Below are 144179 nucleotides of genomic sequence, written 5' to 3'. Positions count from 1 at the left end.
GGTCGACACACACCGCTAGCCAAACGCCAGTCCACGCACACCGCTAGCCAAGCGCCAGTCCAGGCACACCGCCATCCAATCGCCAGTCCAGGCACACCGGCAGCCAATCGCCAATCCACCTACACCGCCAGCCAAGCTCCAGTCCACGGACACCACCAGACAAGCACCATTCCACGCACACCGCCAGCCAAGCTCCAGTCCACACACACCACCAGACAAGCTCCAGTCCACGGACACCACCAGCCAAGCTCCAGTCCACGGACACCACCAGCCAAACACCAGTCCGCACACACCACCAGTCCACACACACTGCCAGCCAAGTACCAGTCCACGCACAGCGCCAGCCAAGCACCATTCCACGCACACCACCAGCCAAGCACCATTCCACGCACACCGCCAGCCAAGCACCATTCCACGCACACCACCAGCCACGCACACCGCCAGCCAAGCACCATTCCACGCACACCACCAGCCACGCACCAGTCCACGCACACCGCCAGTCCATGCACACCGCCAGTCCACGCACACCGTCAGCCAAGCACCATTCCACGCACACCACCAACCAAGTGCCAGTCCACACACACCAACAGCCAAGCGCAAGCCTACACACACCGCCATCACATTTTGGATTTTTTTAGAAAAAAATAAAAACACAAACAAATTGCAAATAGATACAAATCTTCTAACAGAAAATCAGCAACTAAATACATTGCACTAACACCAACATTGAAACAGAATCAAATTATCCAAAGAATACAGACCAGCCAGTTCACTTTACCACTCAAGAATCCTCCCAAAAATTTTTTCGCGTGTGGTACGCTCTAAAACAAGCAGAGAGACACAGTGCAGGATGAGAGGGACAATCGGGGCAGTACATACGACTCTCCTTCCGCAAACCTCTTCGCCAACAGACTCTACATCTCCTACTGGGAAAATCTTTTGCGGGTGTGGGAGGAATGTGTTCTGGAAAGTGGCGTTCTTTCAATCTAGCAACATCCTCCACCAGTCCAACTCTAGGAACACTTGCCTGTTCCACTACAACAAGGCTGCCTATTACAGACTCCTGAAACTTAACAAAAGTCATCTTTGACTCAGGGCAAGAATCCTGGAACACAACAAAAGCATTAAACATTGCCAAGTGGAAAAGATGGATAGCCAACTTCTTGTACCAAATGTAAGCCTTACGAAGAGCAGTGTAAGGTTCCAACCTCTGATCTACTCTGTCAACACCACCCATGTACCTATTATAGTCTAAAACACATACAGGTTTGCGCGCTTCAGCGACCTGACCCCAAACAGTCACAGGTGCAGTGCTTTCATCATGGATGGAAGTCAGCATGTAGACATCTCTCCTGTCTGTAAACTTCACAGCAAGAAGCTCCTGGCAACGCAACGCACTGCACTGTCCCCGCACAAGCTTTTGACAAACAAGTTCTTTCGGAAAACCTTTACGGTTACAGCGAACTGTGCCACAAGCAAAAGTGTCCACTTTGGCCAATTCCCTGAACAACCGTACACCAGTGTAGAAGTTATCTACATATAAATGGTGGCCTTTGTTAAAAAATCCTCTTCCAAGTTCCCAAACAATTTTCTCAGTCACTCCAAAAGTGGACGGACAACCAGGGAGGTTAAACCTAGATTCCTTACCGGTGTACACCCTGAAATTAGAGACATATCCAGTCCTACTGTCACACAGCATATACAGCTTTATTCCATAGCGTGCCCTCTTACTAGGAATGTATTGCCTAAAAACCAAGCGGCCCTTGAACAACACCAAAGACTCATCCACTGCAATTTCTCTACCAGGGGCATAAATCTCAGAAAATCGATCAACAAAGTGATCAAGGACAGGCCTAATCTTAAAAAGACGGTCACAATCAGGGTGATCTCGTGGCAACGCTAAACCATTATCTACAAAGTGCATCATCCGAAGCAGAAGCAAATACCTGTCACGACTCATGACTGCCGGAAAAATAGACGTTGCCATCAAGGGACTGCTAGACCAATATGAAGCCAATGATGGCTTCCTTAGCAAGCCCATCAAAAAAGTTAAACCCAAGAACTTCTTCATCTCTTCAACATTTGTGGGAGTCCACCGGGTAGCTCTAGAGTGTGGCTTAAGACTGGCACTGTTGTCCCTCAAAAACTGTTCGGCATACAAATTAGTCTGCTCAACAATCTCTGCCAAAAACACATCGTCCATAAACAACTGAAAAAAATTTACAGGCAAAAAGTTCTCGGTATTCACTCTAGACCCTGGAACACCAGTAAACTCAGGAAATTCCGGCTGCACCATGCCAGGGGCAACCCAGAGGTCATCACTTTCAACGGGAAGACTTGCAGCCCCAGCCTGCAGCCCAGATGTCTCTTGCCGCACTACACCAACGGAAAGGCTTGCAGCCCCAGCCTGCAGCCCAGATGCCTCTTGCCGCACTACACCAACGGGAAGCCTTGCAGTCCCAGCCTGCAGCCCAGATGTCTCTTGCCGCACTACACCAACGGGAAGCCTTGCAGTCCCAGCCTGCAGCCCAGATGCCTCTTGCCGCACTATCGGCACATCAGTCTCCTCCTCTAACACAGGCACTTCATCCGCGCTAAGAGTATCTTCATCATCCGATGACCCCATACGGAGAGAAAACTCACTGCCAGAATCGTCCCCTGCCCCCTCTCCCTCAGAAGCAGAGTCAGTCTCTGACCCAATATCAGAGGAAGACTCAAACAGCAAACCAACAACCTGCTGAGCAGTCATCCTGCGGCTAGCCATTATACCTACTAAGATGGAAGACTGCACAAACAAGTCAACAACAACCAACAATGTGCAAACCAAGTAAGTAAAGAAATGTGTACCTTATATCAATAAGATCAATGTACTCAAAAACTATACAATCCAAAATCAAAAGAGACAGCTACACTCACCAGAAACAAACTCTGCAGTGACACAGCAAAGACCAACGATATCAAACTAGAAAGAAGAAAAAAAAACAAATTACTCACAAGACAACAAAATACACATCATGCACCAATGCAAAAAGTTTTTGAAACTCAAAAACCAAACATACTGCTATTATTACACCATTTGCAAAAAAAAACAGGCAGAGAAATCAAACACATTTGCATTGTACAAAAAAACAGTCTCTTACCAAACTACACAAACAGCAAAACCACCAGAACCAAAATGTCACCGTGAACAGAAGAAAAGCCTTCACCTAGAACAAAAAAGTAAACAAAAAAAACATTACAATTGGAAATCACAAAACATATAACAATAAACATTATAACATGCCATGTCACTACCCAAATGGTCAATCGGTTTGTGTGCCAGGTCAGGCAGAAAACAGCAGGAAAAAAAAGGCTATTCAGTCCCGGGGCAGGTGACCCAAATACATATAACAAATTGCACCCTGGAAGCGAGGGGTCACTTCTATTTCTAATTGAACTAATTCCCTGGTGTCTAGTGGGCTTTTCTGCCTCCAATGGGAGCAGAAACGGCAAAAAAATAAAACCGATCTGCCCACAGAGGGGGCAGAAAAGTCTTCAAAACATTTAGGGGCCCAAGGAAGCGACCCTTGCCCAAGGGGTCGCTTCCTACAATAATATTTATATCCCTGGTGTCTAGTGGGCTTTTCTGCCCCCCCCCAAAGAGCAGAAACGGACAGAAAGACGACCAATCTGCCCCCAGGGGGGGGCAGAAAAGTATTCTAAAAAATTAGGCCGCAAAGGAAGCGACCCTTGCCCAAGGGGTCGCTTCCTACATAAAGAAAAAGACATCCCTGGTGTCTAGTGGGCTTTTCTGCCCCCCCTGGGGGCAGAAACGGGCAGAAAGACGACCGATCTGCCCCCAGGGGGGGCAGAAAAGTCTCCTAATCACTTTACCACCCTAGGAAGCGACCCTTGCCCAAGGGGTCGCTTCCTACATAACGAAATAGACATCCCTGGTGTCTAGTGGGCTTTTCTGCCCCCCCTAGGGGGAGAAACGGACAGAAAGAAGACCGATCTGCCCCCAGGGGGGGCAGAAAAGTCTTCAAATTATTTGGCCCCCAAAGGAAGCGACCCTTGCCTAAGGGGTCGCTTCCTACATAGCATAACCAATATCCCTGGTGTCTAGTGGGCTTTTCTGCCCCCCCGGGGGCAGAAACGCGCAGAAAGCGGACCGATCTGCCCCCAGGGGGGGCAGAAAAGACTTCAACAAAATTTGCCCCCAAGGAAGCGACCCTTGCCCAAGGGGTCGCTTCCTACATAGTAGGAACAGCATCCCTGGTGACTAGTGGGCTTTTCTGCCCCCCCCGGGGGCAGAAACGCGCAGAAAGCGGGCCGATCTGCCCCCAGGGGGGGCAGAAAAGACTTTGCCAAATTTTCGTCCCCAAGGAAGCGACCCTTGCCTAAGGGGTCGCTTCCCAAACTCCAAATCCAAAATCCCTGGTGTCTAGTGGGGCATCCCTACTCCACGATCGCGACGCTGTGCGCGATCGTGGAGCAGGAATGCCCTGTATTGAGAGATCGGGGGAGAGGAAATACTCTTTCCTCTCCCCCGATGCCTCAATACTAGAGATTTCACCGCCGCGGCCCCCACCAGACGCCAAACACCTACCTCTGCTCCCCTCGGACGCGCTGGAAGAAATGGATTCCAGCGCGTCCAACGCTTCCTGATGACGCCGGCGCGCGCTGTGCGCGCTGACGTCATCAGAAAGCGTGGGGGGGCTCGGGGGGGGTCGGGGGTGGCAGCGGAAGCTCTTCCGCTGCCACCCCCGTAAAGGGGGCCAAGATCGAGGGACAAGGGGGGGAGCGCCAGCGCTTCCCCCGGGGGCTGTCCTCATGACGGAACGGTTCCGTCATGAGCACAGCCCAACCGATGCTCATGACGGAACCGTTCCGTCATGAGCATCGAAGGGGTTAAAGAGATTGCTCCTAATTAAAAGAAGTGCAAATCTGTCATTTTGCACTATATGTTAGCAAAAAATGCATCCTCGTGTCAATTTCTGACATGAGAATGCATTTCGAGCAAAAAAAAAATAGGGAAACAAAACAAAAGTACCACAAACAACAGCTGTTTGTGTTCTGTTGTTCTCCTGCGTTTGTGGTAAATTACTGGGAATGACATGTTTTCTCAGCGGTGACTCCTCCACGAGAGCGGAGGAGCTTGGCCCCAGCTTCTGCAAGTGTAGCAGGCAAACACACAAAAATAAAGTTGCATAATAATGCCATTTTATTTTGCCTTGCCACCAGCTTGCATTGTGTGCAGTGCTAGCATCTGGCAAGAGACTGGCTGAATCCTCCTATTGCAGGATTACTGCTGCCCCTTTCAGAGTGCATGTTGGGTTGGCCGGCTCGCCACTGTTGGCCCAGCAATCCTCTGGCTGTGAAACAGCTAGGGGATTGGTGGCAAAGGCCCCCAGCCTCAAAATAAGTCCTGGGTTAGCCTGCTTCCCCCAATCCTGGAGCTGCTCTCACGCTGATAAGTGTAGCTCCAGGATTGGTTGGATTTGCGTTCTACTGGGCAGGTAGGAAGTCCTTCCGTTACTACACGTGGAATGCCGGGGAGAAGCGCAGCATCATATGTGGTGAGTTTGGCGCCATCACACCCCATCATAATTTTTAAATGGTACCACCACTGCATGTGCTGTAAATTGTTACGGCAAAAGGTGCATAATTATGCAAAGTGCAGTAATGGAGCAATTTTATAACAAGCCTAATGCTTCGTTCCTTAAATTATATATATGAATTATGCTGGCATAATTTAAATTTAACCCAGGCCTATTGAAGGAGTCGGGGTACACTGTGCTTCTGCACTCAGTCCCTGCCCCTGTGGTGGTTTTAAAATACATGCTTATTCCCCCTGGGGAACCAGGCCCAGTATACCTGGACCTAAAATATCAGGTTTGGAGTTTACGGATTAGGGATTCTAGGTCGAAATTTAGTAAAACCGTAACCAGATATGGAGACACTGGGCCTGCGTATGTTACTGCTCTGTGTATTCATGTGCTATTTTACAAGACACTCAGGAATCTGTACCTTTTCCTAGTAAAAAAAGAACTTTAATTAAAAGTAATCATGAAAAAGGGAACACCCACCAGGCGCTCATTCCCATCGCCATTTGTTACCAGGGTTTTATTATTAGTTCTCACGTTTGAGGTGTACTTTAAATTGATTTATCAATTTGAACCCTAGAGAAGAAAGGAATGAAAAACAAATACAAAATAATAACGTCTTTCCAACAGGTAGAGCACCCATCACATGGAGTTTGGTGACACAATAATCAAATCAACATGGACTTAAATCACACATTCCCAGTGATACGAAGGAGCTTCTGTTCCAACATAGCCTATATTTTAATAATATGTGCTTTTTTATCGAACTGATTCAATGTTTATTGCTATGCTTTTTTGAGAGCAGCAATATTTCTGTTTCATTATTTGTGATCTCTTTTATGTACACTGAAATTCAGAATGAGGCTAAAATAATCTGCTATATAAAATTAAAAAGCCACCATTAACCTGGGGCCATAGTATTGATTGTAGTATAGTTTTTGGGATATAGGTCAAAAATATCGTTGTGAGAAAATCACCTGACATAACATATTGTGTCCTAAACATCATTTGCAAAACATATCGTCCAACTGGAGTTTATAATAGAAATCTACACTCAGTAACAATGTTTTTATAAAGGAAATTTAGAAAATGTAATTTATGTCGGATAGTATTTCTGACAATTATGGGGCATATTAACAGGGAAAAGGGAAAATTAACGCTAAGGGCGCTTAGCATTCATTTTTTTAACGCCCGCTATCGCTGGATAATATCGCCTGGTTATCGCGTTATTAACAACGCTAACCGCCTAGGCGATAAAAAATCCGGCGATAGCGGCATTTTGAGAGGTTATCGCTGGTAATGCAGCGATAAAACTACAAGGATAGGGATATCCTTGCTGATAGCCCATGGTGGACTTAGCCATGTAATCCAACTCCATTGGATTACATGGCTAACTCTGAAAATTAGCAGACGTAAAAAAGCAGCGTTAACCGTGGTTAGCGCTGCTTTTTTGTCTCTAACAGGGTTAGCGTGAAGCTTGATAATAGGAGAAATGTAGCTTAGCGACATTTCTCCTATTATTTTGCTCTGGAACGCCCACTTTGCATCTCATTAGAGATGCAAAGGGAAGCGTAGTGAAAAAGGGTGCTAACATGCGATTTTGCATGTTAGCACCCTGTTGTTGATAGGGCGATATTTTTATCTCCGCTTCTTTGGCTTTTAAAGCCAAAATAGTGGAGATAAAGCCCTTGTTAATATGCCCCAATGTTCTTACATACAGGCAGTATTTGCCTCACTATGGAGCAAAATCTCTCACTGAGTGGTATAATTGATGGAACGTTTATTCCCATATAATGCATTTCACCTATTCTGTGGCCTTTACTCATAAATATATTGAATAAAAGTCCTAAGGGACTACATGTTACTTCTGTACCTGACACCGTAATAGAGAAAGCAATTACTGATTGAGATCTTTCCCTTCCATGGAGAGATTCTACCTACAGGTTGGTTTGATTAGATGAATACATCGCCCGTTAAAATAAAAATCAGATACACTGCCTTTCGCTGCATGTAGTTCTAGATCCCAAAAGCACAAAAGGCGTGAAGGATAAGGAAGTATAATCTTCACATATTCGACAAAAACTGCACATTTTTTGTCATCTTCGTTACTTTTAGAGTTGCAAAATATCAGCCGCGACCCGTGCAGGTAAGAGCGGTGGGGCCAGGTTGGGAGTGTTGGCGAGGGGTCAACTGTCGACCATGAGGGAAAATTAAATAAATCATTAATTTCCCCTTCTGGTCGTCTGTCGAAATACCCCCACCCACCACCTGGCCCCACTGCTACACCACTCTTACCTGCATGGGCAGTGGTTGCAAAATATTCTTTATTTATTTTGTTAATTCCTTAGTTATATCTTGCCCCTAATAATTTTTGATTTCCAAAAAGAAGTATGTATGCCATGTTACTTAACCTGCAAATCACGTTGTGTTTGTTATTTTATCAAATTTAGCTAATGTGGCCTGTTTCTGCTTGGCATACTGGGCTACACATTGATTTGTTTTTCAAAATACTTCTAGCATGTCAATCAAACCTCTTTCTACTAGATGGGCTAAAACCAATATAAACAAACATAATTATGTTAAAAATCAATTGGTCTGGAATGTAATAAAGGTCACACTTTTCGCTTGTATTTAAAGAGTGTTACAACAAAACTCCTTCCCTGGAACAGTATAGTCTTAAATTGTGAGTGTCCCGTCCAGTGGGACCCCTCCTCTTTCAACCACCTTGGATGTCTCCCTATCCAAGACTCACAAACTCTCTCCCGCGTTAATAACCTTCCCTCCTTCCGATTCACAAACGGCACTCTCAGCCACCCAAATTCTCTCTCCTCCTCTTCATTCTTTACCACCTCACACTAATTCCTCCATTTTATCTTCTACTTCCTCCCAGCACCCTAAATTCGATCCCCCTTCGGCTCAATGACTGACTCCAACTTCATCCTCTCTAAATGACCTTCCCCCCTTAACCAGGATGTCTGCCCCCCTCACTCTCCCCACGCACCCTTACCTCCCCTTGACTCTCAACAGGCTCCAGTGAATCCCCTTTCTCACCTCGCACCCCTCCCTTCGTCCATCTACTGAAACACCCCTCTCCACCCCCCACCTGGGCTCCCACCCCACCCACACCCCAGATCTCCCGTCCAGACTAGCTAAGAACATTCTCCTCTCCCCCCGATCTCCGAGTCCCCGTCCCTATCTCCCTTATAACCCAGACACTTTTTAATATAGAACTCCATCTCGCTAACCTGTACTTTGAAGTCACATCACTCAGAAAAGGTGTCAATTACCTCTCCGCACTTAACCACCCCAATCATTCTTTTTCCCTGGTCTCTGGCAAAACCAACACTACATACCCCCTACAATGGAATACTACTCCCCTCTGTAACGGTTCACAGAGAACATCCCACGCCCCAAGCCATCTCCCCTCTCCTGATCTCCTTGACCTCTGTAACTCTTTCCCCCTAACTCTCTGATTACAGACCCTCTTGTCCCCCACGCATCCATCCCCATGATCCTTGGGACTAGCAGATTGCCAGCTTCCCCAGCTTCACCCAGACTGCCTCCGCAACTTGCCACTATCCATTCTATCCCCCCTCCCAAAACCAACCCTAAACCCCTTACCTGTGTGCTGGTTAACTGCCCCTGGGCTGCTTGTCATGCGATTGAAATATCGGAAACTATCCTTAGTGAAACCATTGACATCGCCTTTCGAACTGAAACTTGACTCAATGATCACTCTTCTTCCATTCTTGACTTGCTCTATCCCCCTGGCTACTCCATCCTCAGAAAAGATAGACATGGCAGAATTGGAGGTGGTCTTGCCATAATCTATAAAAAACAAACTCCAACTCTCACTTGTGCAGAACTCCAATCATTCTACTTTTGAATACCTCGGAGCAGAACTTAGAGTGCATGGTTCCCCTCCAATTTGCCTACACAATATCTACCACCCTCCTAGTGACTCTCTTCCCTTTGTAGAGGAATTGTCCGACCTTCTTACCCAATCCTCGCTTTCCAACTCTTCCTTGGGGACTTTAACCTCCATTGGAACAAAAAGGATGATCCTATGGTTAACCTCCTCACGGATCTACTTGATATCAATTACCTGAAAAAACTCTGCCATTCACCTACTCACTCGACTGGTCTGACCATCACCATATCCTTTTCACGATCTCTAACACAATGCTACCCCCTCCCCCCAAAACCATCAAACATAGAAAATTGACTAGAAATCTCCATCTTATTCCCTCGGGCGAACTTGAGACCAAAGTCAAAGTGCAACTTCGACTTTCTCCTCTCTCAAAATGCTAATGACATCATGAACACTTTAATAAATCCATCACAGAGGTCCTTGACCTAATTGCTCCAGCCAAACTAAAACTTCAGAAAAACACCTCCTCCAAATCCTGGTTTAATGCTGATCACAACAATGAGAGGCACGCCCTTAGGTCGACTGAACGCATGTGGAGGCAAAACCTATCCCCCTCAAATCTCACCCTCCTCAGATCCACCAGGTCCAATTATAAAAAACACATCCTCAATACTAAGGCTGCCTTCTTCCGCTCACAACTTGACTGGGCCGAAAATAGACCCTGGGAACTATTCAGCATTGTTAAAAACCAAACCACCTCTGACCCCCCCAAGGTGATGGCCACTATCGAGACATTTGAATAAATTGCTAACTACTTCTCTGAAAAAATCTCCAAAATTGATCATTCCTTCGTCTTAACTCCCCTCCCACATAGCCTGCTACCCCATGACATTTCTTCCAATCCTCCCTCCCTCCTAACACTTCCTTATGACCCCTCATCTCTTCCTCTCGTCGTTTCTCTTCCTGAATCCAACCCCACCAAACTTGAGCAAAAAAATCATGCTTCCTGGCATAACTTCCATCCAGTTACTGAACTTGAAGTCCTCAACATCATTGCCAGACTTAAACCATCTTCTCACTCCAGAGACCCTCTCCCTGCCAACCTTGTCCAAGATTTAAAACACATCATTGCCCCTTATTGGACCTCGATCATCAACTCCTCCTTTGCCACGGGTTGTGTCCCTGTCTCCCTCCAGCTTGGATGATCACTCCCATCCTCATAAATACTGCTGCTGACCCTAATGACCTAAATAATCTTCTGCCTATCTCTAACCTTCCTCTTCTCTCTAAAGCCCTGCACCAATTAGATAAGCACATTGACACATTCAATCTTTTGGACTCTTTACAATCAGGCTGCAGAAAGGGCTGTAGTACTGAAATGGCCATGCTCAATATAATTGATGACATCCATCACTCCCTCGACAAGGGTGAGTCCTCCCTTCTCAATCTCCTTGATCTCTCTTCTGCTTTCGATACTGTTAACCACTCTACTTTACTTAACACTCTTCAAGATCGTTTTGGCCTCAACGGCTTAGTCCTCAAATGGTTCACCTCCTTTTTCCAACACAGAACCCAGCAAATAAAAATTCACGACTGCCTTTCTAAACCTTTGCCCATCTCCCTGGGTGTCCCCCAGGGTTATATTCTCTCTCTCTCTCTTTTCAACCTCTTTATGGAACTCCTCACACTTATTCTTAAGCAAGCGAGAATCAATTACCACCTCTACGCCGATGACACTCAACTTTATCATAAGATTCAATCCTGCTCTGACATGCACCTCAATGATGCCTTGGCTAGGATTCAATCCTGGTTCCACTACAACCACCTCAAACTCAACCCCAAAAAAACTGAAATCATTCTTTTCTCCCCTAAAAACAACTCGCTCCCTATCCAATCCTGGATCTCGGACCTTACAGCTCTCAACTGCTCTCTCACCATATCCAAATCAGTTAAATCCCTCGGAACTAACATTGACCAGAACCTTACTCTTATCACCCACATAAAAAATTCAGCCAAAAGCGCTCTCTTCACTATCCATCACCTCAAGAAATTATAACCCTTCATTCCTGCAGATGACTTTAAATCAGTTGTCCAATCACTGGTCCTGTCAAAAATCGACTATGGTAACGCCATTCTCTCTGGAACACCTAAAGTCCACTTAGCCCCAATCCAATCTGTTCTTAACCTCGCTGCTAGGCTCATTACCGACCTCAAACAGTTCGATCACATCTCCCCTGCCCTTAAAGCCCTCAATTGGCTTCCCATTGAAGGTAGATCTACCTACAAGACCGCTTGCATTACGCACAAAGCCCTGCATCAACACACCCCGCTGTACCTCTCAGATAAACTCCACAAAGCGGGCTGCTCTTGAGCACTGAGGAGCTCCAAGACTCTTGTTCTTGTCCCTCCTCTGTTAAACAAGAAATCCACACAATCACGCTGCTTCTCTGGAAATGTGCCTACCATCTGGAATTCACTCCCTAAAGAACTTTGTTGCAACCCCTCCTACTTCAGCTTGAAAAAAGACCTCAAACTACACCTTCTCGACAAATTCTGGGGACCTTAACCCCTTCACCGGGCACTCATCCCAACCCGGTTTCCTACTGTGTAGGGTCTCCCCTTCTGATCTCCTGACTCCCTTTCTCCCCCCCCCCCTTTTTCACTTCTTCCTTTTTTCTTCTTTCTCTCTCCCACTAATCCCTCTCATAGGCCCTGCTTGACCTACCTGGTATTTCCTTACCCATCCCCCCAAACACTCACCCCATTCTTACATCCTTCCCCCCTCTTCTCTATCCTCTCCTTTACCACGCTAGCCTCTCTTCTCATGACTTGCTGTTGCCGATCGCAATTTATGTATTTAGATCGTGTAAATGGAGCTGTTATTTACTGTTTTAATTGGTTTTGAATGCTACCTCATTGTAATTTTGCTCTATTGTAATACCTACGCATTAACCCATGTAAAGCGCTCTGATACCCTTGGGTCCAGCCAGCGCTATATAAAACCTTTAAATAAATAATAAATAGACTGTTGGACCTGGCCCTTTTTGCAGGGCTAGCTCCAAACTTTTTGCCTTCTTCCTTCTATTTTTCTGACCCTCTTTTTGTTGGCTTTAGGACTCTGAGCACTTTTCCACTGCTAATCCAAGCTAATGTCCATGTGCATTCTCTTTTAAAACATGGTATGATTAGTTAACACCTGTTTGGCCTATTTAATTTACTTGTACATCCCTTGTAAAGGGATATACCATATACCACAGGCCTGTAAATTATATGCTACTAGTGGGCCTGCAGCGCAGATTGCGCCACTCACGCAAGAAGACTTTCAAACTTGTCTCTGGCCTGCCACTGCAGGGCCTGCTGCTTGGATTACTGCCACATTGACTTGGCATTTAAAGTTACTTGCCAAGCCTGATACTCCCCTTTTATTACACATATGTCACGCCTAAGGTAGGCCCTAGTTATCCCTATGAACAGGGTGCTGTGTAGGTAAAAGGTAGAACATGTGCATTTATTGTGTGGCATGTCCTGGTCGTGACAGACAGCCTATTTGGTTTCTCATTACTGTGAGGCCTTCTCCTCTCATAGGCTAGCATTGGGAAGTCCCTTAAAGGTACTAAAGTGGTAATTTCTGATCTAAAAGGAGTATCGTTGCCATGTTTGGTATGTTTTGAAAAGTGGTGATAAATCCTGCCTATTGGTGTAGGTGGATTTTCATTACTGTTGTAGAGATGCCACTTTTGGAAAAGTGGGTATTTCTCTGTGCTTTTAACTCTATGTGCTTTGCAGCCTGACTTCAATCCGCGTCTAGAGCAAAGTGACAGTTACTCTTTGTGCATACTTTCCAGATAGCCATCGCACAGGAGGGGCTGGGAGTATTTGACTACTGACTGGTCTTCCTGGGCTGGGAGAGAGGGAGGCAGGGCGCACTTACATTTGTATAGCCTGTGTCCTGCCCTCATACAAAGTACTTGTTTACCCTCTACTCATGTCTGTGGCTGAAAGGAGGTGTTGTTCACTTCTAAGTTTTCTTTTGAAGTCCCCTCTGCATCAGAAACATTTTGACTATAAGTACAGGGGCTCCAACTTCACATTTTTAGAGCAATATTGAAACTGGGGCTGAACCTCTATCAGAAGAACTGCTGCGCTACACAAAGGACTGCTCTTCTGTTGTTTCCCTGCTGCCTGCTAAGTGCTGGGTGGCCTTAACGACTCACTAGATTGCTTTTCTGCTGTTGCCCTGCTGCCAGCTGCTCCCTGAATTTTGTTCTGCCAAGGCACTGTGGTGCTCTCAGGAAAGATCTGCATTTGGATCAATGGTTTTGTTGTGCTGGTCTGCCTGCATACTGCTGCCTAGTGGGACCCCTCCTAAGTGTCCTCTTGGGAGTAATGGCTGCCCCAGTATTGGTCGTGGGGATCTGAGTCCGGCCCTACCAGTCATTTCCCAAACAGTGCATGGTGAGAGTTTTATTCGTTGCATCGTTTTACACCCAGCATGTGGTGAGCTTGGGTTGCGTCCTCTTTGTTCTTTACCACCAAGGAGGACTGAGCATTGCTCCAGGCCCTACAAATAGCGTGATGGAGTGCAGTTGCCATTGTAAACAAAGTGGCACCAAAGTGAGGGTGAAGCACTTCCCACTTCCTTCAAACCCAATAGCAGCATGTGTTTTTTTGTCTGAGTGACCAACCAGTGAGAGAAAAGCGACATGCAGGCCTTGGGGGAGAGGTGTAATTCCCAGACACTCTCTCCCTGCATCCAACCTTCCTGCCGCCCATCGCAATCCCCCCTAGTGAGCCCCTCCACCACAAGAGATGTGGAGAGCAGGGCTTGCATGTCAGGGGATTAAAGGAGTAACTGGCCGGGAAATTGAGCTGCCCTCAGAGACCCATGTGGAGGACAGCGGTGTCCTGAGGCTGCCCCCAACCGGAGGGAAAACAGCTCAGCATGGCCCACCTGTCTCCTTGACCTGCTTTGGAAGTGTAGCCGCTGCACTGCACATTCGTGGACAGCTGCTGGGGAGTATGTGTCCTGCATCTTGGTGGTGCATGTATGCCTGCTCCATTCTGAGACATACCTTGGGGGCATTTAGTTGATTGTTGCCATACGGGGTGAACCTCAATGGATTCCCAGGTCATCATAAAACACCTTTTTTTAATATATGCTTATTGATTTCAACAGTTACAGGAGCAGCTGACAAATGCAAATTTGATACAAAATAATAGAATCAAACAAGCCCACAGTAACCCCTCTCCCCCCAGGCAGAGCAAGCTCATAGTTCTAGTACATTCGGACGATACCTGTGCAATAGTAAACTGTTATATATAAGACATGTAATCAGTTACTAGCAACAGAAAAAAAAGCACAAAAGACCCAAGGTGACATGTAAGGACAGCACAAACCAGTTCAGCGGGCAGACACCTCCACAAAATTTGTTTGTCTTCAGATATAAAGAGTACAAACAATTCTAGAGATTCACAGCAGGTCTGGTCAGGACAGCAGATATGCTGTAAGTGGGGCCCAGAAGTCCTTAGGACGAGAAGCGTCTGGTAACTCCTCCTCATAAATCAACAACTGGTCCCTGCAGTAGAGCAAGTCACGAAGCCATTTCTTTACCATTGGAGTTTTCTTAGCACCCCAGCATTGTGCAGCAGCCATCTTCGCAAATAAAGTGGAAACTGCAACAATTCACTTATTACAGGGTTTAAGGCGTTTAACATAACCGGGTAAGCATATTTCAGGAGTGCAGTGCACTGGTTCCAACACGACATCAGTAAGAATTTTCACCACAGCAGTCCATAAAGCAAATCCTGGTCCCTATAGTTCAAAAGTCTGGCTATGATAGGGCGGGGAGGAACCCCCGGGACAGGTCTGGCGGCAAGGGATCTGTGGGCGCGCTCCACAATAAACATGCTAGAAAGTTGTTTGGCGCCAAATAGTTCAGTTGTGAGGTTTTCTATGAAGGTCTTCATTTTTCCCTCATTGGTGGATTCCGGTAGCCCAGTAATTCTAATGTTGTTGCGTCGGGACCGTGCCTCCAAATCCTCATTCTTGGCCTGGATGAGGGCTAATACTTTCTCCATATTGAGTGTCTTTTCAGAGACTTCACTCAGGCCGTCCTCCGTAGTAGACACCCTCTGCTCCACCTCCCCCATTCGAGCATTTTGTTTTTCTAGCTGAGAGGACATGTGGTCTAGTCGGTGATCAACTGCAGCCATCGTGCCCTTAATGGACTGTAGACTGCGCTGCGTAGACAGCAACGTAGATTCTAATGTGGGGGGGCATCAGCTTGGGCATCCGCCTCTGAGTCGGATGCAGCCTTCTGCAGAGTTCTAGATGGTTTACGCGCCTCGAAGGTGAGGCGAGGCTGCGATTTATCCGTTCTCCCCATGGCCTCTCCCGCTTAAGGCACCACCTGTGGCCACTAGCAAAATGAGAGGAGTAGAGCACAGGGAGAAGTTCAAGGTCCCCAGAAGCCAGCAGCAGTTCCCAAACCTAGCGTAATCACAAGGCACCAAAACACTGCCCCACCATCCAGTCGGCGCGCGCCCAATCTCCGGATGTGCCAGCGAGCTGCTTAAAGTCAACCACTCACCCCATTCAGCGGGGAAAGGGCAGCACAAACCAAGAATACTCAAAGGCCCACCATAGCACAAGACCCAAGCCTCAGGGATCCCACCCTACACTCAAGGCCCTGATGTGTGATCTGAGAGTAGCAGGGGGAAGTCAGGCACATAACCTCACAACTGTCCAGCATGAAGCACAATGCAGATAGACTGCCCAGCGCTGTGTCGAGTGTCGACGTGAGCCCACAGACACCAGGCCCAGCAGCTCCAGAAGGCCCTGTTCAGTAATCTCCTCGCAGACAAATATCCGTGTACTGCAGCATCTCCAAAATGGAGTTGGCAGGTCCCTGTAGCATCATATATCGCTCCCCTCCAGAAGCCGGGGAGAGGCCAATGTAACCTGCGGTAATGCTGCCAGTGCTGCCCCCTCAGGTCGCCGCTCCCAAGAGGGCCAAGACACCACAACCTCGGAGCAATCTATGAAACGTGCCCTGCACGTTACAGAAAGAAGCAGGCTGCCGGCGGTATCCCCGCTTCTCAGTAACCGCTGTGCAGCGTGTGAGCAAGTGATCCAGGAAGCAGGTTAGAATCAGTCAGATGCACTGCAGGCCTCCTTCATCTCCAGCACACACAGTCACTGCGGTGACACCCACGCCGCCATGTATCCCCCGGAGGAGACGCACCAGTCGCCAGCACACCCCCAGGTGCCCGCCCAAGCTCGCAGGCTGTGACCCAAACCAAGGCCCACTCCCGTTGCTGCAGTCACGGGCCCCGGCCAGGCCGCGCCCCACTTACAGAGGCCAGCACAGTGAGCGTTGCTGTCTCCAACGGGCCTTCAGGACTTCGGCGCCGGGCGAAGGAATCCACAGCCAAGCCACCGTGCCTCGCCACGCTCAATCCGAGGCCAGCGTTCGCGCTAGCAGCGCACGATATCACCTCACTCAAAGTCGCTGCTCCACGGTTTCACACAGCGATGGCAGCCCGCAGCCCTCCGCAGCTCGTCACCCCGAACCAGAACACCGGCGAGGAAATCAGTATGTGAGATCCGTCAGCGAGACATCGCAGCGGCCGCCAACCTGCGTACTCTCACCGGGGCTCAACACTTCAGAGATCCAGCCTCTATAGCGCACCACGCCACTCCGGAGTGCCACCGATGTGTGCAGGAGGATCTTACAGTTTAGCTCGGGCAGTTTCAGAGATCAGATGCACCGATTCCAGGCAGAATATGGGCGGACAGTGGCTTATCCGGGCAGAGCTACACTAGGGTGCGGCCATCTTGCCGTGAGCCCTCTAGCGACATTTCTCCTATTATCAAGCTCACGCTAACCCTGTTAGAGACAAAAAAAGCAGCGCTAACCACGGTTAACGCTGCTTTTTTACGTCTGCTAATTTTCAGATTTAGCCATGTAATCCAAATGGAGGTGGATTACATGGCTAAGTCCACCATGGGCTATCAACAAGGATATCCCTATCCTTGTAGTTTTATCGCTGCATTACCAGCGATAACCTCCCAAAATGCCGCTATCGCTGGATTTTTTATCGCCTAGGCAGTTAGCGTTGTTAATAACGTGATAACAAGGCGATATTATCCAGCGATAGTGGGCGTTAAAAAAAGTAACGCTAAGCGCCCTTAGCGTTAATTTTCCCTGTTCCTTGTTAATCCCCATTGTTTATTCAAAACAAAGTAAGAATATGCAAGGAGGCTCTAACATTTATCTATACCACCACAGTGCCAATGGAGCTCGCACTTGTCGGGAAGTTTTTTGCTGTAGCTGGAAAGACTGTATGCCAAACTCATGAACAAAAAAATAAATAACAGCAAAATAACACACTAGTTACACTTCCTGTGGGCGTGCAATATCATCACTGCATCATGTCTTACCTATTAGATGCAGTAAAAACATTGCACTGATTTATGAAGTAAAAGTCATCAGCTGTTTTTATAACTCTTTTAGATGGTATTTTTAATCAACCAAATGCTTTTTAATTATGAAAGTAATATGTACTGTATTTGTAAATGATTCTAGGTTATCATACAATAAAGAATAACTTGCTAACTCACTAAATTTAAGGGTAAAGAATATCCTGAGAGGTTTGTTGGAAAGTTCCATGGTAACCATGCGGGGAGAGGGTAGGGTTCCTTGATAATGTAAGCGTACTGAAACTATGGCAGCAGAATAGCTCAAATCATAAGCACTGTGGCGAGGTAGACTTTGTGGGTGGCTGTTCAGTAAGCGTGAGGCTCAGTGAAATAAGCTTCAACAGGCAGACGGAAAAATCTAGCCTGGGGCTGCCTCCCAGAGATGAAAAGAGCCGGCTTCACTAATTAATTAAGCCTTCCCTGGTGAAAGGCCCTCTATGACCATACAGAGAGCAAAACTGCGTATGCAGGGAAAAGGTAATGCTGTGCTCGATCACTTAAAGAGAATATGGTAGAACCGCGTGTGTATTAGCAAAGTCTTCTTATAGAGGCCTTGTTAAATGACAGATACATCCATAGCTGAGTTGATAGGTGCGATGCAGGGCTGTTTCTACCATTAGGCAAGACTAGGCGGATGCCTAGGGTGGCAAAAGGGGGAGGGAGGCATAAAACATGAATTTGGGAATCCCGGCCAAGTGAATCGGGAGTGGCGCCTTTCCTGTAGTACTATTTTTCAGCAATGAACTGCCAGGTGCTACTGCACCCACTCCTGCTTAGAGTTAGTGCCACTGACATGACACCTTCTGACGGCCCTGCGGCATTATTTGCAGATCACACTGTTCTTTCATCTTGAATTGGCGCCCTCCGCCAGAGTAGGGCTGCTGGCGCCTGTTAGGTCGGTGCACTTGGACAGACTCTGTCGGACTATGACCCACCCCCCCACGCATGGCTGCGCCCCGGAAACTACTGACTTCATAATAGTTGCAAACAACGTGACGCAGTCATGCAGCGCGTTGTGTTCATACAAAGCGTGCTTTTATTCCAAAATGACAGCCTGTTGCCGGAACCAAACCATAGGTCTCTTTTCAGGCCTGGCAGAGCCCCGAGGGTGGCGAATGGAGGTTCGTGCCCCTGGTGAAGCACCTCACCCTCCACTGCGGAGACAGTGAGGACGTGCGGGGTGTTTGGTACCCGGAAAACTGGAGCCACTCGCCTTGTACTGGGCCATCTTCCGCAACTCGGAGGAGGCGGCCGCGGAGCTCCGGCAGGCAGGTGAGTCCAGGGCAGAGGGGCACGCAGTGCAAGTGTGTCCAGGACAGCAGGCGACACAACGCACTGTGTCCTAGCTGGACAAGCAGTGCACAGTGTGTACAGGATAAGTGTGGCCTGCAGTGCAAGTGTGTCCAGTGTGCAGTGTGAATCCAGGTTAGCAGGGCATGCTGGGCCTGCAGTGCAAGTGTGTCCAGTGCGCAGTGTGAGTCCAGGTTAGTGGGGCATGCTGGGCCTGCAGTGCAAGTCTGTCCAGGATAGTACGCGACGCCACGCAGAGTGTGTCCTAGCTGGACAAGCATTGCATAGTATGTACAGGATAAGTGTGGCCTGCAGTGCAAGTGTGTCCAGTGTGCAGTGTGAGTCCAGGTTAGTAGGGCATGCTGGGCCTGCAGTGCAAGTGTGTCCAGTGCGCAGTGTGAGTTCAGGGTAGTAGGGCACGCAGTGCAAGTGTGTCCAATGCGCAGTGTGAGTCCAGCTAGGGCCCGCTGGGCCTGCAGTGCAAGTGTACCCAGTGCGCAGTGTGAGCTCAGGGTAGAAGGGCCTACTGGGCCCGCAGTGCAAGTGTGTCCAGGGCAGAGGGGCACACTGTGTCCAGGATAATGTGGTCCGCAGTGCAAGTGTATCCAGTGCGCAGGGTGAGTCCAGGGTAGAGGCGCACGCAAGTCTGTATGTCCAGGATAGCACGCAACGCCACGCAGAGTGTGTCATAGCTGGACAAGCAGTGCACACTGTGTCCAGGATAATGTGGCATGCAGTGCAAGTGTGTCCAGTGTGCAGTGTAAGTCCAGGGTAGTAGGGCCTGCTGGGCCCGCAGTGCAAGTGTGTCCAGAATAGTACGCGTCGCCACGCAGAGTGTGTCATAGCTGGACAAGCAGTGCACAGTGTGTCCAGGATAATGTGGCCTGCAGTGCAAGTGTGTCCAGAGCGCAGTGCAAGATCAGGGTAGTAGAGCCCGCTGGGCCCGCAGTGCAAGTGTGTCCAGGGCAGCAAGGCCCGTAAGTACAGCGTGTGTCCAAGATAACAGGGCATGCCGGACAGTGTGTCCAGGGTGTCAAGTCCCACAGTCAGAGTGGGTCCGGGATAGCTGGTAACGCAGGGCAGAGTGTGCTCAGGATAGAACATGAATTGCAGAATTGGTCCTGAGTAGAATAAACGTGACGGCGGTATTAAAACGCCTTTGCATCCGGACAGGGTTCTCAGGGGACCTCTTCAGCAGCGCTGCCCTACAGAGGCCCCTCTCGCATCTCACTACCCGTTCCCGGCAGGACTTCCAGTCTGGAGATCTCCTCAGCGTGTTCAGGTAGGAGTCCCGTCACAGTGTGACACGCTCACCTCCTCCTTCGGACGATGCCACTATCCCTGTATCACCTTCGTCTACCCCGTGCCCTCCTGCCAACTATACCCCAGTCACACCACCTCCTTCTAGCCCTGTCACACCCATCTCTCTCTTGCCCCCTAACACCCTCCGCTTGCTGCCTGTCATGCCTCCCTCGCTCTACCTCCTCACATGCCCTCCTCTTATTCTGGGATCTCCTTTCGGGGCTCCTGAGCTCTTATTCGGGGTCTTCTGTCATGAGGGGTTCTCCCTGGGGCTCACATTATTCAAATTTCTGCATCATGTCTATCCTACCTGGACTTGGAGCACACATTTTTACCTTTATTAGGAGCTGCATCCCATCACATGATAACCGTACCTCACCTCGGTGGTCATCACGCATGACAGGGAAATACTTACCACATGGGATAAAAAAACAAAGACAAAACCCTTCCAACCCCACACCATACATGGCTTAGCTTCTGCCCATGTAGATGAGTTCTTCAGTGCCCCACATAAGGGTAGTAGGCGCTATATATTGGGGAGAGGATGTAGCCTTACAGCCTTGAAGCTGGGGAACCGGGTTTGAGTCTCGGCAAAGACGCTCAACATCCTGTGATTCTGGACAAATCACTTAAACTCCCTGTGCCTAACAAAAACAAAAATGAACGTGTCCATCTGTAACTAAACTGGTGCTCGTGTAAAGCACTCTGATACCTGATATCCTCGTGTCTAGTCTGCGCTATATAAAACTCAAAAAAAAAAATATGTATATATATATATATATATGTAACTGTTTTAATACAGGATCACTGGGGCTCTTCATCTGCGTTTCCTGTGGTTGTGCTTGTCCGGTCCGTGGGGCTCCTGAGGTCGCTGAGTCCTGGCGTCCTTTTCTAGGGTTCCTGTAGGCTTCTGTTTTGGAGCCCCGGGGGCACTTCTTCTGGGTCCCTTTGGCTCCTACTGCGGGGTCTTTGAATCTCATGTTCTGTGGTGCCCTCTGTATTTCCACTTTGGGGTCCTCCTGTATGTTCCTTTTTCGAGGTCCCACTGTACATCTCTTCAACAGCCTGTGTGCTCTTATTGTAGGCCCCCTGTCTGCTACACGTCTTTGGTTCCCAACATATTCTCTTGTGTAATGGTTATCTGTTAAATACCCTTAGGGAGAACACTGGTTGAGCCTTCATAATACCAACACGTTTTTGGGGCAAGGGCCTTCTAGCCTAGATGACAGGGGGAGAGAGTGATGGTAGTAAAAGGGAGGGGTGGCATTTTTCAATTCTCACCTAGGGCGGCAAAACACCTAGAAACGGCCTTGGTGCGATGCTGCTTGTTTTATAATCAAGGCTACACAGCACTACATCACTGTGGCAGGAACAACGATAAATATGATATACCGAATTGTACATGTAGGTAGCAGAGGGCGCGTCGTTACGCTTCGTAAAAATGAAGGAAAGACTGCCAGTTACACGCTCTTTTGAGAGAGCTGAATATATTTGCCTAGAAAGGAAAACCTTCACTTGCAACTTAACACCGGGTGCATGTGTACTTTTTTTATTTCATTATCAGCACGAAATTCCACAAAACCTATCTGTGTCCAGTTTAATTAGTCTTCATAATAGTACTTTCTGTTGCAATGCTGTATCGAAGAAGGTGCTTCTGTTCAGAGGGGGTTTCATATTTTGAATGCTCTCGTAAGCAGATGAGATGCAATTTTTTTCTGCCTTCCCCACAATAACGCCACATGGCTCTTACCGTTGTGAATGCTTAAAAGCCTTGCACCACCTGCAGAACTACTACGTCACAATACTCATAAATTGATCGCCATAAAACCTATTTATTTTATGGCAACAGAGTAACAAAACAAATACCTGTTCTCATCAAATGTTAGGGGTGAGTGTGTAAATACTATTCAGAGAAATACACAGTACCATGGGGCAAATGAGTGACACCAGTTAATTTTTGATATGATTGGAAGTCCAGTGTTATATGGACAAAGAATCTGGAAAATAATTTTCAGATTGATCTTTGAATGGCGGTTGAAAACTGACCCTGGCCAAACCATAATCTGTTTCGAAGACTACATTCCAGGTATGTATTATGGGTTATCTCTGGGTATCTTCGTATGTAACAGTGGAAAATGGTCCATTAGTATAGACAGGATGTGATCTAAAGACAGCGGTCCATATTCTCAAGGAGCTATCTCCGATTTCCCGGCACTTTAGCACAGCAAAAGTTGTGATAAAATTACCTCCCCATTCACAAGCCGGTGCAAACAGCCTACAGCACCACTTTGCCGGCGTTAGCATCCGCAACATACATCGCCACGGATGACCCCTGCAACTATCGCTAATGGGATGCAGAGTAGGTGTTCCCGAGCAAAAAGCAGCGACAACATCACTCCACAACATTCTCAACGATCAGCTAGATCTGCGATAAGAACACAAAGCTAGCGATAAGGCGTGTTAGCAGCAGGAAATTAACACCTGCTCAGACGTGGTGCAAAGTCGGGCCACAACCTGCACCAGACAAGGGAGCACAGGCCATAGCCACACATGAAGAACAACAGATGCCCCCGAGCAACTTAACCTACAGCACAGACACCCAAGAGGGCCAGAACAACCACCGACAACACACCCAGGCTCTCAACATCCTCCCGGGCCCACCCCCAAACCCGGACAAAGAAACTGCACACCAACACCATGAATCCCAAAACAAATATTTTGCCTGATGTCGCACAAGCAGGAAAATCAACATACATGCGTGGCCAGAAAATGGAAAATCAGTCATACAGCAATGCAATCACCAACACAAAACACCATTCAAACAAAAGCCAAAACAACCATTCGGATGAGTCCTAGCGGGTCCTCACTGGACAATCTGTAGGACACAGGTGGAAGACAAAATCCAAGAGAAGAAGGTGTTCCATGCACCCAACAAAGGAAAGAGAGAGCGAGAGAGGGAGGGAGGGAGAGAGCTAGGAAGAGAGACGGAGTGAGACTGCACAAGCAGCACAAGGCCTCTCGGGCACCTGGCTCCACATGCCAACATGTGTGTGTGTATCACCATCCGTATACCATGAGCCCAAGGCCGTGTCCCAAGCCAGCGCCAGCGCCAAAGCCACATCACATTCCAAAAATGCAAGTAGTAGTCAGACAACTATCAGGCATGAAAGCTCCATTGTCCCAATGCAGAAGGTGGGAGGACACCTGCACCTTCGACCTTGGTCCAGAACACGGCTGGAACACCCTGAGAGAGATGCCATGGCAGATGGGGACGACTCCCACACCACGCATTGCGCAAATGAACTATCTGACTTATCCACACCTCACACACAGAAGCCCCTGCCTGAGGTACCCCCGCATGAGATGCCCTTGACACTCACAGAAACAGCAACCCATTCTCCCCAACGTTGCACAGACATTCGAATCATTGCTCAGAGATGTGGCATATCCTCCACACAACTGCCGCAGTTCAGAAGAGTGCTGGTTCCACGAGATGCACCAAGGCAATGGAAGGCCATCCCGGGCATATGCACAACCCCCGTCACGTGGAACAGTACCGTGCACGTATGCTGCATTTACTGGGAGCACTGCCACTGGCAGTGCTGCGGATCAGTTACCGGCTGAGCTTCCCCCTTTCCTACATCACCTGCGCCCAGCCCTGGTTCCACTGCCAAACATGCACATTCGAGTGTCCCATGGATGTCTGCCTATCCAACACAACCGTAGATGAATAGGACTATGGCTTGTGGCCGCTCCCCCTGTTGGCCCACGAGACAGCCATGCATGGGATGCCTTGACATACCGCGTATGTATTGGCAGTTGTGCATGGGAGATTGCACAAATCCTCGTGTGCAGTGACCACATCGAGGCGCTCCCCTATTGGGCTGTGTTGCAGATTGGTGAAACGGCGTGGGCTGAGCACACCTGCCCGGACCAATTAATGGATTGGCTCACCCTGGTGTTCCTTGAACACGACAACGACGCACTATTGGAAAACATTGCACATGAAGCTGCACGGGCATTCATGGACGAGTAACTACATTCCTGCAGCCACATCCGATTTTTACCCACAGCACAGGTCCCAACAACTTGTTGCATCATGGGGAATGCTCAAATATCTCACCACAACAGAGGACATGTCTGACTTCGTCAGGACTCTGGATGCATGTGCTTGGAACTACGCATGTGTATACACACCTGTGCAAGGTGATGCAGATCCATGGTCGGAGCAACACAGCGTTGTTTGGCAACATTGTCAATTCAGACACACTGCTGGGGGGAGAGTACACACATGGCAATGTAGCACGGCATGTGAACCTGTCAGACCCTTTCACCTGATCACTGTCAGCAGAGCAGACAATCGGCGCACTCTGGTGGCAGAGCACTATGCAGATCCCATGGGCAGTGAGTTGTGCCCCCTCACACGGGGAAATGGGCAGATGTCCAACAACACATGACTCATCCAGCAAGGCAAGGTGGGTTGAGACCGTTGCCATCCGTGATGATTGTTGTCCATTTCTGCCTCACCATTTTCTGAACCTCGACATGTACCCATGCTGCGTGTAAGTGTCTTAAGCATGTTTCTGCCTGTTCTGGCCGTTGCCTTGTCCGCACTGACACACACATGCCAATAAAGTCTGTGCCACTCCACTGCTGTCTAACTGTGATGTGCGTTGATTAGATTGTCCACTCGTGTGCCACAATGAGCATCGCCCCTACACAGGGAGGAACTGACTGACGCATGTGCATTGGGGGTGGGTCCCTTTTGCAAGCTCCACCTCTGTGAGCCAGACATTGTTTTGGGATAGGTGCTGGCCGACCTTTGCACTTATGTGACGTCAGCAATGTGAGTATGGTGTCCAATCTCTGACCATGTGAAGCAATGTCATATATCATAACAGAATGTGTCCACCCAGATGTGTGTGAGTAGGTATGCGACGTGAAGTTCTGTTGTCACATGTGATGTGAGACACCACTCCTGGCCTGCTACCGATTTGGTCATTCCTACACACAGCCCAATTCAATACATGGACGTGTGCCTACGTTGGGGGATTGTGAGATTGTTGCTGATGTGCAATGGGGACACAGCTAGTACTCACCTTCACAGTCATCCAATTGGCCATGTGTCTCAGGGATACACATGCGCATAGATGTCAGTTACCAGGGTGTACCTTCATGTGCAATCATTGTCCCTACATCCAGCCATACTTCCATACGTGAGTGAACAGAGTCATGACACATCTGTGTGATTTAGAATGTTTTCACATTCACATTCACATCTATTCACATTCAGGTGATTGACGGAGCTGGAGCTGTACATGGCCATCCAAGCCCACATTACATGGAAGCCCAGTGGTGGGCCAACCAGAGTGTTTTAGGGATTGAAAAGTAATTAGGAAGAGGGAGAATGCAGTCCGCAGCAGGATTGCTGTGTAATTGTTCAGCAGTGAAGATATGGCAGTCCGTGTCGGGGTCCGGGTGAATGTCGCAGAGTGTTCCGGGTGTCAGTGAGAGGTATTCTCCCAAGGCATGATGCATAGGGCAGAACCAGGCAGGGACAGGCCATTTGGCGGTGATGGATGCTACTGCCTCCTTCCTCACACAGTAATCACCATACCCATCTTACTCCCCTGATATGGGTTCTGTGTCCGGTGTGTGTGGCAGGGTAATGGCTGCATCACTGTGTGCCGCTGACATGTCAGACTACGAAGGTGATGGGGCAGCATCACTGTGTGCCACTGACACATCAGGGGTCGGAGCAGTGTGTGTCGATGTTCCCGCTTCAGTCATCTGGGACAGGCTCAGGGGCTCAATGGCAAGATGATGAACTGCAGGGCATTGAAGTTCCCAGCTACTACTCGCTGGTGTCCAGCCGTGGCAGCTATACTTCCAGCCTGCATCTGCTACATGGTCTCCATTGACCTCCGCATCTGTGCCAACTCTGTGCTGTCATCGCTGGTGCCTGTCTGACCAGACAGTTCTTGTATTCAATTAATGGCCCCAGCGAGGTCAGTCATGATCTGTGGTGGAGCATGGTGTGTACAGAGGGTGTCCAATAGGGACTGTACGTGGTTCCTGATGGAACTCAGACACCCACGTATGGCATCGAGTTTGGCTGCCACGAGCTCAGAACCCACCCGCAGCAGCTGTTCAGCCAACTCCACCTGGCAGCCAAACACACGTTGTTGGAACTCCATGTATTGGTCGGGGGTCCTGAGAGATAGCCGTGGTGGTGTGTGTTTCCTGCTGTGTGGTCTGTGCAGGTGGTTGGGTCACCTCAGGGCAGCTGGCCTGCCCAGCTCCTGGGGATCAGGTGCGGAGACTGTCCATTATCCGTTGGAGGGTGTCTTGACATATGTGCAGGTTGTTCTCTTCATCATCAATGATGGGAAGTGTGGTGTGCTCTGCAGGAGGTGTTATTTGTCCCTCTGCAATGTAAAGGGGAGATGCAGGTTAACAGAGTTACACATGTATGTTGAAGATTTGCAGATGTTTACATTCAGACTGCAGGCCAATGTACATTGTGACTGTTTTGGTGGAGCTGGCTATTTGATTGCAGTCAGTGTGTTTTTCGACCTCATGACAGATGTGTGGTAGTACCCGTACATTATCATCACACAGTGTCAGGCAATGCCACGTGCGGAACCTGTTGTGAGCCCTGTCCTGTGGTGTTGGTGTTGCACTTTGTACCACATTACCTTCATTGCTGGTGTTCTGTGATTGCTATGTGTTGGACTTGGCCCTTCTGGCAGGTTCACCCCTGAACTTTTTGCTTTTACTGGTGACCTGGTGGTAGCGATTTTTGGTTTCTGCGCACTTTCCCTGTGTCCCAGAGTAAAGTGCGTGCGCATATGGTGAGATAGGCCTGCCCTCCCATAGGAATGCATGGGGAATGTATGTATCCCTGGTAGTTCCTGATGCGTGGGGTGTGCAGGCTCGAGTTTGGTATGTGCGGACTCGTGTGATCGAATGCTTCGCAATGATGTATAATGTGTGATTATGTCATGTGCGGAAGTGCCACTTCTAGGAGTTGGCATATTAGTGTAAAAGGTGTCTGGCGTGTGATTGGCTGGAGCTGGCTGGTGAGCCTGGCTCCAGGAGTCTGGGTGGGTCTGCCCCAGTGGTGAGTGTGAGATTAGCATGCAGATGGCTGGGGAGGAGTGCACCTTGGACCTGAATAGGGCAGGGCTTACCCCACACAATGCTGGCTCCGCCCCCTGTGGTGCAACTGATGACCCTAGCCCTGCCAGTGAATAGAGTGAGGGGCTGAGCACATCAAGGGTGCTCCCCAACCAGCTGCGACTGGTTTTCCCCCTCACCCTGAACCAAGAACAAAGGGAAAAGGTGTATAAGAAGGGGCTGTGTCCCCTTGCAATTTGTTCTCTTCCAGGATCCAAGCTGAGGGGGGCTGCTGCTGCTGGAGGCCAGGAGGAACCGCCACTTAGGACTGCCTTCCTGCCTGGAGGGCCCAGTGAGCAGGCCCCTGGCCCAGCCTTGCCCCCTGCCTACCTTCCTGGACTTTGATATCCTCCCCTAAGCGCTGGGAGCGCTTTATTTGTACCTCAAAGCGCCTGGAAGCGCTTTTATTTCACTTATAGCACTAGGAGCGCTTTTATCTGTGGCCCCAGCATCGAGAAGCGCTTTTCCTGAAGAGCGCCGTCATTGTGGCCAGCAGCGCAGAGCTGCGATACTTAGCGAGGGAACCCCGGCGTGGGATTCCCCGCTTTGCTGCCGTGCTGGGAAGCGGGTGCCCACCCCGCCAGGGACTTTGCCGCTTTTTGTTGTTATCCCCCTAGCGGGTGCCCACCCCACATCACCGCAATCCAGAAATCACCGCCGCGGCCCGAGCCGCGCATTGGTTTCCCCCCGGGCCGCTGCCTAGCGCGACCCGGAAGGCGGGGACTCCGTGGGCGGGACTTCCAGGAAGGGAAGCCCCGCGAGAGGAGAGTCCACGCCGGGACCGAAAAGAGAAGACGGGAGAGGACGGGAGCCTACCCCGCCTCCCCGAGTGCCTGCAGAGTCCCGGGTCCCAGGAGGGGGCCCGGGTGAATAAGGAAGCACCGAGACGACCGGAGGAGGCACCGGGCATTTCAGCCTCAGCGCTCCTCCTCCCCACTCCGCCCAGCCTGCTCCCGGCGATCAGAGCAGCCAAAGGAGACTGCTGCAGACCGCCGAGAGAGGATCGGAGTCCCTCCTGCGAGCGGCCCGGTGAGTAGAGGAGGGCCGGGGGGGGGGCTCTAGGGGGCCAGGATTCTTTGTTCCAGAGCGCGTAGATGCTCTAACCACCGGAGGGGCACAATATTCGTTTAAGAGCCTGTAGGCTCCACCGAAGGGGCACATTGTGGTCAGAGCCTGCGAGGCTCACGAGTCCCCCGAGTGGGACTCCATCGTTGGGGGCATATTTGTTTTAGAGCACTCGTGCGCTCCAACAAAGTTGGCCAGTATTGTTGTTCTGAGTCCCAGAGGGGACTCCAACGCCGGCCAGGATTGTTTGGTAAGAGCCAGAAAAGGCTCCAGCGACTTGGGGGCATTATTTCTCAGAGCGCCAGTGCGCTCCCACGTGGGTCATATGTGTTTAACGGCACAGTGGTGCCCCAGTATTTCTCCAGCTGCCCAGCACTTATTGGGCAGCTACCACATTTAGGCCCCCCCTGACATTGGGACACAGGGCGTCCTAGCCCGACAAGGCCAGTTGGCCTAGGGACTGCCACAGGTGGCGGCTAATGTGAGTTCTGCGCTATTGTTCCTAACCTGCACCTCTGAATGTGTTTTTATGCGTCCTGTGCCTTGTGTTTACACCTCTGAATGTGTTGTGATGCATCATGTGTAATGTGCGTTTACCCCTACAGGTATTGTGATACTTAGGTGGTTGTTTTCTCCTAGTACAGGTGGAGCTAGTGAGGTCCTGGTTCCCTGCGTGATATTTTCCTAAGGTGGTTAGGGTTGCGTAGGTGGTACTTACCTGTTACCAGTAGTTACTGGTCGTGTGCTACATGTGTTATTTAGTGCTACAGTGATTGTATGTGCTATGTTCTAAAGTATTATTCCTATGTTCTAAGTGCTAATTTCTACAAAGTGCTAATTCCTGACAGTGGTCCATGTGGCCCTGTCCTCTGTACATATAATCCCTTGTAAACTCTGCCCGTGCCTGTTGGCACATTGTAAAGTGTGTACTTTTATCTACTGTGTTTTGGTAATACAAAGGCTATTTTTATATAATACCTTGTGTGGAGTTTCTTTTGTGGTGGGCCTTGGGTGTTGTTGCTGGGTGCGCGCGCAAACGCTTTACACATCGCCTCCGGGATAAGCCTGACTGCTCGTGCCAAGCTACCAAGGGGGTGAGCAGGGGTTATCTTTGGCGTGTAACTCCCCAGCCCTGACTAGAGTGGTGGTTTCTTCCTGGCTTTGGCGCAAGCCCTAGCCAACCAGAAATCGCCATTTCTAACACTATGTATGTGTGCTGCATTGTGGGGAAGTTGCCCCTGCAGCTCTGATTTCGTGTAGCCTTCTCCGTTTGAGGCAGGGTGCCTTTGAATTGTGTGCTTTTCAGGGGCTGAATTGTTTTTGACTTGGGTCATATGTGCTCTCGTACAGATTTTGTGGCCTGGTGCATTGTTCGTCTGCTGGGTGTATAGTACGGCATTGGTTGTGGGTGCACGTGGATATGTCAGAGTGTGACCTGTTATCCGCACTGGGCCACCTCCATGTCGATTTGTGGGCCATGTCATGTTTTTTGGCTGTTGCCATGCTATCGGGCATGCAGTGTTACTTGCATAGTCAGTGTGGGTCACAGAGCCACTGCTTTGCTGGATTCAGCACATGTGCATGGGTCGGTTGTGATATTGGTGATAGGGAGGGGAGCCCTTTTGTGCATGGGGCCTACTTCGTGTTTCTATGTGTGCTGCAGTGTGCCAAGGCTATCAGGGACATGTTCCACAATCATTGTAGGTGTGCAGTGTGCTACACATAATTGTGCATGTGTGCCATTGTGCCCATCTCCCCCGTTCCCCCAGTCCCTGGTCGTTACTCACCCTGTTACTGTTGGGTCACATCGTGTCGAGCTGTGTCCAAGCCCCCAAATCCTGCCCACATCTCCACACTGCTGACTGTGGCCACCATTTCCTCCAGCTCATCCAGCTCCTCCTATGTCGCAGGACTCCCACCTCCAGTTGCCGTTGCTGCCTTCCTGTTGGCGGCGAGTTTCTGTTTGGTTTGGCTGTGCACTTCATGCCAGCGCCTCTTGACCTCCTCCAGTGACCTTCTTGACACTCCGACTGCGTTGACATTGGGGACGATGGCCTGCCATATTTCCGTTTGGTTTGCCAGTGCCGTAGTGGAGGTGCCGAACAGTTGTTGATTGTGTTCTATCACCTCCGTGATGATGATCCGGTCTTCCTGCGGACTGACCCCGTCTTCCTCTTCTCTTCTCCCTTCCCTAAACATGGGGTTCCTGGCTGGCCCTCCGTGGGGCTTGTGGAGTTCGGCTTGTCCTCTGTACTCGGTCCGGGTGCATCCATGGTGCTACGCATTTTGAATTGGTTTTGGTGTATTTTTTCTTTCTTTTATAGTGCATTTTCCCACCAGACGCGTGGGATTTGCAGGCCTGTGGCTGGTTTTTGTACCGCGATTGGCCTCATCGCATGATTTTTTGCGTTCGCGTTTTGCATTTTTGAGGCGGGACGTTGACTTTCATGCTGACATTTGACACGTTATCTGGTGACTAATGCATGCTACCGCCGCGTTGTGAATACTTGGTTGGCACGGCGTAATTTTCCCATGATAGGCTGCGATGTTGAGAGTTGCGTGAATATACCCCAACGTTGCTTGGGTGTTCAGGCTTGTCAGGAGACAGTGGTAGCTCTAGGGCCACACCTTAAAGTGGGACCCTCTTGAAACTCCTTCCAATTTTGCCGGGTGACATAAGCACATGTTTCTTAGTATTAAAAGAAAGGATCCAACCTTACTTTTCGGTGAATTTATGTTCCTTCACAGGGGGAAAAATAACGTTTTCCGTGAAACCCTCACCCACCAGGGTTACCCCTTGGTGGCATGCTTCATCATAGGTTCGTTCCCGTTCTGCTACTCGATGGGGCGTGCTGTGACCAGACGAACTACGCGGGAGCACTAAGTTTTGACTATGAGAGGCAGGTGATTCTGCAGGGAAGGAGTGAAGTAAAGGACGGAGTTTAAAAATACCTGGCTAGTAGGTAATGACTACTTTATTCCGACCCCTAGTAGGTATGGTTAAAAAACAGGGGAAAGATTAGGATTCGTGGATTTAATGTTCCGAATACCTAGTAGTCATTACCCACTAGCCTGGTGGTTTTAAACTCCGTCTTTTACTTCACTCCTTTCCTGCAGAATCACCTGCCTCTCATAGTCAAAACTTAGTGCTCCCGCATGGTTCGTTTGGTCGCAGCACACCCCGTTCTGTAGCGGAACGGGAAGGACCCTATGATGAAGCATGCCACCAAGGGGTAACCCTGGTGGGTGAGGGTTTTACGGAAAACTTTATGTTTTCCCCTGTGAAGGAACAAAAAATTCCCTCAAAGTAAGGTTGGGTCCTCTTGTTTTTCTGTAAATAACTGTCCTTGGAGGTAGGCCCCAGCCTGTATCCTCTAACTCCCCCTCCCCTTTTTGTATACGTTAATAAAAGGACACCATGGAAAGAGTAAACATCACATCTGGCCTTGTAAACTGCTACATTATTAGTGAAGATGGAAGGCTTGCCTGCAACTAAAACTCAATGAATACACATTGCTGAAGGGAAGTGTGGCCACTCTGCCACCCACACCTTTTTGGCAGCCTTGGGTGAAATAGGTTTCTGCATAGAGTCAGGGGAAAATGTGTAATGCCAGCCTCCGAATGGCCAGCAATAGATAGCAAGCTCCCAATTATATGTAATGTCATATCCCCCTGTCATTTATATGAAGCACTTCTATCACTGGTGTGATTTCAAAGTTAACTTTCCTTATGTGCTTGGGTGCATCCCGGACCTCCCATTCCTTGCTACACCCAGTGCAACCTGGAGGCTGCATGAGTTGTTTGAAGGAAGTGTGACTGGGATATACTCTGAAAGGGCTTGTGAGCCCCAACGCCTAAATCTGCTGCTTTTGGGGCAAATAACAGCGGACAGCGCCTTCAGCACTATCGCGAGGCACCAGGACCGCTGGGGCAGGACTCAGTCCCCCAGCAGCCTTTTCACCAGCACACGGCGCCGGAGGTGACAACACCCTCCCAGTGCCCTTATCAACACCCCAGCACCCCCGCAGCGTGGTTCGTGCGCGGGCGTGCCCGGGCCGTGCCCATCATCGACAGGAAGAGGCAGGGCAGGGTCACTCCCCTTGGATTCCTTTTTCATGAGCGATATGCAGAGTGGATACCCAGCAGGTTATACCACCAAACTGTGTGTAAGAAAAAACACTTCCTGTTTTAACCTAGTTTTTTTTGCAAAGCCCTTTATATGACCCTGCTGTGCCTGCGTCCTTGAAATAACGAAGCTGCAAAAGAGAGCAAGTTTCAATTAAACACACCTGTTGACTCAGTTAGGGGATACGTGTCTAAGAGATGGGCAGGAAGAAGATGGTGGCTAGTAAGCAATCTGTGACTGACCCATTAAATACACCCAAGAGGCCCATCACCATTGACAACTATTTGGCATGTGCTGTAGAAGCTCTAACCAAAGAAATTGATATGGCAGAGCGGCGCCTGTCGATTACCTCATTGGGCCGGGATGGAGGGTTTGATGATAGGGGGTGTGCTACTAGCATAAACATAATAATTACTGGCGAGGTTATGGTCAACGAACAAATAGACCAAGTTGTGCAAATAAGAGGTGATAGTACTCACAAAGACCAGATTCCTACAACATTAACAACATCCACAGGCGAACAGGGGCCGCTACACGTTACCACGGAAGTAACATCTTTAAGGGCAAAAAGAGCCCTGACTAGAACCCAAAAACCGGCTGCTAAACAGAAGCAAAAGTCCCCGATCACCCCCCAAAGTCCAGATGAGCTAATTTTATTGGGAGAAGACTCTGATGACCACAATCAAATGGACTCACAAATTTGGACACTCTTTTGGAACACATTATCTGCTGTTGTTAACAAAATAGTAAATCCACTTAAAGAAAGGCTATGTAGGGTGGAGGAAGAAATGAAAAAAGCTAATGAGGGTGTCGGATGCGAACAGGTTGAGAATTGTAGACAAGTAGGTAAGGATCCAAGTATAAACCCTAGTGGCCAGCCCCCCAGTTTGGAGGGAGCCACTGGACCCAGATCAGATGTGATGAGGACCTGTAATGTATCTAGATCCAGCAGTAATGCTACAAGGGGTGGGCAGAAGACAGTACATCACCAAGGTCCTAATCAACAACCTCATAGCACTGGGAAGAGTTCACCCTCACAAAACATAGTCACTATTAATCTACTACCCGCAAGTTGTCCGTATGTGGTAACCTTGGCTAACGTCCTGCCACTTAAAGAAGGGTCTATGGAAACCACAGAGTGCTTGACTCACAAGGTAGTACACTGGTTAAGCAAAGAACACTTATTCTACCCTAGTAGAGCTAATGAGATCTTGCTCACTAGGAGAGTAGGTTGGTTTGGCCCATTGGCAAAAAAGTATACTGTGTTATAATCAATTTTAGAAACCCCAGAATTGCAGGAGGTATTCTTAATATGATCAAGACTGTTCCTGTTGAGTCTGCAGCTATGAGCATACTCCCATTGTTTTGTTTTTACCGCCACCTGAGGGGTACTGATCAACGCGATAAGGCCGCATTGGATTTCCAAACTGAGAGGCCCACTCAAAGTTCGTACCCAAGCAGAGCCCCAGCCTTCATAATGCATAATAGATTTGAAGCACTGAGTGATTTAGATGAAAATGAATGACTTAGTACCAAGCCAAGTGGTGCGGGGGCCTTCAAGGATCAGCAACCTGATGTTCCTAAGGTTAGCCATCAAACGAAGCATCCCATGATAACCAATATACACATAGCGAGTATGGAGGACTCCACTACCGAAGGGCCGGTAGTAAATAGAAATGTAATAATTAGTAATGACGACAATTTTAATGATTGTATAATGGTACCACAAACAAACTGTATAGAGACACTCTATAACAAAGGTTATGTTTTTGCTAATTGAAACGTGCACAGGCTGCAGGCAAGGCTCAAATAGCTGACTGGGTTACTTTTATCTCTAAATATGATATCATATGTTTACAAGAGACCTGGTGTGTTAGCCCGATACACGTTGAAGGGTACTCCTCCCTTTTTTTTAGCGGCTATTAGATCACAAGCTGGTCGAGCAAAAGGGGGCTTTCAAATTCTTGTGTCTAACAAATTATCTGTTAATATCAAGAAGGTTGTAACAGTGGGTCCCCACGTACAATTGGTATGGTTTAGCAAAAAGGATGGGAAGGACTTGATAATTGTACATTTTTATAATAATGTCTTCGATTCTTCAAGAGGCAACCTGGTAGCAGCCCTTGATCAGGGCTTGGAAAAATTATTGTCCATAGTCAATACAGAGTATGTTATATTTTGGGCTGGAGATTTTAATTTAGCTGCATGCGGAGGACCTAATTCGATGTCCTGTGGTTGCTTAAATGTCGGTGAGGAAATTGACCATTTTAGTCATAACGACTATGGGGAAGCACTCAATCAAATGATCGCAAAAAATGATTTACAACTCTTTAAGGGGGGCAGTGACCATAATGGGTGTTTATACCCAACATTTATAGGGAGGAATGCACAATCCACTTTTGATCATGTACTGGTATTTGTATTTGCTGTTGGTTTGTGTGGTAATCTTAATGTAGTTCCTTCCCCATTTAGCGATCACAATTTGTTAAAATTATCCTTTTTCTTTTGGGGTAAAAAGACTGATGTTTATGATATAGCACCACATATAAATATGGCTGGGACAAACAGGATTAGAATAAAATGGTCAGGTGTTGATCCATGTTTAATAATGAGGAAAATAGTGGACTCTAATCGAAGGGAAATCAAATACTGTCTACAGGAGAAATTATACTGGTGTTATTGGATGAGAATTTCTGTACCATTACACAATTGATTAAGGCAATCCTCACTAAAACCCCCGGACCATCATGTAGTAAAAGGAAGGGGTGGTTTGATGGTGCCTGCACTAAAGCCCGTAGGGACCTGAAGCATGCTCTCTCTAAATCACCAAGAAAACTGTCTACCATTCAAACCCTTCGTCGGGAGTATAAGATAGCTGTATCTGCCCGGAAAATTATATTAAAGGAAGAGGCATGGGAAAATTTGACCACAGCGGCAAAAATAATACATTCTTTTGGGATGCAGTTAATGCCCCATTTTTGAAGAACGATAACATTCCCGTGTTTTGTTCCTTTGTCTCTGTCGACAATTGGGTAAACCATTTTTCCGGAATTTTTAACAGTAATATGGAGCAGAGGACGTTACAGGATGGTCTGATAAGCGAAGGAAGAAACCTTCCCATGAATATTACCAATGAGGAAGTTATCCAGGCAATCCATGCAAGTGCCGGGGGTCGGGCTCCCGGGCCGGATGGCGTACCCGTAGATGTATTTAAATCAGCACCTGCCTTGTGGGGACCCATCCTAACTAGGGTGTTTAACATAGCAGCTATAGATAGAATCCCAGAGTCATGGGGAGAATCAATTATCATACCGATATTCAAAACGGGGGATAAAGAAGATCTAATAAACTATCGACTGATCTCACTCCTTGATACATCTATGAAAGTGATGAGTAGGGTCCTGTTGATAAGATTAGAGGAATGGGCAACTGAATACTCAATTTTAACACCGGTACAGTATGGGTTCAGAAAGCGAATAGGGACTATCGAGCAATGTACAAATTTAGCGCTGCTTATCAGCAAATATACCAGAGCAAAGGCAAGTTCGTTCTACCTTTGCTTTGCCGATTTAAGCAGTGTTTTTGATTTGGTGGACCATAATCTGCTCTGGACAACTCTAATTTCAATGGGTGCACCTAGGGCGATTGTAGGGCTTCTTTCCCGGCTGTATGAGAAGTTATTTAGTCAGGTTCATTTTGGCCCCTAAGGAGAATGTACACCCAATTTTAGAGTGGGGAGGGGGATAAGGCAAGGCTGTGTTCTTGCACCAATCTTATTTTCTGTATTCATTAATGGAATAGAGCAACATCTACAGACAATACAGGCAGATGGCCTGAGGGTGGCAGGTCGTCCGATACCTGTCTTATTATATGAAGACAATGCCGTATTGTTACCAAGGACCGCGATAGGCCTACAGAGACTGATGGACGCATTCTCTACCTTTATGGTACAGAAGAAAATGGAAATAAACAAGTCCAAAACATACACCATGATCTGTGGGCCTAAACCTAAACCGCTCAAGACTTTTTTTTATTGAAAAAGCGCTATTTAGACTGTCACTTCCTTTTGCTATTTAGGTATTCTTTTTATGGATAACGGCTCTTGGTCTCAAAATGTTATTAATATTAGAGCCAAAATGAACAGGGCAACCCAGGGAATTGTTTAATTTTCTTCCAAACTAGGGAACCGGCCGATTCACGAGATGGTACCTTTATATAAAGTTAAAGGTGCAAGTATAGCCCTTTATGGGGCAGGGCTATGGGGTTATACAAATAACAAGGTCTTGCAAATACAAGAACACCTCTTTCTGAAAGCTTGCTTTATTTACCACCATCTGCCTCAAACACCATTGCTGATCATGAGGTGGGCCTTCAGTTTATCGAAGATCACCTATTGGTACAGCCATTGGTACTCTGGGACTCAGTATGGAAAAGGGAAGAAACTGCTTTTACAAATGAAATTATTTTAGATTGCCTTAAATTGCATGATGTACTCAAAATACCATGGTTGTCATGTATTAATTGACTGGTAGGTGTAGCAGTGTGCGACCAATTGGGTTTAACTTTATATTCAGGCTCCCTTGAGCCGGTGGAGTCGACGGACTCTGGTTACGCACCTGCGCGCTATGAGAGGTACTAGACCTGATAACGATTTTAGCAGCCTACACAGCAACCCCACACTCATTTTCCTACTCCCTGCTGACGAGAGGCAACTACCTCGAAACACGTGTCCAGGGATGGCACACGCCACGCATACTTGCATTCACACTCGAGCATAGGTGTATCCGCCGACGCTGACCTTCAGGGACCATTTTCATTGGGGGAACACGACTGGTAGGTGTAGCAGTGTGCGACCAATTGGGTTTAACTTTATATTCAGGCTCCCTTGAGCCGGTGGAGTCGACGGACTCTGGTTACGCACCTGCGCGCTATGAGAGGTACTAGACCTGATAACGATTTTAGCAGCCTACACAGCAACCCCACACTCATTTTCCTACTCCCTGCTGACGAGAGGCAACTACCTCGAAACACGTGTCCAGGGATGGCACACGCCACGCATACTTGCATTCACACTCGAGCATAGGTGTATCCGCCGACGCTGACCTTCAGGGACCATTTTCATTGGGGAAACACGACTGGTAGGTGTAGCAGTGTGCGACCAATTGGGTTTAACTTTATATTCAGGCTCCCTTGAGCCGGTGGAGTCGACGGACTCTGGTTACGCACCTGCGCGCTATGAGAGGTACTAGACCTGATAACGATTTTAGCAGCCTACACAGCAACCCCACACTCATTTTCTTACTCCCTGCTGACGAGAGGCAACTACCTCGAAACACGTGTCCAGGGATGGCACACGCCACGCATACTTGCATTCACACTCGAGCATAGTTGTATCCGCCGACGCTGACCTTCAGGGACCATTTTCATTGGGGGAACACGACTGGTAGGTGTAGCAGTGTGCGACCAATTGGGTTTAACTTTATATTCAGGCTCCCTTGAGCCGGTGGAGTCGACGGACTCTGGTTACGCACCTGCGCGCTATGAGAGGTACTAGACCTGATAACGATTTTAGCAGCCTACACAGCAACCCCACACTCATTTTCCTACTCCCTGCTGACGAGAGGCAACTACCTCGAAACACGTGTCCAGGGATGGCACACGCCACGCATACTTGCATTCACACTCGAGCATAGGTGTATCCGCCGACGCTGACCTTCAGGGACCATTTTCATTGGGGGAACACGACTGGTAGGTGTAGCAGTGTGCGACCAATTGGGTTTAACTTTATATTCAGGCTCCCTTGAGCCGGTGGAGTCGACGGACTCTGGTTACGCACCTGCGCGCTATGAGAGGTACTAGACCTGATAACGATTTTAGCAGCCTACACAGCAACCCCACACTCATTTTCCTACTCCCTGCTGACGAGAGGCAACTACCTCGAAACACGTGTCCAGGGATGGCACACGCCACGCATACTTGCATTCACACTCGAGCATAGGTGTATCCGCCGACGCTGACCTTCAGGGACCATTTTCATTGGGGGAACACGACTGGTAGGTGTAGCAGTGTGCGACCAATTGGGTTTAACTTTATATTCAGGCTCCCTTGAGCCGGTGGAGTCGACGGACTCTGGTTACGCACCTGCGCGCGATGAGAGGTACTAGACCTGATAACGATTTTAGCAGCCTACACAGCAACCCCACACTCATTTTCCTACTCCCTGCTGACGAGAGGCAACTACCTCGAAACACGTGTCCAGGGATGGCACACGCCACGCATACTTGCATTCACACTCGAGCATAGGTGTATCCGCCGACGCTGACCTTCAGGGACCATTTTCATTGGGGGAACACGACTGGTAGGTGTAGCAGTGTGCGACCAATTGGGTTTAACTTTATATTCAGGCTCCCTTGAGCCGGTGGAGTCGACGGACTCTGGTTATGCACCTGCGCGCTATGAGAGGTACTAGACCTGATAACGATTTTAGCAGCCTACACAGCAACCCCACACTCATTTTCCTACTCCCTGCTGACGAGAGGCAACTACCTCGAAACACGTGTCCAGGGATGGCACACGCCACGCATACTTGCATTCACACTCGAGCATAGGTGTATCCGCCGACGCTGACCTTCAGGGACCATTTTCATTGGGGGAACACGACTGGTAGGTGTAGCAGTGTGCGACCAATTGGGTTTAACTTTATATTCAGGCTCCCTTGAGCCGGTGGAGTCGACGGACTCTGGTTACGCACCTGCGCGCTATGAGAGGTACTAGACCTGATAACGATTTTAGCAGCCTACACAGCAACCCCACACTCATTTTCCTACTCCCTGCTGACGAGAGGCAACTACCTCGAAACACGTGTCCAGGGATGGCACACGCCACGCATACTTGCATTCACACTCGAGCATAGGTGTATCCGCCGACGCTGACCTTCAGGGACCATTTTCATTGGGGGAACACGACTGGTAGGTGTAGCAGTGTGCGACCAATTGGGTTTAACTTTATATTCAGGCTCCCTTGAGCTGGTGGAGTCGACGGACTCTGGTTACGCACCTGCGCGCTATGAGAGGTACTAGACCTGATAACGATTTTAGCAGCCTACACAGCAACCCCACATTCATTTTCCTACTCCCTGCTGACGAGAGGCAACTACCTCGAAACACGTGTCCAGGGATGGCACACGCCACGCATACTTGCATTCACACTCGAGCATAGGTGTATCCGCCGACGCTGACCTTCAGGGACCATTTTCATTGGGGGAACACGACTGGTAGGTGTAGCAGTGTGCGACCAATTGGGTTTAACTTTATATTCAGGCTCCCTTGAGCCGGTGGAGTCGACGGACTCTGGTTACGCACCTGCGCGCTATGAGAGGTACTAGACCTGATAACGATTTTAGCAGCCTACACAGCAACCCCACACTCATTTTCCTACTCCCTGCTGACGAGAGGCAACTACCTCGAAACACGTGTCCAGGGATGGCCCACGCCACGCATACTTCCATTCACACTCGAGCATAGGTGTATCCGCCGACGCTGACCTTCAGGGACCATTTTCATTGGGGGAACACGACTGGTAGGTGTAGCAGTGTGCGACCAATTGGGTTTAAATGTATTAATTCCTTCCTGGAAAATTTGTATAAGGTAACAATATGGTCAGAAACTTCTAGAACTCTGATGTACACAAAGAAAGAGATTAAAAACACCTTCCTAGAACTTAGATTGGATTTGAGACTCAAGGCGGAAAAGGACAAATCTATTGCTGCACAGTATATATCAAATAGCATTGAGGCTAGCACAATAAATTACTTGTCATACGTGACCTAAGCACATCATCTGCTTGTGTTAATTAGATTAAGATGTGGCATGCTCATTATCTTGTAGCTTTTCCTACAATGCAGCTTCATCCGCCTGAAGATATGCTTTGTCCATGTGACAACAGGAGTGAGCAGAGTACAATGCATATTTTGCTATTTTGTAATTTTTATAAGAATTTTAGATATTTTTATTTGAAACCGCTTTTTTTAACCCATCATATTAGATCACATAAAGTAGCAATGAAATTCTTGGTGACACTGGGTGACCCCTTGACCTGTTATAGTGTTGCCCTGTTTATTTTGAAAGCAATCAAAATGAGAAAAGCCATGAGTATCTAGCAGAAAGGAAATTACATAATCCATAGAATTTTACAATACTAGTATTAGATTTTTTATGTGTAATTTTTAAGGTTTGATTCTATGATGAGGTACTAATATGAACTTGGATGTTAAGGTTTTAACATAAGAAAATAAATGATTTTATCAATTTAGTTGTATATATATACAAAACATGTTTTTTTAGAATGATGTACTTTTATGACTATCTTTTGATAGACGAATAAAGATTAAACTGACTGACTGACTGAACAGGAGAGGTGTTTGTGAGGCTTCAAGGGGCATTCGGAGAAGTGTAGGTGCATGTTGTGCTGAAGAAATGTGCTTGTGCCGAGAAGAGAGTGCAAAGAGAGAGGATGTATCCTTACGGCTAGAGCGGTCGACCTCGGAGCTGGGGAACCGCGTTTGAGTCTCGGCAAGGATGCTCAACATCCTGTGATTCTGGGCAAATCACTTAATCTCCCCGTGCCTAACAAAAATGAATGTGTCCATCTGTAATGAAACTGGTGCTCATGTAAAGCGCTCTGATACCTGATTTCTCGTGTCTAGTTTGCGCTATATAAAAATAAAAATAAAATAAGAGAGAAGGTATTTTTTGTATCTTACATGCATACATTCAAGCTGTGTCTTACTTAATACAGTCAAACACAGAGTCTCTATTTCGTAGAGCCTGCATGGTGGGTTTGTTAGATAGAGGTTTGAGATCTTGTCAGTAGGACTAATGTGATTTATGGAACAGCATTTCAGAAGATTGACAATTATCCTAGTCATCTGGATCAGCCATTTGCTTTTATGGCAACGATGCCAGTCTACTTCACCTCCTTTTAGAATTGTATTGTGAATCCATGAGTCCCCATACATTCTAGCTTCTAATAATAAAAAATAACTACTTCCATAGGTGATGACGAGACCTGGAGTCATTGAGGTCAGCTGTAGGGTCTAGTTTATCCCTGGGTGACTGTGTACAGTCAATGCCTTACACTTGTTTCTATAATCATGTGCCGTCAGGATGCCTGGATTATAAGATAATCAACAATAGAAATGGATATTGCCCAGTCGGAGTCAAGGTCCAATATCCTTTGAAGTTATTCTGTAGCTTTCAATGACGTGCTTGTTTTCATAAAAACCCACCTAGGAAAAATACTTTCATCAAAAACTGCTGCATCAGTGAGGTTACTCATACAACATCAACACATCGTCTGAGATAAATATATTGTCCTAAATATTGCTCACAAAAAATGTGCTTCATTGTAGGTAATAATAGAATATCTGCTACTGGGTGGGATGATATTTTTTAAAATGACATTCAGGTCACAATATTTATGTCAGACGATTGTTCTGTGTATGGGACTCTAACACACAGCTGGATGATTGATGTGTTCACAAATCTTGGGTGTTAAACAAGGCCGGTAGGAGCCATAATGCCAAATGTTTAAAGTTCATTGTGCTTTCCAGTAATGAGCGTGTGTTACTTCATTCTGAGTAGAAGTCAGTGATGACTCAGATTAACAACACTTTAGTGGTGGTCAGTGAAGCTCTTGCAACCAGGTTGGCAGCCTGGTGTGATGGGGTAAGGACATACTACAGAACGGTGAGAGGAAAGGTAGTCAGCGCATCTGAGTTACGTGTTGGTCAGTGCCTATTCCAGTTGCGGCTGCTCCAGGGCAGTAGTGGTGAGACTGGGAGAGGTTGGGTTAAAAAAAGAAAAGAAAAGAAAAGAAAATATCACTTCCCTGATGGCCCGCCTGCCGGGGGCTCTCCTCCGTCCTCTTCTGTCAACCGCAGGCACACAGGCTCCCAAAATCCCCTAGCCAATCACAACACTACTGTCAATAGCATGACAATAGCATGTCAATAGCATGACAGGAGGATCATGATTGGTCTGAGCAGCTGGGTTCATCACTCAAAGAGGGAGTGGGAGCCTGTGCATGTTCTCAACTCAGCTGTGCAATACAGCCGGGTGGAGAACATGCTTATGACTGTTTGGCCGGCCAACTACTCCTCCTCCTGTTGGCTGTGACGACAGTCATGCCACGCCCAAAAACTGGCTTCAACAAGACAAAATAAAATCATAATCACATTGTGTTATTATCATTTTATCTTTCCTTTTTTACACTGCTGAAAAGCAGTCGGCTGCGATCCTCCACCTTAGCGGAGGAGCCACTGCTGGATTATTCGGAACCAAATTTCACTCATTCATCATTCATCAGGGATCCTGATGAGCTGGTGGTTTGGACAGCTGTCAAAAAGCATTTAAATTCAGAAACCAATCTGAGAGGCATTGGGCTCTGATAGCACCAGTGGAAGGTGAATGCCACCTAGGTTTGTGGTCCCCATGAGGAAACTAGGGCAATGACCATAAGCAGATAACAGCTGTCTAACGTCAGTGCCTGGTTATAATTACATAATATAAATTTCCTTGGCTGATGTACCTAAAGACTGCACAGGTAACAAATACGCAGATTGATGCAAGACATTGATGTCTGTTTCTGAGTATGTCTGGGCTGGAAAACTACTGCAGCACTTTGCTGGAAATGTGGCAGTTTCAAGGAAACTGACGTAACCACAGTCTGCTTTGTAAGCCAGTAGCAAGCAGCTGTGGCTTATGGGACAACAACAACAGGAATGGTAAGGTTATCCGTGTGAACTCCAGTCACAGTAATATCCAGTATTCACATTTCCAATTGCAGCTCTGACCAACCTTTATATTTCACACAGTAACATACATAACCAACCCACCTATGTGAGGGTGCAGCCATTGTCCATATGTATAAAGACAGATGCAATTAGCTAACACATACACAATTACAAATGTAACTAGACTCTACCTGCCTTGTTACTGGTGTAATATGGTTCCACATGCCCACATTCAGTCACAGCCCACTCGCTGCCTAGGATTGGCTAGGAATGGATGTACTAAAAAACGATGTTGCAAATGGCCCTTTTTGCAGGGTTATCCCCAAACATTTTGCTTCTTCCTCCTATTTTTTCCTGACCTGTGTTTGTTGGCTATTGGACTCTGGGTACTTTACCACTGCTGATCAGTGCTGAAGTGCATAAGCTCTCTGTGTCAATTGTTATTGTGATTGGTTATCCATGATTTGGCATATTTGACTTACCAGTAGGTCCCTAGTAAAGTGCATTGAGTGTGCAAGGGCTGGTAAATCAAATGCTACTAGTGGGCTTGCAGCACTGATTTAGCCACCCACATGAGTAGCCCTGAAAAGATGTCCCAGGCCTGCCACCGTGGTGCCTGCATGCAGTTTGTTAACTGCCATGTCGACTTGGCAGATGCACCCACTTGCCAGGCCCTAACCTTCCCTTTTCTTACATATAGGGCACGCCTATGGTAGGCCCCAGGTACCGCCCTAGGCAGGGTGCAGTGTATGTGAAAGATAGGACATGTTCTGGTGTGTGTAACATGTCCTGATAGTGAAATACTGCCAATTTTGTTTTTCACTAGTGAAAGGCTATCTTGCCCCATAGGACAGAAAATGGAATGCTTTGCAACATTTTACAAGCATATCTTCCCATAGGGATAACATAGAAAAATGGAGTTTGGTATTCAGGAACTTACGATTTAATAACATATCTTTTACTAAAGATGGTTTTCAAATTGTGTGTTTGAAAAATTCCACTTTTAGAAAGTGGCTATTTTCTTGTTCAACCATCCTGTGTTCCTCTGCCTGTTTGTGGATTGACTGCGTGGCTTTGGAGTGACAGGGGCTGGGAGGTGCAGCAACTCCAGGAGTCTGGATGAGTCAGCACTAGGCTGAATAGGCCTGATCTGCATTTTGAGTGGTGGGAGGAGTAGCACCTGTACCTGAATAGGGCTGTGCCTGCCTTCCACAATGCTGGCTCCACCCCCCCTGTGTGTGTCTGGGGCCACTGGACAATGCATGTTGTTGTACATTTGCAGAGTGCCCCCCAGAACTGATTTGAACTGGGCTCAGAGCCCCTTGCACAAAGAGAACAAAGACATTTAGGGGTATAAGTATCAGAACCAAAACCACAGACTTTAGATCATTCCTGGAATTCAAGAGGAACCTTTGCCAAGGAGAAGAGCTGGAGAGACTGAGGAGAATTACTTCCCTTGCGGTGTGTCCGGGATTGCCCTGTAGTTGCTGTTTATGTCAAGGAAAGGAGAAGGCCTCTACTGTGTGCTGTGTCCCCTGCTTTTAAGGAGATCTCCAATGGCCTGAAGTGAGTTGGCCTCCTGTTTTGAAGTCTCAGGAACACAAAGACTTCACCCCCAGCTCCCCTGAACTCTGCGTCTGTGAGTTCTAGCCTGCCAAGCGGTGCCTGTGCCAATGTTGGGCCTCTGGAGGTTGTTGCTGCTGTTTGTGAGCTGGAAGAAAGAAGAAACGTGAAGAACTGCTAAAATCGGCACATCGCTCTTCTTGCGGCTGTTTTCTCGACATATCTCCACAGTGCAAGAAGAATTTCCACGCATCGCCATGCCACTGCGCAAACCCTCGCAGCGCCTGTCACCATTGCAGGAATCTAAGCATTGAGGGATCGCGGCTGAAGCAGCGCCGCTCGACGCCGCGCATCCTGGATTTCTATGCATCGTACCTGTGCGGCATGCTTTCCCGACGCATCACCTGTGAACCAGAACCATCATGAAGAATCAGTGCATCACTCCCCATACAGGCCAGATTCGAAGCAACTTGTCCTCTTGCTTGTCGCAGAACTGTCTCAACGTCTCCCCAAGGTCTCAGGAGTGTCGCATCTCTTTGTTTTCAGGCTCTGCAGCTGTTTGTCTTTTGGAACTTTGACGCATCTACAGGTTCTTTGGTGAAAAGTCAAGGATCCATAGGTTTATGGTGCAAGTTCTTGAAACATTTCGCAAGTCATTTTTTTAACTGTGTATGTTGGATTTTTGTCGTTTTGGTCTTGCTTAGTTTAGATAAAGATATTTATTTTTCTAGATTGGTGTGGTGTTCTTTTGTGGTGTTTTCACTGTGTTACTGTGTGTGTTGGTACAAATAATTTACACATTGCCTTGGGGATAAGCCTGTCTGTTCGTGCCAAGCTACAAAGGGGGTGAGCAGGGGTTATCTAAAGTGTGTATCCCCCTTACCCTGACTAGAAGCAAGGGTCCCTATTTGGACAAAGGAACCTTCCTCTTCCAACTAGAGACCCCCATTTCTACCAACTGATGAAAAAGAAAGTGGTTGCAAATTTATCACCAAGAGTTTCTAACCAGTCTTTGATTTTGTGATGTTACCTAGTATGCACTAATAGACTGCTTTACAATATCTAAAAGTAACAGGAGAGAGTATAATGAATATTAATAAATCAGACTACTATTTGTGTCCCCATGGTGATTGGCTACATGGTGGGGGAGGGAGTGCAGTTCACCATCCCCATGTTTCCATTCCCAAATATGCAACTTCTGTTTTCTAGAGCATGCCATGTTTCTTTAAGGAAGCAGTGCGGCTTTTAAAAAAATAACAAAAAATAGGATTCTTGTTGGGAAAATATTGGGGAGGAGGGACCACTGCCTACTCACCTTCCATCCCCTCACAAGGCTGCCAACACGATTCATATAGGAGAAGGTGTACCAAAGACAGACCTTCCCCGTTACAAATCAGTCACCAGTACAACCCCAACTCGGGGTCAGTAACTCATCAAAGGTTTGCAACCACAATTTTCATCACAATCTTTTGATACACTCCTCTCTGATTGGCAAATTGGAGGAAAACCTCTTTCATGCTACCTTCTATTTGAGAATTGAAAAGGATCTCAAAAGCTTTTTTGCGGCTGCATACCCTGTGAAGTTGTGAAAAGTAGAGTTTGCAATCCCAAAAGTACTTTATATATCCTGGGCCAGATGTCCATAGATTTACGTTTCTGATTACCTAATAGCAAATTTTTGCATATTGCTTTTAGGTAATATCATACAGCTATATACTACAGTGTGTTTTACACTGTTTGCGATTCCCAGTCGGTCACAAGTTGACCTACCTCATTACTATTCATGAGGTATGTCACAATTCATGGCCCATTGGGAATCGCTAAAATCACATGGATGGTGGATTGCTGGGGTCAGCAGATCACCATGTCTGTGGTTAGTTTTAAATAAAGCAACTTTTTTTTAAAATTCAGCCTGTTTTCCTTAAAGGAAAATGAGATGCATTTCAAAAACAAAAATGAAGTTTTCTTTAAATTTTTTAAGAGTAGGTAGTGGCCCATGGGATGATAGCCTGCTCTTAAAAATGTTTTGACAACCTTTCACAAAGGGGACCCCTTCCCGTTTGCGAAAAGGTTACCACCTACTTGAAGTAGGCAGTAAAATGCGAATGTTTTGCGACCACATTCCGGGTGCAAAACGTACCACTATGATTTGCTATTAGGAAGGGACGCCATAAACATGCCTCTTCCTAATACCGCATCGCAAACTCATTTTGCGATTTTGTAATAGGTTACCGAATTGCAAAATGGGGTTTGGTGCAAGCTCAAAAAAGCTATGTACATCTGGCCCCTTGTCTCAAGTGTTCCCATGCCGAGCTGCAGTTAAAATGTCTAATAAATTGCAGTCATCTCAAATGAGTCTTTACCAGCTCTCTCCTCTGCAGTTCCCCCCTCCTCCCATCATGCATCAGCTTCAACCTTCTTATGCCTGCCTGGGCATCTGCCTTTTATTTTGGGTATAGCAAATACATTGGATATACGGAGGACATTAATAAGGTGGAGCATGGCCACGGTCAGAGGTTATTCTTCTAATCGTTTTGTGATGATGTGCAAGAAGGAAACGACTGTGGCACAGCTGCTGACAAGCCTGCATAGCTGCCTATTTCAACAAAAGAGAAGAGTTGTCACTGCTGTTACCACATACCATTGCAGTTGAATCCAGGCAACTAAACTGAGACAAATCATGCATCCCTAAACTGACCTGGATGCTGCATCTTGCTCCTCGGAAGTGCATTTTTATGTATGACAGGGCAGATTGTGAACTGAACAGGGTTGAAAGTGGCACTACATTCTTACGGTCCAAGGGCCACCATTTTGGACCCACTAGTCCAGCTGAGATACTGATGGCAATAGTGACATTGCTGGTGCCTCTGCAGCCTCAAATGTTGTTGGTCAGGGCAGTCAAGTACCTTGCTTGCCTGGTGGATGTTTGATTACTGCCAGGAGGCAGTGTTAAAGATGCAGCACTGATGAAACTATTGAAAAACACATTTTGGAAATAATTGTGGTTTCAATTGTTCATCACAAAATGAACATTACAATCTACCATATTTCTTTTACTTGACAGATAAATACCATAGATGCTCGCCTCTACTTTGTCGATGAATTCCCTCAGGCCCTGATTATGGTACAAAATGTTGTTTGGTGTCTACCACTCAATGTAAATACCATGACCTCAGGGTGGGGAATTTACAAACTGTGGTAAAAAAACATTATTCCGAGTTGGCTATACCAGATTGAGGCATAGCACACAAAATAAGTGTTCACCTCCCCAAGTTTTTCATGTTTTCCCTTTTCCAGCGACCTTCTCCAAGAGATTTCATCAGGCTTGTTCCTGTAAGATCTGCTAGTGCAAAATTGGTGGAGGTTAAAAAATGAGGCCCTCGTTTATGGGTAATAAGCATTGGGTAGTGCCCCAAGTCTTCCTGCTGCGCTGCCCTACGCCAATGTGAAAGAGCATGAATGCAGTGTTTATTTATGGTGCACAATTTGCAGCCTAGTCTGCCTTCCATACAGGATTGTTTTTGTGCAGACAGGAGTACTTCCTGCACAAAAACAATCCCGAGAGGCATTTTCTCTGTGTTCTGCAGAATGCAGCACACATGGAAAGAGGAAAAAAACAAGGAGAAATAAAAATGTTTCTCCTCGTTAAGCCTGCTCTGCGGAGGCGGAATGTTTTGGCGCTGCCCCAGATTTACATGATTAAGTAAATCTGGGGCAGTGGCAAAATCCGTGGGTATTGTGTGGAAAACCCACTGCAATGCCTATGGAATACCTCCCTGACGCAGAAGAAGGCAACTTAGCAAACTTGCGCTGCTTTGTCTTACGACATATCTATGAGGCCACGCAAAGCCATGCAAAGTGGTTTTGCGTTGCCTTTAGATAAATTTGAAAGGCTAGCCGCGCTAGAGCGTCATAAAAAGTCATGCTCCAGCGATGTAAGCCTCTCATAAATAAGCCCCAAAGTGCATAAGGTAACTACCCCACCTGGGCTAAATGCCCCATGTTTTATTCACTGTAAAACGCATAATCAGTGCTTTTGTATCATCTCTGAACACCCCAGGAAGGCAACATCTACTCATCTCAGTCCAACTCTGTGTCTCGACTAACTTTAAGGGGCATATTATCAAGCACGGCGTTAAAATTATCACCGCTTTAGCAGCAGAAAACTGCCGCTAAAGCGGCGATAATGGGCTTGATAATATGCCGCAGAGTATTCCAATAGAAGCCCATGTTGACACCAGAACATGGGCTTCTATGGGAATTTTCAAGGGCATATTATCAAGCCCATTATCACCGTTTCTTGATAATATGCCCCTAAATAAGTTATTCCTCGATTAGCTCCAAATTAGACTGAGTGTGAATTTGTACCCAGTGTCTCCCTCAGTGTTTTACATTAATGTAGAGAAACATGGCTGAAATTGGGAAAAAACATTCAAGAATGGGCCCGGTATTTTGGGGTCCTACATGTTATTCGTCATTCTGACCTGAAAATCTAGTTTCTGTCTTGGGGGGGGGGGGGGGGGGGCAGGAGGGGGGCCGGGAAGTTGGGGAGGTTATTTCAGCCATTCTATGTTGTGCTGCTCACAGTCAATTCCAAATAATCAATTCAATGACAGTGGCTCACGATGCGTGAATATTGACATTTCCTCACTGAGTTTGCCAAATTGATTACGTGACTAGGGCCGACCCTCACAAGTCAGGTTTGGGAGGTGTTTGGGATTTTCTTTAATGACATATCATAGCAAGAAAACGCATAATTGGCAAACAGTATAATATAGTATACTCGCTCTATAGCAAAACATGTCGCATCGAGTTTCAAGTGTATAGGTACAAGACTAGAAGTTTGAATCTAATATTCTGTCATTTAATGTATAATTTGTTTCCAATCATGCGCTGAAGGTAAGAGATGGACCTCTTTTCGTGTTTGGCGGTATATTTTTTCATATGGTAAATGATAATACTCTTTCTGTTGTAGATCTGACAGAAAATATATAGGTCACCTGAAAAATGTGTGGTTGTTTTGAATTACGCTAATGTGCTGGTGACACCTTCGATTTAGCAAATCGTGCCTCAACTTGACAGTTGTTCGTGAGAAATATGTAAATTGTTGACAACTGCAATTATTCACAGCTATAAGCCTTTGGCGTGATCGTGTTAAAATTCATTTAGAGATATAAGTAACTTAATCTGAATTGAAGAAGCACACTTTGGAAGCGTCGATGGATGCAATTGACAATATGTGGTCAAATATTTTCCTTTCCTTTAAAATATTCGCTTCTCTTGTCAGTAAAAAAAAAACAGAATGTAAGTTCCTTAAAATGCTTTTTTTTCAGGCTATGGAAAATATGCATATTTTCAAAATGTTACCTAGACACCCTAGAGGTAATTCTGCAAGTGCCTACGCGATATTCATATGCGGCTCGAATCACAAAGTTCTTTACACACACAAAAAGTGTATTCACAAAATTTGATTTTGCACACATAAAAAATTTTCTGACACTTGAATTGTGTGAGTATGCTGTGATTTTATGTGTAAGCAAGTCTTCTCCATGGACGTCAATTCACCAAAATGCCATGGGGTAATGGAAGTGACTCACAACCTTTGACTTTCACTTTCACTCTCACACACTTACACATACACACATTCAGACATGCATACATTCTCCCACATAAACCCACTCTTACCCACAAGCACGCACACAGCATACATTTGAAATATTATTTTTACATACCTCAGCTGCCAGGGAAGGTCACATTCCAGTTAATTTAGACATTTTATTTTACACTTATGGTTAACAATTTAATAGTATTCATTATTACTGTAATAAAAAAATGACAGAAAACAAGGAGAGCGGAGCCCCAGCCAACAGATGAGCTGCAGCTGTGTTCTAGGCACTGATTTTGGCACCTCTGAGGCCAGTGGTGTAAAAAGGTAGCACCAAGGGCCACAAAGGGCAAGCCAGGGGTCACAGCTGCAACCCCTGGCGATCCCAAAATTGTGTTCATGGTCTTCTGTCAATTGGTGGACAGAGAGCATTCCAGAGCCGGGCACCGATAAAAGTTGGTAAAGATCCACAAATACTTTGTGATCAGTCACAAAACCTTTCATGTCAATTCTCACACCGAACCTAGGGGCTGATTAGGATGGCGGTCAGACTTTTTCCGGTCACAATTCTTTCGTAAATTGGACCGCCTGACTAGAAGTCGGAGGTCCCGCCGGGCACATTAGGATGCGACCCCCACCAGGGCATTCACAATGTCCATATTATGTATTGCGGAGGGTGCTGTGGGCCGCAGCACACACCGCAGTACAAAATATGGACATAACACATATCTCTGCACTATGTGGCAGGTACCATGCGGTACCTGCCACGTGGTGCAGGGATATGTAGGGGGCACCATGGGTGCTCCCTAAAACCCGAAGAAGAAGCCCAAGGGAGAGGGGGCCCGTTACGGGCCCCCATGTCCCTTTCTGCCTGCCTTTTCATGGTGGGTTGACTGCCATGAATGTGCCGGCGGAAAGGTACATTGTAATACCTACAGCGGTCCCTGGCAGGCACCATGTCATTGTAGGTATTGCTTCTCCTCCAACGGACCGATAGGCTCCTTGAGTCCATTGGATCCGTGGAGGTCGGTCTCTATGACCACCACCAATCTGCCCGCCATCCTAATGTGGCAGGCAGAAAACTCAACTACAATGATGTGGAGACCGACACCGACGTGCTGTCGGTGGTGGTCCCACCATCATTGTAATCAGGCCCAAAGTTTCAAATTCCCTCATGTTAAGGCAGAAGTAAATACGTTTTTCATGTTGGGAAAAGGGTGTGACTCAATAAACACAATGTAAAAGAACTGTGCTCACAACACTTCCTCTGTGTGTACAGCACTGCATTATGCATGGATTAGCACAATAAATTCAACTATTTACAATATGTATAAATATTGAGATGGAATGCAGTTAACATAAGGATAGCCCACAATATTCAAATCAGACATAAATTCTGGTACTCTTTGGACTCTTTTAGTCAACTTGTCCGCCACTTTATTCTTCTGCATTTTTACTGGTTTGTCATTTCTGTCTTCCTGCATCATACATTCTGGAACTGTCACCTCATTCCCTAGTTTCCACAAATTTCCATCACTCAATGTCTTTCCCTCTCACCGATATCTTCTTTAATGACCCTGGAAACTTGGACAATTCCATCTCATGAGAATCCCCAACCTCCATTTCCCCCAATGACCAACCCAATATTTCCACTGCACTCTCCTCTCAAGATTGTTTTCATTTTATTTTCCACAAGCAACCTTTACTTTGCCTTTTTCTGGAAAAATCCATTGTTGTTTAACCATGGAGCACACCCTCTGCTCTCTCATTGTTTCGTATTGAGTTCTACTTTCCAAACCTGAGCTGTTGTATGTTAAGCCCATAGGAGTTTTCTTAAAGCAGTGCTTCCAAAACATTTAGAACCACAAACCAATTTTTAGAATGACAATTTTTGTCAACGGCCTAGCTTTAATGGACATGAGACCGGGCAATGTTGTGTTAGACATGTTGGGACAGATTTACAATAACTGGCGCATACCTGCATATCAGCAGGGATGCACCAGTTATTGTGCGTCACGGCTCCGCCACCATGGATGTGCCACATTTACAATGCGGCGCACCTTGGGGCAAAAACGGACAGGAGCGTGACGCATCTGTGCCGTAAAGGCAGCGCAATGCTGGAGTTGCGACACAGCTCCAGCAAGGCTCTGGGGTGCCTTATCTTTACAATGCTGCGTCAATCCTTACACCTGCTTCAAGCAGGCGCAGGGTTTTGATGCCGCATGGGCTCAAAAGTGACTGAGTGAAATCTTGTAATCTGCGACGGAACGCCCCCCCTGCACAGGACCGCCTACTTCTGGCGCAGGGCTTTACAACGTGACGCATCTCCCAGATGCGTCACGTTGTAAATACCCCGCAGCATGGCACTGGTTTTGCGCCGCCGCTGCTTCACAAAAGTGACGCAACGGCGGCGTAAAAGAGGCGCAAGGGGCTTGTAAATCTGCACCGTTGTGTTAGACATGCTTTCAAATTGCTATACATTACCAAAATAACATTCTCTGCAATGTTTGTGTTCCTTTCTAACAGCAATTCTTTGTAAATATGACAACTCTGACCACGCACTTCAATATGTCTTTATCTGACTGTGGCCAAGATATTGACCTACCCAAAAAGTGAGAGTGGAGTGCTGGCCTGTAGAATCCATTCATTAAAATTACAAGGCTTTTTAAAAAATCTTGGTTTTGAAACCGATGATTTTAGCAAATTTGAAAAACCCTTCTGCTGCTGGATGTGAGATAGGGACATATATGTATATATGTATATATATTTATGTTTCTATGTGTGTGTATACATATATATGTATATTCAAACCAAACACCAGTTCTCCTTACGAAGCGGCACACCAACACTGCAAATTCAGTTTCTTTTCAATTTTAATCACCTAATAGTTGTTGGGCTGTTATGTGTTTCGACAGGATCCCCTGCCTTGCTCACACACTGAGGTCCACTGCTTTCCTCTCTTTGTTCGGAGAGCGGGTCACATGATGTGATAGACATAAACAACAAACTACAGAAGCACGATCAGTGCATTTTCGTGTACATAAACAACATCCCTTAAGTAAAAACTTCACAAATACGACAATTTGTTACACTATCTTAGCTTCCATAAATGTTTTCTTCGATTATTAGTAACATTTTCGATTTAGAATTTTGAATTTTAAATTTTAAATGATAAAATTCATTTTTTTCTTCTTCCATTTGATTATTTTTAACTCTTCATCTCTTCATCTCTTTCTATCTTTTTTCTTTTTTTGCCAATACATTTTTGTCTTTTGTCTGAAACAAAGAAAGTGACTTTTGTGCAACTGATTGGTTGAACCCATAATGTGTCAATTTTTTTTACCAGAAACCTGTTTTCTGCTATAGTTCAACAATTCTGTACCCCTTATTTATCGGTGTGCAACAGATAGTAGCGGCCTTCAAATCATGAAATCATTATTCTGCCTGGTTTCACAAGTATGGATCTACATAAATATGAACCAAATCAACAATATATTTGGCCAAGAGTTTCCTCAGAGGAGAGGACATGCCATGATTCATACCACTCTCTTATTATGTCGCAATCTCCCAATGCCCTTTCCATGCGTGCAAATTTAGCATAATAAAGTGCAAGTGCATTATTACCATTTCACCCTGAGCATTACACTCCAAGGTCAGGTTAAAATCTCTGTTTCATAAAGTGCAAGTGAATTAGTGCCATATCTCACAACCCTATCATCCCCCAATGGGGTTCCAGTTCATAATGGTAAAGTGCTTATGTTTGCTCTAGGTTCAAAGTGCATATGCTCTTGTGTGCTCCAACATGGATTGGTTGCTTAAGGGCTCTTACTTTTTGTGCCACAGGGGCTGACCCTCCTGGGGACGTTGGAACTGGCGGGGGGGGGGGGAAGAAAACCTTTGCCCCATACAAAGGTTTTTTATCAAAAAAGTGCCAGTGCTTTTGCCATTTAAAGTGCAAGTGATATATTGGAAGAAGGTGCAAGTGTCATAAAAAATGGTTTCATTCCCTCAAAACCAGTCTAAAAGATTTTCCATATGATAAATAGATTAAATAATACATACACTTATTTCATGGCAAATTTCACTGTCCCATTACTGGCACATCTCCCATCCCTGTTTTATCATAACATGCAGATGTACACATTACCCACCAATAATCAACAATCCTATTTCACACATTGCCGGGGGTAAGGGGTACAACACTACAACCAAACAAGTAAAAAATGTTTTGAATGTCCCAATATCTCTAAAAGCATTATTCTGATGTAAAGATACTTGTTTCATCATAATGTTATATTATGCCTAACACATTTCGGACTTGGGATAGTCCTTGTTCACAGGCAAAGCAGCACCAATAAATAACCTCTGGACTGCTAGTCAATTGGGACTAGTAGGCCATTTTCTCATTCACTTTCAGATGCCACTCTAAAATAGATAATAATACATGGCCTCTAATAGGCTGACAGTCCATCGCTCCCTTTGTTTGTAAATAACATCTCCCGGAGGTCTATGCTGACTTTGATGTTTCAAAGCCACAGACCCGCCATCTCTTCCAGGCGGTGGTGCTCTTACATGGCTGGACTGTCGTCAACATATGAAGAGCCACAGTTTGTCCAAAACAAACACACTCCTCACCGGGCACCTTCTATTACTCTTAGCAGCAAAAAAATATCAGCGTGTTCCATCATATTATTATAATATGCCTAACACATTTCAGACTGGGCATAGTCCTTGGACCCGATTCGCAAAAGTAATCTGAGACAAAATCCTAACTTTACGAATTTCGGTATTCACAGAAGGCATTTAGGAGTACTAAAGTTAGGATTTTGTCTCAATTAATCTTAAATTTTGCTCTTAAGTTAAAATAAAGACACACCTAAGTTTAACTGAGACAAAATCCTAACTTTACAACTTGGATTTTGTCTAAGTTAAATTTAGGTTTGTCTTAAGTTTAACTTAAGACCAAAACTTTACTTTGACTGAGACAAAACCTAACTTTAGTACTCCTAAATGCCTTCTGTGAATACCGAAAGTCACAAAGTTAGGATTTTGTCTCAGATTACTTATGTGAATCAGGCCCATTGTTCACAGGCAAAGTGACAGCGATAAATAACCATTCTGAACTGCTAGTCAATTCATTATATATCCTTTAATTGCCCTCGTTAATCACATTGCATGCTGGGACTAGTAATCCATTTTCTCATTCACTTTGCGATGCTACTTTAAAATAGACAATAATACATGGCCTCTAAAAGGATGACAGTCCATCGCTCCTATGTTTTCACATAACATTTCTGGGTGGTCTCGCACACACTGAATCATCCAGACAGGCACTCATACATCCACTGATTCACCAATACACCTTGGTATTTAGATTTAACAATCATAAACTATGTAAAAACACTTACGCTCACTTGATGTCATTAATGAATTAATTTGAGATGTCATCAGTGATGTCATCAATGATGTCACTGACCATGTCATGAGTGATGTAGTATGTGAGGTCATAAGCAGTGCATTGCGGGGGCGTGAGTTATTGTTAGCTCACTAACACCGCTCCTGACAAGCCATAGCAAACACTGCTCGGCTTCGTGGAATCAAGAGCATTAGAAATGCTCTTGCCTCTGTGAAGCTGAGCAAATTTGCCTATGGACCGAGGGAGCTGCATGTTTGCAGGAGGCAGGAAGCCACCAGGGACTGTGGGGGCCTTGAGCCCCCCGCACTCCCCAACATAGAGGCCCCGGGGAATGGGGTCCCCTGGGCCAAAGTTGGCCCAGGTGGGGGGGGACACACTGAGCCCCCTTCCAATTAAAAAAATTAAAAGTAGGCCTGGCCCCAAGGGATGGGGTCCCCAAGTCCGAAATCCGCCTGGGGAGGGTGGCAGAGTGTCACCCTCTTATTTTAAAATAAATAAATGAATAAAGCCTGGCCCCAGGGATGGGGTCCCTGGGGTCAAGATCGGCCTGGAGAGGGGGGGGCGTGTGGCTCCCTCCCTTTTCTAAATATATATATATATGGGAACCAGGAGATCCGAGAGGGGTGGCGCGCGTGCTGGCGGAGTTACCGGCGAAATAAAGCGTTGCAAAGTTCAAATAAAGGGCACTCTCAGTGACACCAGTAGAGAAAGGAAAAAGGATTTATTTCCTCATAAATCCACGATGCGTTTCGGCCGTCATGCGGCCTTGGTCACATAAGGGAAGGCGGTTTCATGGAGTACATATATGCATATCACGTGAAGTAAACAGTGTTGAAGGAATTGAATGTCACATGCTACAATGCTATTGGAAACTGTGTCGGCCATATTGGAATGGAGACATGGATGGCAAAAAGTGCACATTAAATGGGCAACATAACACAATCCATGCATATCATATAAATACAATGCTTGCAATTGCATATAATTAAACAATTCGCAAAGAAACGGTACCCAAGTGGGCAAATCATGATAGTCCAAGGTGTTGCAGTTATTGTATATTACATGTTGATAATATCACTGATGGTAGTTATTCTGATCGAAATGACTATCAATAAGGAGTTTTTTGTATGCATTCCCCAAGTGGGCAAATTGGTAGCTCACTCATGAGTCCATGTAAAAGGTTGATAAATCACAGTCCACAGCAAAGCAATACCCACATAGTGATCAAATACATGTATCCAATAAAAAGGCTATATGAAGAAAATGAAACGAAAGTGCATAAAAAGTGCAAAAATAATACATTGTGTATAGAACAGTTCTTATCTGGGGTAGATGAGTTCTAAATCCAAGGATTAATCCAATATGACGAAAAGGGTAGGGAGCCAAAAATCTGAAAATCGTGTCTGGTGGTCCCTTCCTTTCCTCCTGAAAAAAGAGAATGGAACATGGTGATAAACAATCACAAAATTCTTTCCCATAATCTACATGTACGTAACACTGCAAAACTGCGAAGTGTATTAGATAATTGCTAAATGCCTGTCACACATATAGGGTGTGGATTACATGTGATTACAATAGCACGTAGGAGGGAAGTATAAAATAGAGATTAGTGAATTGTGTTCAAGATATATAATGTGATGGTATATAACGGCATGTTGTGCCGCTGAGACTGAAAGATATCATTCATTGTGTAGGTGAATAGCCATCTCTTCATTGATGTCTCTCTTTTCCTTAGCATAAGTTCTCTATTGCCCCCTCGTGGATTAGCAAGCACTTATTCTATAATGAAATACTTTCATTTGGAGCTATCGGAAAAGTGAAAAGCCTCATAGTGTCTCGCAATGGGATAGTGTTGATCTTTATTGCCTATTTCTTGCATGTGTTCCAAGACACGTTTGTTAGCCATATGTTTAGTGCTGCTCACATGGGTACTCGAGTACGTATACCACATATGTGGAACAGCAAGTGAGAAATTGATTGATGTGAATATTGATGCCTCTAGTTTTGTTGGGATATTCTTTCCTCATTGTGCTGTTCCGACAAGCCTTGCAATGACTGCAGGGAAACAATCCCTGCAAGGGCAAAAGTGCTGGGGCTGGCATACATGGTTATATTCACCTTTCGAGTGAGTTATTAGAATCTTTGAGACCTATTCCTTGCCCATCACATAGCGGCAAGTGGGGAGGGTCTACAAGGGACTACGTCTGTGTGGACTGTGGGTTCATATTCACACCGGAGACCCCTTTTTGAAGAAGCACTATGTGGATGTTGCTGACTTGAGTATTGATAATTGTTTAGACCTATTGTTTATTACCGAGACTTGGATTGATGCCTTCTCTAATCCCATTGTGGCCTTGGCTACACCTGTTGGCTTTAAAGTCCGCCGGGTGGATCGCCCAGTAGGCAGAGGTGGTGGTCTCTCCATTTTGTATAGGGAGTGTTGGTCTCTTTTTAGTGAAACATCTACCCTCTGGGGAGATTGTGAGGTCTTGGATTTTCACCTGCAACTTTCTGCCCATTTTACTCTGGGGGGTCCCTGGTTAATCGACCACCTGGATCAGCCAGGGTTTTCTTGGATACCTGCGTGGATGCGCTGGCAGAGCGGGCACTGCGTTTCTCGAATTATGTGTTTCTTGGAGATGTCAAGCTCCACCCTGATCATACTGAGACGACTGACTCAGCAGCGCTTCTGGACTCCCTTCACTTGGCCAACCTTTCATAACGTGTCATGCACCCTACCCATCAAGGTGAGCACACTTTGGATATCATCTGTTCTAATTTTCCTATATCGGTTGCTTGGTTGGATCATTTCCCCATATTTTTTTCTTGGGATATTAAGCATCTTTCTCAACTAGCCAACCACCACCGTCCCCCATCCACTAGGAAAATGGACCCTGGGCAGCTTAGTAGCTCTCTGGCAGCCTCCCTGCCCTCCTTTCGGGGGGACCTGGAGGAAAATGTGTCCCAGTTTGCTGACTGGATCACAAGTTCGGTTGCAACTCTGTCAGCACCATGTCAACTAAGGATGAGGAGAGAGTCCCCTCTAAGCCTTGGTTCACTCCCGAGCTGAGGACTCTGAAACATGCGTGCAAAATATTGGAGAGAGCTTGGCGCTCCAGTGGCTACTGTCCAATTGCTAAACTCGCTCTTAGAACCAAACAAAAACTCTATTATAGGGCCATTGGAGAGGCCAAAGGCCAGTACTACTCCTCCCGCATTGAGAGGGCCAAAAACAATACAAAATACATTTTTGCTATTGTGCAGAATTTCTTGGCCCCTAACACCCAGGCGGTAGTGACACCTATCTCCGAGACCTGGTGTAATATCTTGGCAAATTCTTTTAGGGATAAAATAATTAGCATCCAAGAGACATTTTCGACTTCCCCCAGGAAGCTTATAGGTGCTTTGTTGGCGAGGCCGATGGAAAAATCTACCCCCTCTTTTTCTGCGTTTAGACCGGTCAATCTTCCTAGCTCTCTTAGGATTCTTAAGGCATTAAAGTCGGGATCACATAACGACCCATGTGCTGCCAGACATTTGTCTGATGTGGCAGATACTATTAACTCAGAAGTGAATCTGATGGTCAACAAATCGCTTCGCGAGGCGCATTTTCCTTTGTCATGGAAAAAGGCACTAATTCTTCTCCTGCTTAAGAAGCCGTCACTTGACCCTCTGTTACCTGAGAATTACTGCCCTATTTCGCTTCTGCCAAGTTTGGCTAAGGTTTGCGAAAGGGTGGCTATGTCTCAACTCACCAACTATGTTGAGGTGTCAGGCTTGCTTCATCCAGAACAATCTGGCTTCCGTGCCTCATATAGCACAGAGTCAGCATTGCTAGAGGTGACGGAGGCAATCCGGGAGTGTTTGGATGCCGGCGGGAAAGCAGCCTTGGTGATGCTAGCTCTCTCGGTAGTTTTCGACACCGTGCCCCACTCCCTGCTCCTTGACCACCTGTCAGAAATAGGTATTTCTGGCTCAGCTCTGCAGTGGATCAGGTTTTTCTTGAAAGGACGGTCGCAGCAGGTCTGGCTCCCTCCGTGTGCCTCCATGCCTATGCAGGTGACTCTGGGTATGCCGCAGGGGTCATCACTTAGCCCCCTGCTTTTTAACATGTATGTGACTCCGCTGGTCTATCTTGCGGAGTCATTGGGGGCTAAAGTGATGGCATATGCTGATGATACTCAGCTCTTGTTTTCTTGGAGCAGGGAGGATGATTCAGTTGTGGCTGCGCAACAATGTTTGTCTTCAGTTTTTCATTGGTTGGCGAACGCAGAGCTGAAATGCAATGAAGGAAAATCTGAAGTACTCCTTCTCGTTGGATTTCAGAGATAGGCTTTGGCCACCCAGTTTTCCCTGACCAACTACAAGTAAAGGCGCCACAAAAAATCTTGGCGTATGGTTCGACAAAAACCTGAATTTTTCGTCACAGGTGAAGAAGCTGGGCAGTACCTGCTTGGGCACTCTGAAAACCTTTGAAATTCACTGAATTAACCATAGGTTTCAGATATGTTATAGTTAGGAATTAGCATTTAAAAACCTTAGAAATTCACTGAAAAAAACATAGGTTTCAGGGGCTTTATAGATAGGAATTAGCATTTAAAAAACCTTTGAAATTCACTGAAAAAAGCATAGGTTTTAGAAGTGTTATAGTTAGCTGGACATTTCACTTGTACAAAAACCAGTGAAATTCCCCCGTTATAGTTAGTTCAGCTAACTATAACTCGGGCGCCCGCAATGCACTGCTGATGACATCACATATTACATGACTGATGGCAGGGTCAGTTACATCACTCATGACATCACTGATAACATCTCAAATGACATCACTGATGACATCATCCTTGTTCTAGCATGGCAGACCTCCTCTCACTCTGATGTGACTATTGGTGTATATAAGTGAGTATATGTGAGAGTGAGAGATTGGAAGAGTTCCTGTATGAATAAGTATGTGTTTCTATAAGTGATTGTTTAAAAGACTAAGTATGTGTAAGTTTCTGTAGAAGTAAGTGTGGTGGTGTGTGTATAACTGTATATGCAAGTAAATGGATGATTGATTATTTATTAGCATGAGTGACTATGTGTGTGAGTAACTCTATGGATGAGTGGTGTTGTGTAACAGGATGTATAGGTGTATGAGTACATATGATGAGTGAGTACATGTATGAGTGACTGTATAGGACTGTTGGTGAATGAGTGGATGTATATGTGGATCTTAGAATTACTGAATAGGTTGTTGTAACTGGTATTGGTATGTCCATTGTTTTGAAAATTTTAGTTTCTATTTTTGAATGTGTGTATCAAAGGTTATATTAGGGGAGAGGAGGTCTGCCACTCTATCACAAAGATGATGTCATCAGTGATGTCATGAGTGATGTCACTGACCATGTCATGAGTGATGTAATATGTGACGTCATCAGCAGTGCATTGCGGGCGCGCGAGTTATAGTTAGCTCAACTAACTATAACGGGGGAATTTCAATGGTTTTGTATGAGTGAAAAGTCCAGCTAACTATAACGCCCCTGAATTTCTAAGGTTTTTTTAAATTCTAATTCCTAACTATAACGTGCCTGAAACCTATGGTTTTTTCAGTGAATTTCAAAGGTTTTTTAAATGCTAATTTCTAACTATGCCTACAGAGATAGGACATGTGAAGAAAGAAGAAAAAACGCACGGAAAGAAGAAAAAGAAATGCAGAAAGAAGCAACAGAAGTCCTCAAAGACGAAGGAAAGTGCAGGAAGAAGGATAACATGCAGAAAGAACAAACAGAAGAGCAGAAAGAAGCCTTGTTGCAAAATCATCCTGTACCCTCAACTTTTTCAGACGGATACTGGTGGTAACTGAGTCTGACTAACCAGTCCTAGAGCCAGTGCTATGTTAAAAGACACTCAGAATACAGTGAAAACACCTACATACACTAGGGAACACTATGCGTTGGGGTCTCTCTGTGATTAGCAAGACCTCCTCAGTAAGCCCCTAGTATATAATAGGGCAGGGGATTAAAACTGCCTCTTAAAACGTGCCACAGGGCGTGTTTGCACACCTCCTGCCTACCATGATCCAATGTACCATACTTGCGAAAATTTTGAACTTGGTAAGAGGGAGATTTTGAAAAAAAACTGGGGTATTGATTTTCCCCTTTGAGTTACATTGAAAAAGAGGAGATTGTAGACAGGAAACAGATCAAATAAAGCCCATTTGAGCTTAAAAACAGTGGATGTTTCCTGGCTGAAATGGGTCTGTTGGCATGTATGGTTGTACTACCACTGCCTCCTCCTTCTGCCCACAATGGTCTATTATATTGCCATAGCCTCTCTTGCCAGTCCTGTATTGTTGGTTTGTTGCCCCTGCCCCCCTTTCCACTGCCCTCCATAGTCTGTTGTGCGGCAACTGCCCTTCCTGCCTGCCCAGTGTGGTCAAATTGTTTCCTCTGCACTCTCCTACCTGCCTTCAATTTTCAGAGTTCGTGCCCCTGACCTCTGCCTCTCAACAGTATCCCAATGAACAACTAGATTGCTAACATTCTATATTTATTACAAAAGTGTGGGATGTCATCTTGATGTAATCAAAACTGTAATACCTAGAGCATTTCCTTTAGAAATTACATAAATGAGAGGTTCTTATTTGCATCAAAATTATGGTTAGTGCTCTAAAAAACTAAAATGAGGACATATTTACTGAGTTTTCAATTAGCGACAAAGAACTTTTAAATTATGAGTAATCTTTATGTTTTTTTATCCAGTTGACCACTTGATTAAATGTTGCACTTAGGGGAGAGGATGTGGTGTTACTTCTAGAGCTGCAGACTTTGCAACTGGGAAACCAGGTTGGAGTTTCTGCTTCAGCTCAACATTCTGTGATTCTGGTCAAAGCACTTAATCTCCCCATGTCTACAACCAAAATTAATTTTATATCTTGTGTGATGTAACCAATGCTCATGTAAAGCACTCCAATACCTGACAAGTCTGCACTATATAAAACTGCAAATACACAAAAAATAAGTGTTTTGCACACTTCTGTCATTGGGCTACATGTGGGCTACATCTGGGTGATATTTGTGCGGTATTTGGGCCCTTTTGTCTCTGGTGGCCATCTTGGGAGATTTATTTGTTATGAAGTGTCCTAATTTCCTCATTTACTGCAGTCTCCTCAGTAGGGAATGCTTTCAGTTGTTTACTTTGATTCCATCAAGAAGGTATTCAGATATGTCACACATTTGCCATAAATTCTGAACGTTAGCACTCTAGTTGCTCATTAGATCACTGTAGTAAATCTACTGCTCACCATGGAAGTCTGCTGTTGGTATTAAAAGTGCATGTTTCAGTCTGCATATCAGAATTTTTTAATGAAATAGAAGAGGATTTGAGAAGTCACTCAAAATGTGCCCTAATTTTTCTTTCTTCAGCACTAATCATAATTTCTATGGCAAAATGAACCCCCTCATTGTGTTCCTTTTTAAATTAAATGTTTTAAGTGTTACCAGTTTATTTCAATCAAGATGGCTTCAGGTGTGCCATACTTTTGTCATAAGTAAGACAGTAAGCACTCTAGTTGTTCTTAAGAACACTCTTGGACATTCTGTCATTGAGCTATACTTGGGCTTCATCTGGGTGATATTTGGGCCACATTTGGGCTCTTTTGTTTCCGGTGGCCATCTTGGGAGATTTATTTGTTATGAAGTTTCCTAATTTCCTCATTTACTTCAGTCTCATCAGTAGGAAATACTTTCAGTTTTTTACTTTGGTTCCATCAAGAAGGCATTCAGATGTGTCGCACATTTGCCATAAATTCTTAATGTTAGCACTCTAGTTGCTCATTAGATCACTGTAGTAAAGCTACTGCTCACCAGGGAAGTCTGCTGCTGGTATTCAAAGTGCATGTTTCTCTCTGCATGTCAGAATTTTTTTATGAAATACAAGAGGATTTGAGAAGTCAAAATGTGCCCTAATTTTTCTTTCTGCAGCACTAATCATAATTTCTATGGCAAAATGAACCCCCTCATTTTGTTCCTTTGTAAATTAAATGTTTTAAGTGTTACCACTACATTCCAATCAAGATGGCTTCAGGTGTGCCATACTTTTGTCATAAGTAAGACTGTTAGCGCTCTAGTTGTTCGTTAGAACACTTTGGGACATTCTGTCATTGGGCTATACTTGGGCTACATCTGGGTGATATTTGTGCTAAATTTGGGCTCTTTTGTCTCTGGTGGCCATTTTGGGAGACTTATTTGTTATGAAGTTTCCTAATTTCCTCATTCACTACAGTCTCCTCAGTAGGAAATACTTTCAGGTTTTTACTTTGATTCCATCAAGAAGGCATTCAGATGTGTCATTCATTTGCCATAAATTCAGAATGTTAGCAATCTAGTTGCTCATTAGATCACTGTAGTAAAGCTACTGCTCACCAGGGAAGTCTGCTGCTGGTATTCAAAGTGCATGTTTCAGTCTGCATGTCTGAATTTTTTAATGAAATAGAAGAGGATTTGAGAAGTCACTCAAAATGTGCCCTAATTTTTCTTTCTGCAGCACTAATCATACTTTCTATGGCAAAATGAACCCCCTCATTTTGTTCCTTTTTAAATTAGATGTTTTAAGAGTTACCACATTATTCCAATCAAGATGGCTTCAGGTGTGCAATACGTTTGTCATAAGTAGGACTGTTAGCGCTCTAGTTGTTCTTTAGAACACTCTGGGAAGCTGCAGTAGAAGACAAAGGAATCAACTGACAGTCTCTGCCCTTGTTGGATGTACATGTTTTACTGAGAATGTCAGACTTCATTCTCACACGACTGAGAAAGATAATGTGAATTTACAGAAAATATGCTCTCAGTTTAGCTTATAGATCACCTTCCAAACCTCTGTGGGAAAAGCATGAGAAAATAGTTTTCTCTCAAACATGATTCATGATATCACAGCAGAAGGCTTTTTCACATGGTAAAATCACCTTAGAACACACCACAATTTCTAAAATGAGTATGGTACCATCAGCAAATGATTTATTATTTAACTAAAGTCTTAAAACCTTCTATTAACTACAATGCTTTTTAATGAGGTGCTATCATGTATATTGGTCCCAAGATGGCTGCCAACACTTCTTGGATGAAGTACTGACAGCCAATCAGATCTCACGATGAGATGTGTGGTTAGGCTCCGCCCAGATATATCTATCTTTTTAACTCTAATTTTCTCAGGAACTACTGAAGAGATTTACACCATTTAAGCAAAAGGCATGAGTCTGAATTGAGGACTACCTCTTTGCCAAATTTGGTGTAATTCCGTTCAGCAGTTCGGGCTGTAGCTGCGTCAACAGGTCCTATGGGAAAATGCATGGGGAAAACGTGTTTTGGGACCCCCCTTTTTTCTCGGCCCCCGCTTGACGAATCACCGTGAAATTTTCAGGATAGGAGCGGACCGGAGCTGGCCAAAAGTTTGGAAAATTTCGCAAAGATTTGTCAATCGGCGCCAACGTTATTCCAAATAGAATGTTGCGGATTTCCTATGGAAAATAGGTCCTAACTATAACTACCTATCCTGAAAATTTCACGGTGATTCGTCAAGCGGGGGCCGAGAAAAAAGGGGGGTCCCAAAACCCGTTTTCCCAATGCATTTTCCCATAGGACCTGTTGATGCAGCTACAGCCCGAACTGCTGAACGGAATTACACCAAATTTGGCAAAGAGGTAGTCCTCAGTTCAGACTCGTGCCTTAAATCCGTTCAGAAGTTCCTGCGAAAATTAGAGTTAAAAAGATAGTTATATCTATGGCCTCGGAGGATCCGCGCACCCACCCCGCACCCAGCGCGCACCCTCACCAAAGAATGCCCTGGGGACCGCCACCCCCCAGGGCTAGCTCATGCAGTGTCCCAGGGTGCCCACCCCCGGGACACTGCTGTTTGCAATGGCAGGACGGGAGCCTCGCGGTTCCCATCCTGCCATTGCAATCTGCTTTGCTTCATTGAAGCGAGAGCAGGGAAACCTGCTCTCGCTTCAATGAAGTAAAGACGATTGCTTTTCCACATGGGGAGCAGCATGCTAGCTGCTCCCCATGTGGAAAAGCAATGCCGGCTCCCGCAGGAAGCGGGGAGCCGGCTGGGTCCGTGGGGGGATTGGGACCTGCCCTTGGTCCCCAATGAGATGGCCAGGCCCCGGGGGATGCGGTCCCTGGGGCCAGTAGTGGCCCGGGAGGGGGGCCACACGCCCTCCCCCCCCAAAAAATTATTTTTTTAAACGCCCCGGGGTCTTAAGTGGCCACAGGAGGGGGACTACGCAGCCCCCTCCATAAAAATATATTTTTTATTTAAAAAGGCCCATGCCCCGGGGGATGGGTGTCCCTGGGGCAGATTAAGGCCTCGGAAGGGGGGCCACGCGGCCCCCCTCCACAGTTTTATAATAAACAAATAAAAATAGGGGGCAGGCCCTGGGGGATGGGGTCTCCAGGGCCAAAAAATAAGAAAAAGAAGCCCTCCTTCTTAAAAAAAAAAAAAAAAAAACGGGATCGGGGAGGAGGCCACGCCCCCTCCTTTCATCACTCCCTGGCACGTTTGCAGAGGGGGAACAAATTCCCCTTCAATACTGGGGGTCCCTGGGGGCCAACTAGCCCACCAGGAACCTCCAGTATGCGCCAGGGTGCTGCGTTGCAGAGAGGTGTAATGAGGTCACGCCCCTTTTTACACCTCTCTGCAACGCAGCTCTGTGGCGCTTACTGGAGGTACCTGGTGGGCTAATTGGCTGCCAGGGGACCTCAGGATTCAAGGGGACTTAATCTCCCAACTTAAAATGCGACACGGGGCGCGTTTGCACAGTGGTGAAGGTAGGGGGCGGGGCCTGGGGTGATATGTGTGCAAACGCGCCCTGTGGCATGTTTTAAGTTGGGGAATTAATTCCTCCTCAATCCTGAGGGTCCCTGGGGACCAACTAGCCCACCAGGTCTCTCCAGTAAGCGCCATGGAGCTGTGTTGCAGAGTGTTGTAAAAAGTGCCGTGGCCTCTGAATACCTCTCTGCAATGCAGCTCCCTGGCGCATACTGGAGGTACCTGGTGGGCTAGTTGGCCCTCAAGGGACCTCAGGATTGAAGAGGAATTAATTCCCCAACTGAAAACGCGCCACAGGGCGTGTTTGCACACGTCACCTCAGGCCCCTCCCCCTTCCTTCACCATTGTACAAATATTCCTCTAAAATCAGCCGAACTACGAATTCCGATTTACTCACCTGTTATCAGGAGAGAACCCAGGGCTGCATCTTTTAGCCCAGCACTGACTCTGAATTGTAATTCTAAGCATACTTACCAGTAACTTGTATTTCCTTCCATAGGAATCCATTGTGTGGTCTTCAGCCGAAAAGTTTCCAAGTGTCCAATTTTGAAACATACAAATATTCCTCTAAAATCAGCCGAACTACGAATTCCGATTTACTCACCTGTTATCAGGAGAGAACCCAGTGCTGCATCTTTTAGCCCAAAGCAAAACCAAAGGAAATGATGGACGGAGTGTTGAACATTGCAAGCACTCACCCCCAGTCAACTGATCTGGGTTTAATCCATCACCATTCTTTAGCCCACTCTGCCACCCCAGTTCAGACATGGCCATATGCAAATCAGTCTGACCCTGTGCCTCATGGGAACAGTCCAGCCCGAACTGCCAAGCCATGTCTTCCCTGGACCGGAAACAAGCTTCCTAGGACCGGTTTCTGGCATTTCAGCCGTCTTCAGCCAGGCTTGCTTGAATCCAGTGGCAAAGTGAGCAAGGGACTCACGTCTGAGCATACCCTGCCAACTTATGGCAAACAAAGCAAAACCAAAGGAAATGATGGACGGAGTGTTGAACATTGCAAGCACTCACCCCCAGTCAACTGATCTGGGTTTAATCCATCACCATTCTTTAGCCCACTCTGCCACCCCAGTTCAGACATGGCCATATGCAAATCAGTCTGACCCTGTGCCTCATGGGAACAGTCCAGCCCGAACTGCCAAGCCATGTCTTCCCTGGACCAGAAACAAGCTTCCTAGGACCGGCACTGACTCTGAAAAGTAATTCTAAGCATACTTACCAATAACTTGTATTTCCTTCCATAGGAATCCATTGTGTGGTTTTCAGCAGAAAATTTTCTAAGTGTCCATTTTTGAAACGTACAAATATTCCTCTCAAATCAGCCGAGCTACAAATTCCGATTTACTCACCTGTTATCAGGAGACAACCCTGGGCTGTGTCTTTTAGCCCAGCACTGACTCTGAAAAGTAATTCTTAGCATACTTACCAGTAACTTGTATTTCCTTCCATAGGAATCCATTGTGAGGTTTTCACCAGAAAATTTTCTAAGTGTCCATTTTTGAAACGTACAAATATTCCTCTAAAATCAGCCGAACTACAAATTCCGATTTACTCACCTGTTATCAGGTGAGAACCCTGGGCTGCATCTTTTAGCCCAGCACTAACTCTGAAAAGTAATTCTAAGCGTACTTACCAGTAACTTGTATTTCCTTCAACAGGAATCCATTGTGTGGTTTTCAGCAGAAAAGTTTCTAAGTGTCCAATTTTGAAACATACAAATATTCCTCTAAAATCAGCCGAACTACGAATTCCAATTTACTCACCTGTTATCAGGAGAGAACCCAGGGCTGCATCTTTTAGCCCAGCACTGACCCTGAAAAGTAATTCTAAGCGTACTTACCAGTAACTTGTATTTCCTTCCATAGGAATCCATTGTGTGGTTTTCACCCGAAAATGTTCTAAGTGTCCATTTTTGAAACGTACAAATATTCCTCTAAAATCAGCCGAACTACGAATTCCGATTTACTCCCCTGTTATAAGGAGAGAACCCTGGGCTGCATCTTTTAGCCCAGCACTAACTCTGAAAAGTAATTCTAAGCGTACTTACCAGTAACTTGTATTTCCTTCCATAGGAATCCATTGTGTGGTTTTCAGCAGAAAAGTTTCGAAGTGTCTATTTTCACAAACTAAAAATATTCCTAAAAATTCGTCTGTATGACTTAAACACATTCTTTCAACTGTTTACAGGAGGTTGGCCAGTGCTGGATCCAGGATCCACCACTGAGTAAGAAAAAGTAACGAAAACACTATTTACCTGCTAAGTGAATTTTCTGCTTAGGATAACATTGGTGATTCTATGTGAACATTTTTTTGTGTCAACTTTTAAAATACAATAATATTCCTTAAAAATAACTACTGTAACCAAAACGCTTTTACTCAACTGTTTACAGGAGATGTCCAAGGACTGAATCTAGGATCCAGTCCTGTGGTTAGAAAAGTAATCCATAAAGTAACTAATTGCATTTAACTAGACATTCACATTGAGCTCAATGTTGCTTTGTGTTAGAAATTGTGTTGCCCATTGCAACAACTGTAACTACTGTATTTAAAAGTCTGTTGCCTATTTGCCAAGTATTTAAACTAAAGTAATTCATTCTGAGAAAGTATATTTTGTATTATAATGTATAATGTAATTATAATGTAATTTAAAAAAATACCTAAAAATAAAAATAGTTTAAAAAATGTAGTAAATCAGTATCAAAAAAATCAGAATAACAATTAATACATTAAAAATTGTCATTTACAAAACCTTTGAAATTCACTGAAAAAACCATAGGTTTCAGGCCTGATATAGTTAGGAATTAGCATTTAAAAAACCTTTGAAATTCACTGAAAAAACCATAGGTTTCAGGCCTGATATAGTTAGGAATTAGCATTTAAAAAACCTTTGAAATTTACTGAAAAAAACATAGGTTTCAGGCCTGATATAGTTAGGAATTAGCATTTAAAAAACCTTAAAAATTCACTGAAAAAACCATAGGTTTTAGAGGTGTTATAGTTAGCTGGACATTTCACTCGAACAAAACCATTGAAATTCCTCCGATATAGTTAGTTGTACTAACTACATCTCGCGCGCCCGCAATCCACTGCTGATGATGTCACATATTACATCATTCATGACATGGTCAGTGACATCACTGATGACATCTCAAATGACATCACTGATGACATCACTGATGGCATCATCCACGTGACAATCAGATACACCTCATCATACACTGGTATAACCTTTCATCACTCACTGTAAAATACAGAGTGCCAGATTTAAAACCATTGACACACCAATACAAGTTTCTAAACACCCACTCAGTGATTCCTAGATCTATACACACATCTAATCACTTACCTATAGGTTCACTCATACATACTGTCAATGATCAATAGAACACTATCAGTTATACACCTATATCAACATTACACATCAGCAAACATCCTAATCACTTATGAAGTCATCCTACTCACTTATGCAAACAATGGATCATACTTACTTTTACTTACCTATATACTTATAAAAACACCACTTCATCTATTCATATAGATAATAAATCATACTTAGTGTGTTATAAAAACACTATTACAAGTATACAGTTATCCATACAGTCACTCATACAATCACTGAGTCATATATATACTTATTTATATACAACAACTGACATATACACTGGCTTTTATTTTCCTAGTTTGTTGGACATGTACCATTGAGACATGTATTGGCTCAACACCACGCCCATAAAGATATTCACTCACCCAAACAACTGTTATAACATGTAGTTTTAACTTCATATACCTACTGAATCAACTATTCACACATCTTTGGGCAGTCACACACCCCCCACCGAACCACACACACATTCACTCTCCCATACAAATACTCAGTTAACTAATCAATAAATAATATAGACTTTCACGTAGCTAGTAACCAACTTGTGCAGCAGTATACACAACAACTGACAAAGTGATACAGATATTCACACAGTTTAGTCACTATCCAATATATTTAGTGAGACACTATAAATTAGTCAAGTAAACAGTCAATCACACTGCTACTAAATCCTCCATCCAGATATTTATATTTATACATCCACTCATTCTTCAATGCAAATTGCTATATATATATAATACATATTTAAATAATGAACCAAACCACATTCACTGGATGATGTCATCAGTGATGTCATCAGTGATGTCATTTGAGATGTCATCAGTGATGTCACTGACCATGTCATGAATGAGGTAATATGTGACATCATCAGCAGTGGATTGCGGGCGCGCGAGATGTAGTTAGTACAACTAACTATATCGGAGGAATTTCAATGGATTTGTTCAAGTGAAATGTCCAGCTAACTATAACACCCCTAAAACCTATGGTTTTTTCAGTGAATTTCTAACGTTTTTTAAATGCCAATTCCTAACTATATCAGGCCTGAAACCTATGGTTTTTTCAGTGAATATATATATATATATATTCAGTGAAAAAACCATAGGTTTCACACACGTTATAGTTAGGAATTAGCATTTAAAAAACCTTAGAAATTCAGTGAAAAAAACCATAGGTTTCACACATGTTATAGTTAGCTGGACATTTTACTCGTAAAAAACCATTGAAATTGCCCCGTTATAGTTAGTTCAGCTAACTATAACTCGCGCGCCCGCAATGCACTGCTGATGACGTCACATATTACATCACTCATGACATGGTCAGTGACATCACTCATGACATCACTGATGACATCTCAAATGACATCACTGATGACATCATCCAGTGAATGTGTGTTTTTCTGAAAATAAAATATGTTTTATATATGTATATCTCAAGGTCGGTGAAAGAATAAATGGGTATATTACTGTCTAAATGGATGATTTCTTATTGAAAAATTGATTGTGTAACTGACTGATTAAGTGTATCATAGTGAATACATGGCTTAGTGAGTAATGTTTAAATATATAAATATCTGTATCAGTCTCTCACTTTGTGTATAAGTGGCTGCATGGGTTGGTGAGTATCTACATGGGTGTCTATATAGGATATTAGTTGGTTTTTTGAGTATCAGTCTGAGTGTCTGCATGGTTCGGTGGGGGGTATTACGTAGTGCATAGGTGCATGAATGATTGACTCACTGTTTGTATGTGTTGATCAGAGCATGTGTGCAGGACTGCATGGGTGGATGAGTGTGTGTATGGGTGTGTTAGTGAGTGAATGACTGTCTCAATAGTGTCTTTATGAGTAACTACATATGTTTTAAACTAGTATATGTGACTATTGGTGTAAATAAGTGAGTATATGTGAGAGTGAGACATTGGAAGAGTTCCTGTATGAATAAGTATGTGTTTCTATAAGTGATTGTTTAAAAGACTAAGTATGTGTAAGTTTCCGTAGAAGTAAGTGTGGTGGTGTGTGAATAACTGTATATGCAAGTAAATGTATGTTTTATTCTTTATTAGCATGGGTGACTATGTGTGTGAGTAGCTCTATGGATAAGTGGCATTGTGTAACAGGATGTATAGGTGTATGAGTACATATGATAAGTGAGTACATGTATGAGTGACTGTATTGAACTGTTGGTGAATGAATGGATGTGTATGTGGATCTTAGAATTACTGAAGAGGTTGTTGTAACTGTTATTGGTATGTCCATTCTTTTGTAAATTTTAGTCTCTATTTTTGTATGTGTGTATCAAAGGTTATATTAGGGTGAGAGGAGGTCTGCCACTCTATCACAAGGATGATGTCATCAGTGATGTCATTTGAGATGTCATCAGTGATGTCATGAGTGATGTCACTGACCATGTCATGAGTGATGTAATATGTGACGTCATCAGCAGTGCATTGCGGGCGCGCGAGTTATAGTTAGCTGAACTAACTATAACGGGGCAATTTCAATGGTTTTTTACGAGTAAAATGTCCAGCTAACTATAACATGTGTGAAACCTATGGTTTTTTTCACTGAATTTCTAAGGTTTTTTAAATGCTAATTCCTAACTATAACGTGTGTGAAACCTATGGTTTTTTCACTGAATTTCTAAGGTTTTTTAAATGCTAAGTCCTAACTATAACGTGTGTGAAACCCATGGTTTTTTCAGTGAATTTGCAAGGTTTTTTAAATGCTAATTTTTTTTTTTTTCTTCTATTTTTTCTAACATATTTTTATTTTAATTTGCTTACCTTTTATAAAGACTATGATTAAATTTTTAAAATTCTTTAATATGTTTTTTTTAATATATTTTTTAAAATAAACATGTAAAATTTATTAGCAGTACTTTTTTTCTATTTTTTTTATTATTTTTTTAGTACGCGTACCCTAAGCTTACGGTAAGCGTACGGTTTACGCAACGCCCGTAATTTCCCTACGCTGCTTGCGTATAGTTACGCAATTTGCGTAGCCGCGCGTACTCCGCGTGGGACGCGTACGCGTGTACGCTACACGCGCACGTTACGCGGAAGTGTCAGGGAGTGACTCTTATGCGCATGCGCGCAAGCGCGTGTCTTTTTTACGCGCATGCGCACTTTTGCCGTAAGCGTACCGTAAGCGTACCGTAAGCGTACGGTAGGTCATGTGATCATGAAACACAACTTTTGATTGGTTGAAACTACTTTAAGTTCTAGAACTCTCCTACACCACACCCATTCCCCTCATTTCTGCTTGTGATCCCTTAGGAGAAGGAGCTGGGTTGTCTTTGTGATACGATGGCAGAACAGCAGAGCTCTTCTGAGAGTGAGGCTAGCACTAGCAGCACTGTTTTGAGGCAGAGAGCGAGGAAACAAAAGCCCTCTTATGTATGGGATTATTTTACTTTTCCTGAAGGCCAGCAAAAGGTGAATGCACCCTTAGTAACTTGCAAGCTGTGTCAGCGTGTACTTTCAAGAGGTAATCCTGACAGGAAGTATTCCTTTGGGAATCATACCATGAAGAGACACCTCAAGGATGTACACAGAAGGACACATGGTCATCTTTTTGGAGGTAACTCTTCAGAAAGACAAGCAAGTACATCCACAGCAGCTCAGCCTGGACCATCATCTGCAGGGCTGACTCCTTCTTCTGCAGGTCAGGTGAGCCCTTCATCTGTGGGGGGAGCATCTCCTTTTGCTGGCCCTCTGGAAATGAACCCTCGATTTCGGAGGGTTGATATTCGATGCGCCTTTTGTCAAGATCTAATTTGCCATAGGGAGACCAGTGTTTCCCTAGTGAACAACAAAATAGATCAGCACACTTGTCGCTTTGAATAATTTTCCCATTCTTTCTTTCCTCTGTCCCTGCATGAACACAACGGTTCTTTTAAGAGCCAACCTTATCTTTCATCTTTTTTTTACATATGTTTTTAAAAACTTTTTTTTTTTTTTTTTACCGTACGCGTACCGTGCGCGTACCTTTTTTTTTTTTAAAAAAAAACACTAAAAATCAATTATCACATTACAAGGTCTTTGAGAGTACACTTATTATTATTGACTTACCATACCCACTCAAAAAAATATTTATTCATTTGTTTTTTTTAAAAATTGCTTTAAAAATGGTTCTCTGCCTGTAATTCCTATTTGCACACAGAGTCATGTTTTCACATTAGTCACAAAACGAAATTTCTTTGCCAATTTGAAAGCACACTTACTGCTCTTTTTTTTTGGCAAGTGAAAATCACTTTTACAGACTGACACATTATGAAACCACTTTTTTGATTTTTTTAAATGCACATGTCCAAACTGCTTTTTCAGACCACCACCATGTGTAACCTGGGTGGCTGCCTACATTCCAGCAAGGGCAACCAGCCTTAGTGATGCTGAATGTATTTGCATTACAGACTAAAACCTGAAAACCCCACTCGCTTGTAAATACTGTGCATGATTATACATGGAAAGGAGCTGGGTGTGTGCTAAGAGTCTGCTTCTTCCCCCAAAAAATCGCTCCCCCTTTTTCCTACTAATGCAACTGTGAAATCACCAGAAAAAAACGCAATAAATCTCTGCCTGTAATTCCTATTTCCACACAGAGTCATGTTTTCACATTAGTCCCAAAACGAAATTTCTTTGCCAATTTGAAAGCACACTTACTGCTCTTTTTTTTTGGCAAGTGAAAATCACTTTTACAGACTGACACATTATGAAACCACTTTTTGATTTTTTTAAATGCACATGTCGAAACTGCTTTTTCAGACCACCACCATGTGTAACTTGGGTGGCTGCCTACATTCCAGCAAGGGCAACCAGCCTTAGTGATGCTGAATGTATTTGCATTACAGACTGAAACCTGAAAACCCCACTCGCTTGTAAATACTGTGCATGATTATACATGGAAAGGAGCTGGGTGTGTGCTAAGAGTCTGCTTCTTCCCCCAAAAAATCGCTCCCCCTTTTTCCTACTAATGCAACTGTGAAATCACCAGAAAAAAACGCAATAAATCTCTGCCTGTAATTCCTATTTCCACACAGAGTCATGTTTTCACATTAGTCCCAAAACGAAATTTCTTTGCCAATTTGAAAGCACACTTACTGCTCTTTTTTTTTGGCAAGTGAAAATCACTTTTACAGACTGACACATTATGAAACCACTTTTTTGATTTTTTTACATGCACATGTCCAAACTGCTTTTTCAGACCACCACCATGTGTAACCTGGGTGGCTGCCTACATTCCAGCAAGGGCAACCAGCCTTAGTGATGCTGAATGTATTTGCATTACAGACTAAAACCTGAAAACCCCACTCGCTTGTAAATACTGTGCATGATTATACATGGCAAGCAGATGGGTGTGTGCTAAGAGTCTGCTTCTTCCCCCAAAAAATCGCTCCCCCTTTTTCCTACTAATGCAACTGTGAAATCACCAGAAAAAAACGCAATAAATCTCTGCCTGTAATTCCTATTTCCACACAGAGTCATGTTTTCACATTAGTCCCAAAACGAAATTTCTTTGCCAATTTGAATGCACACTTACTGCTCTTTTTTTTTGGCAAGTGAAAATCACTTTTACAGACTGACACATTATGAAACCACTTTTTTGATTTTTTTAAATGCACATGTCCAAACTGCTTTTTCAGACCACCACCATGTGTAACCTGGGTGGCTGCCTACATTCCAGCAAGGGCAACCAGCCTTAGTGATGCTGAATGTATTTGCATTACAGACTAAAACCTGAAAACCCCACTCGCTTGTAAATACTGTGCATGATTATACATGGCAAGCAGATGGGTGTGTGCTAAGAGTCTGCTTCTTCCCCCAAAAAATCGCTCCCCCTTTTTCCTACTAATGCAACTGTGAAATCACCAGAAAAAAACGCAATAAATCTCTGCCTGTAATTCCTATTTCCACACAGAGTCATGTTTTCACATTAGTCCCAAAACGAAATTTCTTTGCCAATTTGAATGCACACTTACTGCTCTTTTTTTTTGGCAAGTGAAAATCACTTTTACAGACTGACACATTATGAAACCACTTTTTTGATTTTTTTAAATGCACATGTCCAAACTGCTTTTTCAGACCACCACCATGTGTAACCTGGGTGGCTGCCTACATTCCAGCAAGGGCAACCAGCCTTAGTGATGCTGAATGTATTTGCATTACTGAGTCCAACCTCAAACCCTTAAACTATTCTTTTTTTTTCCAGTACACCTTAATTTATCGTGAAAACATAGTCCATATTATTTTACATGTTCCTCACATTTAAATTTCTCCCAAAACAGAAAATGATAAACGCAACTTCAACAAAAAGAATTTCCATTTCTATTATTCATTTCTTAATTTACCATATACATCTCCTCTCAAACTCTAACCTCACCTTTAAAATTAGTTAGTTGTGAAAGAAATGTGGCACTCAAACAGCAGATTATCAGAGCCAGGATCTCTGTTCTGTTCACCTCTCTCCTCTCAGCAGAACCAGATAATGGCAAACTTTCCCTCTATTTTTCCACACATATACATGTTAGGTTCAAATCTCAGTGCTTCCCCCTTTTTTTCAAATGTAATCACACATTTCTATTGGTTGAAAACCAACCCTTTTCCAAAAGTACCCTGCCCCCAACTTGACTTCTGCCTAGTACCCTTCCCCCAACTTGACTTCTGCCTGCTACCATAGCAACAGCTCATGGAACACTGCTGTGTGGAGTTAGGTCAGAAGTTCGCCACACAATGTTTCAATTCCACAGAGCAAGAGTGCTTGACTTTTCAAACCTAACAGCAAATCTGTTCTTTGGTAACACATTTTTTTGTACCAATACAAAACATGCTTCTATTAATTTACACATACAGCCTAGTTTTTATTCTAGAATGGTATGAAACAGCCAATCAGTTCTTTTTGTTTTGAAAAAAATATGTATGCCTCCATTTCCAAACTGTCTTTCTTTTCATATTGCCATTCTACTGAAAGACACCTCCTGAGTGCATCCAGTTCTCCTTTGAAGATGTTCACAGTGTGGATTGTAGGGCACAGCTATGTCTTCTGGAGTGAAAAGTTTGCAGAGAAAACAGATATGGTGAGAGACCTTGCTTTGCCAAATGTAGACATTAAATGGATTGGTCAGAGAGGGTTAAAGTGGCACCAATTGATGCCATTGGTGAAATCCTTCATGCAAATCCAACACCCTGACCTCATAATAGTGCACTGTGGTGGCAATGACCTAGGCACTTTGACTGGGGTAGGTCTGGAAATGCTTATGAAGGACACCTTTGCACAACTGTTTTCACTTTTCCCTAAAACTGCCTTTGTGTTTTCCAACATATGCCAAAGGCAAAAATGGAACTGGTCCAATCATTTCTGTCCGCAGATTGACAAAGCAAGAAAGCACGTCAACAAATCTGTTTCTGCTTTCCTCCGTGACTATGGTATGGGTGCCATTTACCACAACAACTTGCGTTATGACATGCAAGACATTTATACAGGAGATGGTGTGCACTTCAATGATGAAGGGAACAGAGTCTTCCTCTTGAACCTTAGACTCTGCATCGGTACTTACTTGTAGGTACCACTAAAAAATCATTTCATAAACACAACGGCTCTTTTTAGAGCCCCCTAATATCTAAACACTTAAATCTGAATTTCATTTTTTTTTTTTTTTTTTTTCTACCGTACGCTTACCGTAAGCTTACCGTACGCGTACCCCGTGATTTTTTTAAAAAACAATAAATGTTTTTTTTGTACTTTACAGTCCTTCTTTGACCCCCTCACAAATGTAAGGGGGTCTGTAACTCTCCTCTTTGCCCCCTTTTCTTGTTTTCACTCTTTTTTTCAGAGTGAAATACACAAAATGGCGGCCGCCGCTTCCTGGTTTCGGCCGATTCGAATGTTTACTAAGATCTAAGAGCCAATCAGAATCGCGCTCGCTCACGCCACCGTACGCGTACGGTAAGCGTACGGTAAGCGTACCGTAAGCGGGCTCAGATATATATATTGATTTAAAGGCTATTTTCTCAGAATCTACTGAACAGATTTACACCAAACCTACAAAAGGCACTTCCTTGACCTAGGGACTACCTCTCTGCCAAATTTCGAGTAATTCTGTTCAGCCGTTCGGGCTGTAGCTCGTTCTAAAGGTCCTATGGAAAAATGCATGGGAAAAACGCGTTTTGGGACCCCCCTTTTATCTCAGCCCCCGCTTGACGGATCCCCCCGAGACTTTCAGGGTAGGAGCGGAGCGTAGCGCCCCACCTATTTTGAGAAATTCACGAGGATTCGTCGACCGGCGCCAAAGTTATTCAAAATAGAATGTTGCGGATTTCCTATGGAAAAGGGGTCCTAACTATAACTACCTACTGGCGACCGCCAGTAGGTAATATGTATATATATATATATTCATTTAAAAAACCATAGGTTTCACACATGTTATAGTTAGCTGGACATTTCACTCGTAAAAAACCAATGAAATTCCCCCGTTATAGTTACTGCAGGCAACTATAACTCACGCGACCGCAATCCTCTGCTGATGACGTCAGATATTACATCACTGATGACATATGTGTCTTTATGAAAAATAAATATTTGTAATATATATATAGCTAAAGATTAATGGAAGAAGACATGGGTAAATAAGTGTCTAAATACAGTGATGTAATATCTGACGTCGTCAGCAGAGGATTGCGGTCGCGTGAGTTATAGTTGCCTGCAGTAACTATAACGGGGGAATTTCAATGGTTTTTTACGAGTGAAATGTCCAGCTAACTATAACATGTGTGAAACCTATGGTTTTTTAAGTGAATATATATATATATATATATATATATATATATATATATATATATATATATGTATATATATATTACCTACTGGCGGTCGCCAGTAGGTAGTTATAGTTAGGACCCTGTTTCCATAGGAAAACCGCAACATTCTATTTTGAATAACTTTGGCACCGGTCGACGAATCTTCGCGAAATTTGCAAAACTAATGGGGCGCTACGCTCCGCTCCTACCCTGAAAGTCTCGGGGGGATTCGTCAAGCGGGGGCTGAGATAAAAGGGGGGTCCCAAAACGCGTTTTCCCATGCATTTTTCCATAGGACCTTTAGACACAGCTACAGCCCGAACGGCTGAACAGAGTTCCTTGAAATTTGGCAGAGAGGTAGTCTATAGGTCAAGGAAGTGCCTTTTGTAGGTTTGGTGTAAATCTGTTCAGTAGATTCTGAGAAAATAGCCTTTAAATCAATATATATATCTGAGCCAGCTTACGGTGCGCTTACGGTGCGCTTACCGTACGCGTACGGTGACGTGCGCGAGCGCGATTCTGATTGGCTGTTAGATCTTAGTAAACATTCGAATCGGTCGAAACCAGGAAGCGGCGGCTGACATTTCGTGTGTTTCACTCAGAAAAAAAAGGGTGATAACTTGAAAAGGGGGCAAGGAAGAGAGTTTCAGACCCCCTAACATTTGAAAGGGGGTCAAAGAAGGACAGAAAAGTAAAAAAAAAACATTTATTAATTTAAAAAAAAATCGCGGGGTACGCGTACGGTAAGCTCACCGTACGCGTACGGTAAAAAAAAAAGAAAAAAAAGAAATGAAATGCAGATTTAAGTGTTTAGATATTAGGGGGCTCTAAAAAGAGCCGTTGTGTTTATTAAGTGAATTTTTTAGTGGTACCTACAAGTAAGTACCGATGCAGAGTCTAAGGTTCAAGAGGAAGACTCTGTTTCCTTCATCAGTGAAGTGTACACCATCTCCTCTATAAATGTCTTGCATGTCGTAACGCAAGTTGTTGTGGTAAATGGAACCCATACCATAGTCACGGAGGAAAGCAGAAACAGATTTGTTGACGTGCTTTCTTGCTTTGTCAATCTGTGGACAAAAATGATTGGACCAGTTCCATTTTTGCCTTTGGCATATGTTAGAAAACACAAAGGCAGTTTTAGGGAAAAGTGAAAACAGTTGTGCAAAGGTCTCCTTCATAAGCATTTCCAGACCTACCCCAGTCAAAGTGCCTAGGTCATTGCCACCACAGTGCACTATTATGAGGTCAGGGTGTTGGATTTGCATGAAGGATTTCACCAATAGCATCAATTGGTGCCACTTTAACCCTCTCTGACCAATCCATTTAATGTCTACATTTGGCAAAGCAAGGTCTCTCACCATACCAGTTTTCTCTGCATACTTTTCACTCCAGAAGACATAGCTGTGCCCTACAATCCACAGTGTGAACATCTTCAAAGGAGAACTGGATGCACTCAGGAGGTGTAATTCAGTAGAATGGTAAAAAGAAATGTTTGGAAATGGGGGCATACATATTTTTTTTATAAAAAAAAGAACTGATTGGCTGTTTCATACCATTCTACAATAAAAACTAGGCTGTATGTGTAAATTTATAGAAGCATGTTTTGTATTGGTACAGAAAAATGTGTTACCAAAGAACAGTACTATGGATTTGCTGTTAGGTTTGAAAAGTCAAGCACTCCTGCTCTTTGGAAATGAAACATTGTGTGGTGAACTTCTGACCTAACTGTACACAGCAGTGTTTCAAGAGCTGTTGCTATGGTAGCAGGCAGAAGTCAAGTTGGGGGAAGGGTACTAGGCTGAAGTCAAGTTGGGGGAAGGGTACTTTTGGAAAAGGGTTGGTTTTCAACCAATAGAAATGTGTGATTACATTTGAAAAAAAGAGGGAAGCACTGAGATTTGAACCTAACATGTATATGTGTGGAAAAATAGAGGGAAACTTTGCCATTATCTGGTTCTGCTGAGAGGAGAGAGGTGTACATAACAGAGATCCTGGCTCTGATAATCTGCTGTTTGAGTGCCACATTTCTTTCACAACTAACTAATTTTAAAGGTGAGTTTAGAGTTTGAGAGGGGATGTATATGGTAAATTAAGAAATGAATAATAGAATTGGAATTCCTTTTGTTGAAGTTGTGTTTATCATTTTCTGTTTTGGGAGAAATTTAAATGTGAGGAACATGTAAAATAATATGGACTATGTTTTCAAGATAAATTAAGGTGTACTGGTATAAATAAGGAATACTTTTAGGGTTTGAGGTTGCAGTCAGTAATGCAAATACATTCAGCATCACTAAGGCTGGTTGCCCTTGCTGGAGTGTAGTCAGTCACCCAGGTTACACATGTTGCTGGTCTCAGAAAGCTGTTTGGTATTGCTCTGGTGATTTTACATTTGCATTAGATGGAAAGGGGGAGGTATTTTTTTATGCAGAAGCAGACTCTTAGCACACAGCCAGCTGCTTATCCTGTGGAATCATGCACAGTATTCACAACCGAGTGGGGTTTGAGGTTTCAGTCAGTAATGCAAATACATTCAGCATCACTAAGGCTGGTTGCCCTTGCTGGAGTGTAGTCAGTCACCCAGGTTACACATGTTGCTGGTCTGAAAAAGCAGTTTGGACATGTGCTTTTTTAAGAATCTGGAAAGTGGATTCAAAATGTGTCAGACTGTAAAAGTGTGTATCACTTGCCAAAAAAAAGAGTAGTAAGTGTGGTTTAAAATTGGCAAAGAAATTTCGTTTTCAGACTAATATGAAAACATGACTCTGTGTGCAAAGAGGAATTACAGGCAGAGATTTATTGCGTATTGCTGTGGTAATTTTACATTTGCATTAGATGGAAAGGGGGAGCTATTTTTTTCTGCAGAAGCAGACTCTTAGCACACACCCAGCTGCTAATCCTGTGGAATTATGCACAGTATTCACAACCGAGTGGGGTTTGAGGTTGTACTTAGTAATGCAAATACAAACATGTAAAATAATATGGACTATGTTTTCACCATAAATTAAGGTGTAGTGGTATAAATGAGGAATACTTTTAGGGTTTGAGGTTGCAGTCAGTAATGCAAATACATTCAGCATCACTAAGGCTGGTTGCCCTTGCTGGAGTGTAGTCAGTCACCCAGGTTACACATGTTGCTGGTCTCAGAAAGCTGTTTGGTATTGCTCTGGTGATTTTACATTTGCATTAGATGGAAAGGGGGAGGTATTTTTTAATGCAGAAGCAGACTCTTAGCACACAGCCAGCTGCTTATCCTGTGGAATCATGCACAGTATTCACAACCGAGTGGGGTTTGAGGTTTCAGTCAGTAATGCAAATACATTCAGCATCACTAAGGCTGGTTGCCCTTGCTGGAGTGTAGTCAGTCACCCAGGTTACACATGTTGCTGGTCTGAAAAAGCAGTTTGGACATGTGCTTTTTTAAGAATCTGGAAAGTGGATTCAAAATGTGTCAGACTGTAAAAGTGTGTATCACTTGCCAAAAAAAAGAGTAGTAAGTGTGGTTTAAAATTGGCAAAGAAATTTCGTTTTCAGACTAATATGAAAACATGACTCTGTGTGCAAAGAGGAATTACAGGCAGAGATTTATTGCGTATTGCTGTGGTAATTTTACATTTGCATTAGATGGAAAGGGGGAGCTATTTTTTTCTGCAGAAGCAGACTCTTAGCACACACCCAGCTGCTAATCCTGTGGAATTATGCACAGTATTCACAACCGAGTGGGGTTTGAGGTTGTACTTAGTAATGCAAATACAAACATGTAAAATAATATGGACTATGTTTTCACCATAAATTAAGGTGTAGTGGTATAAATGAGGAATACTTTTAGGGTTTGAGGTTGCAGTCAGTAATGCAAATACATTCAGCATCACTAAGGCTGGTTGCCCTTGCTGGAGTGTAGTCAGTCACCCAGGTTACACATGTTGCTGGTCTCAGAAAGCTGTTTGGTATTGCTCTGGTGATTTTACATTTGCATTAGATGGAAAGGGGGAGGTATTTTTTTATGCAGAAGCAGACTCTTAGCACACAGCCAGCTGCTTATCCTGTGGAATCATGCACAGTATTCACAACCGAGTGGGGTTTGAGGTTTCAGTCAGTAATGCAAATACATTCAGCATCACTAAGGCTGGTTGCCCTTGCTGGAGTGTAGTCAGTCACCCAGGTTACACATGTTGCTGGTCTGAAAATGTTGTTTGGACATGTGCTTTTTTAAGAATCTGAAAAGTGGATTCATAATGTGTCAGTCTGTAAAAGTACTTATCACTTGCCAAAAAAAGAGTAGTAAGTGTGCTTTCAAATTGGCAAAGAAATTTCGTTTTCAGACTAATATGAAAACATGACTCTGTGTGCAAATAGGAATTACAGGCAGAGATTTATTGCGTATTGCTCTGGTGATTTTACATTTGCATTAGATGGAAAGGGGGAGCTATTTTTTTTGTGCAGAAGCAGACTCTTAGCACACAGCCAGCTGCTTATCCTGTGGAATCATGCACAGTATTCACAACCGAGTGGGGTTTGAGGTTGCAGTCAGTAATGCAAATACATTCAGCATCACTAAGGCTGGTTGCCCTTGCTGGAGTGTACTCAGTCACCCAGGTTACACATGTTGCTGGTCTGAAAAAGCTGTTTGTACATGTGCTTTTTTAAGAATCTGAAAAGTGGATTTAAAATGTGTCAGACTGTAAAAGTATTTATCACTTGCCAAAAATAAGAGTAGTAAGTGTGGTTTCAAATTGGCAAAAAAAATTCGTTTTCAGACTAATATGAAAACATGACTCTGTGTGCAAATAGGAATTACAGGCAGAGATTTATTGCGTATTGCTCTGGTGATTTTACATTTGCATTAGATGGAAAGGGGGAGCTATTTTTTTTTGTGCAGAAGCAGACTCTTAGCACACACCCAGCTGCTAATCCTGTGGAATTATGCACAGTATTCACAACCGAGTGGGGTTTGAGGTTGTACTTAGTAATGCAAATACAAACATGTAAAATAATATGGACTATGTTTTCACCATAAATTAAGGTGTAGTGGTATAAATGAGGAATACTTTTAGGGTTTGAGGTTGCAGTCAGTAATGCAAATACATTCAGCATCACTAAGGCTGGTTGCCCTTGCTGGAGTGTAGTCAGTCACCCAGGTTACACATGTTGCTGGTCTCAGAAAGCTGTTTGGTATTGCTCTGGTGATTTTACATTTGCATTAGTAGGAAAGGGGGAGCTATTTTTTTATGCAGAAGCAGACTCTTAGCACACACCTAGCTGCTTATCCTGTGGAATTATGCACAGTATTCACAACCGAGTGGGGTTTGAGGTTGCATTTAGTAATGCAAATACAAACATGTAAAATAATATGGACTATGTTTTCACCATAAATTAAGGTGTAGTGGTATAAATGAGGAATACTTTTAGGGTTTGAGGTTGCAGTCAGTAATGCAAATACATTGAGCATCACTAAGGCTGGTTGCCCTTGCTGGAGTGTAGTCAGTCACCCAGGTTACACATGTTGCTGGTCTCAGAAAGCTGTTTGTTATTGCTCTGGTGATTTTACATTTGCATTAGATGGAAAGGGGGAGCTATTTTTTTGTGCAGAAGCAGACTCTTACCACACACCCAGCTGCTTATCCTGTGGAATCATGCACAGTATTCACAACCGAGTGGGGTTTGAGGTTGCAGTCAGTAATGCAAATACATTCAGCATCACTAAGGCTGGTTGCCCTTGCTGGAGTGTAGTCAGTCACCCAGGTTACACATGGTGCTGGTCTCAAAAAGCAGTTTGGACATGTGCTTTTATCAGAATCTGAAAAGTGGATTCAAAATGTGTCAGACTGTAAAAGTACTTATCACTTGCCAAAAAATTTGTAGAAAGTGTGCTTTCCAATTGGCAAAGAAATTTCGTTTTCTGCCTAATTTCAAAGCATGACTCTGTGTGCACACAGGAATTGTTTTTAGATATTTAATTTGTGAAGGTGTTATTGTGATTTTCACTTCTAGGAAAGGGGTACTTAGTATTTTAAGATTTGAAAAGATCATAAAAAATGTAGTAATATATTTAAATAAAAAAAAGGAATTTTTTTTTAGTTTTTTTCAGGTATTGCTGAAGAGCAGTGAACAAAATTTAAGATGCCTACAAAATCCAGACTAAGGAAAAACCACAAAAAAAACTATATTTGAAGACAACTGGAGGACTTAAGTTAGTTGGAGATGCTCATGTTGGGAAAAAGAAAAAGTCTTCTGGTAAGCAGACAAAAGATTTTTTAAAGAACATCTTCAAAAAAAGGAAAAATGTACAAAATGTCTGTACTGGAAAGAATGTTTTCAATAGAAAAGAACAGGAAAAAATTGAGAATTTAGTTAATGAAAATATACCTTCTGCAACAATAAAGATTAACTTAAACAGAAAAACAGCGTTTAAAGAGATACGTAGAAAAATGTTTCAGAGAAGAGTTATGTCCAATTTGATAAAGGATGTGAAGAAATATAAGCAAAAGGCAAAATATTATAAGAGAAAAAAAGAAATTGAAGCCATTGCAGCAAAGGCATTAGAATTAAAAAGGAAACTATTCATTTTAATTTTGAATAGGATGCGTACATTAGATAAAATCGTTAATGTACTGAAATCACAATGCAAAAGGAAAAGAGTAGTGAAAAGAACAAACTTTTGTAAAGTGTTTTTAGGAGAATGGATGCATAGTTCAAGTAGTGAACCTTTTTTTAATGAAGAGAGTTATTTTCAAAGTAATAGTTTGCTGCATGCAGTTGACACCAGAGGTCGTGCTTACGAAGTGAAAAATGGTTGCATAATGGAGAAGGAGATAATGGTTCCAAGAGATGAGGTACAAGTGATGGCGGATGAGGCTATGGGGAGACGTCCTAAAGCCCCAGTGTACACTTGGAATTGTAGTAGTATTTGCACTGTGCGTCAGGAATCTATTGATAAATTTCGTGAGTTTCTAAGAGAATATAGTAAAAAAAGTGTTAAACAAAAGATTCAGGTGCTTCAAAGTCTAGATCCATGCAGAGTGAGAGAGAATACTGGTTTGCAGGGTCATTCTCTGGCTTGTCTATCTAGAAAAGTGTGTAAAAGTGTTTTTCATCATTTTAGGATGCTGGCTGTTCATCATACTGAAATGAGAAAGTTTGTGAGACGGTTGTATTTTGCTAAAAGTCCAGCAATAAAGTTAGATTAATTAAATAGGGCTCTGTTCCGTGGATCGGTATCAGATGTACAGAAGGTTATTGATGAAATTCAGTTTTGTTACTTTGGTCCTGAACAAGACAGTGCAGAAAAGGACACAGTAAATGAGGAAGAAGTGGAAGAGAATGTAGAACCCTCTGTAAGTAAAACATTTAATGATCACATAACAAAATTTGCAATAATCTCTAATGAAAGACCAAATATAACTTGTATTTGTTGCCGCAGAACTCATTATAGAAAACAAACTAGGAATGTTGATCTCTACAGAAAAAGTGAAAATGAAGATAATTATAAGTGGAAGGATTTTGCCACATATATATTTCTTGAAAATTGTTTTCAATTGGGTGAAGATCAGCGTATTTGTAAATACTGTTACAACAAGTTAGAGGAAAATAGAATGCCGACCAGAGCTGTACATAATAATTTAGAATTGGATGTTATTCCTGCCGAACTTTCTGAATTAAATGCATATGAGCCTATACTTATTCAATGTGTTCATCCGTTCCAGACCATAGTACGTATGGAGCCCAAAACTGGTAAATTACCTCCTTCAGATTTACTGAGAGGTTTAAAAGGTAGAGTGGTGTATTTGCCCTTGGATTTGAAAAAAATATGGAAACTATTGATGCAGATACTTTGGAAACTGAACCATTAGTTATTCTGGTTAATGGTGTACCTACAAAGAATAAGAAGATTTGGCAGGAGCTGGTGGATGTATGGAAAGTACAAAGAGCAAATTTGTATTTGAAAAGGAATAACAAATGGTATGAATCAATTTATATAGAAGAAGAAGAAAAAGATTTACAAGAAGACACAGAAACACCAACTGGACAAATTGAAAAAGTGGACAAGTCAAAGGAAGAAGAAATTTATGAACATTTTAGCATACATCCTCTTCATTCAAAAGAAGTTATGGGAGACAATATTGATCTCTTTCAGATGAAGAAAGCAAAAGGAACTCCCGTGAGTGTATGGGAGGAGAGCTTGGAAGCTCGATGTTTTCCCCAGCTGTTTCCTAAAGGAAAAGGAGGACGATACGATGAACGTCCAGAACAGATTCCAGCTTCTGAGTATCGGACTACAAGACTATATGCAGAAGATCCAAGATTTCGACAAAGTATTCCTTATTTGTTCCATCTTTTATTTGAAAGCGACTTGTCTGCATTATCATATGCAGTAAATCACATTTTAAAAAGTGGAGTACATTTACAAAATGTGTCTGCTAAGGATTTTATGGAGAAAGTGCAGCAGCGAGATGATCATTTGGAAACACAACTGATCAATCTGATGGCTTGTCAGCGTGGGACAAATGAATATTGGTACCGACGCCATGGTGAATTAAAATGCATGTTACGAAATTTAGGAACACCAACATGGTTCCTTACCCTAAGCTGTGCTGAGTACGCTTGGGATGATTTACTGGATTTTCTACGAGAGGCAAATTCAAACATTAAAAACATCGAATACAAGACAGCAGGAGAACTGTGCTCATTGGGTCCGGTTAATGTTTGCAGATATTTCAATCATAGATTTGAGGCTATGATGTCCTTCATCTGCAATAAAAAAAATCCACCTCTTGGAGAAGTAGTGGATTTCTTTTGGAGAAAAGAGTACCAGGCAAGAGGTGCTCCTCATATTCATATGCTGTTGTGGATCAAGGATGCCCCAAAATTTGGAACAGATGCTGATGAAGCAGTGTTATCTTACATTGAAGAATATGCAACATGTGCTATACCAAAAAGCACAGAAGAGAAAAAGTTAAAGGAGCAAGTTTTACATTTCCAAAGTCATCGGTGTGGAAAATACTGTCGACGGAAATACAAGAGCAAAGATAAATACTACACTAAATGTCGATTTGGATTTCCTAGACCTGTTATTTCAAATGGAAGAGTAAACAGTTTTATGTCATCTGTGAGACATACTATCACAAGAAAATCACCTAGGAATACCTACAACCTAAAAAGAAAAGAAGAATCAAAAAATATAAATGACTACAACCCAGTCATTTTATCCATGTGGAATGCTAACATGGATATACAGTATGTAGCTGACAATTCCATTGCTGTTGCTCGATATGTAACGTCTTACATTACTAAATCTGAAAAAACTGAATTGAAAGAAATGTGGGAAGAGATTTCTCACGAGAAGACTGTCAGTAAGAAGCTGTACAGTTTCAGTTTAAAGATGTTATCGCATCGAGAAATTGGATCCTACGAATGTTCAGATAGGTTATCTTCTGCAAGTCTCTACTCGAAATCAAGAAGAATAATTTGGGCAAGTTTAGGCCTTGCAGCAATGAGAAATCGGGTACTGAAATCTGTTGGAGAAATTGAATATTTGGCTGAGAATGACCCAGAAAGTACAGATATTTTGAAATCAAACATGTTGGACACATATTATCCCAAAAGAAGTCATCATCTGGAGAACATGTGTCTCTATGAAGTGCTGCAGAACTACATTTATTCACGGAAAGCCGCAGAAGACATCAACAATGGAAAATATAAAGTCATTGGTGAGGAAGGATGTTTGGTGAAGCAAACAAAAGGAAGTTTGATAAATCACAGGAAGCTGAGTTGCGACACTACTGACAAAAAGGAATTTTACTACTTGGCTCTTTTACAGCTGTTTAAACCATGGCGTACAGAGGATGAACTACTGGGAGAATTTCAAAGCTATGAAGATTCTTTTAATGCTTGCAAAGACAGCATACAATGCAGTACATTCTCAACTTATGTGCAAATGTTAAATGAAGAAATTGAACAGGAAACTACAATTGCAGCTGAAGTAGCTAGAGACAGTTCTCAAGACAGCCAAAGTTCAGGAACACTCAGTCAAGATCCCCTAGGACAACCAATCGTGAAGCTGCAATAGCCATGAATGAAGTGGAAACGGCTATGAATCAAGCTCAAGAAGAATTTATAGACTTACCAAATTTGGAAAGACAACTGAATGAAGAGCAGCAACAAATTTATGAAGAGAACAGAAACAAAATTGATCACGGATTTCTACATGAAAAAAAAGAGTGCTCATGCACATCATTTCATCCAATCAGGATGTATGTAAGCGGACAAGCTGGAACTGGAAAAAGTTTCCTAATAAAAGTCATCAGAAGCTACCTACAGCAAAAACGGATTCTACTTTGTCTTGTGTGGTTACTGCTCCAACCGGGTTAGCAGCATATAACATAAAAGGAATCACCTTACATCGTTTGCTAATGTTACCAGTGGAGCATGAGAACAAAATACAATACCACAAGCTAACTGGAGAAGCATGCTTGGAAGTTTCAAGAGTATTGAAGAAGATGCAAGTTCTCATTATTGATGAGGTGAGCATGGTATCAAACTTAATGCTTGCCTTTGTGCATTTAAGAATGCAGCAAACTCTAAGGACAGACTATGACATGTTATTTGGTGGAAAACATGTCATAGTTTTTGGGGATGTTCTACAACTTACTCCAGTTAAAGGACAACCAGTGTTTAATACTGTGACACATGAAGACACAAAGAAGTCATTGGGAAGCATCGGTAATGCAAATATTTGGTCCTTCTTTGAGTACAAGGAACTTACTACTAATATGAGGCAAGCAAACGATGAAGAATATGGAAGTATTCTGAAAGATATCAGAATTGGACTACTGACTGAAGCTGGCACAAAAGCATTGCAGAGTTGGTTGCTACATAATTTATTTCCAAAGGAAGAAATAGTTGCAGAGAAGATATACAAGAACATTGCAGAAAAGAAAAGTGTCATCTGCTTAATGCCAACTCTACGTGAATGCTCAATATTCAATGAGGAGCTTTTGAAATTGGAAAAGGAAGAGATCAGGAAATTGGAAGCAGTGGACAAAATTCAAGATGGAAGAATTACTATCACATTAACAGGCACACTGAAAAATAAATTGGATTCACTAGAGAAGAACATTTCCAAAACTGCTGGATTAGAAAAAAATCTACATGTTTGCATGAACTGTAGAGTATTTTTAAGGAGAAATTTGGATGTTGAAAAAGGTTTAGTTAATGGAGCTATGGGAAGAGTTGTGGGTTTTATTAATTATCAGAAAAAAGATGGAATTGAATGTTTAAAAATAAAATTTGATCAGATAGAAGAAGTTATAGACATTTGTCGTTGTACAGTTCGTTTTATGCTTGTGAAAGACTTATATGTACAAAGGAAACAGTTTCCGTTTTCTCTAGCATATGCTGTAACTATTCACAAGTCTCAAGGATTGACTGTAGATTGTGCATTTGTAAACATTGGTTCAACTGTGTTCAAAGAAGGTATGGCTTATGTAGCTTTGTCACGAGTGAAAACATTATCTGGTTTATTCATGATAGACTTTGATGATTCAAAAGTTAGTGCTGATGCAAATTGTGTAAAGGAGTACAATAGATTAAGAAGAACCTATGCTCCTCATTTAGGTCAGTATCCTGTGTTAGAGAAACGTGTAGTTTCTCGTAAAAGGAGAAATGAGAATATCTGTAATGAGGATGTAGAGAGGAGGAAAAAAAAGAGGAGTGATGTAATTGCAAGCAAAAAGAAAAAGGAAAATGAAGAAGAGGTTGTAGGATGTCATTTTGAAAATAGCTCTGGTGTCAACTGCTACGCTAATGTAGTGCTGAATGTTGCATTTTATCTGGAAAGTTTGCAAGAGCAGATAATAGTAAATCAGAGAAAAAGATTCTGTTCTGAGTTGAGTCTCCTTTTTCAAAAGCTGAGTAATGATAAAACTCAAATAGAAAGTGCTACTGAAATTAGAAAACTTTTAGATGTATGTTCAGGATGTACACAGTTTTCTCAAAATGTACAGCAAGACGCACAGGAATTCTTGTTGTATTTTCCTCAGGTACTGGAAGAAGAAGGGGTGCCAATTGAAAATTTGTTTGGTCTCTCTTATAAATGGGAACATAGTTGTGTAAACTGTTACAATACATGTGGCTCTAATGTTGATTCTGAAAGGTTTATTTATTTAACATTGCCAGAGAGTAAAACAGTCACTTTTGCTAAATTAGTTAAAGATGCTAATCATAGCATGGAATGCGGTGAGTGTAAATCTGACATGTTTTCAACGTTAATTTTAAAGGAATACGGACAGTATTTAATTTTAATGATGCAACGATGTAGAGCTGATGGTTCAAAATTGGATACTTTAATAAAGAAGTTTACAGGACAGCAGTTATCAATTTCAGGAAAAACTTTTGTAACAGTTGCAATAATTTTCCATGATGGACCTACTGTAACTTCTGGTCATTACACAGTTTATCTTAAATGTGGAAAAGGCTGGACACTGTGTAATGATTCCCAATTGATTTTCAAGCAACGTTTGCCTTTTGATTTAGCAAATTCCTATCTAATCTTCCTGAAACCTAAATTTTAGAGAGAATTGGCAACAACTGTACAAAACAATTTTACCATTTTATTGGATTACCATTGGAATTTACAAATTTAAAGTTTTTTAAAATTACCATTTGGCCTAAAGGAAAGGTAACCAATTGTATTGTGGACTTATATAATTCTTAATTAATGTTTCGGTAATCAACATTTTAGAGAGAATCGGTAACATCTGTACAATTTAAATTTTTGTATTTTATTGGATTACCGTTGGAAATTTAATCAAAAAAGATTTTTAAAATTACCATTTGGCCTAAAGGAAAGGTATCCAATTGTATTGTGGACTTAATTAAATTCTAATTAATCTTTCGGAAACCAAAATTTTAGAGAGAATCGGTAACATGTGTACAATTTAAATTTTGGAATTTTATTGGATTATCGTTGGAAATGTAATCAAAAAATAATTTCAAAAATTAACATTTGGCCTAAAGGAAAGGAAACTAGATGTATTGTGGATTTATTTGAGATATATTTTTTTTGAGATTATGCTTCTGAAAGAAAATTGTCAGACGGTATTTTTTAGAAATAGTTTTTGTTATTAGATGATATTTTTAATGAATAATATTTTGCATTTCGATAATGTTATGTTTAACTGAGAAGAGATTCTGGGCTTTTTTTAAACAATCTTTGAGATTGTTATTTTTTTTTTGCCCGCTGTTAAGTGATGAATGCAATTGCTTTCACGATTTATAGTGAAATGCAATATATTCTGAAAACAGCAAAAAAAAGGCAAAAAATTGTTTTTGGAAAATATGTAAATACGTGTACTGTATTATAAAATGTTTTATTAAATATTAATACTTTTTTCTTTTTTTTCAGATTGAGAAAGAAAATTTACGAAAACTTGAACCATTTTTTTAACAATTTAAATTAAATTTTAATTAATAAATAATTTTTTGAGTGGGTATGGTAAGTGAGAAATTTCATGGTCCCTTTTTTTCCACTTCTCCACAATCACATTTTCAGTTTTTCATTGTAATCTCTCAAGGACCTTGTAATGTGATAATTGATTTTTAGTGTTTTTTAAAAAAAAAAAAGAAAATTACGCGTACCGTACGCGTACGGTAAAAAAAAAAAATCAAAAAAAAGTTTTAAAAAATATATAAAAAAAAGTTGAAAGGTAAGGTTGGCTCTTAAAAGAGCCGTTGTGTTCGTACAGGGACAGAGGAAAGAAAGAATGGGAATATTAGTCGGTAGGACAAATGTGCTGGTCTATTTTATTGTTAACTAGGGCATCACTGGTCTCCCTAAGACAAATTAGACCATGACAAGTGGCACACCGCATTGTAACCCTCGCAAACCGAGGGTTAGTTTCCAGAGGACCAGAAAAAGGAGATGCTCCCCCCACAGATGAAGGGCTCAGCTGACCTGCCGAAGATGGACTCGGCCTTGCAGATGATGGACCAGGCTGAGCTGCTGTGGATGTGCTTGGTTGACTTACTGAAGGGTTTCCTCCAGTATGTCGAGCATATGTCCTACTGTGTACATCATGAAGGTGTCTCAACATAGTGTGATTCCCGAAGGAATACTTCTTGTTAGGATTCCCTCTTGAAAGTACACGGTCACACAGCTTACAAGTCACTAAAGGTGCATTTACCTTTTTCTTGCCCTCTGGAAAAAAAAAATACTCCCATATGAAAGAGCTCTTTTGTTTCCTCCTTCTCTGCCTCAAGGTAGTGCTGCTAGCCTCACTCTCTAAAGAGGTCTGCTGTTCTGCCATCGTATCACAAAGACAACTCAGCTCCTTCTCCAAAGGGATCACAAGCAGAAATGAGGGGAATGGGTGTGGTGTAGGAGAGTTTTAGAACTGAAAGTAGTAAAAACCAATCAAAAGTGTTGTTTCTTGATCACATGACCCAACATGCGCGTACGTTACGCTTACGGTGCACTTACGGAGCGCTTACGGTAAAAGTACGCATGCGCATAAAAAAGACACGCGCACGCGCGCATGCGCAAAACAGGCACGCCCCTTCACTTCCGCGTAACATGCGCGTGCAGCGTACGCGTTACGCGCCGCATGCGCGTGACGCACGTCTACGCAAATTGCGTAACTGAACGCAAACAGCGTAGAAATCTAACGTACTGAAAGTAAGACGTACGCTTACCGTACGCGCACGTTAAAAAAATACTAATAAAAAAAAAAAAGGGAAAAAAAGATTCACTATGTTATACTACTAAATCTTACCTGTTTAGTTTAAAAAAAAGGTAAAAATAAAAAATATATTGTAGAATTTTTAAAATTTAACCATAGTCTTTAAAGAGGATATAAATTTAAAATAAAAATATGTAAAACCATTGCAAAAAAAAAATATAAGAATTAGCATTTAAAAAACCATGCAAATTCACTGAAAAAACCATGGGTTTCACACACGTTATAGTTAAGAATTAGCATTTAAAAAACCTTGGAAATTCAATGAAAAAACCAAAGGTTTCACACATGTTATAGTTAGCTGGACATTTCACTCGTAAAAAACCAATGAAATTCCCCCGTTATAGTTAGTTCAGCTAACTATAACTCGCGCGCCCGCAATGCACTGCTGATGATGTCACATATTACATCACTCATGACATGGTCAGTGACATCACTCATGACATCACTGATGACATCTCAAATGACATCACTGATTACATCACTGATGACATCATACTTGTGATAGAGTGGCAGACCTCCTCTCACCCTAATATAACCTTTGATACACACATTCAAAAATAGAGACTAAAATTTTCAAAACAATGGACATACCAATATCAGTTACAACAACCTCTTCAGTAATTCTAAGATCCACATACACATCCACTCATTCACCAACAGTCCTGTACAGTCACTCATACATGTACTCACTCATCATATGTACTCATACACCTATACATCCTGTTACACAATGCCACTCATCCATAGAGTTACTCACACACATAGTCACTCATGCTAATAAAGAATCAAACATACATTTACTTGCATATACAGTTATACACACACCACCACACTTACTTCTACGGAAACTTACACATACTTAGTCTTTTAAACAATCACTTATAGAAACACATACTTATTCATACAGGAACTCTTTCAATCTCTCACTCTCACATATACTCACTTATATACACCAATAGTCACATATACTAGTTTAAAACATATGTAGTTACTCATAAAGACACTATTGAGACAGTCATTCACTCACTAACACACCCATACACACACTCATCCACCCATACAGTCCTGCACACATGCTGTCTTCAACACATAAAAACAGTGAGTCACTCATTCATGCACCTATGCACTACGTAATACCCCCCACCGAACACACTCAGACTGATACTCATAAAACCAACTAATAACCTATATAGACACCCATGTAGCTACTCACCAACCCATGCAACCACTTATACACAAAGTGAGAGACTGATACAGATATTTACATATTTAAACATTACTCACTAAGCCATGTATTCACTATGATACACTTAATCAGTCAGTTACTCAATCAATTTTTCAAAAACAAATCATCCATTTAGACACTTATATAACCATTTATTCTTCCATCGTCCTTGAGATATACATATATATAACATATTTAATTTTAAGAAAAACACACATTCACTGGATGATGTCATCAGTGATGTCATCAGTGATGTCATTTGAGATGTCATCAGTGATGTCATGAGTGATGTCACTGACCATGTCATGAGTGATGTAATATGTGACATCATCAGCAGTGCATTGCGGGCGCGCGAGTTATAGTTAGCTGAACTAACTATAACAGGGGAATTTCATTGGTTTTTCACGAGTGAAATGTCCAGCTAACTATAACATGTGTGAAACCTTTGGTTTTTTCATTGAATATATATATATATATATATATATATATATATATATATATATATATATATATATATATATATATATATATATATATATATTCACAGAAAAAAACATAGGTTTCAGGCACGTTATAGTTAGGAATTAGCATTTAAAAAACCTCAGAAATTCGCTGAAAGATCATATGTTTCAGGGGTGTTATAGTTAGCTGGACTTTTCAGTTCTACAAAACCATTGAAATTCCCCTGTTATAGTTAGTTCAGCTAACTATAACTCGCGCGCCTGCAATGCAATGCTGATGACGTCACATATTACATCACTCATGACATGGTCAGTGACATCACTCATGACATCACTGATGACATCTCAAATGACATCACTGATGACATCATCCAGTGAATGTGTGTTTTTCTGAAAATTAAATATGCTTTATATATGTATATCTCAAGGTTGATGGAAGAATAAATGGGTATATAAGTGTCTAAATGGATGATTTGTTTTTGAAAAATTGATTGTGTAACTGACTGATTAAGTGTGTCATAGTGAATACATGGCTTAGTGAGTAATGTTTAAATATGTAAATATCTGTATCAGTCTCTCACTTTGTGTATAAGTGGCTGCATGGGTTGGTGAGTAGCTACATGGGTGTCTATATAGGTTATTAGTTGGTTTTTTGAGTATCAGTCTGAGTGTCTGCATGGTTCGGTGGGGGGTATTACGTAGTGCATAGGTGCATGAATGAGTGACTCACTCTTTGTATGTGTTGAAGACAGCATGTGTGCAGGACTGTATGGGTGGATAAGTGTGTGTATGGGTGTGTTAGTGAGTGAATGACTGTCTTAATAGTGTCTTTATGAGTAACTACATATGTTTTAAACTAGTATATGTGACTATTGGTGTATATAAGTGAGTATATGTGAGAGTGAGAGATTGAAAGAGTTCCTGTATGAATAAGTATGTGTTTCTATAAGTGATTGTTTAAAAGACTAAGTATGTGTAAGTTTCCGTAGAAGTAAGTGTGGTGGTGTGTGTATAACTGTATATGCAAATATATGTATGTTTGATTCTTTATTAGCATGAGTGACTATGTGTATGAGTAACTCTATGGATGAGTGGCATTGTGTAACAGGATGTATAGGTGTATGAGTACATATGATGAGTGAATATATGTATGAGTGACTGTATAGGACTGTTGGTGAATGAGTGGATGTGTATGTGGATCTTAGAATTACTGAAGAGGTTGTTGTAACTGGTATTGGTATGTCCATTGTTTTGAAAAGTTTAGTCTCTATTTTTGAATGTGTGTATCAAAGGTTATATTAGGGTGAGAGGAGGTCTGCCACTCTATCACAAGGATGATGTCATCAGTGATGTCATCAGTGATGTCATTTGAGATGTCATCAGTGATGTCATGAGTGATGTCACTGACCATGTCATGAGTGATGTAATATGTGACGTCATCAGCAGTGCATTGCGGGCGCGCGAGTTATAGTTAGCTGAACTAACTATAACGGGGGAATTTCAATGGTTTTGTAGAAGTGAAAAGTCCAGCTAACTATAACACCCCTGAAACCCATGGTTTTTCAGTGAATTTCTGAGGTTTTTTAAATGCTAATTCTTAACTATAACGTGCCTGAAACCTATGTTTTTTTCTGTGAATTTCAAAGGTTTTTTAAATGCTAATTTCTAACTATGCCTACAGAGATAGGACATGTGAAGAAAGAAGAAAAAATGCACAGAAAGAAAAAAAAGAAGTGCAGAAAGAAGCAACAGAAGTTCTCAAAGACGAAGAAAAGTGCAGGAAGAAGGATAACATGCAGAAAGAACAAAAAGAAGAGCAGAAAGAAGCCTTGTTGCAAAATCATCCTGTACCCTCAACTTTTTCAGACGGATACTGGTGGTAACTGAGTCTGACTAACCAGTCCTAGAGCCAGTGCTATGTTAAAAGACATTTAGAATACAGTGAAAACACCTACATACACTAGGGAACATTATGCGTTGGGGTCCCCCTGTGATTAGCATGACCTCCTCTGTAAACCCCTAGTATATAATAGGGCAGGGGGATTAAAACTACCTCTTAAAACAGGCCACAGGGTGTTTTTGCACACGTTAAGTCAGGCCCCGTCCCCTCCCTTCACCACTGTATAAACACGCCCTGTGTCCGTTTTTAGTTGGGAGATTAAGTTCATTTGAATCCTGAGGGTCCGTAGGGTCCAACTAGCCCACTATGTACCTCCAGTAAGTGCCACAGAGCTGTGTTGCAGAGAGGTGTAAAAAGTGGCACGGCCTGGACCACCTCTCTGCAGCTCAGTGGCGCTTACTGGAAGCACTTGGTGGGCTAGTTAGCCCCCAGGGGCCCTCAGTATTGAAGGAAAATTATATTCCCAATTTAAAACGTGCCATAGTGCGTGTTTGCAAACGTCACCTCAGGCCCCGTCCCCTCCCTTCACCACTGTGTAAACGCGCCCTGTGGCTGTTCTAAATTGAGAGATTAAGTCCCCTTGAATCCTAAGGGTCTCTAGGGTCAAACTAGACTACTAGGTACCTCCAGTAAGCGCCACAGAGCTGCGTTGCAGAGAGGTGTAAAAAGGGGCTTGGCCTCAGAACACCTGTCTGCAGCGCAGCTCCCTGGTGCATACTGGAGATGCCTGTTGGGCTAGTTGGCCCTCAGGGAGCCTCAGTATTGAAGAGGAATTAATTCCCCAACTTACAACTCACCAGGGGGCGCGTTTGAAGAGTGCTGCAAGGAGGGGGCGTGGCCTCCGGCACGATGCCAGTCTTTTATTTATTTTAATTTTTTAAGAAGGAGGCTGTGTGGTTCCCCTTCTTATTCTAATTTATTGGCCCTGATGACCCCATCCCCCAGGGCCTGTCTCCTAATTATATTTGTTTACCCCAATCCCCAGGGCCGGCCACTGTTTTTTATTATTTTTAAAAAATATATACTTATAGACACACCTAGGACATGCTGGACAAACCGTACGTACCTATCACCATGACGATTTGCGTGATATTCATTAAAAGGCAACTATGCATACAATGAATCCACGTGGAATGTATTTACACCACTAGTGAAGCTCTGACATGTCTGATGCCCTACCGTGCCTAATCCCGGTAGACACCCTTGTCGTTTATTTATACAAACATGGGTAGCTATTGACGGGCACATTTAATACACATGCACACCAAGCCATTCAAAGGGGATTCGACAAAAATTCGACCAAATCTATGCAAGAAACCCCCCTCACGGTTAATAAAACACACATCCACTGCCGGATGTGTAATACTTTTTATTTTACTCTCTGGAAAGGGGACGAACATCACTTGAGAGTCACAGAGCGCTCCTGGCAGAGCCCAATGCTGTGTTACACCCACCATTGCCTGCTGAGTGCCACACACCTCTGTGTTGTATTCCACTAGCTAGTGCATATGCTATGACACTCTCTAGCCCATGTGCACTGTAACACCACCCTGTGAATATGTCATGCCACACTTGTCTTCGCACGGGTTATATTGCCCCATCTAACGTGCCTTCCTCGATGCCTATGTTATAACGCACAGTGCTATGCCATACATATTACAATCTGGGATCCATATCTTTGTCACAGTGCATATGCAACGTTACAATCCCCAGCACATATTTTATATTACAACTTTAGAGACTAGTTAGGTTACACAACACTGCCCTGTGCATATTACACTCCAAGGCGCATACCGCATTGCACGCGCTAGTGCCTGTGCTATCTCGCTCTCTCCAATGAATATGTCATTGCGCACAATGTATTGCATATTATATTTCACGCCCGGTTCATCTTATAACACACTTTTTGGTGCATAGTTTATACCATACACTATATCTAGTTTTCATTTTCAATCATGCTCTCAGGACTATGTTCTATATAACACTGTGTTCACCTACCCTTTTCACGGGAATTACATTTTGCGATAGGGGGTGGAGGGTCAGGGGGTGTTTCTGCCAAGTGAGCCCGGAGTCAGAGTCACAAACGTCCTCTTCTTCCTGAATAAAAGTGAGATTATGCTGCATACTTGTTCATATTTTAAGTAGTTCGCACAGACACACGTTTTAAAAACAATAAAGTCCCTAATACCCGCCTTCTCTGAACAGTTAGCTTGCTGCCCCATCCCCCTCCTCCCTATCCTCTATTGTGTGAATCCATGGACTAGCCTCCTCCCTCCTGCCATGCATGGTCTGATGTGCTGCCACTGCCCTCAATTTAGTATGATGTACCAGTCCACTCCTCCTGCCCTCCATTGCCCAATTCTATGCCCCATCATTGACCTCCTGCTTAAACTCTGTGCTTAGCTTGCTGCCCCTATTCTCCTTCCCCCTGCCCACCGATGTCTTTGTGCATGCCCCTGCTCCATCCTTTTTGCCCACCATGTTCCATGGACCTGCCACTCCTATCTACTCTGAGTGTTCTGTTGAGCTGCCACTCCCCTCCCACCTGCCTAGCATTGTCAGATGACTGTAACCTGTCACTGCCACCTCCACCCTGCCTGTCCACATGCCATGCCCCTATTCTCTTCCTCCTGTCCTACATGGTCCATTGTACTGCCACACCCTTCTGCCCTCCCTGGTCTGTTGTGCTGCAACTGCTCCTCCTGCCTGCCCCGTGCGGTCTGTTGTGAGGCCCCTTCCCCTGAACTTTCTTGCCTGTGCACAGGTCCTGACCCTCCCTTCTATCCTCCATCGTCCTTTGTGCATGCCTCTGCAACCTCCTTCTTGCCCATCATAACCATTGTGCTACCACTAACCCTCCCACTTGCCATGCATGGTCTTCTGTGCTGCCATGGCCCCTCCCACCTTCCCTGTGTGGTCAGTTAGCTGCCCCATAACCCCTCCCACCTTCCCTCCATGGTCTGTGTGTATGCCATCACAGTCTCACTGTTGCTCTTCATGGTGTGTCTTGCTTCTAGTGCCCATCCTGCCTGACCTCCGTGGCTATCTTGCTGCTCCTGCCCTGCCCCCTTGCCCCCAGCCCTCTGTTTACATGTGCAGACCCCTACTCCCTCCCTCCTGGCTTGTCTGTTCCATTGTAATGCCCCTGATCCATCCCTCCTGCCCTTTATGGTCTGTTATGCTGCAGCTTTCTCTCCTGTCTGTCCATTATGGTCCTGCCTCTTGCCCCTCTGTTCTCTGTTGTCCATGTGCATGGTCCTGTCCCCTCCCTCTTGCTTTCTATGGATTGTTGTGCTGCACTCCCGTCCCGCATGCCCTGTGTGGTGTATTGTGCTGCTGCAAACCCTGATGCCTGCCCTGCAGGGTCAGTTTGGTGCACCTCTCCATGTCCCTCCTGTCCTCTGTTATCCAAGTCCATGTCCCTACCCCATTTCCTTCCATGATCCAATGTACCATACTTGCGAACATTTTGAACTTTGTAAGAGGGAGAGTTTGAAAAAAAACTAGGGTATTGATTTTCCCCTTTGAGTTACATTGAAAAAGAGGAGATTGTAGACAGGAGACAGATAAAATAAAGCCCAGTTGAGCTTAAAAACATTGGACGTTTCCTGGCTGAATTGGGTCTGTTGGCATGTATGGTTGTACTACTGTTGCCTCTTCCTTCTGCCCACAATGGTCTATTACATTGCCACAGCCTCTCTTACAAGTCCTGTATTGTTGGTTTGTTGCCCCTGCCCCCCTTTCCACTGCCCTCTATAGTCTGTTGTGCTGCCACGGCCCTTCCTGCCTGCTCAGTGTGGTTAAATTGTTGCCTTTGCACCCTCCTACCTGCCTTCAATTTTCAGAGTCCGTGCCCCTGGCCTCTGCCTCTCAACAGTATCCTAATGAACAACTAGATTGCTAACATTCTATATTTATTACAAAAGTGTGGAACGCCTGACGTCTTCTTGATGTAATCAAAACTGTAATACCTAGAGCATTTCCTTTAGAAATTACATATATGAGAGGGTCTTATTGGCATCAAAATTATGGTTAGTGCTCTAAAAGACTAAAATAAGGACATATTTTCTGAGTTTTTAAATAGCAAGAAAGCACTTTTAAATTATTTGTTACCTTTATGTTTTTTTATCCAGTTGACCACTTGATTAAATGTTGCACTTAGGGGAGAGGATGTGGTGTTACTTCCAGCTTAGAGCACTAATAAAGTTTATTCTTAGCCCACTAGCTGATTATTTTAATTATCCCACTCCACCACCTCTTCACTTACACTACACATGGTCCACAGTTTTTAAGTGCTCCTACGTAACACCGCAAGTCGTAGCACGCCTCAGTCCGTAGAGGACTGGGAGGACCCCTATGATGAAGCATGTCACCGTGGGGAAACCCTGGTGAGTGAGGGGACTATAGAAAGAGATAATCCTTCCCTTTCTTTCCAATCGGTGTTCTTCAGGATCAAATTGTTTCCGACACCATTTGTTCTTCCTGGTTAGGTTCCTGTTTACTTGACCTGTTCAGGTAGTTTTTTGATAATCGTATTAGTGGAGGGTGAACCTAACCTACAACCTCTACTTCCCCCTCATGTTCTGGTAGTTACTTCCAGAACTGCAGACTTTGCAACTGGGGAACCAGGTTGGAGTTTCTGCTTCAGCTCGACATTCTGTGATTCTGGTCAAATCACTTAGTCTCTCCATGTCTACAACCAAAATGAATTTGTTCTTGTGTGATGTAACCAATGCTCATGTAAAGCACTCCAATACCTGACAAGTCTGTACTATATAACACTGCAAAAACACAAAATATTAAGTGTGTTGCACACTTCTGTCATTGGGCTATATTTGGGCTACATCTGGGTGATTTTGGGCTACATTTGGGCTCTTTTATCTCCGGTGGCCATCTTGGGAGATTTATTTGTTATGAAGTTTCCTAATTTCCTCATGTACTGCAGTCTCCTCAGTAGGAAATGCTTTCAGTTTTTTACTTTGATTCCATCATGAAGGTATTCAGATATGTCACACATTTGCCATAAATTCTGAATGTTAGCACTCTAGTTGCTCATTAGATCACTGTAGTAAAACTACTGTTCACCATGGAAGTCTGCTCCTGGTATTAAAAGCGCATGTTTCCGTCTGCATGTCAGAATTTTTTAATGAAATAGAAGAGGATTTGAGAAGTCACTCAAAATGTGCCCTCATTTTCTTTCTTCAGCATTAATCATAATTTCTATGGCAAAATGAACCCCCTCATTTTGTTCCTTTTTAAATTAAATGTTTTAAGAGTTACCACTTTAATCCAAGCAAGATGGCTTCAGGTGTGCCATACTTTTGTCATAATGAAGACAGTAAGCGCTCTAGTTGTTCTTTGGAACACTCTGGGAAGCTGCAGTAGAACACAAAGGAATCAACTGACAGTCTCTGCCCTTGTTGGATTTACATGTTTTACTGAGAATGTCAGACTTCATTCTCACATGACTGAGAAAGATAATGTGAATTTACAGAAAATAAGCTCTCAGTTTAGCTTATAGATCACCTTCTGTGGGAAAAGCATGAGAAAATATTTTTCTCTCAATCATGATATCCCAGCAGAAGGCGTTTTCACATGGTGAAATCACCTTAGAACATACCACAATTCCACAATTCCTAAAATGAGTATGGTACCATCAACAAATGATTTATAATGTAACTAAAGTCTTAAAACCTTCTATTAACTGCAATGCTTTTTAATGAGGTGCTATCATGTATATTGGTCCCAAGATGGCTGCCAACACTTCTTGCCGACAGCCAATCAGATCTCAGGATGAGATGTGTGGTTAGGCTCCGCCCACATATATATGATTTTACTTTTGATTTTCTCAGGAACTACTGAACAGATTGACACCAGACCTGCAAAAGGCACATCCCTGACCTGAGGACTACCTCTCTGCCAAATTTCAAGTAATTCTGTTCAGCCGTTCGGGCTGTACCTTGGACTAAAGGTCCCTATGGAAAATTGCATGGGGAAAACGCGTTTTGGGACCCCCCTTTTTTCTCAGCCCCCACTTGACAAATCCCCCTGAGACTTTCAGGGTAGGAGCGGAGCGGAGCGCCCCACCTATTTTGAAAATTTTGCGAGCATTCGTCAACCGGCGCCAAAGTTATTCCAAATAGAATGTTGCGGATTTCCTATGGAAACACGGTCCTAACTATAACTATCTACTGGCGACCGCCAGTAGATTATATATATATATATATATATATATATATATATATATATATATATATATATATATATATCGTCCACAAAAGCATTGGGAGAGCACTCCCAGCGTTCTCGCCTTTCAGCTTTGGACTGCAGCTCGCCTTTCAAACTCCAAATAAAACATACAATGCCAACGCGTTTCAAGGCTCAAGGCCTCTTCTTCATGGGATGCTGGTAAAAAACGCATCACAGGCTCACATCATTTCCGGTGTTATTTATGTCAAATTCAAACCCTCAGTGGGCGTTGCCAAGTGCAGACATCTAAAGTGCATGATGGGACATATAGTTCCATGTCCTTTAGTAGGTTGATGCGCATTTAATTAATTAAGCTTTTTCAAGTCCTTAGTAGGATTTTGGAGTGTAGAAAAACGGGCTAATTATGCATGTGGAACGCTGCGCTGTCACGGTTCTGAACATTTCAAATCCTCAGCCTCACTTGCAGTGATGGTGCTCTTCCCCACGGCTGGACTGCCGTGTTAATTAATCGTCCACCAAAGTGCCCAAAAGCATTGGGAGAGCACTCCCAGCGTTCTCGCCTTTCAGCTTTCGACTGAAGCTCGCCTTTCAAACTCCAAATAAAACATACAATGCCAACGCGTTTCAAGGCTCAAGGCCTCATCTTCATGGGCTGCTGGTAAAAAACGCATCACAGGCTCACATCATTTCCGGTGTTATTTATTTCAAATTCAAACCCTCAGTGAGCGTTGCCAAGTGCAGACATCTAAAGTGCATGATGGGACATATAGTTCCATGTCCTTTAGTAGGTTGATGCGCATTTAATTAATTAAGCTTTTTCAAGTCCTTAGAAGGATTTTGGAGTGTAGAAAAACCGGCTAATTATGCATGTGGAATGCTGCGCTGTCACGGTTCTGAACATTTCAAATCCTCAGCCTCACTTGCAGTGATGGTGCTCTTCCCCACGGCTGGACTGCCGTGTTAATTAATCGTCCTGAGCCTGTGATGCGTTTTTACCAGCAGCCTACAGCAGTCCACTCTGTGCCACTCCCCCAGTATACAGTATTTCAATCTACGGCACTTCACCCTACACCACTCCACTCTATGCCACTCCACTCTAAGCCACTCCTTGCTATTACATTTGCACTAAAATAGAGTAGAATGCAGTGACGTAGAGTGTAGTGGTGTAGAGGGGAGTGGGATAGAGTGTAACATCCTACAATTGAGTTTTTACACTGAAGGGACATACAGTTAAGTGGTGTAGAGTGTAGTGGCATAGAGTGGAGTAATGTAGATTTGAATAGAGTGGAATGGCGTAGAGTGGAGTGGTGTAGAGTGTACTGGCGTACAGTGGTGTAGAGTCGAGTAGCATATATTAGAATAGCATAGCATGGAGTGGCATACAAAGGAGATGGGTAAAATGGGGTGGCGTAGAGTGGAATAGCATTGAGGGGAGTGGTTTAGAGTGGAGTTGCGTAGAGTGCAGAGGAATAGAGTGTAGTGGTGAAGAGTGGAATTGCATAAACTGTAGTGGAGTACAGTGGAGGGGCATAGAGTGGAGTAGTGTAGATTGAATTGGCATAGAACGGCGTGGTATAGAGTGGAGTGCCACAGAGTTGAGTGACATAGAGTGGAATGGCATACCGTGGAGTGGTATAGAGTAGAATAACATAGAGTACTGTGGTGTACAGTAGAGTGGCGTGGTGTGCATTGGAATGGCATAGAGTTGAGTGGCATAGAGTGGCGTACAGCCGAGTGTGGTAAAGTGGAATAGCGTAGAGTGGACTAGTTTGCAGTGGAGTGGCGCAGAGTGGAATAGCATAGAGTTGAGAGGCATAGAATGGCATACCGTTTAGTGGTGTACAGTGGAATATTGTAGAGTGGAGTAGCATACAGGTCAGTGGTGCACAGTACAGTGGCATAGAGTGAAGTTGCATAGAGTAGAGTGGCATAGAGTGGAGTGGTGTAGAGTCGGAATAGCATAGAGTGGAGTGGTGTAGAGTGTTGTTTATTTGAAGGGTGTAAATTGGAATAGCATAGAGTGGAGTGGCGTAGAGTAGAGTGGCGTACAGTGGAGTGGCATACAGTAGAGTGGCATAGAGTGGAGTGGCGTTGAGTGAAAGAGTGTAGAGTGCAGTGGCCTAGAGGGTAGTGGTGTAAAGTGTAGTGCATGGGGTGCAGTGGCAAGAGACAGCTGGCATGGCTCGCTGTTGGGGGGCTGGGTTTGGGCTTTGTGAGGGGGTGCTGGGGGGGTCATAGGTAGTGCAGCGGGGGGCGAAATAGTAAAAAAAACACTAAACTTACCTTCAGGCCCAGTCCTGCATCTTCTCTGCTGCTGCTCTCCTACTCTCCTGCCTCCTGAAACACGAAGCAGGCAGCCAGGCTCCCTCCTCTCAGTCAATCACAATGCTTCAGTGCAGCATTGTGATTGGTATGAGCACCGTCATGGCGCTCAGCCAGGGGCTGTATGGGTGGGCATGTTCTCCATGTAGGCTGTAATGCTGCCTGCATAGAGAACAGGGAAGAGCGCATGACTAGTTTGGGTGGCCCGAGAGGGCCGACCAAACAGTCATTGCACACTTTGGAGTGGCAAAACGACTCCTCCCCTGCCCTGCTCGGAGAGCAGAGCTGCCCCACCCACCTGCCCACCCCAACGCACGGGACACGTAGGAAGCATAAAATTATAATAACTTAAAGTTATTATCATTTTATGTTTCTCTTCTTCAGACTCCTTAAAAGCAGTGGGGGGACACTCTGCCATCATAGGAGAGGAGCCACCCCTGGTAGTAGCGTAGAGTGGAGTGGCAATGACTGGAGTGGCCTAGAGCTCAGAGGCACAGAGTGGAGTGATGTAGAATGGAGTGGAGCACAGCACACCTTAGCTGTGTTCAGACATAGGTAAGTTATAGATTTTATTGTTGTTCCCTACCTTTTACCATTTCATTAAAGTAGTAATGGGAAGTGAAATCTATTTATATTTTACTATACATGTTTTTTGTAAAGTTTATGGGAACCGCACCAGTACCTACAAAGTACTGTGGTAGATACAGGGAAATAAGTAAATATATCTATATATATATCTACATAGCTATATCTATATCTATCTATCTAGCTATATGTATTAGGGGTGGGCGGAATTTGCGTAATCGCGTTCCGCAAATCTCCGCGAAACGGTAAAAAATCTCCGCGAACACGCAGAAATTCCGCGAACACGCGGAATTGCTTATTCGCTATACTTTTTAACTGTTCGCGATCGCTGTTTGCGTGCTCGGGGTGAAATATCTCGATAACACGCATATTGAGAACGCGAACAAGCAAAAAATTTCGCAAAGTCGCGGAACGCAGATTTTTGGGCAATTTCGCGTTCTCCGCGGAACGCGAAATTACCCAAATTCCGCAAATTCCGCGAACGGAACGGAATTTACCGCCCAGGCCTAATATGTATATATATATATATATATATATATATATATATATATTACCTACTGGCGGTCGCCAGTAGGTAGTTATAGTTAGGACCACGTTTCCATAGGAAATCCGCAACATTCTATTTTGAATAACTTTGGCGCCGGTCGACGAATCCTCGCGAATTTTTCAAAATAGGTGGGGCGCTACGCTCCGCTCCTACCCTGAAAGTATCGGGGGGATTCGTCAAGCGGGGGCTGAGATAAAAGGGGGGTCCCAAAACGCGTTTTTCCCATGCATTTTTCCATAGGACCTTTAGACACAGCTACAGCCCGAACGGCTGAACAGAATTACTTGAAATTTGGCAGAGAGGTAGTCCTCAGGTCAAGGAAGTGCCTTTTGTAGGTTTGGTGTAAATCTGTTCAGTAGATTCTGTGAAAATAGCCTTTAAATCAATATATATATCTGAGCCAGCTTACGATGCGCTTACGGTGCGCTTACCGTACGCGTACGGTGGCGTGCGCGAGCGCGATTCTGATTGGCCCTTAGATCTTAGTAAACATTCGAATCGGTCGAAACCAGGAAGCGGCGGCCGCCATTTCGTGTGTTTCACTCAGAAAAAAAAAGAGTGATATCTTGAAAAGGGGGCAAGGAGGAGAGTTACAGACCCCCTAACATTTGTAAGGGGGTCAAAGAAGGACAGAAAAGTACAAAGAAAACATTTACTAATTTTAAAAAAAAATCGCGGGGTACGCGTACGGTAAGCTCACCGTACGCGTACGGTAGAAAAAAAAAATTAAAAATTAAATGAAATGCAGATTTAAGTGTTTAGATATTAGGGGGCTCTAAAAAGAGCCGTTGTGTTTATGAATTGATTTTTTAGTGGTACCTACAAGTAAGTACCGATGCAGAGTCTAAGGTTCAAGAGGAAGACTCTGTTCCCTTCATCATTGAAGTGCACACCATCTCCTCTATAAATGTCTTGCATGTCGTAACGCAAGTTGTTGTTGTAAATGGAACCCATACCATAGTCACGGAGGAAAGCAGAAACAGATTTGTTGACGTGCTTTCTTGCTTTGTCAATCTGCGGACAGAAATGATTGGACCAGTTCCATTTTTGCCTTTGGCATATGTTAGAAAACACAAAGGCAGTTTTAGGGAAAAGTGAAAACAGTTGTGCAAAGGTGTCCTTCATAAGCATTTCCAGACCTACCCCAGTCAAAGTGCCTAGGTCATTGCCACCACAGTGCACTATTATGAGGTCAGGGTGTTGGATGTGCATGAAGGATTTCACCAATGGCATCAATTGGTGCCACTTTAACCCTCTCTGACCAATCCATTTAATGTCTACATTTGGCAAAGCAAGGTCTCTCACCATACCTGTTTTCTCTGCATACTTTTCACTCCAGAAGACATAGCTGTGCCCTACAATCCACACTGTGAACATCTTCAAAGGAGAACTGGATGCACTCAGGAGGTGTCTTTCAGTAGAATGGCAATATGAAAAGAAAGACAGTTTGGAAATGGAGGCATACATATTTTTTTCATAAAAAAAAGAACTGATTGGCTGTTTCATTCCATTCTAGAATAAAAACTAGGCTGTATGTGTAAGTTAATAGAAGCATGTTTTGTATTGGTACAGAAAAATGTGTTACCAAAGAACAGTACTATGGATTTGCTGTTAGGTTTGAAAAGTCAAGCACTCTTGCTCTGTGGAATTGAAACATTGTTTGGTGAACTTCTGACCTAACTCCACACAGCAGTGTTTCAAGAGCTGTTGCTATGGTAGCAGGCAGAAGTCAAGTTGGGGGAAGGGTACTAGGCAGAAGTCAAGTTGGGGGAAGGGTACTTTTGGAAAAGGGTTGGTTTTCAACCAATAGAAATGTGTGATTACATTTGAAAAAAAGGGGGAAGCACTGAGATTTGAAATTAACATGTATATGTGGGGAAAAAGAGAGGGAAAGTTTGCCATTATCTGGTTCTGCTGAGAGGAGAGAGGTGTAAAGAACAGAGATCCTGGCTCTGATAATCTGCTGTTTGAGTGCCTCATTTCTTTCACAGCTAACTAATTTTAAAGGTGAGTTTAGAGTTTGAGAGGGGATGTATATGGTAAATTAAGAAATGAATAATAGAAATGGAATTCCTTTTGTTGAAGTTGTGTTTATTATTTTCTGTTTTGGGAGAAATTTAAATGTGAGGAACATGTAAAATAATATGGACTATGTTTTCACGATAAATTAAGGTGTACTGGTAAAAATAAAGAATACTTTAAGGGTTTGAGGTTTCAGTCAGTAATGCAAATACATTCAGCATCACTAAGGCTGGTTGCCCTTGCTGGAGTGTAGGCAGTCAACCAGGTTACACATGGTGCTGGTCTGAAAAAGCAGTTTGGACATGTGCTTTTTTAAGAATCTGAAAAGTGGATTCATAATGTGTCAGTCTGTAAAAGTGTTTATCACTTGCCAAAAAAAAGAGTAGTAAGTGTGCTTTCAAATTGGCAAAGAAATATCGTTTTGTGACTAATGTGAAAACATGACTCTGTGTGCATATAGGAATTACAGGCAGAGATTTATTGCGTATTGCTCTGGTGATTTCACAGTTGCATTAGATGGAAAGGGGGAGCCATTTTTTGGTGGAGAAGCAGACTCTTAGCACACACCCAGCTGCTTACCCTGTGGAATCATGCACAGTATTCACAAGCGTGTGGTAAATAAAATATTACGCTCTCAGACTTTTAAAATATAAATAAGATCATGCATAAAGCAAGAGGCTGAGTCTGTGGTATCAGGTTCATAAAGGGATTTATTCCAATAACTCGAGTCAAAGGGAGAATATTTCCATCACCAAAATTGGATCTGGAAAGGGGCTCAAAAGTATTCTCAATATTCTCAAAACATTATTCACAGAGTACAGTATATATACATTTCTCAATTGTACGTAAGCAAAAGAGCAAGAGAGAATGAGATAAGAGCATGTGGGCGTGTAAGTAGGCGTGAAGGTGGGCGTCCATGTGGGCGTCCACTTGATGATAATGGGTAATTTGTCATGTGTGGGTGGATACCTGGAGAATCCTGCAATGTCAGCAGAAATATTTGGCAGAGATGCGTGCGCAGTCGCATGACGTGTGATAGACGTGCAACTAGAGGGAGAAAGGGACTTGACATTTAGCTCTACATGTGGAGACAAAAGTCTGGGGTTATGTCAACCTAATCCCAAATCATATCTAATATCCTATGTTTAAAGAACTGTGTTATCCAAAAAGAAAGGTCTCTCGAACAAAATCTATTCTATACTGACTGTGAGTGCGTGTACAAGCGTCTAAGTGTCTACACTAAATGCGAGGGGGTAGGAATATTCCATGGTAACAGGGCTATGAATTACTTGCATGAGGACAGAGAAGCCGGGCCTTTTGCTCGGTAGCTGGAAGAATGTTTACTTAAACTACTAGACAGGAATGCATTGGATAGGGAGCGGAGCAGATAATCACAAGGTGAAATACAGTTCTTGGCAAGCAACAAGCTGATGTCAGGCACTGTTAGCTGCGCAGAGAATGTGGACAAAGTTCATGGATACAGATGCAGGCTCAGACTGGAGCTCTCAGAGGCAGAAGGCAGGAAAAGCTTGATGGCAGAATCAGGGCCTACTCGCCTGGACTGAAAAATAGCATAAGTGAACCATATAAAGCCGGTGGCCTTTCGTACTTAGGAATGGAATATCCGGCCCATTCATGGCGGATCTGAAAGAGGACATGTTAACGGTGGACGCACATGTATTTGCGTCTTCATAACTGGAACTGGAGGGAACATACATGTACTTGTGATTTATACATGAAACCGTTGGGGTCCAAGATAGGGGACATAACTGATCATAAAAATCCATATTTCCACATTCCCTCCTTGTCCCCTACTTGCCCGTCAAGAGATATCAATCTTCATCAATCCATTGATCTGTTCATATAGCATCATTTGTTCTTCTTTTTTCTTCTGGGACGAACGAAATCTTGGTGGTGGAATACACGATGTGGCACACAGACCACAAATCGCTGGTCCACATTGTAGGCATAAGCAGCAACTGAATAGTATGAGAAAGCCAATACCTAGGAAGGATAGGACCCTCCATCCAAAGGTAGATAATACACTCCAAAACCAACCGGACCAAGTCCAGGTGCCTGGATTCTGGTGTATCTGGCTTACAATCTTATGAAGGCGAGTTATGGCTTTATATACAGATGGCGAATTTTCTGGTATGAAAAATGCAACAGCTTGATTTGATGACCCTACAAGCTCCGCCCCTATCGGCCAGGATAACGTCAAGGACAAGACTATTTTGAAGCACAACAATCCGCATAGCAGACTGCTCTTCTGTTAAATTGCCTAAGGCGGAAATAGTTTCGTTCACTACTGCTTCAAGGGTTCTGGTTAATCTACGTATCAGCTTACTATTGGTAACTGTACCTATATAGGGAAAGAAACCTTTATTGAAATCTGTGTATTTTTCCCATGCTGTTTCAGTGTAATCGACAATTGGGAGATCTCTCTGCTGTCTATTGTGTACTAAATGAGTATTTCTATGATAATCAGGAGGAGCTAGGAAAACAGGTGGTAGGAGGAATGCTATGTAACAGGTACCATCCCAATCTAGAGGTAGGCGTATATATGCGGTCTGGCCACATATAAAGTAGGAATGACGAGAAGCTCTAAATGTAGACTTGCCTTGATCACTGAATTTTATTACAGTGGTGCATTTACTATGGCCCATGTGTATGGAGCCATTCTTTCTTATACATAATTCCCCTTTTACTGGGAATACGGACATGGCGGGCAATATTGGTGTAGCTTCAGATTCAACGTTCAGGATCATGAGGTTAAGTGTAAAATTACCTAATCCATATACTTCATTTTCTAGATCAGTTCCTGTTCTTTTGGGAAGTCCCTCCTTGTTAGGGTAGCAGACTTTAAGCAAAACTAAGTTCAGGTTTCCCCATACCCAGTTGTCTTGATAAACTGCGGAATTCGAATCTAGGGAATTAATCAAACTAAACCATGCTCCACAGGAGCCATTGTGTGTGAACGGATAGAGAAAGAGGGGCAAAACTCCCTTATAGTTCTGATAGGGGGGGAGTCGGCCACAGACCCAGCAGTCTGTAGCATTGCTAGTCTGATGTGAATGGTGCAGCATCTGAATAAAGGTATTGTTGCGTAAGGCAAGTCGATATGATAGCTCATAGGATGGCAGATCACTAAATGTGTGCTTTATGGTATCATTAGTGGAGGAGTATAAGAGTGAGGCAATAGGAGGAAAAATAGCATGTAGTATTAAGCTGATACATATTATCGTGATGCACAGAAGAGATTGAAAAATTACAGTCACTATACATCTATTTGCTTCTTATCTTGCTCTCTTATTTTTGCTTTATGTTATTGTCCAAGATCTTATGCGAGCCAGAATACATGTTCAACCGCTTCACCACCTAGTGGACTTAATTGATCAAACGGGTTCTGACTTCTTAGATCAAAGTTTAGCTTTGTGGAAACTTCTGGGGAGTCTCCTCTAGAAAATGGTGTTCAAAATCCAAAATCCAAGTTTAAAGTCTTTTTCCTTTGTAAAAGAGTGGTGAAGGTGCACTTTGACTTTAACGGCCGTCCCCGTGGTCCAGAGCACTGACTTTGGCGCCTTTCATCCAGGAGCGATGGAGTATTCTTTGACCTGGGTGTTGTCAGGGAAGGCGGCAGCAACCTGCGAACAACAAGAGAGTAGTGCAGACATCAAGGAAGCCAGGTAATCTGTCAGCATGTTACTATTAACATCAGTAATCTTTTAGGCATTGGAGTGCCCCACATATTTGGTGGTCTACCAAAGACCACTTCATAGGGAGATAAGCCTGTTCTAGAATGAGCTACCATTCGCATGAAAAAGAGGGCAACCGGCAGGGCTACCATCCAATCTACACCTTTGTCTGCGCAAATTTTTAATGTCTGATTATCTCTTTCTACAAGGCCTGCTGCTTCAGGATGTCGCACACAATGGAATTTCCAGGTATACCCTAACAGAAGGGACACCTGCTTCATTAGTACCAGGACATATTTGTAACCTCTACATCTGTTCATTTGGATATAATCCATTTGGAGCACTTCAAAAGGGTGGTCAGGTGGATGGAATCCACCTTGTTCCATCGGAATGCCTTTACCTGGATTGAATTGGCAACAGATCATACATGTTCTGACCTTTTGTTTCGCTGCTGCACGCAGGTGCTTGTTGAACCATATATTCTGTAAGCTATCTATCATTGCTTTCTCTCCTAAGTGTGCAGGACTATGTGCGGTATTTATAATCACTTGTACCATTGAATCAGGAAGAAACCCTGATCAGTCAGTACCCCTCCTTGTTCCGACCATTTCTTTAATTCGTCCATCGTAGCATGTGTCTGTATGTCTTGTACATCCTTGGAAGGATCCCTAACTGTCATGGCTTTGGACACTTATTGAACCTGTAACTTTGTCATGTCTAGTGGGGTCTGAGCTGTCTGTTTAGCTGTTCGGTCTGCCAGATCATTGCCTTGGGAAATGGTATCTGTGGCTCTAGTATGTGCTTTACATTTTAGGATAGCTATGGCTTGTTGGTAAATGTATTGCTTCCAGTAGGGCTTGAATATGGGGGCCATGCTGTATCTTGGCCCCATGAGAGGTCAAGAAACCTCTTTCTCGCCAGAGAATCGGTGTAAATGTTTACTCTCAGCTCTCTTAGCTCTTATGCACGCTTGTGTCAGGGCGATGAGCTCTGCTGCTTGTGTTGACAATATGTCTATTCTTTTAGTCTCTATTATTACAGTATCAGTAGTCACTGCATATGCTGCCACTAATTCTCCCGCCCCTGTCCTCATGCATGAGCCGTCAACTTATAGTGTTAGGTCGGGGTCTGGGAGTGCAACGTCTGTCAAGTCTTGTCTTGGTTTAGTCACGGTATGTATTACTTCAACACAGTCGTGTGGTGAAACGCTTTCTGTACTGGAGGGCAAAAGGGTAGCAGGATTCAGTATGTTGCATCGTCTGATCTCTATGTGTGGTTGAAATAACGTTGGCTCATAGCCTGTCAGTCTAGCTACAGTCAGGTGTTGTGTTTGTGTCCGGTTCAAGAGAACCTCTACTGCGTGTGGTACTTGTACTGTCAGAGGGTGGCCCAGCACTATCAAGTCACTTTGTCTTATGGCTAAGGCCGTTGCTGCAACTGATTTTAGGCACGCAGGCAAAGCCTGTGCTACTGGGTCTAATGTACTAGAAAAATAAGCACAGGGCTCGTGTTTTCCTGCATGATCTTGTGTTAGGACAGATAGTGCTGTTCCATCCCGCTCTGTCACAAAAAGCATAAACGATTTGTTGTAATCAGGGTTTGCTAAAACTGGTGCTTGACATAAAGCTCTCTTTAATTCTTCAAATACCACAGTGTGTTCTTGAGGACTTTAGTCTTTTTGTGTCTTGGGCTGGGAAAAACCAGAAATCAATTGAATACGTTCCGGTGCCCACAACTAATTCCCCTGAAAGATCACAATAAAACATGAGAAAAAGGGGAAAGCACCATACCTATTTCCTCGACTTAATTTCTAAGGGGGCTAATTTCTAAGGGGCTTAATTTCTTAAGGGGCTAGCGGGAAGCGAACCTCCTCAGGGGCCAGCAGAAAGCCAATATTCTCCTCCTTCCCCCCCTTTTTGACAGGAGGAAATCTGAAACAGATTTCACTGCTGTCAAACACTATCAAACCCTGTGTCTTGTCAACACTATTAATCCCTGTGTGTAGCTACTGGGCGTAAGCAAAATTATAGGAGATACACAGCGTATTTGAAACGGCGAGAAATCCTTCAAATTAATGTACAAACCTCATTGTGTTAGCTCATAAGCTAGCCAAATGACATCTCATATGCAAATGTCCCTATTACATGAACCTACACCAACCTGAAGTCAATATTAATGCTAGTAGGCCCTAATAGGAATGCTAAATTACCTAAATATTCGGAAAACCAAGTTTAAGAACAGTTGTTAATGTTGATAATTAATAATTTATCTGCTAAAGAAATCAGTCATTTTGCAATAATTTCCACCTATACAATAAATAGCCTAATTTAAAAACAAGTCAACTTTTGGGGCCACCACTTACAAGAATGAGCTTACTAAAGCAAACTTTAAAAAGGAAATCCTGTCAGATATTTTCTCATTACCCTAAATACCGAGCCTCATTTGTCACTCTGTGGTGGCAGTCCTTATTTAAAACAGGCCTTCAAGAGTTAAGATGTGAGTGCACAGATCATAATTGTTCCTTAATGTCCAATCTGGAAACATATGACCGAGGCTGCCTGTCTATAAGAGAAAGGCAGTCATGTGAAAAATATTTTAGTCTTGCATAATTTTTCCTTTTATTTCATTCATCTCCAACACCAATTAGACATACACTGATAACGTGTTGTCTGCTATTTTAACAGCATGATAAAGGTAATATCACGTCTGTGAAATTTAGTAATTGTGAACAAGTTCCAGCCAAGCGCTGTGCAAAGATCGCCGTCGTCACGACTATCTCTGTACTTGCACAGGAGAACTTGGTATTAAACGCTAAACAGACTGGTCAATACAACACAAAAACAAAACATATATAAAATACATATGCCAAGCCATCAGTATACCAAGCACAGAAAGCATAGACAATTGCACTAACATATATAAATGAGCAGCGATGCGCAATTACAGTACCTACAGCTCAGAGGCGAACATTCTGGCCTGCTTAATTTGTCAGGCTTATAATCAATAATTCATTTACCTGCCCTATACACCCCCATCTGAAATCACCGTGTCAAGTCTGACACACAGAATCAGCAATAATAATCAAAAACGAAGAACACACGAACCTGTTTGTTTTCTTTTATAAAAACAGAATCAGCAATAATAATCAAAAACGAAGAACACACGAACCTGTTTGTTTTCTTTTATAAAAATGAGCTATGCATCTTCGTCAACACAATGTACCCTAATGTCCCAGACGAAGACGCACCTCTCATCTCTCCTCACAGACTTTTAACCACTGGATCATTTATCCAATGCAACTGGTGGCAGCTTGTGGCCACAATTCAAAAATGTCTGAATTTGAAAATCGTTTTTATATAGGCACATAGCCCTTAAAATTCCAAGCAAGAGCAACATTTTACTTTCTGGCCAGAAGCAATATAGCATTTTCTAAAAAATAAAACAAATCTTCTCCATAGACATTTCCTCGGGGCACTCGTTTTGCACAGAATTGAACAAGGGAATCTTTCTCGACTTGCATTTCTCAGCTGCCCTGTCTTATCAGAGAAGTTAAAAATAGCCCCTCAGCGCGGCCTGAGCCTGGGCTGCCAGCCAACTTTTTTTCGTTGTTCCGGCTGCAGGCATTACACAGATGCGATGTCAGAGAAGCTTTCTAAGCAGTGCCTCTGTTCTGCTCCTCTCACCGGCCCCCACCTACACTGGCTACAAGGTCAGAATCTGTCTCCGATTTCTGTATCACATACTGCTCTACACAGCCCCCACCTTCTCCTCACTCTGAAGCTGTCAAAGACAAAAAGACTACTCAATTCCATAAAAACTGCAATAATTCGCTCAATTGAAAAATTATTTTTATATACAATTTGCTCTCAGGGGGTCATAATCTCACCGACTTGACCCAGCACATTGGCTCACTGGACCACCAAGAACACAACCCTGTATTCTTGAACAATTTGCAAATTCGAAATACCCACAATTCTTTTTTTTTTTTTTTTTTTTTTTTTTTTCAAGCTAAACTTTTCAAAAATTACTTTTTCGTTAGCACTTTGTACATTAGGGGTGTCATCAAATCACAGGTGTTGCTCCTTCTCTAGCTACACCCCTCTCAATTTCCTATTGACAACGTAGTCAAATGTTGAACCATGTAAACACCAGCTATGCGCTGTTCATTTGGTGGGTGCCTCAAGAACATTTGGGCTACTATATCATTATTATATGTATCGTGGTACTTGCGGTGGCACTCTAACTGGTCTTTCTACTGGGGCCACTCTTGCTAGGTCCTCTGAAAGGACGGGATAAATACCAGCAACGTCAGTATTTCTTTCTCTGTCAGCCTGCGCTCATTTTACCTACTCCAATTACTCCTGTAACATCTGTTCCTTGGCTTTTCCAGACTCCAGTCTACTCCTCTCTGCTTCGTGAAACACTTACTCTGACCTACTATGTGACTCCTTGCGCCAAAACTCAATGGCATCCTTCCAAGCTGGTCTACATTTTCTCTTTCATAAGAGTGTTTCGTTGTCCATCTACTTGTTCTGCTTTTACTCGTATACCTTCCTCAACTAACACGTTTTCTCGGGCTTTGTCTGAATCCTCCCTACTTTTCTCTTCTTTTCTGAGCGCTTACTCTGTGCGTCTATGCTATTCTTTACGCCATAATTCAATGGCATCTTTCTGTTACTGTCTGGCTATCTTTTTCCATAATTCTTCTTCTACTCTCATGATGCAATCTGCATCCCATGTCCCAACTGCGGGCCACCTCTGACTTCCTGGTAAATCCTTGGTGTAGTCTACCCATAGATCAAGAAATAATATGGCGTCTAGGCCATGTTTATGATACATGAAGTACCCTGGAGTGTCCCTAGGAGGAATGGGAACAGCTTCTTCGAGTACCCCTTTTCTAGTTGTGATCTGTCTTAATTTCGAAAAGAGCGGCATATTGAGAACTGATCTGATCTGATACCTAATTTTGAACACGTTTAATACCATAAAACACAATAATGAACAGTCATTCACACCACAATATGTAGAACGTATTTAAAACATTTAACATTTAACATTTAACGAACAACAATGATGGCCATTGTGAACACTAACTAGGTGATTCTGAATTATATTCTAGACATACTAGATATACAGCTAAACAGTACAGATACGCTGCTGAAACAGTGCAGACCGGATTTGTGTACCCAAACCCGTCTTGACCGGCACAACCTATGTGCACGTCAGAACGCCTCCCCGGCAATGGTACTCACCGGGTAGCTCGGAACGGAAGGCCTCGGAACTGAACTGGACTGGACTGGACCGGACTGGACCGGACTGGACTCGACTCGTGACCTGGATACTTCGGAACTTCGGAATCTGGTGGGCCTCTGTATACCTCGGACACAGCTCTCTCGCAGGTGGGCTCTGGGTAGGACAATCTGCGTTCCTCACCGCCTCGTATGGATGCCTGGCCGCAGTCTGACCCCTTCGTTGGCCTGAGGGAGTTGGCGGGAAGACCCGCGACGTGCGCGCTTGAAGTCCATCACGGCTATGGAAGGGGGCAAAACTGGACCTTCATCTCCGGCGTGTGGGGAAAGAGATTAAACTGTTCGGGCGCCATTATGTGGTAAATAAAATATTACGCTCTCAGACTTTTAAAATATAAATAAGATCATGCATAAAGCAAGAGGCTGAGTCTGTGGTATCAGGTTCATAAAGGGATTTATTCCAATAACTCGAGTCAAAGGGGGAATATTTCCATCACCAAAATTGGATCTGGAAAGGGGCTCAAAAGTATTCTCAATATTCTCAAAACATTATTCACAGAGTACAGTATATATACATTTCTCAATTGTACGTAAGCAAAAGAGCAAGAGAGAATGAGATAAGAGCATGTGGGCGTGTAAGTAGGCGTGAAGGTGGGCGTCCATGTGGGCGTCCACTTGATGATAATGGGTAATTTGTCATGTGTGGGTGGATACCTGGAGAATCCTGCAATGTCAGCAGAAATATTTGGCAGAGATGCGTGCGCAGTCGCATGACGTGTGATAGACGTGCAACTAGAGGGAGAAAGGGACTTGACATTTAGCTCTACATGTGGAGACAAAAGTCTGGGGTTATGTCAACCTAATCCCAAATCATATCTAATATCCTATGTTTAAAGAACTGTGTTATCCAAAAAGAAAGGTCTCTCGAACAAAATCTATTCTATACTGACTGTGAGTGCGTGTACAAGCGTCTAAGTGTCTACACTAAATGCGAGGGGGTAGGAATATTCCACGGTAACAGGGCTATGAATTACTTGCATGAGGACAGAGAAGCCGGGCCTTTTGCTCGGTAGCTGGAAGAATGTTTACTTAAACTACTAGACAGGAATGCATTGGATAGGGAGCGGAGCAGATAATCACAAGGTGAAATACAGTTCTTGGCAAGCAACAAGCTGATGTCAGGCACTGTTAGCTGCGCAGAGAATGTGGACAAAGTTCATGGATACAGATGCAGGCTCAGACTGGAGCTCTCAGAGGCAGAAGGCAGGAAAAGCTTGATGGCAGAATCAGGGCCTACTCGCCTGGACTGAAAAATAGCATAAGTGAACCATATAAAGCCGGTGGCCTTTCGTACTTAGGAATGGAATATCCGGCCCATTCATGGCGGATCTGAAAGAGGACATGTTAACGGTGGACGCACATGTATTTGCGTCTTCATAACTGGAACTGGAGGGAACATACATGTACTTGTGATTTATACATGAAACCGTTGGGGTCCAAGATAGGGGACATAACTGATCATAAAAATCCATATTTCCACAAGCGAGTGGGGTTTGAGGTTTCAGTCAGTAATGCAAATACATTCAGCATCACTAAGGCTGGTTGCCCTTGCTGGAGTGTAGGCAGTCAACCAGGTTACACATGGTGCTGGTCTGAAAAAGCAGTTTGGACATGTGCTTTTTTAAGAATCTGAAAAGTGGATTCATAATGTGTCAGTCTGTAAAAGTGTTTATCACTTGCCAAAAAAAAGAGTAGTAAGTGTGCTTTCAAAATGGCAAAGAAATTTCGTTTTGTGACTAATGTGAAAACATGACTCTGTGTGCATATAGGAATTACAGGCAGAGATTTATTGCGTATTGCTCTGGTGATTTCACAGTTGCATTAGATGGAAAGGGGGAGCCATTTTTTGGTGCAGAAGCAGACTCTTAGCACACACCCAGCTGCTTACCCTGTGGAATCATGCACAGTATTCACAAGCGAGTGGGGTTTGAGGTTTCAGTCAGTAATGCAAATACATTCAGCATCACTAAGGCTGGTTGCCCTTGCTGGAGTGTAGGCAGTCAACCAGGTTACACATGGTGCTGGTCTGAAAAAGCAGTTTGGACATGTGCTTTTTTAAGAATCTGAAAAGTGGATTCATAATGTGTCAGTATGTAAAAGTGTTTATCACTTGCCAAAAAAAAGAGTAGTAAGTGTGCTTTCAAAATGGCAAAGAAATTTCGTTTTGTGACTAATGTGAAAACATGACTCTGTGTGCAAAAGGGAATTACAGGCAGAGATTTATTGCGTATTGCTCTGGTGATTTCACAGTTGCATTAGATGGAAAGGGGGAGCCATTTTTTGGTGCAGAAGCAGACTCTTAGCACACACCCAGCTGCTTACCCTGTGGAATCATGCACAGTATTCACAAGCGAGTGGGGTTTGAGGTTTCAGTCAGTAATGCAAATACATTCAGCATCACTAAGGCTGGTTGCCCTTGCTGGAGTGTAGGCAGTCAACCAGGTTACACATGGTGCTGGTCTGAAAAAAGCAGTTTGGACATGTGCTTTTTTAAGAATCTGAAAAGTGGATTCATAATGTGTCAGTCTGTAAAAGTGTTTATCACTTGCCAAAAAAAGAGTAGCAAGTGTGCTTTCAAATTGGCAAAGAAATTTCGTTTTGTGACTAATGTGAAAACATGACTCTGTGTGCAAATAGGAATTACAGGCAGAGATTTATTGCGTATTGCTCTGGTGATTTCACAGTTGCATTGGATGGAAAGGGGGAGCCATTTTTTGGCGCAGAAGCAGACTCTTAGCACACACCCAGCTGCTTACCCTGTGGAATCATGCACAGTATTCACAAGCGAGTGGGGTTTGAGGTTTCAGTCAGTAATGCAAATACATTCAGCATCACTAAGGCTGGTTGCCCTTGCTGGAGTGTAGGCAGTCAACCAGGTTACACATGGTGCTGGTCTGAAAAAAGCAGTTTGGACATGTGCTTTTTTAAGAATCTGAAAAGTGGATTCATAATGTGTCAGTCTGTAAAAGTGTTTATCACTTGCCAAAAAAAGAGTAGCAAGTGTGCTTTCAAATTGGCAAAGAAATTTCGTTTTGTGACTAATGTGAAAACATGACTCTGTGTGCAAATAGGAATTACAGGCAGAGATTTATTGCGTATTGCTCTGGTGATTTCACAGTTGCATTGGATGGAAAGGGGGAGCCATTTTTTGGCGCAGAAGCAGACTCTTAGCACACACCCAGCTGCTTACCCTGTGGAATCATGCACAGTATTCACAAGCGAGTGGGGTTTGAGGTTTCAGTCAGTAATGCAAATACATTCAGCATCACTAAGGCTGGTTGCCCTTGCTGGAGTGTAGGCAGTCAACCAGGTTACACATGGTGCTGGTCTGATAAAGCAGTTTGGACATGTGCTTTTTTAAGAATCTGAAAAGTGGATTCATAATGTGTCAGTCTGTAAAAGTGTTTATTATTTGCCAAAAAAAAGAGTAGTAAGTGTGCTTTCAAAATGGCAAAGAAATTTCGTTTTGTGACTAATGTGAAAACATGACTCTGTGTGCATATAGGAATTACAGGCAGAGATGTCATGATTGAGATAGATAATTTTCGAAAACTAGAACCATTTTTAATGCAATTAAAAAAAAATGTAAATGAATAAATATTTTTTTGAGTGGGTATGGTAAGTCAAAAATATCATGGTCCCTTTTTTCCACTTCTCCACAATCACATTTTCAGTTTTTCTTTGTAGTCTCTCAAGGACCTTGTAATGTGATAATTGATTTTTAGTGTTTTTTTAAAAAAAAAAAAATAATTACGCGTACCGTACGCGTACGGTAAAAAAAAAACAAAAAAAAGTTTTAAAAACATATATAAAAAATAGATGAAAGGTAAGGTTGGCTCTTAAAAGAGCCGTTGTGTTCATGCAGGGACAGAGGAAAGAAAGAATGGGAATATTAGACGGTACGACAAGTGTGCTGATCTATTTTATTGTTCACTAGGGAAATACTGGTCTCCCTATAACAAATTAGATCATGACAAGTGGCGCACCGTATTTCAACCCTCAGAAACCGAGGGTTAATTTCCAGAGGAGAAGAAAAAGGAGATGCTCCCCCCACAGATGAAGGGCTCACCTGACCTGCAGAAGAAGGACTCTGCACTGCAGATGATGGTCCAGGCTGAGCTGCTGTGGATGTGCTTGGTTGATTTACTGAAGGGTTACCTTCAGTAAGTCGAGCATGTGTCCTTCTGTGTACATCCTTAAGGTGTCTCATCATGGTGTGATTCCCGAAGGAATACTTCCTGTCGGGATTCCCTCTTGAAAGTACACGGCCACACAGCTTACAAGTCACTAAGGGTGCATTTACCTTTTGCTGGCCCTCTGGAAAAGAAAAATACTCCCATATGTAAGAGGTCTTTTGTTTCCTCGCTCTCTGCCTCAAGGTAGTGCTGCTAGCCTCACTCTCAGAAGGGCTCTGCTGTTCTGCCATCGTATCACAAAGACAACCCAGCTCCTTCTCCTAAGGGATCACAAGCAGAAATGAGGGGAATGGGTGTGGTGTAGGAGAGTTCTAGAACTGAAAGTAGTTTCAACCAATCAAAAGTTGTGTTTCATGATCACATGACCAACCGTACGCTTACGGTGCGCTTACGGTGCGCTTACGGCAAAAGTACGCATGCGCGTAAAAAAGACACGCGCTCGCGCGCATGCGCATAACAGTCACTCCCCAACACTTCCGCGTAACGTGCGCGTGTAGCGTACACGCGTACGCGCCCCACGCGCAGTACGCGCGGCTACGTAAATTGCGTAACTATACGCAAACAGCGTAGAAAAATTACGGACATTGCGTAAACCGTACGCTTACCGTACGCGCACTAAAAAAAAAAAAAAAAGAAAAAAAATATATATATTTTCAAAGTTATACTAATATATCTTACCTGTTTGGTAAAAAAAAAAAAAAAAAATCTTGCAATATTGCAGATTTTAAAGAAAAAAACATAGTGTTTTAAGAGAATAAAAAGTTAATGCACTTACTACTTCTGGTATTCACAGAATGAACTTACTACTTTTGCGATTCACAGAATAAACTTACTACTTTTGCTATTCACAGAATGGATTTAAGACTACTAACTTTACGTCCGCACTCGGGCCGGAAATTCCGGCCCGGAGGCGGAGCTTCCGGCCCGGAGGTGGGGCTTCCGGGCCGGAGATTTAAACTCTCCACCTCTGGGCCGGAAGCTCCACCTCCGGTCTGGAAGCCCCGCCTCCGGGCCGGAAGCTCCGCCTCCAGGCCGGAAGCTCCGGCTCCGGGACGGAATTTCCGGCCCGAGTGCGGACGTAAAGTTAGTAGTCTTAAATCCATTCTGTGAATAGCAAAAGTAGTAAGTTTATTCTGTGAATCGCAAAAGTAGTAAGTTCATTCTGTGAATACCAGAAGTAGTAAGCGCATTCTGTGAATACTAAAATGGTACTAAGTTTAGGATTTTGTCTTAAGTTTGTTCTGTGAATCGGGCCCATGGTTTTTTCAGTGAATTTGTACGGTTTTTTAAATGCTAATTCTTACCTATAATGTGTGTGAAACCCATGTTTTTTTCAGTGATTTTGTATGGTTTTTTAAATACAAATTCTTATATTAAACGTGTGATTTTTTTTTTTTAATTTGCAAGGTTTTTTACATTTTTTTTTTTTACATTATATTCTCTTTAAACACTATGCTTAAATTTTAAAAACTCTGCAATATTTAATTTTTTCTCATTTTTTTTTTACCAAACAGGTAAGATATATTAGTATAACATAGTGATTCTTTTTTTCCATTTTTTTTTTTACGTGCGTGTACGGTAAGCTTACGGTAAGCGTACGGTTTGCGTAATGTACGTAATATTTCTACTCTTTTTGCGTATGGTTACGCAATTTACGTAGCCGTGCGTACTGCGTACGCGGCGCGTAAGCGCATACGCTACACGCGCACGTTACGCGGAAGTGTTGGGGCGTGCCTGTTATGCACATGCGCGCGTGCGCGTGTCTTTTATACGCGCATGCGTACTTTTACCGTAAGCGCTCCGTAAGCGCTCCGTCAGCGCTCCGTAAGCGTAACGTACGCGCACGGTGGGTCATGTGATCAAGAAACAAAACTTTTGATTGGTTTAAAGTAGTTTCAGTTCTAGAACTCTCCTACACCACACCCATTCCCCTCATTTCTGCTTGTGATCCCTTAGGAGAAGGAGCTGAGTTGTCTTTGGGATACGATGGCAGACCAGCACTCCTCTTCTGAGAGTGAGGCTAGCAGCACCACCATCAGGCAGAGAAGGAGGAAACAGAAGAGCTCTTTTATATGGGAGTATTTTACTTTTCCTGAGGGCGAGAAAAAAGTAAATGCTGCTTTAGTGACTTGCAAGCTGTGCCAGCGTGTACTTTCTAGAGGTAATCCTAACAAGAAGTATTCCTTTGGGAATCACACTATGTTAAGACACCTTGAGGATGTACACCCTAGGACACATGCTCGACATACTAGAGGAAACCCTTCAGTAAGTCGAGCAAGCACATCCACAGCAGCTCAGCCGAGTCCATCTTCGGCAGCTCAGCTGAGCCCTTCATCTGTGGGGGCAGATTCACCTTTTTCTGGTCCTCTGGAAACTAACCATCGATTTGCGAGGGTTACAATGCGGTGCTCAAATTGCCATGGTCTAATTGTTCGTGGGGAGACCAGTGTTCCCCTAATTAACAACAGAATAGACCAGCACATTTGTCCTACCAGCTAATATTCCCATTCTTCCTTTCCTCTGTCCATGCATGAACACAACGGCTCTTTTAAGAGCCAACCTTACCTCTCAACTTTTTTTAATTTTTTCTTTAAAACTTTTTTTTTTTTTTCTTTTTGCTTGCAATTACATCACTCCTGTTTTTTTTTCTCCTCTCTACATCCTCATTACAGATATTCTCAATTCTCCTTTTTCGAGAAACAACACGTTTCTCCAACACAGGATACTGACCTAAATGAGGAGCATAGGTTCTTCTTAATCTATTATACTCCTTTACACAATTTGCATCAGCACTAACTTTTGAGTCATCAAAGTCTATCATAAATAAACCAGATAATGTTTTCACTCGTGACAAAGCAACATAAGCCATACCTTCTTTGAACACAGTTGAACCAATGTTCACAAAAGCACAATCTACAGTCAATCCTTGAGACTTGTGAATAGTTACAGCATATGCTAGAGAAAACGGAAACTGTTTCCTACGTACATATAAGTCTTTCACAAGCAAAAAACGGACTGAACAACAACAAATGTCTTTAACCTCTTCAATCTGATCAAACTTTATTTTTAAAAATTCAATCCCATCTTTTTTCTGGTAGTTCACAAAACCCACAACTTTACCCATAGCTCCATTCACTACTCTTTTTTTGGCAAGTGATAAGTACTTTTACAGTCTGACACATTTTCAATCCACTTTTCAGATTCTGAAAACAGCACATGTCCAAACAGCTTTTTGAGACCAGGAACATATGTAACCTGGGTGAATGACTACACTCCAGCAAGGGCAACCAGCCTTAGTGATGCTGAATGTATTTGCATTACTGACTGCAACCTCAAACCCCACTCGGTTGTGAATACTATGCATGATTCTACAGGATAAGCAGCTGGGTGTGTGCTAAGAGTCTGCTTCTGCAGAAACATAGCTCCCCCTTTCCTACTAATGCAAATGTAAAATTACCAGAGTAATACGCAATAAATGTCTGTCAACAATTCCTCTTTGCACACAGAGTCATGGTTTGATATTAGGCAGAAAACGAAATTTCTTTGCCAATTTGAAAGCACACTTACTACTCTTTTTTTGGCAAGTGATAAGTACTTTTACAGTCTGACACATTTTCAATCCACTTTTCAGATTCTGAAAACAGCACATGTCCAAACAGCTTTTTGAGACCAGGAACATGTGTAACCTGGGTGAATGACTACACTCCAGCAAGGGCAACCAGCCTTAGTGATGTTGAATGTATTTGCATTACTCACTGCAACCTCAAACCCCACTCAGTTGTGAATACTTTTCATGATTCTACAGGATAAGCAGCTGGGTGTGTGGTAAGAGTCTGCTTCTGCAGAAAAATAACTCCCCCTTTCCTACTAATGCAAATGTAAAATTACCAGAGTAATACGCAATAAATGTCTGTCAACAATTCCTCTTTGCACACAGAGTCATGGTTTGATATTAGGCAGAAAACGAAATTTCTTTGCCAATTTGAAAGCACACTTACTACTCTTTTTTTGTCAAGTGATAAGTACTTTTACAGTCTGACACATTTTCAATCCACTTTTCAGATTCTGAAAAGAGCACATGTCCAAACAGCTTTTTGAGACCAGGAACATGTGTATCCCGGGTGACTGACTACACTCCAGCAAAAGCAACCAGCCTTAGTGATGTTGAATGTATTTGCATTACTCACTGCAACCTCAAACCCCACTCGGTTGTGAATACTATGCATGATTCTACATGATAAGCAGCTGGGTGTGTGCTAAGAGTCTGCTTCTGCAGAAAAATAGCTGCCCCTTTCCTACTAATGCAAATGTAAAATTACCAGAGTAATACGCAATAAATGTCTGTCAACAATTCCTCTTTGCACACAGAGTCATGGTTTGATATTAGGCAGAAAACGAAATTTCTTTGCCAATTTGAAAGCACACTTACTACTCTTTTTTTGGCAAGTGATAAGTACTTTTACAGTCTGACACATTTTCAATCCACTTTTCAGATTCTGAAAACAGCACATGTCCAAACAGCTTTTTGAGACCAGGAACATGTGTAACCTGGGTGACTGACTACACTCCAGCAAAAGCAACCAGCCTTAGTGATGTTGAATGTATTTGCATTACTCACTGCAACCTCAAACCCCACTCGGTTGTGAATACTATGCATGATTCTACAGGATAAGCAGCTGGGTGTGTGCTAAGAGTCTGCTTCTGCAGAAACATAGCTCCCCCTTTCCTACTAATGCAAATGTAAAATTACCAGAGTAATACGCAATAAATGTCTGTCAACAATTCCTCTTTGCACACAGAGTCATGGTTTGATATTAGGCAGAAAACGAAATTTCTTTGCCAATTTGAAAGCACACTTACTACTCTTTTTTTGGCAAGTGATAAGTACTTTTACAGTCTGACACATTTTCAATCCACTTTTCAGATTCTGAAAACAGCACATGTCCAAACAGCTTTTTGAGACCAGGAACATGTGTAACCTGGGTGAATGACTACACTCCAGCAAGGGCAACCAGCCTTAGTGATGTTGAATGTATTTGCATTACTCACTGCAACCTCAAACCCCACTCAGTTGTGAATACTTTTCATGATTCTACAGGATAAGCAGCTGGGTGTGTGGTAAGAGTCTGCTTCTGCAGAAAAAGAACTCCCCCTTTCCTACTAATGCAAATGTAAAATTACCAGAGTAATACGCAATAAATGTCTGTCAACAATTCCTCTTTGCACACAGAGTCATGGTTTGATATTAGGCAGAAAACGAAATTTCTTTGCCAATTTGAAAGCACACTTACTACTCTTTTTTTGTCAAGTGATAAGTACTTTTACAGTCTGACACATTTTCAATCCACTTTTCAGATTCTGAAAAGAGCACATGTCCAAACAGCTTTTTGAGACCAGGAACATGTGTATCCCGGGTGACTGACTACACTCCAGCAAAAGCAACCAGCCTTAGTGATGTTGAATGTATTTGCATTACTCACTGCAACCTCAAACCCCACTCGGTTGTGAATACTATGCATGATTCTACATGATAAGCAGCTGGGTGTGTGCTAAGAGTCTGCTTCTGCAGAAAAATAGCTGCCCCTTTCCTACTAATGCAAATGTAAAATTACCAGAGTAATACGCAATAAATGTCTGTCAACAATTCCTCTTTGCACACAGAGTCATGGTTTGATATTAGGCAGAAAACGAAATTTCTTTGCCAATTTGAAAGCACACTTACTACTCTTTTTTTGGCAAGTGATAAGTACTTTTACAGTCTGACACATTTTCAATCCACTTTTCAGATTCTGAAAACAGCACATGTCCAAACAGCTTTTTGAGACCAGGAACATGTGTAACCTGGGTGACTGACTACACTCCAGCAAAAGCAACCAGCCTTAGTGATGTTGAATGTATTTGCATTACTCACTGCAACCTCAAACCCCACTCGGTTGTGAATACTATGCATGATTCTACATGATAAGCAGCTGGGTGTGTGCTAAGAGTCTGATTCTGCAGAAAAATAGCTGCCCCTTTCCTACTAATGCAAATGTAAAATTACCAGAGTAATACGCAATAAATGTCTGTCAACAATTCCTCTTTGCACACAGAGTCATGGTTTGATATTAGGCAGAAAACGAAATTTCTTTGCCAATTTGAAAGCACACTTACTACTCTTTTTTTGGCAAGTGATAAGTACTTTTACAGTCTGACACATTTTCAATCCACTTTTCAGATTCTGAAAACAGCACATGTCCAAACAGCTTTTTGAGACCAGGAACATGTGTAACCTGGGTGAATGACTACACTCCAGCAAGGGCAACCAGCCTTAGTGATGTTGAATGTATTTGCATTACTCACTGCAACCTCAAACCCCACTCAGTTGTGAATACTTTGCATGATTCTACAGGATAAGCAGCTGGGTGTGTGGTAAGAGTCTGCTTCTGCAGAAAAATAGCTGCCCCTTTCCTACTAATGCAAATGTAAAATTACCAGAGTAATACGCAATAAATGTCTGTCAACAATTCCTCTTTGCACACAGAGTCATGGTTTGATATTAGGCAGAAAACGAAATTTCTTTGCCAATTTGAAAGCACACTTACTACTCTTTTTTTGGCAAGTGATAAGTACTTTTACAGTCTGACACATTTTCAATCCACTTTTCAGATTCTGAAAACAGCACATGTCCAAACAGCTTTTTGAGACCAGGAACATGTGTAACCTGGGTGACTGACTACACTCCAGCAAAAGCAACCAGCCTTAGTGATGTTGAATGTATTTGCATTACTCACTGCAACCTCAAACCCCACTCGGTTGTGAATACTATGCATGATTCTACATGATAAGCAGCTGGGTGTGTGCTAAGAGTCTGATTCTGCAGAAAAATAGCTGCCCCTTTCCTACTAATGCAAATGTAAAATTACCAGAGTAATACGCAATAAATGTCTGTCAACAATTCCTCTTTGCACACAGAGTCATGGTTTGATATTAGGCAGAAAACGAAATTTCTTTGCCAATTTGAAAGCACACTTACTACTCTTTTTTTGGCAAGTGATAAGTACTTTTACAGTCTGACACATTTTCAATCCACTTTTCAGATTCTGAAAACAGCACATGTCCAAACAGCTTTTTGAGACCAGGAACATGTGTAACCTGGGTGAATGACTACACTCCAGCAAGGGCAACCAGCCTTAGTGATGTTGAATGTATTTGCATTACTCACTGCAACCTCAAACCCCACTCAGTTGTGAATACTTTGCATGATTCTACAGGATAAGCAGCTGGGTGTGTGGTAAGAGTCTGCTTCTGCAGAAAAATAGCTGCCCCTTTCCTACTAATGCAAATGTAAAATTACCAGAGTAATACGCAATAAATGTCTGTCAACAATTCCTCTTTGCACACAGAGTCATGGTTTGATATTAGGCAGAAAACGAAATTTCTTTGCCAATTTGAAAGCACACTTACTACTCTTTTTTTGGCAAGTAATAAGTACTTTTACAGTCTGACACATTTTCAATCCACTTTTCAGATTCTGAAAACAGCACATGTCCAAACAGCTTTTTGAGACCAGGAACATGTGTAACCTGGGTGACTGACTACACTCCAGCAAAAGCAACCAGCCTTAGTGATGTTGAATGTATTTGCATTACTCACTGCAACCTCAAACCCCACTCGGTTGTGAATACTATGCATGATTCTACATGATAAGCAGCTGGGTGTGTGCTAAGAGTCTGATTCTGCAGAAAAATAGCTGCCCCTTTCCTACTAATGCAAATGTAAAATTACCAGAGTAATACGCAATAAATGTCTGTCAACAATTCCTCTTTGCACACAGAGTCATGGCTTGATATTAGGCAGAAAACGAAATTTCTTTGCCAATTTGAAAGCACACTTACTACTCTTTTTTTGGCAAGTGATAAGTACTTTTACAGTCTGACACATTTTCAATCCACTTTTCAGATTCTGAAAACAGCACATGTTCAAACAGCTTTTTGAGACCAGGAACATGTGTAACCTGGGTGACTGACTACACTCCAGCAAGGGCAACCAGCCTTAGTGATGCTGAATGTATTTGCATTACTCACTGCAACCTCAAACCCCACTCGGTTGTGAATACTATGCATGATTCTACATGATAAGCAGCTGGGTGTGTGCTAAGAGTCTGCTTCTGCAGAAAAATAACTCCCCCTTTCCTACTAATGCAAATGTAAAATTACCAGAGTAATACGCAATAAATGTCTGTCAACAATTCCTCTTTGCACACAGAGTCATGGTTTGATATTAGGCAGAAAACGAAATTTCTTTGCCAATTTGAAAGCACACTTACTACTCTTTTTTGGCAAGTGATAAGTACTTTTACAGTCTGACACATTTTCAATCCACTTTTCAGATTCTGAAAACAGCACATGTCCAAACAGCTTTTTGAGACCAGGAACATGTGTAACCTGGGTGAATGACTACACTCCAGCAAGGGCAACCAGCCTTAGTGATGTTGAATGTATTTGCATTACTCACTGAAACCTCAAACCCTACTCAGTTGTGAATACTTTGCATGATTCTACAGGATAAGCAGCTGGGTGTGTGGTAAGAGTCTGCTTCTGCAGAAAAATAGCTGCCCCTTTCCTACTAATGCAAATGTAAAATTACCAGAGTAATACGCAATAAATGTCTGTCAACAATTCCTCTTTGCACACAGAGTCATGGTTTGATATTAGGCAGAAAACGAAATTTCTTTGCCAATTTGAAAGCACACTTACTACTCTTTTTTTGGCAAGTGATAAGTACTTTTACAGTCTGACACATTTTCAATCCACTTTTCAGATTCTGAAAACAGCACATGTCCAAACAGCTTTTTGAGTCCAGGAACATGTGTAACCTGGGTGACTGACTACACTCCAGCAAAAGCAACCAGCCTTAGTGATGTTGAATGTATTTGCATTACTCACTGCAACCTCAAACCCCACTCGGTTGTGAATACTATGCATGATTCTACAGGATAAGCAGCTGGGTGTGTGGTAAGAGTCTGCTTCTGCAGAAAAATAGCTGCCCCTTTCCTACTAATGCAAATGTAAAATTACCAGAGTAATACGCAATAAATGTCTGTCAACAATTCCTCTTTGCACACAGAGTCATGGTTTGATATTAGGCAGAAAACGAAATTTCTTTGCCAATTTGAAAGCACACTTACTACTCTTTTTTTGGCAAGTGATAAGTACTTTTACAGTCTGACACATTTTCAATCCACTTTTCAGATTCTGAAAACAGCACATGTCCAAACAGCTTTTTGAGACCAGGAACATGTGTAACCTGGGTGACTGACTACACTCCAGCAAAAGCAACCAGCCTTAGTGATGTTGAATGTATTTGCATTACTCACTGCAACCTCAAACCCCACTCGGTTGTGAATACTATGCATGATTCTACAGGATAAGCAGCTGGGTGTGTGCTAAGAGTCTGCTTCTGCAGAAAAATAGCTGCCCCTTTCCTACTAATGCAAATGTAAAATTACCAGAGTAATACGCAATAAATGTCTGTCAACAATTCCTCTTTGCACACAGAGTCATGGTTTGATATTAGGCAGAAAACGAAATTTCTTTGCCAATTTGAAAGCACACTTACTACTCTTTTTTTGGCAAGTGATAAGTACTTTTACAGTCTGACACATTTTCAATCCACTTTTCAGATTCTGAAAACAGCACATGTCCAAACAGCTTTTTGAGTCCAGGAACATGTGTAACCTGGGTGACTGACTACACTCAAGCAAAAGCAACCAGCCTTAGTGATGTTGAATGTATTTGCATTACTCACTGCAACCTCAAACCCCACTCGGTTGTGAATACTATGCATGATTCTACATGATAAGCAGCTGGGTGTGTGCTAAGAGTCTGCTTCTGCAGAAAAATAGCTGCCCCTTTCCTACTAATGCAAATGTAAAAATACCAGAGTAATACGCAATAAATGTCTGTCAACAATTCCTCTTTGCACACAGAGTCATGGTTTGATATTAGGCAGAAAACGAGATTTCTTTGTCAATTTGAAAGCACACTTACTACTCTTTTTTTGGCAAGTGATAAGTACTTTTACAGTCTGACACATTTTCAATCCACTTTTCAGATTCTGAAAACAGCACATGTTCAAACAGCTTTTTGAGACCAGGAACATGTGTAACCTGGGTGACTGACTACACTCCAGCAAGGGCAACCAGCCTTAGTGATGCTGAATGTATTTGCATTACTCACTGCAACCTCAAACCCCACTCGGTTGTGAATACTATGCATGATTCTACATGATAAGCAGCTGGGTGTGTGCTAAGAGTCTGCTTCTGCAGAAAAATAGCTGCCCCTTTCCTACTAATGCAAATGTAAAATTACCAGAGTAATACGCAATAAATGTCTGTCAACAATTCCTCTTTGCACACAGAGTCATGGTTTGATATTAGGCAGAAAACGAAATTTCTTTGCCAATTTGAAAGCACACTTACTACTCTTTTTTTGGCAAGTGATAAGTACTTTTACAGTCTGACACATTTTCAATCCACTTTTCAGATTCTGAAAACACCACATGTCCAAACAGCTTTTTGAGACCAGGAACATGTGTAACCTGGGTGACTGACTACACTCCAGCAAGGGCAACCAGCCTTAGTGATGCTGAATGTATTTGCATTACTGACTGCAACCTCAAACCCCACTCGGTTGTGAATACTATGCATGATTCTACAGGATAAGCAGCTGGGTGTGTGCTAAGAGTCCCAAAACACAAAATGATAAACACAACTTCAACAAAAGGAATTCCAATCCTATTATTCATTTCGTAATATACCACATACATCCCCTCTCAAACTCATAACTCACCTTTAAAATTAGTTAGTTGTGAAAGAAATGTGGCACTCAAACAGCAGATTATCAGAGCCAGGATCTCTGTTCTGTACACCTCTCTCCTCTCCGCAGAACCAGATAATGGCAATGTTTCCCTCTCTTTTTCCACATATATACATGTTAATTTCAAATCTCAGTGCTTCCCCCTTTTTTTCAAATGTAATCACACATTTCTATTGGTTGAAAACCAACCCTTTTCCAAAGGTACTCTTCCCCCAACTTGACTTCTGCCTAGTACCCTTCCCCCAACTTGACTTCTGCCTGCTACCATAGCAACAGCTCATGGAACACTGCTGTGTGAAGTCAGGTCAGAAGTTCACCACACAATGTTTCATTTCCAAAGAGCAAGAGTGCTTGACTTTTCTAACCTAACAGCAAATCCATAGTAATGTTCTTTGGTAACACATTTTTCTGTACCAATACAAAACATGCTTCTATAAATTGACACATACAGCCTAGTTTTTAGTGTAGAATGGTATGAAACAGCCAATGAGTTCTTTTTATTTTAAAAAAATATGTATGCCTCCATTTCCAAACCGTCTTTCATTTCTTTTTCCCATTCTACTGAAATACACCTCCTGAGTGCATCCAGATCTCCTTTGAAGATGTTCACAGTGTGGATTGTAGGGCACAGCTATGTCTTCTGGAGTGAAAAGTATGCAGAGAAAACAGGTATGGTGAGAGACCTTGCTTTGCCAAATGTAGACATTAAATGGATTGGCCAGAGAGGGTTAAAGTGGCACCAATTGATGCCATTGGTGAAATCCTTCATGCAAATCCAACACCCTGACCTCATAATAGTGCACTGTGGTGGCAATGACCTAGGCACTTTGACTGGGGTAGGTCTGGAAATGCTTATGAAGGAGACCTTTGCACAACTGTTTTCACTTTTCCCTAAAACAGCCTTTGTGTATTCTAACATATGCCAAAGGCAAAAATGGAACTGGTCCAATCATTTTTGTCCGCAGATTGACAAAGCAAGAAAGCACGTCAACAAATCTGTTTCTGCTTTCCTCCGAGACTATGGTATGGGTTCCATTTACAACAACAACTTGCGTTACGACATGCAAGACATTTATAGAGGAGATGGTGTACACTTCACTGATGAAGGGAACAGAGTCTTCCTCTTGAACCTTAGACTCTGCATCGGTACTTACTTGTAGGTACCACTAAAAAATCACTTCATAAACACAACAGCTCTTTTTAGAGCCCCCTAATATCTAAACACTTAAATCTGAATTTTATTTCTTTTTTTATTTTTTTTCTACCGTACGCGTACAGTAAGCTTACCGTACGCGTACTCCGCGATTTTTTTTTAAAATTAATAATTTTTTTTTGTACTTTTGTGTCCTTCTTTGACCCCCTTTCAAATGTTAGGGGGTCTGTAACTCTCTTCCTTGCCCCCTTTTCACGTTATCTCCCTTTTTTTTCTGTGTGAAACAACCGAAATGGCGGCCGACACTTCCTGATTTCGTCCGATTCGAATGGTTACAGTCATGTGACAACCAATCAGATTTGAGCTCGCGCACAGCACCGTACACTTACGGTAAGCTTACGGTAAGCGCACGGAGCGCGCTTACAGATATATATATTGATTTAAATGCTATTTTCTCAGGAACTACTGAACAGATTTACACCAGACCTACAAAAGGCACATCCTTGACCTGCGGACTACCTTGAAGGACTGGGTTATTCTAAGACCCAGCGGTGCCAGGGGAAAACACCTGAAACCTTCGTGGGTTGCCTGTTCTGGCGTACAAAACACAGAGACACGGGACACTTCCAGCGACGTCAGAGATCAGCGTTTATTTACTGCAGGGATACAGAAATCACAAGAAGTACACAACGTGTAGGTTCTCGGAGACTGCTTCAAATTGCAAAAGTGGATCGCTCCTTTTAATAAACGTTTTTGCCATCGCACAGTATGGCAAACAAAGGTTACAACTCAGTTCCCACAATAAACTTCAAAAGAGTCGTGTTCATGTTTCAGGAGGCCGGAACATAATTACAGCAGCATTGCCGGTTCCCAACTGTAAAAACATATCTTCCCCACAACAAAACACATTCCATTCTGACCGTAAACACATTAAGAGAGGGCTCAAAAACAGATGCAAAGAAAGAACAAGGATGCACAACAGATTAGAAAAGAGTGTTGGGAGTAATAACGGAAACTTGATAACAGGATCAAAGACCTTGTGTCCAATGCATGCATGACTGAAACAATAGACAAGCACGGCAAGATGGGCCTCGAGCGGGGCCATCTGCCTCCGCCGTGTCATTTCCCCTATCGTAAAAGTCACCCTCAAAGAAACACGTGTCCCTCGTGTAAGCTTGGGAGTCCCAGGGTCACAGAGCGGACAAAGTCCGTTCGCTGGCTACTTGAGGGCAAGAAACAAAATGGATGGCGTATCTAAAATGGAACCCGAGGGTTCGGATGGACAAACCCAAAAATGAGACGAACCATACGTGGTTGCGTAGTGAAACTGCGTACACTCACTATACTCGTCATTTGCGGTTCGTAGACACCAAACTCATCCATATTCGACACCACTCAAAAGTGTCGTTCCGTCTCACACGGAACCTCAGACGCTCCTTTTGCCCTCATGTAGGCAAGCACTAGTCAAGATCGGAATCGATTTCAATATTCATCAGATCGTTCAGCTGCTGCTGGAACATCATTCTATTCATCAACGTCTCCTTGGTAACAGATGGCCGTCTTATACACGTTGTAGCACAAAGGCCACATAAGGCAGGACCACACTGTACACAAAGACAACACGTGAATAGAAACGTTACAACAACCCCTACGATCATCAGAATCTTCCAACCCCAAGTTGACATCAGACCCCAAAACCATCCTAGAAGTGTCCAATTACCTTCGTCCACGTGTATGGACTCGGAAATCTTGTGCAACTTTGAGATGGCTTGGTAGACAGTTGGAGCATTGTCAGGAATAAAAATGCAACAACTCGAATGGATAACTTTACACACACCACCTCTATCTGCGAGAACAACATCTAGAACCATCCGGTTCTGCAACGTCATGAGTCTATCCGCCTGAAGTTCAGCTGTTAAATTACCAAGGGCACTCGCAGTAATATTAGCAGTCGACTCAACTACACGGGTCAACTGTCTTAGGTTCCTACTATTAACCATAGGTCCCCAAAACGGCAAGAAACCCTTAAAGAAACCTCCTGCTTCTTGACCGGCAGTATCCTCTTTGCTAATAACGCCTCTCACAACTCTAGTCTTGTGATAGTCTGAGGCAACTGTGAAAGTCGGTGGTAAAAGATTCGCAATATAACAGGTACCTGAGAAATCACGGGGTAACCATGTATATGCGCGTTCATAACATACGAAATAAGTGCCCTTAGCAGTCAGAAAAACAGGGGAAGAGAGCATCGGTAGGACATACGTGTCAGTACAAGCACTGTTCCCAAGTTGTGCTCTCGGATTTCGACCCAAACCTTTCAAACAGAAATTACCGAGGTGTGGTACAATCCATATTGGGGACGAGCTTTTAAGCTGTCTGTCACCCACTGATGCACTATACTCAGCCTCACTCAGATCCTTATAGGCTTGCACCTCTTCATCTGGGATAAGCGATGCATCAAAAACATCTCTATCTAAATCCGCTATCGCTATCGCCAAAGGCTTGTGATACGGACCGGGACCAAAGTTGACAGAGCGTGGCTCTCGACTGGGGTAGGAATCTAGTGCACTACGAAACATAGTTTGGAATGCTCGAGCTGAACCCTGAGAGCTGTAAGGAAGGACCAGATACGGAATACCCCTATCCATGGTATGTGGCATTAACCCACACACCCAACAGTTGGTAGTATTCATCACCAACTGATGCTGATGTAGGAGTTGAACGAAGGAGTTATTCATAAATTCCGCACGTCTAACCTGTTCGTGTTGAGGCAGAGGATGAAAAGAATGTGGGTAAACAGTGGTGATGGAGCTTAGTTTAGGAGAAGGAGTAGGTGAAACAGAAGGTAATAACAACTGTATTCCAAAATACACTCCGCCCACCAATAGCATAGACACAGTCAGAAACAGTAGGAATACCTGAAACAGAAAACATTTTGTTCGTACAATCTTATGCAATTCTGATCTCTGCGCCGACATCCTTTCTACTTCCAACAGCTTAGAGAATGCCATCCTCTACAAACCGTCCGTGACGTACTTGACGCACTTCGTTCTGAGTAGCGATTATCAATTCCCAGGAGTTCCCAGGAATCGACAAAAGTAACCGACCTAGCGTCAGAAACCTGCTAAACAGAAAGGAGTACCCGCACGGCCCTACGGTAACCCGGATGGTAGGGTTTCCTCAAAACGTTCAGTTTTAACACAAATCTCTTAGCAGTGAAAAGTACATAAAAACTCAAAAAGAAAGGATGTAATTGTCCATAATGTTTATAGCACCAGAAAAGGGAAAACAAATATAAGACTAATTTTTATTAGTCCTTGAGCGAAGAAAGTATCGACTTCTTCCAGGTCGAGTCTGCTCTACAAACAATTGTTCAGCTGGCACAACAGTGTTCGATGAAGTGAACGACGATTCAGACCTTGGTTTCTCTGCTACTGATGACTCCACAAGTGGGTTTGGCAGCGACAAATCATCTCCTACAGGTTGAGCGTCACTAAACGGCACAAAGTTTAAAGGGGTCTCAGTTTCCGTTGCCGCAATCCCAGTTCTCACCCAACCGTCTGTTGGTGAGGGGATCGGTACCTTTTTCGTGTGGCCGGCGTGAACCCAGTTCTTCCTGCCTTCCAATCGAAACGCAGTCCTCGTTGTTAACAAGACTTGAAAGGGTCCCATGAATCTTGGCTCCAAGTTACGTTTCCGACCAAAATTTCGGGTAACGACCCAATCGCCTGGCCGGAGCTGATGTCCAGGACCCTCTGTCTGCGCCGGTAGAGCTTCAAAGACCTGTTGGTGGATTAACCGTAGTTTAGTGGTCAAATCATGAAGATAATCAATTAGCATTGGATACTCAAGACTATCAAAGGCCTTAGGTCTCGGGACTCCCCAAATGTTCGCAGGGCGGCCGAACACAATCTCATATGGGCTAAGCCCTACTCGAGAGTGCACAGTCGCCCTGGTTGATAGGAGAGCCAGAGGCAAGGCATCAGGCCATGATAGACCAGTCGTAGCTTGTATCTTTGCAAGTTTCAGTTTCAGGGTACCATTGTACCCTTCAACCAAACCCGCTGCCTGAGGATGATTAGCCCTATGGAATTTCTGACGAATTCCAAGGCCCTTACACACACTCTGCATCACACTTCCCACAAACTCACTTCCATTATCCGACCACACGATCCGTGGCATTCCATACCGAGGAAAGTATTCCTTCAGTAAGATTTTCGCTGTGGACAGGGCAGTGTTATCCTTAAGAGGATAGGCCTCAATCCATCTGGAGAACGCACAAACCACAACCAGAACATACTTCAGGTTATTGCATCTCTCCATATGGATAAAGTCCAGTTGGATAACCTCAAAGGGACAAACAGGAGGAGCAAAATGACCAGGTGGAGTGGGGGTGCCCTTGCCAGGATTGTGCATCAAACACACCATGCAATTCTTAACCACTCTCTCAGCACACTTAGTAATACCCTCATTCTTCCATACAGGAGACAAGAACTTACATATCCCTTTTGCACTAATATGTGACAACTCATGAGCCATCGTCACGACAGCTAATACGTACGCATCTGGTAACATCCACCTCTGACGTTCCGTCAAGTCAACCCAACATCCATGCATATCCAAACTTCCCGTACTTTCTATCCACTTGGTCTTTTCAGCTTCAGTGGCCTCGTTCTGAATTGCTTTCACACTCTCAACAGTGTCTTCACACATACCAGTTTCCGTCGGCCATCTCACTGAACTTGTCACGTACATTCGGGTTGTAAGATTCTTAGCCGTTTCCTTAGCAATCTCATCCGCAAATGCATTACCACGACCAACATCATCCGTCACTTTCCGATGTGCACTACATTTAACAATCGCCACCTGTTTAGGCAATGTAAGTGCATCCAAGAGATCATTCACGAGCTGCCCGTGTTGGATCTTCGTACCATGCGATGTCATAAATCCTCTTTCTCTCCACAGTCTTCCAAAACTGTGCGCAACGCCGAATGCGTACTGACTGTCGGTAAACACATTCACTCGCTTTCCCTTAGACAAAACACATGCCCTTGTCAATGCAATCAACTCTGCCGCTTGTGCTGAATTCTGATTCAATCTCGCAGTTTCCACAACTGTGCTCAACGTCACTACAGCATACGCAGTCGTCACATCGCCATTCGGCAACTTGAAACAAGAACCATCAACATACAACGTACCATCGGGATCTGTCAATGGAGTGTTTTTCAGGTCCACACGACCCTTTGTTTCTTCCTCAGTTCGTAAATAACAATCATGTGGTGGTACATCATCTGATTCCATATTAATCGGCAACAATGTCGCCGGATTCAGTACATTACAACGCTTGATCTGTATATGACTTGCCAAAAGGGTCAGTTCATACCCAGACAACCTTGCACTCGTCAGATGTTGAGTTTTCGTCCGATTCAAGAGAGTATCAACTGCGTGCGGAACCATCACTATGAGCATATTATCCATGACAAGACCTGCGGATTGCCGAACAGACGCCGCAGCTGCAGCTGTCGCCCTCAAGCAACTTGGCAACGCTCTAGCTACCGGGTCTAAAGTCGAGGAAAAATACGCACACGGGCGCTGCTTGCCACCAAATTGTTGCGTTAAAACACTCAACGCACAACCTTCCCTCTTGTGGACGTATAGTGTAAATGGCTTGCTGTAATCAGGAGTACCTAACACAGGAGCCGAACACAACGCATCACGAAGTTCAGAAAGACTTTTCTGACATTCCTCCGTCCATGGCAAAGGAGTCGAAACATCCTTGCACGTGAGAGCTATCAATGGCTTCGCTAACAGTGAAAAATTTGGAATCCACTGTCTGCAGTATGACGTGATACCTAAAAAGGCACGCACATCTCTCTGAGTCGCCGGCACAGTCATTCGAGCAATTGCTGCGATTCTTTCAGGGGTCAACCTTCTTCCCGCCTTTGACAATAAGTGACCTAGGTAGGTAACTTCTTGACAACAATATTGCAATTTAGAAGGTGACACTTTGTGATGTAAGTCACATAGGTGCTGTAACAGTGACACAGTAGCAGTCTTGCAAATTTGTTCAGTGTCTGCAGCTACCAACAGATCGTCAACGTACTGAATCAAGGCCGCACCAGTTGGCAGCACGAATGCATCAAGTTGGCTCTTAAGAGCTTGGCTGTAGATCGATGGGCTCTCACAGTAGCCTTGAGGTGCACGTTTGAACCGGAAGCTACGACCACCTAATGAAAAACCGAACAAATCTCGACTTTCCTCAGCAATCGGAATGCTAAAGAACGCATTCTTCAGATCGATTACCGAGAACCATGATGCAGAGGCTGGAATCAGAGTCAGTAAAGCTGTAATGTCGGGCACCACAGGAAACTGCGGGACAACAATTTTATTTACCTCCCGTAAGTCAATAACTAGACGGTACACGGGAGGCTTGGAGGGATCAGTTCGCTTCAAAATAGGCAACACAGGACTATTACACACGTTACCTCGTGTCTCCTCAATAACATCTTTATCGATCAAATCGTAAATGATCGCTAAGAGTGCCCGTTCACCATCAAGGGAGATACGATACTGGGGTATGCGCGGTAATCGCGCATCAAATTTCAATTGAACAACATAAGGTGGTATATCCAGCAGGCCCACATCATTGGGACCTGTCGCCCACAAAGAAGCCGGAAGAGAACTCAATTCCGGTGGGAGCTTATCGATCGACAGATACATAGGGGAAATCACTCTCTGACCCAATGTAAGCTCCACTCCCATAGGAGAGCAGTACAAAGTCGCATGTAACCGTTTCAACAAGTCCAAGCCCAAAAGATTCTCACCACAACCAGTAGTCAAAATCAAAGGAGCTTCTAACTCATGAGACCCAATCGTAAGGGGCAAGGGGCTAGAAACTGGATTGCTAACGGGGGCGCCAGAGAATCCAATGGAAACATTCGTTAAGCCAGACAAAGGCGCGCCAGGGAGTTTCGAATGCATGATGGAACTTTTTGCTGCACCAGTGTCCAACAGAAAAGGCTCAACGACGCCCAATGTGGCAACTGCGACATAAGGCCCTCTCTGATCAACCGGAACTGATACTTCTCCCTTCCTCTGTCTATGGCTGTCCTAGTAGATACCGTCCGTATCAACATCACGCTCGACGTAATAGTCGTCCACATGATACTGTGCAGATCTACCAGACGAGAGATCGCGTCGGTCGAAACAATTCTGCGAGTCTGAGGAAGTGGCAAGACGCTCGGCCTGATTCTGAGTAACACCGCGACCTCTACCACGTGTAGCTTGTTGAGGACCACTACGACCTCCTCGAGCCGACACACCATTGTTCCTGTCACGTAGAACTGGACAATTAAACTTCAAATGGCCCTCCCCTCGACAATATGCACATTGATTATACCCCAACACAAAGCGAGGTGCGGGAGAGTCATTGCGCACCTGCGATCTGGAAAACTGCGATTGTGATCGATTTGGCTGTTGCGAGTCATTGAAATTTGAGCGCGGAGGATACGCTTGCTGCAATAAGACCTTAGTTTTAAGATCCTTCGTTTTCTTATCTGCACGTTCGCTTTCTTCCTTCTCTCTGTTTTCGTAGTATTGGGCCGTAGCCAATATTTGAGCAGTGGTAGAAACAGCCCACGAACTCTCAGAATTCTTCAACTTGTTGCTGAGTTCGGGCAACAAGTTCGATACAAATTTATCAACGAACAACCGCTGACCACCCTCCGAACTCATGTCCTGACCACTATGATCAACAAACGCTTCCTCAAATCTCGTAAAGAAGTCTGAGACACTCTCATCCCTCTTTTGCTTGCACGCGGACAATTTGTCCCAATTGACGCGCATTGCTGGCATAAGTGTTTTCATAAGAGTAATTATCCTCTGGGGCAAATCCACAATAAGCTGTTCAGGTTTAGCCCCACCAACTTGCTGGGCGTCTGCCGCCGTAAGGGCAGCCCATTCACCGCCTAACTCAGCCGCGTGATTCTCGTGACAAATTTTTGCCCAAATCGGCTGAGGCACTACATTGCCAAACAACATGTCAATATCAGCAAGATTCATAACAGTAGCGTCCACTAGTTGGGACAACTCCTTATAATAACCTGCAGGATTTTTACGGGGATCGGGCAAAGTTTGCTTCACCTGCAAAACTTCCGATCACTTCCAAGGGAGGTGTATCCACACTCTCTGAAAACGTCCTGGGACAGCAGGATTAGCATTAGGATCACCTGGCATCCACACTGGGGGAACTTCCCGCATAGGATACTGACCAGGTTTTGCCATCCACTCTTCAGTTTCGTCTTTAAACAATGCTCGAGGTTGCACTGTACATCGAAAGGATAACAGGCGTTCTAGAGCACCTCGAACCTTATCACCTACAATCACACCAGTTGTAAATTGATGCTGGAGCTCAGAAACCTCAGACGGTACCTTATCGACCACATCATGATCCCACTCTTCCTTCAACGATTTACACATTTCCTCAAACACGAATCGTTGCGTGGGCGCATTAAACTGGGAAAATGTTTCAAACACTATACGCGAAGTGTACTTAACAGGATTACGAATCCATTTACGTGCCATTTTTACCAACGATTCACGTTCCCTACCATCAGGAAGCTGACTGCGCCTCTGGGCAACATCAGAAAGAGTCGATCCGAGTATTGGCCCAAAAAGCGGAGAATAAAGAGTAGCAACAGCATTCAGGAGACGGCTACGAACAGAAGGAGAAGAAGAAGGAGGTACAGGAGCAGCAGCAGTAGGAGTGGAGACAGTAGAAGTGGACGCGGCACCAGGAGTAGCGGGAACGACAGGCTGAGGAGGGACTGGGAAAGGCGCAGTAGGAAGAAAAGCCGGTAAAGGAGGATGAACAATTTGCGGCACAAGAGGATTCGGGAGAGCGGGAGGAACGACGGGCTGACCAGCAGCCGCCAAAACAGCAGGTTGAGGAATAGGAAGAATCATAGGACCTACAGTATCGGGAGCATAGGGAGGAGGTGATTTCAACAGATAAGACAATAGCGAATCTTCTATCACTTCTTCTCCCGTCTTATCGGCATTAGACGGTAACACCGGATAACACTTATCCACCGCCATATGATGAAGTCGAGCACTAACTTCCTGCTCTTTCTCATCTTTGTCTCGCTGATACTGTTCAGCATTTCGCATCACCGTAATGACACCTTCTCTTTTATTTTTCTTACTCTGTTTGATTTCTTTCTGCTTGGCCTCTTTACGCCATAACCGGAAGGAATCAAACATGGCTGGCCTAGCCTTCTTTTTAAACAGTTTAGCTTCCAGATTATCTAAAACGGCAGTTTCGAAACTACCATGTGATGGACAACTAAGAACACCATAATGTTTAGTGTAACGAACCCAATATTCGTTATATACGATAGGACCCACGCCATGGCGACTATAGAGCTCGTAAATTGGAGTTCCAACCGGAGGTATCGGACATGAATCCTCCAGCCGGGAATCCGTTCTGCAACATTTAAGAAAACCAAACAAAGTACTACGGCCAGGCATCATGCACACTAACCGAGTTTACAAACTTCAAGGGCTATCGAATTATGATGTCCTCGCACAAAAAATGCAAGACCCTCGGTTTTTGGCAATTGCAATCGTCAAATAAAACCCAACAACTAAGAACCACAAATGCAATGGAACCATGCAAACAACAAAGGAACACTGGGAGC

The sequence above is a fragment of the Triturus cristatus genome, chromosome 2_2, assembly GCF_964204655.1.
Source record: "Triturus cristatus chromosome 2_2, aTriCri1.1, whole genome shotgun sequence".
Classification (NCBI taxonomy): domain Eukaryota; kingdom Metazoa; phylum Chordata; class Amphibia; order Caudata; family Salamandridae; genus Triturus; species Triturus cristatus.
Note: the sequence above shows the minus strand (reverse complement) of the source record.